The sequence below is a fragment of the Spermophilus citellus genome (assembly GCF_964194105.1).
Source record: "Spermophilus citellus genome assembly, chromosome: 8".
Taxonomy (NCBI): Eukaryota; Metazoa; Chordata; class Mammalia; order Rodentia; family Sciuridae; genus Spermophilus; species Spermophilus citellus.
In genome coordinates this window covers 58,118,698-58,262,876 of record NC_138189.1, presented here as the reverse complement: position 1 = coordinate 58,262,876, position 144,179 = coordinate 58,118,698, and the positions used below count along the sequence as shown (strand labels likewise).

Below are 144,179 nucleotides of genomic sequence, written 5' to 3'. Positions count from 1 at the left end.
GGAGTGATTTAGTGGTTTGTAGAAATGACCCAACCTGATGATAACTCAAATCTCTTTCTTTTCTGATCCATTTGTGTGTGTGGTATGGAGACATTATGATCCAAACATTTCTCTTATTTTCCAAGTAGTAATATATTGGTGTGGCTGTATGTTTCTGTGTATATGAATATATGTGTATGTGAAAAACACACCAGATGTATCAGCTAGTTTCTGCTGAATAACACTACCCCAAAACTTAGTAGCGTAAAATAAAAACCACTAATGTGGTTCAAATTTCTGTTGGGTTGGCGATGTGAACTTAAGCTGAGCTGGGCAGTTTTTCTGCTGTTCTTAGCTGGATTCATTTATGAATCTTTAATCAGCTGTCAGTTAGCTTAAGGGCTCTACTTTTAGGCTATTAGTTGGAGTAATGGGGCACCTGGGTCAAGAGTCTTTATCATTCCATAGATTAGCCTAGGTTCATATGGTGTTTGGAAACTTTAAGAGCAACAAAAGAAAAAGTCCAGTGCATAAATGGTTTTAAACTCCTTGCTTTGTACTGGCCCATTGGATAAAGTAAGTCACATGGCCACGCCTAGAATCAATGTAAGAAAGTCCTTCAAAGGAAACAGACATGAACAAAATGAGAGTGGTAAATCCAACACTCATTTCAGTACGCTTAAAGAAGGTTACAACCAAGAAAAACCTCTACTTTAGAAGCCTTTCCCTCCTGAACCTGAAGGTATCAATTGGTAATATAGATTAGAAAATTGACCTAAGAAAATCTGCCAGTGACAATGTTTTATGGCAAAGTCACTAAATGTAAGCATAAATATTATTAGTATCCTAGAGTGAATAGCTATTTATGGTGGCATATGACAAGATTAATCCAGAACATTTCAGAGGAAAAATAATGATCAGATTAATCTGCCAGATATTAAATTATAAAACTGGCAATATGAAATTGATGACAATGTAGGTATGTAGGTCAGTTGGATACAAGTACTAGAAACATGTTAAAAATATATGCCTTTATTATTTGATTGAAATGTCATTTTAAAATAAGGAAAAACTATAATGTATATTTATTGACACAACACATATTTGTTAAGTCATCATTATTTATTTATGAGCCAGTGCAGTGCTCCCTGGGCCTCTGACAGGGGGATAGAATAGTTCTAGACACTGGGATAGAGCAGTAAACCTAGAGGTCAAAGTCCTTAATCTCTTAGAACTGATGTTTCAGTGAGAGGGGAGGTAAAATAAAGAACTAGCCTCAAACAAAAAAATTACATTCAGCTGGTGATAACCACCGTAAGTACTGGAAAAATGGTAATGGAAGTCTCTCTGAGGATTTAATATTTGAGAGAAAAAAAAAAAGAAAAAGAAAAAGAAACCAGCTCTGACCAGAGCAGAGCTTTCTGGGGTGGAGGTGGGGGCAAGATGGTGAGCCAGAAACATGTGTCGTTCTATTCTAGGAAAAAAAAAAGACAAATAGGACAAATAGGTAAGTGTAAAGTGAGTATCAGGGAGGCAGAGAATCAGAGAATCCATATAGTCAAATAAATTGTAGACCACAGGAAGGAATTCTTCAAGTTACATGGGAAAACCACTAAAGAGGTTCTCAGAAAAGAAAATCAGAGTGATGTTATGGTCCAAATATTGTTTACAAAAGATTATGCTGTCTGGATGAAGAATTGCCTCTCATAGGACAGAGTTGGGGAAGAGAGATCAATTAGGAGGCCATTCGTAGGCCAGATGTCGGGTGGCACCAGTGGAGGTACAACAGCAAGACTGGCTCATTTACTGGGCATGGAAAGAAAGAAAGGAAGGGATCAAGAGTTCTGGCTAAACATTTGGCCTGAGCAACCATGGGTCTTCCAATGACTGTGCTAAACTCAGGAGATAAAATAGAGAATAAGGTAGACAGAGTCCTTAACTTCATGGAGTTTATAATTTATAGTTATTTAATAAATGTAACTTCCCTAATAGACCAGTGAAAACTTCAATTTCATGGCTTTTAACATATAAAGTCCAGATGGGTTGAAAGGTTCAATTTAACGAATAATCTCTCAAAACATTAGAAGGGAAATATGTATATATGTATATACACACACACAAATACGTAAATATTTATATACATATTTATCTAGAGATGGAAAGGCTTTTTATAAAACTAAGGTACCACTGATAAAGAAAAATAATATATTTGACTTTAAATTTTGAAATTTTCTATGTCCAAAATACCATAATCAATCCCAGCAGCTCCAGAGACTGAGTTGGGAGGATCACGAGTTCAAAGCCAGCCTCAGCAAAAATGAGGTGCTAAGTAACTCAGTGAGATGCTGTCTCTAAATAAAAATACAAAAAAATATGTCTAGGATGTGGCTCAGTGGTCCAGTGCCCCTGAGTTCAATCCCCAGTACCCTCCACTCACCACCCCTCCCCCAGAAAAAAAACACAATTAAGACTAAGGTAATCAACATGGGAAATAAAGTCATAGCAAATACAATGAAGAGTTGATATACTTAATATATAAACACATCTTACAAATCAATATAAAAAAATGAGCAAAGAATACAATAAATAAAAAAGCAAAAATGCAAGGTGTATCTAAATAAAGAGTTCAACCTTACAGATAATCAATAAGTTACATATTAAAATATAATATATATTTTTAACCTTTCAAATCAGTAACTGTTAAAAAAAGTATTACAATTCATGTTAGTTGCCTTAGAAGTATAAAATTGAAAAGGTTTTTTGAGGAGAGAAAATTTTTTAAAATGTGCATTCTCTTTCATCTGGCAAGTTTTAAAATACATGTAAAAGTCATAATCATGGTTGTATGTAGTTATATATAAACATTTGCTGGAATGTTGTTTAGAAGTATAACTTTTTCACAAAAAGGAACTGATTAAATACTGGTATATGCATATGGTATAATACAGTGCAGCTAGTTAAAATCATATTGCAGGAAAAAACTGCCTTGACATATGGTAAATTGCTCAGAATATCTTTTATGAGATAAAAGCAGGTTATAAAACAATGAACTGAATGTAGCAGTATTTTGGTAAATATCCACAGAGGAAATATGTCAAAATAAGAACATTCACCAAATTGCTTATATTACTTATATTTGAGAGGGAAATTGTAGGTGTTTTTTTTTACATTTCTATTTTACAAATTTTCTACATTGCACATGTGTAACTACATACTCTTCATATTCTAAGATAAAAATTGGCCTATTTACTATAGCATTCAAAAACAAGACGAGTCACTGAGCCTCTAACTAAAGGAAACCAGTTGGCAGACAATAATCAAAATAAAACCTTCAAAGATGCTTGTACATAAAAAGCAAAAAACAATGTCCCAGTTGCTGATAATAAACAAATGATCCCCTCTGAGTATAGACAATACTGACAGAGCATGCATTTGAACATGCATTCCGGAACCTGGGAGCTGTAAACACTGCAGGTCCTGTTAGTCATCATCCAAAGGTCAGTCTATACCACCAATCACACACCAGGGAACGTGGGGCCAATGCGATGATCAAACTAATACAAGTTATAGCTGGTCACACCTGTCCTTATGTAAGATTGCAAAAGCTTTCATTATGATCCAGTAAACCTATTTGCCCAAAGAATGATAAATCGCACAGTTCCTGGTCTTTGCACACCGCTAGCTAAACAGATAACTATCCGACCTTTTGAACATATCCACTTAGTTGTTATTATTTATCTCCTCGGTTGTACTTTATTACAATCGTTTTCAAACTTTGATGTCGTCCAGATTCTTTGGTGGCGATATTTAATGTATGGATGAGCGCACAACATACCCAAGACCTACTAAATCAGAGCCTCAGGAGTGGAAGACCTGCAGGTATGTGGGTTGGGAAAGCTGCAGAGGTGTGGCAAGCTGCTTGTGGGTGCAAAGGTGCTGGCTGGGAAACTGGGTGGCAAAAGACCAAGAGGAAGAAAAAATAAGAATTTCAAATTCAAAGAGAAAATTTTAAAAGGAAAGATGTGAATAATGGTGTTCAGTCCAGGTCAGCGTCATTTCTCACAAGCCATTCAACTAGAGTCCAGCTGGACTATAGAATGGAGATTAAAATCCGTCCAGCTCCGTGGTTCAAGCGTCACCCAGAATATCAGCTCACTTAAGAAGTGTGTTGGGGAGCGAAGGAGTGTACCTATCAGCTGTTTCTAAGAAAGTAAACACTCCCAACATGCACCGAGGCGCTGGGAGTGGCTCAGGTTTCTCACACTTGCCTGCAGTGATAGAAAAGAGCAATAATTAATAGCTTCTCCGGGTTGCTAATTGCGTGGGGGCCACTGCAAGCGCGGAGCCCCGAGCCGTGCTCAGGGAGCACGCGCGACGCCCACGCTGGTCTCAGACCTCCCCTGCAGGTGAGTGACTGGAGGAGCCCCAGGACAGACAGGCAGAGACCGGAGAGCACTGTCTCCCGCAGCCAGCCTCCGACACAGTCCAGGAACAAACTCTCCCCTGCAAGTTCAGCCCAAGGACTGCGGTGAAAAGGCTCCTCCCGCTCAGAGTGTGAACAACAGGTGAAAATGGGGGTCGGGCAAAGAACCCCTCTAGTCCACTTTCTGGGGTGAGGTTGAGGGCCAATTATTAGAAAGCAGAATCCCATTGGCAGCAAAGGTGAATGGGTGCATCGGAGCAGCCTGAACCCGGACATGGCTTTTCCTTTTGATTTTTCTCAGAATACCCTTTCCTGACCAAGGTAAGCTTGTGGGAGGGTGGGGAAGTAGAGAGAGTGGGGGAGAAGGGCTTGGAGGAAACCTTGCCATTTCCTCCTCCCTTCCTGGAGGGAGTAGTTCTATAAACCCTTTACCTGGAGCATACCCTTGCAAAGACACTAGGCTCCTGGAGGGCATCCCGCTTTCTCTGAGGACTTTAAGAACATGTGTTGAATCATACGATCCAAAGGATCTTTTTAATTGAGGATGCAGTTGAACCTTTGTTTCCACAAAGCAACAGAGAAATGACCCCCAAATAACTGAAAAGGATTTGGGATATAATTTAATACCTCACCAAACAATGAAAGAACGATTGTAATTAAATACAGGTCCATGAGTTAGGAATACAAATTCTGAAGTAGGTGCCACTTATTAGTTTGCCCCTTTGCAAGTTACTTAACCTGTCTAAGCCACCAAAGTCTGTCCTTATAAAACAATCATCATAATAGGATCTTCCACATAGGGCTTTGGTGGAAATTAAACACTTAGCAGGTGTTCCAGAAATGACACCTTCTAATAGAATTAAGAAATAAGGTAGGGGAGGGGTATTGGAAGTAGGAAGGATGGTAGAATGAATCAGACATTATTACCCTGTGTACATATATAAATATACAACTGGTAGGATTCTACATCATGCATAACCAGAAGAATGATAAATTATACTCTATTATATATGATGCATCAAAGTGCATTCTACTGTCATGTATAGCTAATTCAAATGAATAAAAAATAAATTTAAAAAATAGCTCAGCCAAAAAGGCACATCAGGGAAGGTGAGCTGAGCTGAGCTGGCAGACCAGGCAGTGTGGTGACACTGGAACTGAACTGGTTTCCAGACAGTGGGTCCAAGACACTGAGCACATCGCAAGTGGGCAAGTATCATCTCTCTGAGTAGAAATGAAATTACCAGCTTTCTTGTCACTTTTCAAAAAAATAGATTATGTAGAGGCAAATTTAAGCTTACCTGCCACTGACTTTGATCTTAGAAAATTCATATTTATGTAAATCTATTATTTTAAAATAGAAAACAAGCTTTTATAGTGAATAGTTACTATCTCATGTTGTGGAGCCCATGGCATTTCAAGTTTCACAAGATAGTCTGTGTTTGAATAACATTGATCAAAATAGACAATATGGTCCAAGTCCTAATATTATAGCACAGATTGATTTTTTTTGCATTGAAATGATATAGACTTTCATATGTGAAAGCTTGAAATAAGGGTACTTGTGTTTTGTCAGTCCTTACCTCTTAAGCTTAAATTACACAGAAGTGGCTTTATTTGATGAAGTTTTAGTTAAAGGGAAATTTTGTGGATGATGTTGTTAGTTTTATTAGTATTTATAACTTTGAGGGGGACAAATTTAGTAGCTATGACTAGTAGTCTCCATTGATGTCATTTTATCTTTTTATTTTATTAACATAAAATATTTAAGTGGTTTGCAGTTGATCCTAACTTAATACCATCATTGTTTTAATGGATTCTTTTTTTCAAATTGTAGAGTTGAGGTACTCCAATGTACTTATAATTAGGTATTGACTGAAGAATTCTAGGTAGAATTCTAAAGCCAAACCACATGAACTTTATTATGTTATTATTCTCCAGGCTTAACTAGTAGTTATTGCAGTTTATCTAAACACTTATAAAATAATCAAATCAGCATAGAATGAATTAGAATATGAATATTTATTAAATACTTTTCAAAGAGAAAATATGCTTTTATGTTGAATATATATTGTTAAATTCCTTAAATTAAATTATTTGATTATAAATAATTATATATGTGTGTATATAGAAAGAGTTTTTCTACTATTTCTAATGTATATAACACTCTATGGTAAACCATTATTTATTTACTTATTTTTGGTACTGAAGATTGAATTCAGAGGCACATTAACACTGAGCTATATCTCCTGTCCTTTTTATTTATTTTTTTGACAGAGTCTCACTAAGTTGTTGAGAGTCTCACTAAGTTGCTGAGACTGGCCTTGAACTTGCAATTCTTTGCTTCAGCCTCCTGAGTCTCTGGGATTCAGGTGTACACCACCACACCTGGCATTATAAAATATTTTGATCAATCCAAGAGAGAGGGAAAGAGCTCAACATAGTGTAACATACATGTAATGTCTTAGGGGCTAGGGTTGTAGCTCAGTGGTAAAGAGCTTGCCTAGCATCTATGAGACACTGGGCTCAATTCTCAGCACTACATTTAAATAAATAAATAAAATAAAGGTACAACAACCAAATAACTAACTATATATATAATAAAGGTCCATAAACAACCATATATATATATATATATATACACACACACACACACACACACATACATATATATAATTATAATTTAAAATGTTATACCTTATGTACATTTTAATTTCCGAAATAAGAAGCATCCTATTCTTTTAATTGAAATAGAAACCTAATGCTGACAGTCCATTTACTTGTACAGATTTGCTGATTACAATGTAAATAGGGAATTCAGGGTTGCTAGAGACACATGGACTTTCTGTAAGTTTGGATTTAAAAAAAAAATTTCAAATAAAGGCAAATTGAAAACACAGTCTCTGAGAAAGAGCTTCTCAATATTCTCTTTGCTCTGAAGTTTAGAGTTAAAGAACTAACTATTCTGTTGCAAAAATTTATCTCAATGTTTCAAAACTATCACTGATTGTAATCTCTTCACTTTCATAATACAGTCTTAAGTATCAAACCAACTGCTATCACTGCTTTCAGTCCCTGAACATGGAGCTGTCTCCTCTTTATGCAAGAGGATGTAATCTTAGTAGTTTAAATGGTTGTAGGAAAATTTCTGCATCATCACCCAGAGCCTAGTAAGTGGAGCTCAAAAAGCAAGAGTGCTGATTCTTTTGTAGCCAATACTGACCAAGAAAAATGAGTCAGGATCTTTGTGAAATCAACTTTTAAAATTTCTTCTTGAAAATTCAGATGAAGCAGAGGATCCTTGAGTTCCATCACAGTCACAATTTCAGAAGATACCCTTGGCAAGTGGAGTGGTGGCAAGTTCCTAAGTGGCTTCATGCTAGTTCACTTCATCCTCCACTCCAGCTTTCCTCACCTCCCTGAGGAAACTTCGGGCAGAATAAAGTGCACTACATTACACCATGTAAATATGCAATGGAATATTAGTGCTTTGACACTTCGAATGAGATTCCACTTGAACTGACAGCCGTGGCATGGTCACCTAGAAGTCTGGTTGCTTGACCCCATATACTGTTTAATCCTGTCTTCAATTTAAGAATTGAAATCAATTTTTATTTGTATCTCAAGACAATTTCTAACTGCAAACAATATCACTTAATAAAGTGATAGTTTTTATATTTCTCCCCCCAACCTTTACCATCTCTGCAAATGAGGCACATTCTTCAGGGGGGAAAAATGGAGCCAAATGTTTTCCAGAAACCATACTTCTTTGAACTCTTTTCCTTTCTTTTCAAACTGGATAATGGATGGAATTATAGGAAGCTGATAGCTTTGTCTCATTTTCCCTGAGTGATGTATCTGTGCATGGCTCTGTTCTTCCCTACTCCCAGGTTCCAGATCATAGCCTTAAGAAAACAGTTTTATTTTAGGGCTAAAAACATCCTTGTAACTTTCCATTGCCTCTTCAGGATGGAACATTTTTTTAAAACTCCATGTTTACAACCATTGATATAATCTTAACTCCTAATTAAAATACACACTTGCTATTCCAATGGGATACTTTTTGGTATTTTGTCTTTTTAGTTACTTTTATTGGGGGCATATATGTGATATAATCTATGTTCCTTGTGTAGAATTTGGAAAGTACATATGAATTCAAAATGAAAATAAATTTTCATATTTTTATAACTCTTAATATCATTGTTAATATTTAAATGTTTCCCTGAATATTGAATGTATTCAATACTGTATAAATGTTATATATATATATATATATATATATATATATATATATATATATATATATATATATCTGTATATTCACTCACTCTTGAAGAAACATAAATAATAATGATCCTTTCTTAAAGGATCTAGTCAACAAATTAAGTAAAATAATACATGGTTAGAGGAAGAAAGCAATAAGCAATTAGAAAACTGCAGCTAGTTTGCTGTGGAAGTTCAAATGCAAGAGAAATTAGCAACTGTTTTGTTTTGGGGTTTGGGGAGGTTGTTTTTGGTTTTCACTTGGTTGGTTTGTTTTTGGGGGAGGTTGTTTTTGGTTTTCACTTGGTTGGTTTGTTTTGTTTTGTAATTCTTTGTAAAATCCTGACCACTGTGACACTTCACATATTCAAGTGATCTGAGGAACAAGGGGCTGTCGATACAGATACAGACACAGGCTTCACTTCCTGTGTCTAGTAGCAGGTACAGAGAAGGAACTCAAGAAATATTTGTTGAATATACAAACAAGCAAATCAAATTTTCCACTTTTAAATAAGTAACCATTTAGTTAACCCATGGTTGGGCATAGGAAGGTATTTTAAGTGACTGGCCCATTTGTGTTCACTGGGGCCTTCTTCCCCCATCCTCTGGCTGCATTCTGATCGCAAGAAAACTGAATCCAGGTAAGCCCACATCTAGGCAGGAGTGTAGAGCAGGGCAAGGTGAGCAGCAAATGCTACATTTTTTTTTCTGTAGGTCTCAGCATTGCCCCTTGCTGAGGGCTGTCTGTTGTGGGCTTCTGTTTCTACAGATCCCATCTGCCTGCTCAGAACAATCGAACCTCCCTGGGCCTCTCCCATTCACGCTCAGCTTAGACCTGCCTGGTTCTTCCAGTGCTGTTTATTTCTCCAGGACTTAATTCCTGGCATGTCAAATTCCCTGTCTCTTGAGTCTGTGTGGACAAAACAGAAAAGCAAATTAACAAACTTATTAATTAATAATCTTATTTTATATATAATCTAAGTCAATAAACTCTGGCCCCAGGGCCTGATAGTAACTATATGATTCACCCTCCAAGCAAACCTCATAGCAATTACTTTCCTCTTCAAGTCAAAGAACTGAACATCCAAAGACAGACTTCAAAACTTGTAGACCTCCAACTTTTCCTTTCTTCATAAGTCATTTTTGTCTTTGCTATTCATAACCTCTTTGTTATCTTTTAAGCCTTTAAGAAAGCTAAATTAGACCCTAAGACTACTAAGTCTTCACAATTTAGATTTCATTAGGAACTCTACCAGGTTTCAATTTTCTGTGAATTTTCTGGAATGGGGAAATACAGAGGGAAAACTATTTGAATCCATAGATCTATGCTTCACTTTAGCAAATAATAATATCAATGATACTTTTACCAAATCACTTTCTTGCCTTTTAGGTATTTGAATTGTTTGAATATTTTAAGCCATTTTTTAAATCAGACATGATAAATATTATTTCCTATCCAATTGTCATAGGCTATCTATGAAAAAAATTAAGTTGTTTTCCTTTTCTATTAAATTCCATTCAACTGTCTTCCTTCCTAAGGTCAGAGAATAATGTAAAGACCTTTGAAATTTTTTTGTCAAGGCTTCTGTAATTTTTCTGAAGCTGGCCATGATTTACTTTAGCATAGATCACAAGTCTGACAATATAATTACATAGCAACTGTTTGCTCTCTTTAACGATTCTTTGATTTTTATGAATACAAGGAGAGGGAACTGATTGGGAAATTACTATAATGATTCTTTAGTCCATCGCTGCCAATCTTCACTTTGTGATGATAAGAAACTTCCATTGATGGTTCTTCAATTCAAAATATCCCCAGTGTTAGATGAGGGCTTTCTCTCTGGTTCTGAAGTAGTTTCTTCTAACTGTGTCCTCACATGGTGGAAGGGCAAGCCAGCTTCCCAAGTTCTGTTTTCTAAAAGGACACTAATCCTACTCATCATGGCTTGGTCCTCGTGACCTAGTCACCTCCTAAGTTTTCCACCTCTCAATGCTATTGCATGAGGGATAAGATCTCAACATATGACTTTTGGGAGACACAGACATTGAGACCATGACACAGAGCAGTCAGTTAGGAGGAGGCTGGTACAGTAATCCAGGAGAGAGAGGATGGTGGCTTGGTTTAGTGTGATGGCAGAAGAAATTAAAGCTTTTTAATTCAGGTTATATATTGAAAGTATAATTAATAGGACTTACATTTAGATTAGATTCTTCTTTTGGCAAAGAAAGGGGAAAAATATCAAGACTGAATCTTAGTTTTGGTGCCCAATTGGGTAGATGAAAAGAATTGTGGAGGAGGGAATTCTGGAGCATGGGAGAAAGTTAGTGGTTCTGTTTCGTCCATGCTGCTCTTGAGATGCCCATTAGACATCTAAATAGAGATTAAGAGGATGATGAGTGAGTCTGGAACTCAGTAAAGAGGCTGGGCTGCAGATGGATTCGCTTCCCTGGAAGAAAGTGTAGAAGAGAGGACAGAATGTATCTGAAACCAGGCAGCATGTAGCGACTGTATAGAGAAGTGAGCAGAGGAGTCTAACATGTTGAGCCCTGTGAGAAATCAGAAAATAGAGCAGCAGGGTCATTATTGCCATTTTGTCTCAAAAGCCTCTAGAGGAAAGTGTTTCAAAGGGAGAGAAAAAATCAATCTCATCAAGTGCTTTGGTGAGTCAAAGAAAATGAACAATTTGGCAAAGCCTAGGCCATTGAAATGTGGGAGGAGAAATGCAGGGAAGATAAAGGAATAGATGGTAAATAACCTAGATTGAGGAGGGAAAAGGTAGTGTTTGGGATTTGGGATCATTACTGTGGGGAATCTAGCTATGGGGCATCTATAACCCTTTTTGTGGGTTATTATAATGACAAATTCTAGGAACAAGGTTAGAGAAGGACTGCATAACTAGACATCCCAGACCAAATCCTGTCAATGAATGAGATTTGTTGGGCTCATGGACTCTGCTGTCCCAGGGCAGTCTAACCTGCCCTTATGGCTTCCAAACTGCAGAGTTGCTTTGGCTAAACTTGTGACCAAGTCCTTAGTGAGACAGACCCCTGGCAGTGATGTGCTGCCAAAGAGGATGGCATTCCCAAACAGGGGAGCACCACTCTTTGAGCAACAGGACAGCAATAAAGAATGAAGTTAAGCACAAATCAGTAATGACGATAATGGAAAGCCAAAAGTAGAAACAACAATGCAGATAAAAAGGCTCTGGGGAGACTTACAGAGGTTCCACCTGAGTGAGGACCAAAAGGAAGCAGAGGCTGGGTTTTCAGGGATTAGGACCTTCCAGTGCAAGAGGAATCCATGAGAGGAGACTCAGTGGTGTGAAATCTCATTTGAATATGAGGCCTGGCATTGAAGGATGCTTCAATTTTGAGTGTAGAAAGGAGGGTTTGGGTAGAATAACAGAAAGTTCAAATGGCAGATTGAATGAATTAGGCTGAATTTACTAAGAATGAGATGCCAGGGAGGTTTGGGCCCAAAAAGGTGATATGAAGAGCAGAATGGTAAATGCATAAAAGGGGACTCCAGTCAAGCATTCAGCTCAGAGGCCTGGGGAGAGGAACAAAATGTTATAAGGAAAAAGAGACCTCAGGGGTTAAATGAGAATAGCAGAATTGCTGCTCTTTTCTCTTCCTTCCTGGTATCCACTCATCTTACCAAACCAAAATAACCTGATTTGAAAGTAAAAGAAGGATATTCTGTACACGCACCTTCTTTTTCTGGACTTTCCTCTCCATCGCACCTTTTTATTCTAGCTATGTTTCCTATGATTCTGTAAGCTTGGAGCAAGGATAATTCAAAGTTAAATTTCTGCAAAAACTAGAACTAGAAAATATTTTGCTTAAAATTTCTGACCACACCCTAATGCCATTTACATGAACTCATAAAGAAGGAGATTATTCACATCTGACCACAGTTTCCAGAGCCTGAAGGAGACATGAGGATATTATATCATCTTTAATCAACCCTTCGAGTCAGAACTTGATTTTAGTTGCCTGGAAACTTGAAATTGTGTTGGGCTGACTAGGGCAGGGTCCAGCTAGTTTGGGCTAAGTTGCTGTAATTGAAGGAAAATGCTCCTAGAGATTCATACCCAAGAGGACTCTTTCGAAAAATACATCAAAAACCAAATTGCCCAGTCCTTCCCTTCCTTGAGCAACTGCATCTGTAGTTTTTCAATTTACACAACACGTTTTTCTCCTTTTTGCTCATGCATGAAATATCACCTGAAAGCTCCCCTAAATAGTCATATAAGCTAGAGACACAATCAAACATTCAATTTAAGTAAGAAACTAATTTATGAATGCATCACAAGAACAAATCATTAACATTATTCTTATGGTTAGGGTATCCTCATACCATCTCAAAAGGGGGTGAAGATGACTATGATGGCCCACCAGTACCCTTCCTGGATCTTCATCAATGAGAGGACGTTCATAACCAGGTAACTATATACCTATATTATATGTCATCCTGCTCGACACTTACCTGCTCAGTGAATGGGGTTAACATTTTTTGTTATTATGAAGACTACAAGGGGAAAAGTTTTGGGATAGAAGTAATATGGAATATACCATTCAGAGTTGTATAAGCTTGATAAATGATTAACAAGATCAACAGAGTCATCACTTGAGATTCTGGATAAGAAGTTGAAAAAGTATATTCCTACGACCACTAAACCATACTCTCTTGTGGAACAATCCTTCATAGTACATTAATGGTGGTTTTGGTTCCATAAAAGTTACATTTCTGCTTTAATAGTTGCAACGATCTTGAGAGCAGGATTAAGTGAAGGCTCCAAGGCTCCTCATAAAAGATACATCCAAAGAATTGGCTCTGTGGCCAATAACATTGTGTTCTCTCCTGGCCTCTCCCTTCCTTGCTCCTCAGGACACACTTCTTTTTTCCTGGTTCCTACTGGTGTGCTGGTTATTTAATATACAGGTAACATGCACAACTGTTTTCTTATGCATGGTTATAGCATCTTATGTTGCTCTGGAAATAATAGAGGAAGGGTTTTAAAACTTTAAGAGCAAAGATGAGTACTAAACCTGGCCAAGCACAGGTAAATACTTAGAAAAGAAAAAAACAGTCAAAAAAAGAAAAAGAAAAGAAATAAAGAAACAACCATGACCAAGTCAAACAAGGGATGGGAAAGGAAATAAGGCCAGTGGAACAGGGAAGTGGGTGCTATTGACGCAGGATTGGGTGCTAGGAAAGCAGAGGGAACAAGGAACTAATATGGTCAAAGATTTAAAGAGCTAGAGGACAAGGGTGAAATGTGAGGGTAGGAAGAAGACACAAAGTGAAAGAGAGGATCCCTTTATTCATTCCTCAAATACTTACCGACTGCTCACTGCAGAGAGATACTTTTCTGAATCTGAATATTCAGCAACGAACCCAACAAAACCCTACTTTTAGGGAGTTATATTTTGTGCCCAGGAACAGGGGGATATAGTCCATATGAAGGATAAATGCCGAAAGTTGTGAGAAATAAAAATGAAATAGTAAAGGGAGTAAAGAATATTGGATTTAGCCCATGGGAAAGGCTCTGTGCTCAGGCCTGAGGGAGGAGAGAGCATTGGAACAAAAACTGCAGGTATGTGGCTGGAAGAATTCCAGGCAGAGGGGAGAGCAAGTCCATAGCCCAGAGGCAGGTGCATATCAGTGAGTGTTGAGGAGGCCAATACAGGGAAACTGAAAGAGAAAGACCTTAAGGGAAAGTGAAGAAGGTTTGGGATAGAAGTAGACAGAGACAAAATGGGGCCGGAACATTGGAGTTTCATAGACCATTATTTCATAGGCTATTGACCTTTCTTACAAAATAAGATAAGAAGCTGAGGAAGAATATGAACACATGAGCGACAATACCAGTGTGGCTGCTGTGTTAGGAACACATTGGAGAAGGAGCAAAGGTGGAAGCAGAGAATTACCATGGAGCTGATAGTCCAGCATAGAGATGATGGTAGCTTGGACCAAGGTGGCAGCAGTGGAAATTGAAAAATTATATATATGGTCAGATTTTAGTCAGCCCTTAATAACCATGAGTTCCACATCTGGGAATTCTACTAACCTCAACTTAGAAATATTAGGGAAAAAATGTGTCTGTATTGACGATGTGCAGAGATTTTTCTTGTCATTATTTCCTAAGTAATATAACATACCAGCTATTTATATAGCACATTTATACTGTATTGGGTATTCTAAATAATTTAGAGATGATCTCAAGTCTACAGAGGTTGGTGGAGGTGATGCAAATTCTACATCAGTTTATGTCAGAGTCTTGGGCATCTGAATATTTTGTTATCTGCTGGGGGTCCTAGAACCAGTGCCCTGCTCAGACAGAGGGACAGACTATATTTTAAAGGAAAGAACAATAGGATTTCCTGAAAGACTAGATGTGAGATATGAGAGAAAAAGAATAGTCAAGTATGATTGTAATGATTTTGGTATAAATGAATGGGGTAACACTTTCTGATATTATGAAGACACAAGAAAGAGCAATTCTGGGGTAAAAGACCAAGAATTCCTGGACATGCTACATTTGAGATTGAGTACAATCACCAAGGGGATGAGTGTGAATATGAAGATTCAAGGCCCAATGTTAGAAAAAGCTGAAATGAAATTGGAAAAGAAAAAACAGAAGGTGAGGCAGAAGAGCCTCCAGTGAAAAGTGGACAGAATGAATGTGGAGACTGGACAGAGAGGAAGAGCAAGTGTAGAAGGTAAAATAGAGAAGACACCACTTTGAGTCATCAAGGAAACCCAAGTATTGATGGAGATTCGCAAAAAGGGAAGTTGAGGAGATGGGCAGTTGAAAGGCAGAAGGTCAGTGAAGGTCACAGTTGCATAAAACAAAAGAAGGGGGACAGAAAGGTGCTGGAAAAGACTGATGGTCCCCTTCCCTCATTGCCTCCTCCCAAAGAGAATTACAGAAGGAAGAGAAGTGCCTCTAAAGATACCGTCTGCACCTGTGTTCCTTGTTGCCTACAGGTTTTCTGTGAAATTAAAACAAATTTACTCCACTGACGGAGAGGGAAGTTTGGAGAAGAGACAGTATGTAGCCTTAGAGGCAAATGAACAACCTGTGTAGTTATTTTCCTATTACGCAGCTCTGCTTGACTCAATTCAGCTCACAAAAGTATGATCCCCACCCCTGCCAGGACACTGCTACACCAAGGCCATCCCTCTTGGTCTGAAGTTATCATCTTTTTCCCTCAGTCTACCTCAGCTGTGATATAGTAGCTCTCTACCTTCTATCCCAAGGAAGCAAAGACTTCTCTCAGTTCCATAGACCTTTCTTATTGAAATTGGAACCTACTCTAAACTGGCACTAGGCAGCCCCAATAGCAGTCCTGTTCCCTGGCTGCGCTCATTGGCATTTCCATGAGCAAAGACCTCTCTTCCCTGACAAAATTCCAAAGCAAATGTGGCAGAGAAGCCCCTATGCCCTTCCTGACTCTTGTCTGCACCTGGGGGGTCCTGATTCTCTTAATCCTGGCCATTTTTATGTGTATGTTTATCTTTATTCTCTAGATCCCTGGAGTTCCTTCATCTTCAGTTTCTCTAGACCAACTTCATCTTTCATTTGTATTGAGCTACTGGTTCTATTCTCAATGGATTTATAAAAAATTTCATTTGTAGCCATGACAAGCCAATGGTAACTTGTCATTCCCGAACACCACATTTCCTCCTTTTGTTTACCTGTGTAATATAGTGCGAACTTATCTCTTGCTTCCACTGGAGTAGACACATATCCATATATTGGTAGTCACCATGTCATGCAAAGCATAACATCTTTCTTACAAATTAGCCTTAAAACCTTATATAAAAGTCTAATTTTTAATCTCGAGAAACAATTTTATAAGTATTTTCTGATAATTAGCAATATAAGAGAAAGAAGACTTAACACATTTTGAGAACCTATGTGCATTCCCATTTTATTCCTGCAGTAAAATATGTCCCAGTGGACATTATTTGGAGGCTATTTCCAAAGAACAATCTGAGATCAGTGACCTTTATTTAGTGTCATATTCTAAATTGGCATAATGAAGGACTTTTAGTTTGTCTTCTGTAATCCAGAGCCTCTTTCAGGCTCTCAGATCCATGTGTCAATTAGAGCTCCAAAGTGAAGTAAAAACATCGTAGCATAATTCCCCAAACACCAGACTTGAGGACAGTGTTTCTGCAGTGTGGTCCATGGCACCACTTCCACATCAGATGCTTGCTAATGATACAGATCCTGGGCTCCATTCCCAAATCAATCAGGTGATGTTGATACATTCTGAAGTCTGAGAACTTCTCAGAGGAAAAAAGGATTAAAGTTCTCAGAACTTCTGACCTCTTGACATCAACAACATTCCTGGAACCAGAAGAAATCTCTGCAAAACTTTAACCAGAAATTATAACAATGCCACTAGCCAATTCTCATACCCAAACTACCACAAATCTTGCAAACATCACCCCGCTCCAACACACACACACACTCATTTACTTTTAAGTAGTTTTGCAACTCTCTATGTGTACTGTTTTGTAGTAAACAAGGTAGAAATGACCAATTTATTAAGGTATTTTCATTTTTCTGCACAAAAATACAGGAAAACAACAGAAATTAATAGTATAATCAAATCTATGTAATTGAAAATTTCTTTCAGCAAGTTTCATGAGCATTATATATTATCATTAAGTTAAGAGGTCCTGATATTAATGGCATTGTAGGAAGCATAATATTTGTGTCTTACTCCTGGATGGGCATTCTCTGAGGGTAGAAAGTTCCTGGCTGAAGGGTGTTGGCATTGGTTAGCTTCATGCTTAAGTGACGAAGATTCCACTTGCTGTTTCATTGCCTGGAGTCATCACTGCTCTGCTGCTTCAAATGGCAAGTACTCTAACCTAAAAAAAAAAAAAAAATTGGTTCTGTGTATCTGCTTTCATAGCATTTAATTTCAGGTAGTAAGCTGAAATCAGGGCACAGGTGCATGAATGCTAGCTCTGTGTTTAAAAAACAAACACAAAAACAAAACAAAACAAAACCCAGAAGTTCCAATCCAGTTTCAAATGCACAGATCTGATTTCACTCTCAGAACTTGACTTTTTCTGCTGCTTAGGAACATGATATAAACCCTTGGAGGTTTGACTCTTCTGTCAGCAGCTTGAAAGTCACACATGCATTCCTGTCTTTAGTGAATACATTTAATTAGCATGATGTAATAAATTTTAGCAGAAAGTGCTTTATTCCAAACAGTTTATTTTCCCAAGCACGTTGGCCAGAACTCTTTGCTGAAACAAAAGAACCAGCCACCTGTACCTCAAAGTACAAATTAAACACAAAGAGCCAGTGTTCAGGAGGCCACCTCCTACCTTGCCCTTAGAGCCAGAGGGCAGCATTTGGCAGGTTCCATCTCCAGGGTCTTCTCCTGATCAAAAGAATAAAAGCAAACTGTTCTGGAGTCAGTGTCAGCCAGTTCTGAAGGTAGGGTTATGAAGAGGGCATCACTGTCCTGCAAAACCTTGGATCTCTGTCTTTAACGAAGCTAGTGGAGACCTCTCTGACATACTTTTATAAGGAGTCAAGATTCAAAATAAGCCAGAGATAAAGGGTCTGAAACATGTGCTTGGAACTGTTTCCTTTTAAATTTAGGTCTTTTTTCTACATGAGGAACTGCTTTTTTAAAAATTTATATTACTCATATCTGGTTATCCAGTGAAAATAAATTATAAAAAGCTGGCTAGCACATGTTACTATGTCATAGAAAGTCAATAATATCACCCACAGATATGTGGGAAAAAGATATTATTAAGCTTTCTTTATGTCCAATATTTTCCAATAAACATATTGTCAATAATCATTAAAGATAGCAATATGACAAAAAACTATTGTATAATCTATTATTCCCAGTAAAATTTACCTACTACACATTGCCTATGTTATCACTTTAGTCAATGGAAAAACAATAGCTCTTTGCAAGATGGATGAAATGTTTCCATAGAAAGTCTGATGAAGTTAAAATTCAAAGACTTCAGAGTATATTACATGTATGGAATTCAACTGAATTTCTGGATGTGTCTCTACACTGATTAATTATTTTTGACCCTATTAGTAGGTCAGGATTCGTTTTTCTATACTTTATTCCCTAATCAAATGATTTTTGAGAGCATATCATAAGCCAGAAACTGGACCAGAATTCAGTTTTGAGAAAAACAGACAAGGAGCCAACTCTTACAGAGTTTACAGTCTGAAGTTGCAGATTTCAGTTTTGAGCTTCTAGCAGAATCATCTGGAGAACTTGTTAAAATAAGGAGTGCTGGGCCCCATCCGCAGAGTGTCTAAGTTTGAAGGCCCAAGACAAACTGAGATACATATTCTGAAGGACCCTGCCTAAACAGAGGGGTCTAGAAATTTTGTTTCTACTGAGATCTGAATAGGGAGGGAGCTAACAAGGTTCAAGGGAGCTGGTGGGAGTGCATTCCTGACACCGGGAAGTCTCCCTCTATTCCTTATGATCCCAGACCACAGAGTTTCAATGAGTAAAATGTGCCCAGGCTGGCCGTGGTGCAGGACACAAGGGAATAGCTCTTAAAAGATGGCTAAATAGGAAGGCAGGAGAGGGACCACTCAGGGCTTTATGTGCTGTGAAAGAATTTAGGGGGTTTGTCCCAAGAGCAGCAGAAAGACTTATGTTTAAGGATGCTAAGCAAAGCAGATGGTGTGATTAGACGTGTTGTGTATTCTCTAGATATAACATAGGCAATAGATGGAGGACACAGAATAGAAACAATGGGTTGATTAATATATTTTTTTTGTCAGAAATAGGAAGAATCAGGGGCCAGAGTCATGGACAGCAAGGCAAGAGCCAGTGGATGGAAGAGGCATGTGACAGTAAAGCTCCTGTCTCCAGCTCGTGCTCACACTGATGACCTTGAGAATCACTGGCCACTGTTGTGTTAAGTAACAGTCCCAGAGGTCCATGAGGCTGGAAGGCATATCAGTAGAATAAGTGAAAGACTTCATTAAACAAAAGAGGCAGATCGTTTCCCCTCCCAAGGGAACAAGGGGCATCAGACTGTGAAGCCAGACAGTCATCTTCTGCCTGCACAATAGCCCTAGCTCTCCATATGCAAAGGGTGTTGTCTTACAGCATGCTGGCCTCTGCTTCAGCAATAACTAGCTCTGTGTGGGGCATTTCTGTTTACTTTTCTACTGGCTTTAAAAAAGATCTAAAAGGCTCACATTGGAAAAACTTAAAATGTAAGAGTAAACCATGGAGGAAAGAGAAGCAAGACCTAAGTACCAGTTAGGTAGCAGTCTACTTGCTCCATTCTCCCACTTCTATCCTCTACACAGCCAGTCCAATCAACTCCACTTCCAAAATCCAACTACCTTTCACCGTCCATTCCAAGTTGCTGTTATCTCTACCATTCCCTGCCCCTGCAGACCATTCTCCCCCATAGTTCAGAATCTCTCTCTGGGATGTAAATCACATCTACCTTCTTAAACTTCAGAGGTTTTCTGCTGCACTTGGAGTAAGATGCAAACTCCTTGTGTAGGCTCTAAGGCCCAGAGGGCCTTTATAACTTCATCTGAACCACTTTTTACTTCTTTCTTTCCTTCAAACATGCCAAGCTTAGTCCTGCATATAAGACACGACAGTTCCATCATCGCCTGCCTGGAAACTCTCTCTCTGACTCTTTGTGGCTGGCTCCTTTCCATTATTGACATTCCAGTTTAATATTTCAGACTTCCTCTAAAATGTCACCTTCCTTAGTGCTATATCACATAAGCCTGTTTTATTATTCTCATCAAATTTATTCCTCTATAAAATTGTTTATTCTTTTGTTTTCTTTTCTCATCCTCTTTTAGAAAGTGAATCTTATCACTGAAGGAGCCTAGATTTTTTTTTTAAACATTGCTGTTCCCTAGCATCTATTATATTGTCCGTTATATAGTAATTCCTTAGTAAAATGCAGTTGAATACAGATGAGTATGGAAATGACTAGCCTCAAAGAACTAAGCATTGGTATGACTTCACATGTGTCTCCATGAATGAAATACTGTTACAACATAAAGGGTGATTACCTACATAGTGCTGCTATTCTAATGTAAGAACAAGTTTCTACATTAATTACTAGTGTTCATTTTAGTTCTATTTAGAATGACCACGTATCTAAAACTGCAGTCTGTCAGTAGAAAGCTTCCTGTCTCTTAAAAAAAAAAATATATATATATATATTATATATAATATATAAATAAATATATATATAAATAAATATATATATAAATAAATATATAAATATATAAAAATACATTATATATATATATATATCTATATATATCTATATATATCTATATATATATATATATATATATATATATATACACACACACACACATATCACCTAGTTTCTCAGTGACCTGAGATAGAAAAGAGTAGAATACAAGTGTGGCTCCTGAACTAGTAGCACCAGAACCCAGCAGACCTGTTAGAGATGCATATTGTCAGTACCTGCCTCAGACCTACTGAAACTAAGGATGCAGCTCAGCAATCTGAGTTTCAATAGCCTGATGCTAGTTCAAGTTTGAGAACCATGTATCTAACTTGAGTAGATGTACACCTAGAATTCATGTTGTCTATACATTCAGGGGCACATTATGCTCCTGTAGTTTTCAAATAGGACTTTCTTACCCTCTGAATGTTTCTCAATCAGTTCCCTCCAAAACAATCACCTACAACAAGAAACAAATTTGCATTTATCCAAAGTTCAAGTTTCTACTTTGGATTACTATCAAAATATAAAAATTGGTACTGATTCATGAATGTATCAGGGCCATGAATCAGAGCTTGCTTCTGCCTGTCTGGGGCCAGGAGAGAAGAGGATAGGGCAGAGCCTTTCCTCACCCTCTTTCCTGTCCACTAGCTTTATAACCTGCTCTGAGGACAAGGATGTCAGCTGCTTATGGTAACAGAAAAATGAGGTCTGATGTGGCAGCATCTCATTGCATGTGCCAACTAGAACAACAGGTTGTGCATTTAAAATATTTTCCCTTAAACTTTAGGAGACAAATATTAAGGGAAAGGGAGGAGATAAGTACATCCTCTCATTTAAGGTTGACAAGCATGTTAGGTGCTAAAATATCAAATTCTGATATTTACCTTTATGAAAGGGTCCTCTGAAAAATGACCAGATATCAGATCTGGAGTACATTTCTGCTTTCTTCAGAAGCACTAGCATTAAAGAAAAAAGTCATGCTATCTTTGTCTCTTCATTTTTACTCCCCTGTCCATGCCTTACTAACAACTAGTTACACTGTTTCAATTTGCTATAACTCCTGTCCAAGTAGGAGTTTACATAAAAAACCATTTTGGGTATTTGTTTGTCTGCTCACTAGAGGCTAGGGCAGATCACTTCAAGTTTCTTTTAATACTGGGGCCTTCTTCCTTAATCTTTAATCCTTTTGCTCTTTCTGAGTCCTAGGAGTTGAGTACCTGAGTGAAGAGGAGACTCTGTCCATCAGTTGGCCCAAACGCCATTTTCTACAGGGGCAATCTTGAAAAAATGAATGTCCTAGAAAATACAAAAGTTTTAAAATGACCCTAAGCAGCCAGAGAATGTTTATGTGTTGGGAATGAGACAAGTATGGTTTAATTACCTTGTTGATTAGATCACAAATAGACTGCAGGAAATCCCCAGGTTCTTTTTCTTGACAGTCATCAGCACTGAAGGAGTTAAAGTCTAAGGCTAGAAATGCGCAGAAGGGCAGAGTAAACAAATCAAAGGTTTTGCCATCCCAACCACCATCATAATTAATGATACTCCAGCAGAGTTGCTAGGAAACTTCCTTTTTCAAAGAGGCAGCCCCTTTGACACAGATGCCCCTCTCCTGGGCTTTGAAGTCAGGAAAGTTCAACAAAATGTGTAGCTCCCTGATAATTTAGGATTTGCATTTTTACTTTGGTCAAGATAGCCCTCCCCACTCTAACTTCTCAGTTTTCAGCCTTTGGAATCCAATCCCTTCATTTGCAATGGAAATGTGAATAACCCACTTGGCTGGCTGAGGAAGGTCTCTGCCCAGATGGAAAACATTCTTCCTGATCAGTGGAGCCTGGATGAAGCCAAGGGCAAGAAGATCCGTGCCACAGCCGCTTATAGAAGAGAGGCTGCCAACATTTGCAATTTCATTTCCAAGATTTGAGGGGACAGTAATGAAGGATAAAGAGGGAATGCTGCCTCTGCTTGCAGACATCTGTAATGTGGAATGAGGGCTTGTCTTGGCAAATGGCTTAATGACAAGGCTTTATTTATTCTTTTCTGTTGTCCTGATTCCACCTTAAAAACATTTAAAAAGGCAAAAGTTTGTACTGGTTTTTTTGGTTGTTAAATTATGAAAAAAATACAAAGAAAGTGTGACATACTTACTACATAGTTTGGAAAGTATACAGAATTACAACACACAAAAATCAAAAACCTTGTTAACTTTACTTGTATAGTTCATAGTTATTTATAAAAACAGAAAATTTTAAACTCAGCTTTTGGTAGCTAACATGAAATTGTTGAATCATCTCATTGCTAAAAATTTAACATCATGAACAAAATCCAGGGCTGGGGGGAGAAAATCTAAATGTGCAAAAGAATAAGTAAATGTTTTATTTTGCCTTAGTTCTTTTTTTTTTTTTTAATTTGTTGATACTCTAGGAGAAAGTTTTGGGTTTCTGCTCTAAACATGGCAACACACACAGCAGAATGCTGTTCCTATTGCTGCTGTCACTATGTAGCTCATCTTGAACCATGAACATTTTTTAGCAAGTCTCCAAGAAGCAGAAGTAACAAACTCAGGAAGGACAGCCGAGTGTAGCAAAGGCGAAATATGCCTTTGGTGGCCCTGGGTAGTCATATTTTCTCCTGAAGATTATTTGCATCATTCAGCAGCCTTTGAAATTTGTGTTGAGTTACCTACCACATGTGATATTTGTGTTTTGCCCATAGTAGGTCTAAATTCTTAAGAATCAAGAGTGGAACAGTGGTTTTTAATTTCAAGGGAAGAAATAGAATTGTCATTTAATTATGTTGCTAATCATAAAAATAAGAGGAAAAACTCTTACTACAACTGATATTTGACATCTGTCTATCTGTAGATGTGAGGCATAATTCACTTCCATTTATCATCATGTCCCATGCTCATGTTTTTTTAACAGGTTTATAAAATCAAATAAAAATTGTTTCTTCTAGACAGCTAAATAGCCTGAAAGAGATTGGGGAACTCATTTCTCACTAAATGTATTATTCATGGCAAACATCAGAATGTGGTGGTTCCCATCTGTTGAGCAGCTGCATTTCAAGCCACAGTACAAAGTACACCTGAGCATTTTATGGTTTGTTCTGGGTCCACTATTACTCATTAAAACCAAACAGGAGCTTAAAAGAACAGAGGCTCTGGGATTTCCTCCATCCCTCCCTATACCTGCCACCCAGTGGCAAGTCTCTCCTAGACTAGCTCTCTGCAAGAGGCTCTGATGAAGAATTCTGAACATCCATCAGAATCCTCTCCTGTACAGCCAGTGTCAGAGTGCCAACTTCTATCCTAAGAGAAGCTTATGAGTCTGTGCATCATTTAGAAATTCAGTATATATGGAAGTTTGGCATTCCTCAGGTAAAAACACCATGTCCATGATAGAATGGGTGATGATTTTTTAAAAATCCTTATATGTTGTGATAGGATATTTTGTGTTTCAGAGAAAATGGATCTTTTCTTAGGAAATCAGTTTTTTATGTGTCACATGTAAAGTACGTTTGAACCTCATGTCCATTTCCTCATGTCTAATTCTATTACTTCTAGAAATCTCAAGTTTATAAACTGAGAATACCAGAAACCATTTTAAACCTTTGTTAGAGCAACTGAGCAGCCTGTACTAAGCAGCTGGTCTATGCTGGGTGAGGAACTTTTTAGGGGCTGAGGGAGAAAGATGCACAGATTTTTTTTTCTTTTATGGGAGGGGGTCCATTTAAGTGGCTCTGAAATTTCTGTTGAAATTAATACTGACATACCCTACTAGCATATATTAGATCAATGTCCCCTTTTTATGACAAGAAACTGCCTTGATGATACTTTAAATCTCCTAACTATAAATTCTTATGCTATACTTACTTTAGGTTTCTTCCAGACTTTAGATCCTTCCATATATGTGGGACATCCCATTGTCTTTCCATGGAACATCAGCCTTACTCCTACACCTCTGTCCAAATGTTGAAATATTCTCACTCACTCTACTGCCACCATCTTGTTTTATGTTGAAATCCAGCTTCCACACACTACCAAATGGATTTACTATCATCCTATTTTTATATTGCCTAAAACCTTCCCTAGCTGCCCATGTCCTATAGAATGAAGTTTAAGTTTCTGAAGATGCTTCTTTGTGCTCATTGCTCACTATTCCCCACTTCACATGTCATACTCTTAGATTCTCAACTCTCTGAGTTTTCTTCACAAACTATAGAAATAATGATATGTTGTGCATGTTCTTTCCCTTGCCTAATGAACTCTTGACACTCTTCTTGTTATTACCCATCAAGGTTCATAGTAGGTAGTATCAACTCTTACCCTCTTTCTACGTATGAATGAGGCTCCTCAAGTGTGCTTACACAGTGACCCCATGTGAATGAATGACCATTAGTGTGGGCCTTCTGTTATCAGGCATAATTAAAATTAGTCAGCAGACACAGGTGATCAATTTGACAGTAACTCTTCAGTTCCTCATACCTCCAGTTGCCAGCAAGTCAAATTAGAAAGTTATGGGCACATTTGATTCCCAGTGTTATATTCGACCTGCTATTCCATCAGGTATATAAAACAATCATCTTCAAGTCTGATAACACACATACAATTACAAGACATTTTTGGAATGTATCTACCATTGCTATTGATGTTTACATGACTTCTGAATTTTCTAATCCCTCACTCTTACACCATTAATGTACCTAATTTTATTTTAATACTTGAGTTTACTGAATTCTAATCATCTCTTATACTCCAAAATCTTTCCAAGTGCTATGTATACTCAATAAAAAAAAATCCTACTTGTGGTAGGAAAATATGGAAGACTTCTGTGGTGTCCAGTTACCCTGTGTTATACAGTAGAACATTGATTGGCAGGCTTTTCCTGCAATGGGCAAGATTATAAATATTTTAGGTTTTGTGGACCACACAGTAGTTATCTCAACCACTCAACTCTGCAATTATAGCAGGAAAGCAGCCATATAGACAATAAGCAAACAAATTAGTGTGGCTAGCTTCCAATAAAACTTTATTTACAAAACCAGGCAGCCCAAGACCACAGTTTGCTAACTCTCTGGGTAATTTGGAGACTCATTTCAGTGGAAAAACTTTTAGTCAGATTCTGTTTAGGAATAGAAACATTTTCCAACTGTACAAAGTCCTGGGGAAAATACTTTGAAGGAGACTTGTGCTATACCGTGTTATGAAATTTTTTCAGAAGCAGAAGCTGAGGGAATAAGATTATGTAAAAGTTCATTTGCTTTCATAACAACCCTCACAGCTCAGCATATCAGGAGTTACATCCCAAGTGAAACTGAAGTTTCTGTGTGATGCTCTAGCACTAAATAATGAGAGCCATAAAAGTGCTCAGAGGCTCTTTAGAAGTAGTGCATTTTTTTTTTAGCAAATATCCCACAGTAATGACCCTGAGGGAAGAAAAATCAGTGCACCCAATGATATTTAGAATAGACATATTCATTAACATTAAAAATTTAGAGTAACCCTTTTGGGAAATGAAACAGCAGCATGGAGGACTTCTGGAGAATCTTTTCATGTGGTAATTGTATGGAGGGTATCGATCCTTGGAAATGTGAACACTGAAAATTCCAAGAAGGAAAAATCCAGTACAGAATGTATGCTCATATGATTTCTAACATGAAAAATCAATGTATATGAATTTTGTCATTTAATATTCAGTTACTATTGATTGCATAAGAGCACACTATGATCAAGCTTCTGTTCAAAGCATGGAGAACATAGCTGTGAACAAAAGAGACCAAACTGCTTGCCCTCATGGAGCCAATGGGCTTAGGAGAAGGAGACAGATATTTGGGGATAAAAGGGATTTTTGACAGTTGAAGTACTTGGAATTTTAATGTCATGAGATTTTTTCCTATAAAAGATGCTTCTATAACAAAAGCTTTTTCTCCCTTTGTCACTGTCTTTTAGGAAGAGAATATATTGATAATTTTATTTAATCAGAATTTGTTGAGTTCCTACTATGTGCCAAGTGAAAAAAATAAAGCAGACAAACCCTCTACCCTCATAGAGCTATGCTCTAGTGGAGAAGGCAGAGCATAAGATAACTAAGTAAAATTTATAGAAGGTTAGATGATGACTCAGGGCAGAGGCAAAGGAGGTAAAGGAAGCAAACAGGATCTGAAATGATGGGAGAAGGCAAACTTTTCAGATTCGGTAGTCAAGAAAAACTCTTGAGAAGGATACTTTTGATTAAATAGTTAACTAATGAATGAGTGATGTGATAGTGGGGAAGGGCATCATTCTGGGCAAAGGGATCTGCAAGTTCAAAACCTGAGATGGGAGTGTGCCTAAGACTGCATATAGTAAGTGAAGGAAAGAGCAGTAGGAAGTGAGAGGGAAGAGGTAACAGAGAGCAGATGCCATCCAGCCTTTTAATGCAATTTAAGTATGTTAGATTTTATTATGAGTAATGGGAAGCCACTGGAAAATTGTGAGCAAAGGAGAAAGATGGTCAAGTTTGCATTAAAATAATTTAAGCTGTTAAGAATACAAAACAGATAGGCTTAGGAGGCCATTGCAGTAACCCAGGCGAGAGACAATAAACCTTTAAAATGTGAGGACACAGAAGGACACAGGAGGATAGGAGTGTGGCTGGAACCTGCCACAGCCCACTTGACACTAAGGGTAAGACAACTCAGCAGCAGTGACAATTCCTTAACCCTTTCGGTAGCACCAGTGGGAAGGACAATGTGTTAGGAATATAGGTGCTAAGTTTAGCTTTGTTAAATGTCCCAAACAAAACAAAAATGTGAAACCAAATTTGTTTCATGGGCACCTCCTTCTATAGCATGCTCTCCTTACCTCACCTGCCTCAGTCATTTCTCTTGTCTAGTTTTATTTATGCATTAGCATCTTCAATGTCTGCTAATGTTTTAACAGTGCTTTGGCTTTCCAAGACTTACATTAAGTTAAAGTGACAGAAAAATGAAAGATTCCATTGAACCATTTTTTTTTCTAGAAACCTAGAGATAATAAATACTATTATTGCCTTTTTGCTGTTACAAAGCCTAACACCAATAGCAACAGAATGTAATATTTATTTATTTTTATTTTTTTAGGGAACAGCTTCATTCTTTATTGAAGACCTATAACATTTTTTATGGGAACCAGGAAAATTTGCATATTTTATATGGACAGGTAAGTCCATCAAAGAAATGCATCCCAGTTTGATTAACAGAAAGAAAAATACTCTGTAAATGTTCAGAGGAGTAAGGATGGATTAGAGTCTATAACCTAGCAGCACAAGTGGTCTGGGAGAAACAAGTGAATCTTTAACCTGATTTTAATTTCTATTTTTAGACTATATCACAGAATACCAGGCCTGGATATGTGTGATTTTCCAAACATTTTGGGAATAGGAAAGCATTTAAAAGTAATTTTTTTTCTTATATATTTATTTTGGTTCTGGGTATTGAACCAAGGGGCTTTCTACTACTTAGCTACATATGTCTCAATCCCATTTATTTATATGTTCTTTTCCTTTTTTTTTTTTTTTTGTGGTGCTGATGATTGAACCCAGGGCCTCATGCATATGAGTTAAGCACCTACCAACTTAGTTATATCCCCAGCCCTACCCCTTTGTATTTTGAGGCAGGGTATTGAGGCTGGCCTTGAACTTGTGATCCTCCTGCTTCTGCCTCCTGAGTTGCTGGGGTCATAAATGTGCACTGTCATACCCGGCTAAAAATAATTCTAATGATATATTTTATTTATGTTTAAAAACTGGAGTGTGAATATGTTTTGAGCAGCAATTTCATTAGAAATTTATCATAATACTTTCTTACAAATGTACCAGGATATATATAAAAGGATGTTTGTTGTGACATCATTTTTAATGGAGAAAATTTGAAGATATCTGAAGTCTACCACTGGGGAGTATTCAAATAAATCACCTATAACCTCAAACTTGATTTGGTTGTTCAAATGGATAGTTAGATTCTGATCAATATACACCGTATCATAACAACAAATTTAAAAATTTTGAACAGTGTGGGAAAGTCATGAAACTAGAATGCATTTTTAGGGGTGCAACTGGCATGCTACTATACAAAGTAATCTTAATTTTTCTTTTTTTTTTAATCTTTTTTAAAAATCCGAATGCTGTCTGCACTCAGTCTCATTCTAATTTGACTCTCGTCACTTCTTTACAGTTCTGGCTTCAGGGAACATTAGAATTTTCTATGCCTGATTTAAACCTCCAGATTTGAGGGTGCAGCATGGAATTTCAACCACTATGATGTGACTTAAATTTATAAGTTGTAAAGAAGGAAATTTAAAAAACACTTGTTTTAGTCAACTTTTTCATTACTGTGATTAAGGACCCGATACTACAATTGTAGAGGAGAAAAGGTTTATTTGAGGGCTCATGGTTTTAGAGGTCTTAGTCCATAAAAGGCTGGCTCCATTCATTCAGGCTCAAGGTAAGGCAGGACATCATGGCAGAAAAGTGTGGCAGAGGGAAGCAGCTCACGTGGTGATCAGGAAGCAGAGAGAGAGACTCTACTCACCAGATACAAAATATATGCCCCAAAGCCACGCCCCTAGTGCCTCAACTTCTCCAACCATTCCTACCAACCTTCAGTTACCACTCAGTTAATCCCAACCAGGGGATGAAATCACTGATTCAGTTAAGGCTCTCACAACCCAATCATCTCTTCTCTGAACCTTCTTGCATTCTCTTACACACGAGCTTTTGAGGGATACCACATCTAAACTATAACAACACTCTAGCTTTTACTACTGAACTTAAATGATTTAGTACAATTAGATATTTCAATTACCTTCCCCAAATTAATACCATACTAAAAAAATAACTAAACTCTTTATAAAGAAATGTACCTAATTTTAAGTCATTTCAGCCTTATCAGCCAATGAAATAATAAGCAGTACTATTTATTGAGTACCTACCAAATGCCTGGCCCTATGAAATAGGGATTATTATAATGTCCATTTTTCAGAAGAGGAAACCCAGGCTTAAAGGTGGTCAGCAACTTGTCCAAGGCCACACAGCTAGGAAATAGTAGAGCCAGGATCTGATTCCAGAGTCCAGAGTTGATATTGTGCTCTCAGATAAGAACTGAGTCATCTATATTTGACTAACTATTGACTTTTATAATAACAGTAGTTAATGGATGTTATAATACTTATCAGATGATCAGTATATCACTTTCCTTAGCTTTCATATTTCCCAAAGTGTTTATAACAATAATACATTAATAACAGAAAAGATATTCACATATGAAGGAGAAAAAATAGACTAGAAAGTAAGTTTTATAGGAATATTCTTTGTTCTTAATATATGCTAATTTGTTTGCATGATGTTTTCTACTTTTGTTGTACTATTTCTAATTCAAAATAAATTTTCAAATCATATTTATTTTTTTACAAATATTTCTATGTTCTGCATCTTATGGTGTATTTCACAAGTATTATTTCACATGTTCTGCATCATTTTGTGAGTTAAATTCAGCCTCATTTAGAAATGAATAAACAGTTGCTGAGTCCCTCAATGACTTTATTCTAGGTTCTAGTTCAATACAGTTTTTAAAAGGCTTCAATTTTTTTTTATTGTTGGTTGTTCAAAACATTACATAGTTCTTGACATATCATATTTCACATTTTGATTCAAGTGGGTTTATGAACTCCCATTTTTACCCCGTATACAGATTGCAGAATCACATCAGTTACACTTCCATTGATTTACATATTGCCATACTAGTGTCTGTTGTATTCTGCAGCCTTTCCTATCCTCTACTATCCCCCCTGCCCTCCCCTCCCCTCCCCTCTTCTCTCTCTACCCCCTCTACTGTAATTCATTTCTCCCCCTTGTATTATTTTTCCCTTTCCCCTCACTTCCTCTTGTATGTAATTTTGTATAACCATGAGGGTCTCCTTCCATTTCCATGCAATTTCCCTTCCCTCTCGCTTTCCCTCCCACCTCTCATCCCTGTTTAATGTTAATCTTCTTCTCATGCTCTTCGTCCCTACTCTGTTCTTAGTTACTCTCCTTACATCAAAGAAGACATTTGGCATTTGTTTTTTAGGGATTGGCTGGCTTCACTTAGCATAATCTGCTCTAATGCCATCCATTTCCCTCCAAATTCTATGATTTTGTCATTTTTTAATGCAGAGTAATACTCCATTGTGTATAGATGCCACATTTTTTTTTATCCATTCATCTATTGAAAGGCATCTAGGTTGGTTCCACAGTCTTGCTATTGTGAATTGTGCTGCTATGAACATCCATGTAGATAGTGTCCCTGTAGCATGCTCTTTTTAGGTCTTTAGGGAATAAACCGAGAAGGGGAATAAATGGTGGTTCCATTCCCAGCTTTCCAAGAAATCTCCATACTGCTTTCCAAATTGGCTGCACCAATTTGCAGTCCCACCAACAATGTACAAGTGTACCCTTTTCCCCACATCCTCGCCAGCACTTGTTGTTGTTTGACTTCATAATGGCTGCCAATCTTACTGGAGTGAGATGGTATCTTAGGGTGTTTTGAGTTGCATTTCTCTGACTGCTAGTGATGCTGAGCATTTTTTCATGTGCTTGTTGATTGATAGTATGTCCTCCTCTGAGAAGTGTCTGTTCAGGTCCTTGGCCCATCTGTTGATTGGGTTATTTGTTATCTTATTGTCTAATTTTTTGAGTTCTTTGTATACTCTGGATATTAGGGCTCTATCTGAAGTGTGAGGAGTAAAGATTTGTTCCCAGGATGTAGGCTCCCTATTTACCTCTCTTATTGTTTCTTTTGCTGAGAAAAAACTTTTTAGTTTGAGTAAGTCCCATTTGTTCATTCTAGTTATTAACTCTTGTGCTATGGGTGTCCTATTGAGGAATTTGGGGCCCGACCCCACAGTATGTAGATCGTAGCCAACTTTTTCTTCTATCAGATGCTGTGTCTCTGATTTGATATCAAGCTCCTTGATCCATTTTGAGTTAACTTTTGTGCATGGTGAGAGAAAGGGATTCAGTTTCATTTTGATGCATATGGATTTCCAGTTTTCCCAGCACCATTTGTTGAAGATGCTATCCTTCCTCCATTGCATGCTTTTAGCCCCTTTATCAAATATAAGATAGTTGTAGTTTTGTGGATTGGTTTCTGTGTCCTCTATTCTGTACCATTGGTCCACCCGCCTGTTTTGGTACCAGTACCATGCTGTTTTTGTTACTATTGCTCTGTAGTATAGTTTGAAGTCTGGTATTGCTATACCGCCTGATTCACACTTCCTGCTTAGCATTGTTTTTGCTATTCTGGGTCTTTTTTTTTTCCATATGAATTTCATGATTGCTTTCTGTATTTCTACAAGAAATGCCATTGGGATTTTGATTGGCATTGCATTAAACCTATAGAGAACTTTTGGTAATATCGCCATTTTGATGATGTTAGTTCTGCCTATCCATGAACAGCGTATATTTTTCGATCTTCTAAGATCTTCTTCTATTTCTCTCTTTAGGGTTCTGTAGTTTTCATTGTATAAATCTTTCACCTCTTTTGTTAGGTTGATTCCCAAGTATTTTATTTTTTTTGAGGATATTGTGAATGGAGTGTTTTTCCTCATTTCCATTTCAGAGGATTTGTCGCTGATATACAGGAATGCCTTTGATTTATGCGTGTTGATTTTATATCCTGCCACTTTGCTGAATTCATTTATTAGCTCTAATAGTTTCTTTGTAGACCCTTTTGGGTCTTCTAGGTATAGAATTATGTCATCTGCAAATAGTGATAATTTAAGTTCTACTTTTCCTATTTTTATGCCTTTAATTTCTTTCGTCTGTCTAATTGCTCTGGCCAGTGTTTCGATGACTATGTTGAACAGAAGTGGTGAGAGAGGGCATCCCTGTCTTGTTCCAGATTTTAGAGGGAATGCCTTCAATTTTTCTCCATTCAGAATGATGATAGCCTGAGGCTTAGAATAGATTGCTTTTACAATGTAAAGGTAAGTTCCTGTTATCCCTAGTTTTTCTAATATTTTGAACATAAAGGGATGCTGTACTTTGTCGAATGCTTTTTCTGTATCTATCAAGATGATCATATGGTTCTTAATTTTAAGTCTATTGATGTGGTGAATAACATTTACTGATTTCCGTATATTGAACCAGCCTTGCATCCCAGGGATGAATCCTACTTGATCATGATGCACAATTTTTTTGATATGTTTTTGAATCCAATTCGCCAGAATTTTATTGAGGATTTTTGCATCTAGGTTCATTAGAGATATCGGTCTGTAGTTTTCTTTCTTTGAAGTGTCTTTGTCTGGTTTAGGAATCAGGGTGATGTTGGCCTCGTAGAATGAATTTGGAAGTTCTCCCTCTTTTTCTATTTCCTGAAATAGCTTGAAAAGTATTGGTATTAGTTCCTCTTTAAAGGTTTTGTAAAACTCTGCTGTATACCCATCCGGTCCTGGGCTTTTCTTAGTTGGTAGTCTTTTGATGGTTTCTTCTATTTCTTCAATTGATATTGGTCTGTTTAGGTTATCTATATCCTCCTGACTCAATCTGGGCAGATCATATGACTTAAGAAATTTATCGATGCCTTCACTATCTTCTATTTTATTGGAGTATAAGGATTCAAAATAATTTCTGATTATCTTCTGTATTTCTGAAGTGTCTGTTGTGATGTTGCCTTTTTCATCCCGTATGCTAGTAATTTTAGTTCTCTCTCTTCTTCTCTTTGTTAGCATGGCTAAGGGCCTGTTGATTTTATTTATTTTTTCAAAGAACCAACTTTTAGTTTTGTCAATTTTTTCAATTGTTTCTTTTGTTTCGATTTCATTAATTTCAGCTCTTATTTTAATTATTTCTTGCCTTCTACTTCTTTTGCTGTTGTTTTGCTCTTCTTTTTCTAGGATTTTGAGATGAAGTATGAGATCATTTATTTGTTGGTTTTGTCTTTTTTTAAGGAATGAACTCCAAGAAATGAATTTTCCTCTTAGAACTGCTTTCAATGTGTCCCATAGATTCCGATATGTTTTGTCTGCGTTTTCATTTATCTCTAAGAATTTTTTAATTTCCTCCTTGATGTCTTCTATAACCCATTGATCATTCAGTAACCTAATGTTCATTCTCCAAGTGATGCATGATTTTTCCTTCCTTCTTTTATCGTTCATTTTCAGTTTCATTCCATTATGATCAGATAAGATGCATGGTATTATCTCTACTCCTTTATATTGTCTAAGAGTTGCCCTGTGACATAATATATGATCTATTTTTGAGAAGGATCCATATGCTGCTGAGAAAAAAGTGTAACTGCTTGATGTTGGGTGGTATATTCTATATATGTCAATTAAGTCTAGCTTATTAATTGTGTTATTGAGTTCTATAGTTTCCTTATTCAACTTTTGTTCGGAAAATCTGTCCAGTGGTGAGAGAGGTATGTTGAAGTCTCCCATGATTATTGTATGGTGGTCTATTAGACTCTTGAACTTGAGAAGAGTTTGCTTGATGAACATAGCTGCACCGTTGTTTGGGGCATATATATTTATGATTGTTATGTCTTGTTGGTGTATGGTTCCCTTGAGCAGTATGTAGTGTCCCTCTTTATCCCTTTTGATTAACTTTGGCTTGAAATCTATTTTATTTGATATGAGTATGGACACTCCTGCTTGTTTCCGAAGTCCATATGAGTGATATGATTTTTCCCAACCTTTCACCTTCAGTCTATGTATATCTTTTCCTATCAAATGCGTCTCCTGTAGGCAGCATAATGTTGGGTCTTGTTTTGTGATCCATTCTACTAGCCTGTGTCTCTTAATTGGTGAGTTTAAGCAATTAACATTTAGGGTTATTATTGAGATATGGGTTGTTCTTCCAGCCATATTCGTTTATTTATGTTACTAAACATGGTTTGTTTTCCTCTTTGATTATTTTTACCCCCTTTACTGTCCTACCTCCCATTGTTGGTTTTCATTGTTGTTTTCCATTTCCTCTTCCTGAAATGTTTTGCCAAGGATGTTTTGAAGAGATGGTTTTCTAGCTGCAAATTCTTTTAACTTTTGTTTATCGTGGAAGGTTTTAATTTCATCTTCCATCCTGAAGCTTAATTTTGCTGGATACACGATTCTTAGTTGGAACCCATTTTCTTTCAGTGTTTGAAATATGTTATTCCAGGATCTTCTAGCTTTCAGAGTCTGTGTTGAAAGATCAGCTGTTATCCTGATTGGTTTACCCCTAAATGTAATCTGCTTCCTTTCTCTTGTAGCTTTTAAAATTCTCTCCTTATTCTGTATGTTGGGCATCTTCATTATAATGTGTCTAGGTGTGGATCTCTTATGATTTTGCACATTCGGCGTCCTGTAGGCTTCTAGGATTTGGGATTCTGTCTCATTCTTCAAGTCTGGGAAGTTTTCTCATATTATTTCATTGAATAGATTGCTCATTCCTTTGGTTTGGACCTCTATACCTTCCTGTATCCCAATGACTCTTAGTTTGATCTCTTTGTGTTGTCCCATATTTCTTGAATGTTCTCCTCATGGTTCCTTATCAGTCTTGCTGAGCTATCTATGTTCTTTTCAAGTTGAAATACTTTGTCTTCATTGTCTGATGTTCTATCTTCTAAGTGTTCTACTCTGCTGGTAGTATTCTCAATTGAGTTTTTAAGTTGGTTTATTGCTTCCTGCATTTCTAGGATTTCTGTTTGTTTTTTATTACCTCTATCTCCCTGTATAGTTGATCTTTTGCTTCTTGGATTTGTTTATGTAATTCATTGTCAAAGTGATCTTTCATTGACTGATTTTGCTGTCTAATGTCTTCCTTGAGACTCCAGATCATCTGAAGCGTGTATATCCTGAATTCTTTATCTTACATTCCATCTGCTGCAGCTATTACCTCTTCTAAAGTTGAGTTGATCTGCATTGCTTGTGGTCCTTTCTTTCCTTGTCGTTTCATACTGCTCGCGTTTCTTTCTGCTTGGTGAAACTGTTGTGTTTTTGAAATTTTCCCCCTATATATTTATATTGCTCTTGTATAGTTGAAAAATCTCCCTTGCAGGGGCGGGCAGCGGCTGTGCTCCTCCTCCAATTGGGGTGATCTGTCTACCATGCCAGCAGGCCGCTGGGTCTGTTCAGCCGGTTGGTCGCAGGTCTGCCTACCTTGCAGGTGCGGGCGGCGGCCCTGCTCTGCCCTTACACCAATTGGGGTGACGTGTCTACCACGCCAGGGGGTCGCTGGGCCTGTTCCGGGCGCGGGAGGCGGCTCTGCTCTGCCCCTACTCCAATTGGTGTGACGTGTCTACCACGCTGGCGGGCCTCTGGGCTTGTCCCGGGCGCGGGCGGTGGCTCTGCTCTGTCCCTACTCCAATTGGGGTGATGTGACTACCACGCTGGCGGGCCTCTGGGCTTGTCCCGGGCGCGGGCGGCGGCTCTCCTCTGCCCCTCCTCCAATTGGTGTGACGTGTTTACCACACCTGCGGACCGCTGGGCCTGTTGTGCCGGTCGGTCGCAGGTCTGCCTACCTTGCAGGCGCGGGTGGCGGCTCTGCTCTGCCCCTTCTCCAATTGGGGTGACATGACTACCACGCCCGCGGGTCGTTGGGTCTGTTCCGGATGCGGGCGGCGGCTCTGCTCTGCCCCTACTCCAATTGGTGTGACGTGTCTACCACGCCGGCAGGCTGCTGGGCCTGTCCCACCGGTCGGTCGCAGGTCTGCCTACCTTGCGGGCTCGGGTGGCGGCTCTGCTCGGCCCCTACTGCAGTTGGGGTGAAGTGATACCACGCTGGCGGGTCTCTAGGCCTGTTCCAGGCGCAGGTGGTGGCTCTGCTCTGCCCCTACTCCAATTGGTGGGATGTGTCTACCACGCCGGCGGGTCGCTAGGCCTGTTCCGGGCGCAGGCGGCAGCTCTGCTCTGCCCCTTCTCCAATTGGTGTGACGTGTCTACCACGCCGGCAGGCTGCTGGGCCTGTCCCGCTGGTTGGTCGCAGGTCTGCCTACCTTGCGGGCTCAGGCGGCGGCTCTGCTCGGCCCCTACTGCAGTTGGGGTGAAGTGATACCACGCCGGCGGGTCACTAGGCCTGTTCCGGGCGCGGGCAGCGGCTCTGCTCTGCCCCTACTCCAATTGGCGTGACGTGTCTACCACGCCGGCGGGTCGCTAGGCCTGTTCCAGGCGCAGGCGGCAGCTCTGCTCTGCCCCTACTCCAATTGGCGTGACGTGTCTACCACGCCGGCGGGTCGCTGGGGCTGTTCCAGACGCGGGCTGCAGCTCTGCTCTGCCCCTCTGGCCCCCACAGCACTCAGCAGGATCCGAACCGAGAAGCAGTCTCCGCGGGTTCCTCAGCCCTGGGTCAGAGCAGCTCCGGGAGCCAGAACTCGGCTGCTCTGGGCTCCGTGCATGCTCTGATAGGAGCAGGCTCCAAGAAGCAGCCTCCGCGGGCTCCTTAGCCCTGGGCCAGAGCAGTTCCGGGAGCCAGAATTCGGCCGCCCCGGGCTCCATGTATGTTTTGATAGGAGCAGACCCCAAGAAGCAGTTTCTGCGGGTTCTTTAGCACTGCGCCTGAGTAATTTGTCTGCGAGACGCAGGCCAATGGCAGCCTGAAATTACCTGTTCTATGGTTGAATGAGCTGCGATCAATCGAAAACAGGGATGATGACGTCAACTCTCCAAATAGTGGCCGCTGGCTTCCTCTGTGGTCTGACCGGTGGAGAACTGAACTGGACCACTTCCTTCCCCCGTCTCAAACCCAGAATTCAGCACTGTGTACAGTGATTGCACAGCTGGCAGGAGCCCACAGAATCCGCAGCGCTGTATCTTTGCGTTGCTATCTCTTGCTTCCCAGCACGTGCCGCAGATTCTAGCCACGGGGCGATTTGCTGAATAAGCGGCGTGATCCTCCGTGCAGACAAATCGCTCGCGTTTGAGCCCCTGTAGCTGATCTTCGTGCGATGAAAATCCTTCCACTAGGTTTTGGAGCACCCCAGTTTTGCTAGAAATTCCTAACAAGATAGTTTTTAGCTGTTCTAACTCATCATTCTTCCGAACAGTGACGCAGTACACGGGAGTGATGCACTCCCTTTGCCGCCATCTTCCCCCTCCCCCCAAAAGGCTTCAATTTTAAACAGTATTAGAGCATTAGATTTCCACTTAATTGAAGAAGTATAGAGTTCAGATAGCATTCTCACATGTTCTACCCTCTGGTGGACATGCTGTTAGCATTATAACTTGCTCACTTTGCTGGGTACAGCTGTTTTCAAAAATTGAAAAAATGTGTCAAAGATAGAATTATTTTGTAGATAAACTGAGAAGTCAAATAATTCCTTTGAGGATTTTTTTAACCTATTAACATTTCTTATGAACTTAATTTCTATAACTTTGGTGAAAAGATTTACCTTCTATAAAGTAATACAGAAACAACTATAGAGACTATTGGTTTCTTTCTTAGACTGAAGATGGGAAACTAATTGTTGAAGGAATGCTGGACATTTTCTGGGGAGTGAAACGACCTATACAGCTGAAAATACAAGATGACAAGCCAATCTCTTCTTTCACTATGTCAAAGTCACCAGATGTCTTTTCTAACAAAGGGTGAGGAATCTTTCATGCTTTTAATTCCTTAGATGATCTTCATAACAATTTTATTGCATGTGCTTTTACACAGCCTCATATAATACCCCAGTAACTCCATGAATTAAGTGTTCAGGGCTCTTTGGAATTTGGGAATTTGTACAAGATTTCCCAATGACTATGCCACAAAACCAGACTTTATTTTACTTCCATGGATTCCAGACTTTTTCTCCCACCTGGAAGACCACAGGCTTCATTGCAAGAGACAAAGAAGAAAGGCAGAATCCAGTTATTCATGGCCTGGTCTCTAAAAAAAGGGGGAAGAGGCATAAAATTTAAATATATCCTCTCCTTGGAACAAGTCTTTTCTTGCTTTCCAGAAGGATGACTTAATTATGCTCCACCTAATTATCCTGATCCTGTTTAACAGAGCACAACAAAGTGCATTTGAAGTTAAATAAGTACACAAAACACAGTTTTGTATGGATTTATGTAACTGTACCTTGAATATCAAAGTTGGGCTGATTTTTTTTATTACCCCTTACAAATTTTAGGAAATTTTATAAATATTCCCAGCAAGAATCAAACTTACAAAAGTTCCTCTCTTTTCTTCTTTTCCTTCCTTCCTTCCTTCCTTCCTTCCTTCCTTCCTTCCTTCCTTCCCTTCTCTTCTTTTGATCCTTAGCCTCATCACCCTTTTGCATATGCCATGAGATCCTAAGCCATTTCTTCTCATCTTTCACCCTCCCATCCACTAATGGATGAGTTGGAGTTCTATCAGAGGAGAGGGTACAGAAAGAGCTGCCAAGACAATTTGCCCCATCTGATCTTTGGCCACAACTAAGGAAAACCAGGTATTATCTTGAAGGGAGTGTGGTTTTCCTTTGGAGAAAATATTTAAGCCTCACCATGATTTTTACCTTTTTTCAAATATGATGCTCCAGCAATGCTGAATGTTTTGTAATTCCCTAAACATATATTGAAGTTCCTTCCTTGCCTATCTTACTCTGCCTGGAAGTCTACCTGCTTCTCAACACCCATTTGCCTGACTTTCTTCTATCTAATCCTTTAATTCTCAGGTCACGTAAAAAAAAGCCTTCTTGATCTTTCAGTCTATGCTCAGTATAGCTGGCCACTTCTCTATATCACCTCTAGAGCATGCATTCCATTGTATTTGTACACATCTATCTCCCTCTCTGCAGTGTGAGCTGCTAAATGGTACCCAACAGACCTGGAATCATCTTTGTGTTCCAGTCCCCCAGTGAGGTACCCAGAAACTGATTAAATTACTTCTTTATATGACAGCACTGTCTCTCTGTCTGCCACTTCTTACTAGTCTTCCATCTAAGCTAAGGACTGTGGGTGGGCATAGGGTCTACTACTTATAAAAAAGCAAAAGACAAGCCAAAGTCAGGCAGCCTCACGAAGCCCTACATTCATCTCCTTCAGGTACTAGATGACTGATAGTGTAACAGAGCCCCTTTGAAATTAAAAGTTTCAAATCACTTTTTGCTCTTGAACTTCTTCATGCTAAAAATGGAAACTGAGAAGGTACCCCTGGCCCTGGCAGGCACCAAAGAAACTGAAACTGTGACATATATCTGACTAGCACAGACTAGCTAGATCTATATATGTACATTTCCTGAGTTTTGTTTCTAAAATCGTAACTACTTCTGTAGGACTGACGGAGCAATAAACTAGCTGCTTCTCTCCATGTTTGGTCAAACTGGGTCTCATTCATTTTTACTTTTTTTATCGTTTGATTATTTTTTATGCAGGCAGGGGACCAAATCCAGCCAGCTGGGATCCAGGCAGGTTCCCTGGCTTGGCTGTTGTTAACAATAGTACTGATGATTTAAATGTCTAGGAGCATCAAATTACTCAACTTTATAAGATACAAATTCACAAAATTATCCATTGCATTTCATATTATCTAAAAACTCATGGCAAATTTCTCTGAGCAGCTAGCTCCTTTTGATGCATTTTCATTTTTTGACTCATGAAAACTTAGTAAGTGTGGTGCATTAAATTAAAGGAAGATGTCAAGGAGATGGAAGGAAAGTACTTGCAATATCACAGTAAACCATCATTATTTTGAGTGGCTATCCCAAGATATTTTTTAATTTCTGAAATTCAAAATACTTGTTCCTAATACTCTAAATTTTTGGATAACTTTCAAGATCCCAGGTAGGCAAGGTAATATTAATGTTATTCTATATACTGAGGCAGATTATAAGATGATACCCTTATGCTATACCTTCTATGGAACCTATTTGAATTTTTCATTGTTTACCAGAACATTGATCTCCTATTGTTTAAAGTTGAAAAGGAATTACTTAGAAAACTACATTAGATTGCCTTTACCATAGTAACAAGACTTACTAGAATATCTGAAGTATGCTTTTGCAGAATATCAGATATTTGGGGTGGACAAGAACTAGCAGGAAACAGTGGCACTCCTTCCACAAACACTTAGATTCTCACACACATAAGAGCAAAATTAGATTTGATTGTGATTAATAAGTCAAGAATACTTGGTGAAAATTAGCTGAACATTCACACTGGAAGACAAAGCATAACTTGGAATGGCTTTTCAGTGGTCTCTGGTTCTCTCATGGGGTGCATAGCCAAACTTAGGTATCATTCTTTGTTTTAATCCAATCTTAAATGTCCTAATTCTGGTTACCACTCTGGTTGACTCATTTAAATTCTAAGCCTCTATTTGATTGTGTAAAGAAATTGACTAGCCCCTCACCCAAGGTTTTTCCAAAGGGCCTTTTTCCATTCAGGGCACCTGCAGGCAGAACTTAACACCTCTGCTCTTGCAAGAATATGGACTTGGTATCTCCAGTGGGTGAATGAGCAGGAAAGGTCATAGCTGTTGTGTATCCAGCTGCAGGAAAGGCTGCAATTGCATGTCTTTCAATTCACTGTTTGAGAGAATCGTCAGTCCTGTCATGCTAGTTTGTTTTAATTACATTAAAAATGAGTCACACTGAGGAAGTAGCAGTTACATAGGAGTTGTAGCAACAAAAAATAAATTTGTTTGAGTTCTGACCACTTGTGATCCATTATAGACATGAATCTATGAGCAGCACTTTGATCTCTCATATCTGGGCCAAGTGTTCTCTTTGAAAATTTTCCATTCAAAAAGTAAAAATAAAGAAAGAAGAAGAGGAAAAGAAAAGGAAAGGAAAGAACAGCTTCATTGAGGTTATTTTTGATTGCACTACTTTTCATTGCTATTTTTAATATTTTTTTCAAAATCAGTATTGTCATGTTTTGAACAAGTCATGGCAGAATGAGGTAAAAAGTAGAAACAGGACAGGTGCATATTTGAATAGCACCAGTACTGTTTTTATTTTATTTTTTTTTACCATATGGTTAGGGAAGTGCTTCTATTTGTCTATCAAATTTCTACTTCCATTTTATTTTGCAACTCATTAGGAAACCTCCTTAGAGTTTAAATTTGCAAATGGTACACATCCTGAAGTTTGGTTAGAGCAATTCAAACAATCCTGTGTTTGGGCAAGTTAAACTATTTGATATTAAACTTCCAACCAGTTCTCTCTTGAAAACACTGGGTAACTGCCCTCAAGCTTAGTCATGTGTACAGTTGTACAGAATGGCACTCAAATTACACAATACACAGCTTAAAAGTCTTTTTTTTTCAGCTGTAGATGGTAAGGAGGAAAATAAACCAAACACTAAATATACTAAGCCATGTTTGAACTCCTGTGTCTGTGTGGCACCTTTAAATTGAAGAAGAGGACAGCTGACAAGTTTTCCAGAGTCACCAATAATTTGTATTGCACATCACTGGTTTGGCATCCTGGGAATTCTTACATCCCCCATATGAAATAGCATCAGGTTGCTTGCCCATTTAGTTTCTGCTTTTCCGTGGAATTCCATCTTTTCTACTGATTACCCTCTTTCTCTGATAACTAAACCTGCCCTTTTTTGATTATTAATCTGCTATAGATTAGATTGGAAGTGGATAATTTTTATATAATGTGAGAATAATTAGATTCCACATTAGGACCTGAGTAGTTCTCCTTTGAGTTAAGTTATTACATGTAGTATTTGGCCTTTATATCATTTATTTTAACCAACTAACTATATTCTGGACAAAATTCATTAACAAATATATCAGGATTGTGTTATCTATTTCTTATGCCTATTGTGAGATGAATTGATAAAATAGCTGTAAAAGAGTTCTGAATAATTCAGAAGTCAAGGAAAAACAAGAATGATTTTTTTCACATTCTCTACCATTAGTATTAATAGGTTTCCCTCCACATACTCTATCAATGACATTTTGGTAGTGTTAATGTCACGTACTCCCTAGGGTGAATATGTTTTTGTTCACAATACACAGATATTATGGAAGATGTCCTTATTGGGACTAAGACTGTTTCCATAAATAATAGTGCTCATTTCCCCAAGAGATCCAGGAATATGTGGATCCCAGTTGTACTTAACCCATGGAAATGGATTCAGATGATGGTGATGAAGATGAAGACAATTCTGATAAGTTTTAGATATGTATCATACTCACATTAAATATTATTCAGGGCACCATTTCAAGAACTTTATATGAATTAATTAATTTAATCAGTACAGGCACCCCATCCTATCTCATACCATCTCCATCTCCATTTTACAGATAACACTAAGGCCAAGAAATGATAAGTAACTTGTTTAAGATCAGATAAATAAAATAAGTGTTAGCCTGCTGCAAAAATAAGCAGGTTTCATTTACTCAGGGCACCAGAATACATAGAAAATTTCTATATTCCAAAATAAATCATAATTTTCTATAGACAGAGGTTCTCATACATTTTCCTCCTTTGTGTTTTTCATGTGGTCAGGGTACTATACCTTATTATTAGGCACTATATCTTATTATTTTAGAGTTACTTTACATAATAATCATTTTAATACAATGGGTATACTCAATACATATTGGTGGAATGAACGCTTTTGTATCTAAACTCCCCTAAGAATATAGTGAGGTATGCTTGTAAAAATGAATCATATTGGTTTTGGTCAATTACATTTGCATATATGCTTCATAGATTCTATATAACCTTGTGTTTTAGTGTATAACTGAATTATTACATTAAAGATATCAAGATGTGGCTCCAAAAAAAGTTCAGGAAGTATTTAAAACACATACCACTTTGATATGAATATAATGTTAATAGCATCAAAAATTTTTATAATTTTAAATAATATGTCTGCCTACAAAAGCCTACAAGTATTATATTCATATTATAAATCTGAAAAGGATCTTGGGTTTCAATACAAATGAAATTGATGACATTTACAAGATTTATTACTTTTTAGGAGAATGACACGCTGGGGGGAATTTGATGATCTTTATCATATCAGTGAGTTGGAGAGGACCCAGATTCCATTGTCTGAAGCAAGCAATTCCCAGGAAGGTCAGTATCAAAACTTGTTAATGGGGAGACTTTATTTTTAATCAGTGTAAAACCTGACTCCTAAATGTTTCTTTCTACAGACCACTACTCAGTAAACTCTTGCCATACACACACACACACACACACATATACACACACACATACGTATACACACACATATATATGAAATAATATGAATTATAAGAAATATATACAGATAAGTATTTCTTTAAAATATCCTAGAAGCATAGTAATTTAAGTTTCTACAATATGATGTTCAAGAACCTTATTTTGCTATATAAAAATATGTTGACCTTTTAAAAAATTACATCAAGTCCCTTAGCTTTATTAGATTACCTAGAGTTAATGGTTTGAACAAAGTTTGTATTGTTAAGTGTTCACTATTTTCCCTGAGGAATAGAGCCATTTATTATTCTCATTAGCTTCATGTTAGACCAAGTCCCTCAGAGCTAATATCACATTGTTTTTAGACGTTGAACATTTTAGTTAATAGATATTTAAGTAGTATTACTGCTTAGAAAGAGGCAAATATGCTATAATCACTTTTATATTTGATAGTTATTTTAATTTTTAAAAGATAAATCTACTTAAATATCAAATGGTCTTCTATCAAACTTGAGGATCCAATGGAAAATGCCAATTCCTATGACATGTGATGTTAGTAATTGCAATAATAATGATTATTATGTGACAGTGGTAGTAATAATAATGATTATTATAGCTGTAATTTAGTGAGACTCTGCTAAGTGTCAGGCATGATATTTTATATTTTACATGGATGTTTTTTATGTACTTCTCATATATAGAGATCCAAAAAGTATTTGATAACTGAAGCTGGGGACCAGGGTAGCAGGGTTCACACACCTAAACTGGGGATTTGATATTTCTAGCCTAGGTTCAGGCTGATCAAGGGGCATGCATCTGGTGTTGAATTCATAAGCTTACCAACAACTTCCAATGTTTGTTTTTTAGTTTTGTTTTTAAACCCTTCTTAATTCTGTTTCCTCCACTCTCTCCATAAGTTCTCAGATACTGTAACAAAACTGATATTTTTTCCAAGTTTCCCTTATCTTTGTCTTATAGGATCTATAGGCCCATCCAATTATCTCTTTGAAAATCATCATTAAATCCAAAGGAATCTTAATATCAGGCTACCACAAAAATACCAAAGCTACCACAAAAATCTATTTGTATTTATACACTAGTTCCAGAGCAAGATTAAATAACTCATACCTATTTGATGGTACTCTAGTCACAATAGAAAATTATTTAAGATTCCAAAGTAAAATAGAACACAGATGGTACCAGATGGCCCAGTTCTTACAGAAGAACCAGTTGAGAAAATTGGAAAAAGTACTGAAGGCAGTTTTGAATCTTTTTTTTTTTTTTTTTTTTTTTAGTTTTGAATCTTTAGACTAGGAATACATTGCTGCTCAGTCCAATTTCATTTAACGGTTACAACACACCCAATAGTAACTAGGTCAGTCTGAAGCTTTACCATAATTTTATATTCTAAAATCTGGTATATGAATTGGAATGACAGAATAACCAAATTTTGACTAGAGTGTGGGTCATTGTTGAATTTACATGGCCCAATGACAAGAAACAATAGGATAGTGGTCAATTAAGGGGAAAACCCAAATTGTATTCCTAGAATGTCTAGAAAGATTTTATGAATTATCTGATATATTACTAGCAGACATCTGTCCAAAGCATATTGCTACTTTTGCTTTTATAAAAGATGGGAACAAAATCTTTCAAGATTCCTACATATGTTAAAAATGGCTTCTCAAGCATCTATAGAATTTTTAGGGCCAATGTCCAGCTTCTCAGGAGTAAATGTAAAACCAAGAACCAGACTTGACTCCATAACTTGAAGGTTGGTACTGTGTTCACAGAAAAGTCACTTCAACTCATTGTGCTTTATCTTACCAAAATGAGATCAGATTAATAGAATATTAAGTTTTTCCATCTCTAATATTCTGAAATTCTATAAAATTTACTATTCACACTAAATTAACATTGAAAGAATGCTCCACCCCCAAACATGTGATTGTTGTGATCATTTCATGTGAGACACAATTCACTGAGAGAATTTGCTATTTGATCAATCCCCAACAATATTTAGAAAGTAAATATGTAGACAAGCAGTGGATTGTGATGCTTTTCAACAGCTAGGAAATAGCAATATTCTCAAAATTAAAGAAAACATATCTCAATCTACCTAGGATACAAGGAGATGGGCAGCTAAATGATATGGGCTTATGATCTTTATTCTTCCCAGACTATTTATCTTATCACAGCAGTACTCTGAAGCCATATGCATATGAAGAACCAGAGTCCCCATTGCTCTATAGAACCATGAGTGAAGCAGCCCTGGTAAGAAAAAGAATGAAGCCTCCAATGATGGACCGAAAAGACAGACAGAGCCATCGGGCCTCTATTAATGGACACTTCTATAACCATGAAGTGAGTGAGTCACAGTTCCATTAATGTGATTTAAAACAATGTTGTCTATTGCTCTAACAAAAGTTGAATGCCACTCAATTCAATTTAAAATTTAGTATACTAATAATAACAATGGCAGTAGTCTATCTAACTTTTACTGGGCATTCCCTATGTGCTAGCTCTAAACTAAGTACTTCAAATAGATTTTTGATGAATTATCTCATTAACCTCTAGAGCTATCCTATGAAGTAGGTACAACTATTTTCTCTTCTTTACGTATGAGTTCATTGAGGTTCACAGAGGTTAAGTCATTTGTCTTAGATCACACAGCTTTTAAGTATTAGCTCTAAATTTGAATCCAGATTTGTCTGATTCCAGAACCCAAGTTATTAATCAGTGTGGTGGTTGAACTCCACCTAAGTGTCAGGAATTGAGCCTGGTATTGGAAATATACCAAGGGGTCAATGGATGCCTCTGCCAGCATGAAGCCACAGAGCTTGCACAGGGAAATAAAAATACCAAGAGATAATGTCAGAATAATGCAAAGAATACCATGGAAGTTGGCTCAAAGGACACTTGAATATTAACATTTAAATAAAAGGGAAAAGTCAGCCAAAACATATTTATTCTAATAAGTCAAACTTCTTATTTTACTTATTCTCTTTTTTAAATTAATCAATCAATTTTACAATAGAATGAATTTTGACATATAGTACACAAATGGAGCACAACTTCTTCTCTGTCTCTTTCAAGTTTTGTACCTGCACACATATTTTTGTAATGAATACGTGGTTATGGTTTGGAAAAAAATTGTGTTCTTACCAGCAACTAATGTATGCTATATTTATGTATGTCTTTCCATTAGTACTTATAAGACATTTATTTTTGCTGAAAGTAGGAAATATATCATTCTTTTCTAATACTCAAATATTTTTATGTCATATTCTTTAGTAATCATTTATGCATTTTTTAAACACATACTTTAAAAGCACTTAACTATATCAAGCACCTTCTGGACCTTCAATCAGAAATATCAACTGATTTCTCTGTAGGGTTTTTACTATAGGATTTTCTACATTATTGCTTATTTTCTGCAGCTGGGAGGCTATCAGTATTGTGTTTGGAACCCAGTGGGGAGAAACCTCTCTTCTCAATCCTTTGTTCAAATTAAACATTTTTTTTTTTCTGGTTTCAATTACTATCCTCCTACCTATAAAGTAGCGTTAAGCGTTCTCCACAGATATTTACATACCAATTGTCCTGGTTTCTTTCTCTCCTCAGGAATTATGCTATATGTCATCATCTTGTGGGCTGATCTGTGTTGAAGAAATGTTGCTACAAATGAGTGGCTTCCAAATAGATCACTTGTGCTGGGAATGAAAATAGCACTAAACTGTCATCTTAACATAGTGGTTAAGTGCTTGAGCTCTGGAGCTTGATAACATGATTTCAAATTTTTGTCAAGCAAAGTTAATAGGTTGCCCAGTCTCTTGGTCTTAGTTTCTTCCATAGTTTCCTGATTTACAGGGTTGTTGGTGGGATTAAATAAAATGAAGCAAACTAAGCATTTCCCTATTTATTGCTCTGGCACACAGAGTTATATTTCCTCCAAGATGAGTGTAATAAAGTGTGCACACACCGTTCATTACCTACTTCTGAGTCTCCACTTACGTATTACTTTTTCTCCTTAACTTAAGCATTTATCACTTGTATCATAAAATTTAAAATTAGTTTTATTTTATTATTGTGTTAAAAATTAATTTAGTAAGTATTTATAAAGGGTCTAGAAGAGTTTGATACATTTTCAAGACTATGTTAAATAATTAGTTATTTGAGAATTCTAGAATATCCTGTGAAATAATGTCATCACTTTCAGGAATTATATATTCTGTCCACTTCAGATTCACAGTATGATTTTTGTTAGCTTTATATAATTTAAAGAACTTATATGACATTTTTTTCCCAGACATCAATTTTCACCCCAGCCTTTGGATCAGAAACTAAGGTCAGAATAAACAGTACCATGACAACTGAAGAAGTAATAAAGCAACTTCTCCAAAAATTTAAGGTACTCTTTATACTAAGCAGAGCTATACATATCTTGAATATAATTTAACTGTGGACAAATAAATGCACTCTTCTGAAAAGACCCGTGAACATGTAAATCTAAATTGTATGTTCAGTTCTGAAGGAGTCTTTCCTTTGTATTACACCATTTAGTAATGATGCCCTAAGAAATCACATTATTTCCAAGAGGGCAGAGGTTTTATGTTTGAGAGTAGAAAAGGGAAGTGAGGATATAAATGCATAATTTGGGGTTGGTTGGCTTAGAAAATATCATGAAAACAAAGAATCATGCCTGTTAATTTTTTTCCATTGACAGATTGAGAATAGTCCTCAGGATTTTGCTCTTTACATTATTTTTTCAACAGGAGGTAAGGAAGCTTGATCATTCTTTGCACCTGACTCCAGTGTATTATAATAACCTCATTCTGTGGGGGAAAAAAAGAGAGGAAAGGTAGGAGAAAGAGAAGAGGGTTTTAGAACATTACTTATGTCCTTCAATTTCAGAGAAAGATAATATAAAGTTGAAGTATCCTCAAAGAATTTATAATACTTAAGAGTTTTCTTAGTGGCCATTCGATTATCTGAATGGGGATCAGAACCCCTGGGGGTCCACTGAGGGTTCTCCAGGAAGTGTTAGGCAATTATATCTCTGTCCACCTCTGCACATCTATCTTTTTCATTTTCTCTTCTTGCTGTGTCTATTAGGGTAGTGATCATTGCCTCCCATTTCTCTCTGACCTGATTATCTCTTTCTTACTCATCAACTGCTGAGGTACCACAGGTACCACAGGGCTTGTGTTCAAATAACCCTTATTTACTTAATAATGGCCTCAGAGTAGTGATGCAGACGATATTATTAGAATATATTATGTTACAGTTTTAGACTTTATTATTAGTGTCAATCTCTTATTGTGCCTAATTTATAAATTAAACTTCATCACAGGTATGTGTGTATAAGAAAAAGACATGCCATGTGTAAGATTTGGTACTATCTGCAGTTTCACCCACTGGAGTCTTGGAACACCTGCTCCAAACCAGGGGAGCAGAGTGGGGGGATACTGTACCACTTCAAGTGAGAGTTTCCTGTTGTATGTTCTCTTTAGGTCTATTTTTTCCGAAATGAGACAAAGAAAGTGAATGGGAAAATCATCTTTCTTCTTTTTCTCTAGTTATGTCCCTGACTGTGGTTGATTCTTGTTTTCATTTACAGAGCAGAGACGGCTAAAAAAGACAGATATCCCACTACTGCAGAGGCTTCTACAAGGACCTTCCAAAAACAATGCTCGAATTTTTCTCATGGATAAAGATGCAGAAGAAATTAGCAGTGATGTATGGATATGACCACCCTGAACCTGCCTCTGCATCTTCTCTCCTGACTCAGCACTTCTCACATAAATGTTCTGCTTTCTTTTTTTGTATCTTTTTTCTTTCTCAGGTGGCGCAATACATTAACTTTCATTTTTCCCTCTTGGAGTCCATTCTTCAAAGATTAAATGAAGAAGAGAAGAGAGAGATTCAAAAAACGATAGCAAAGTAAGTCAAGTGTGTGCACCTGGGCACTTGGTCCTTTTAAAAGACTGAATGCACAGTATGCGTCCGGTTTTTAATACTCTCTCCTACTTCTCATTTCCAGATTCCACACAGAAAAGGCCATTATACTGAAATGTCTTCAAAGTAAACAGAAAGTAAAAACAGAGACGACAGTTTAGTAATACAGGCCTCTATTACTAAAACATGTCAACAGAATTACAGAGAGATTGCTATTTGACAAATGCATAAAGTCTGCACTAGCGTTCAAACCATTACCTGTGACTTTGAACTGGTAGAAAACCAAATGTTGAAACAGCTTGTTTTTCTTTGAAGTGATGAGGTTAACCAGGGTTCATGTTTAGACTAAAATGAGTTCAAATCTAGTTTCAGTAACTGAAATAAGTTTGGATACTGTGTATTCCAAAAATATCTATTATCGTAAAATGTGTAATGAACATAAGTTTAAGTGGCATTTTTAGATATTATGCAGGTCAAACTTCTTTTAGCTTGAATTCTCAAGAGAACTGAAATATCAGCAACTGACACAGAAATGACTGGAAGTAAAAACAGCTAGTTCTTGAAATGAACAAGAATCACATTCTTACACCATCAAGGATCTGACAGTCACGGTGTTCCACATCTCCTTGAACAAGCTGACATTTTCATTAAAGCCAGGATTGTGTCTCTTTGAGATGATGACTGTAATATTACAGCTATCTATCTTTTGGGAAGGAAAAGATTATGGAGTCTGTTAAGAGATCCAAATTATCATTTTCTCAGTCTTGGCCCTTTTTTCTTTCTCTGCTCTACTAAGCACTTTCAAAACTATTCTTAAAATTGAACTCCCTTACTTTATTTTTCCAAGCAAATATACCACAAAGACTTAATATATTGCATTAGATAAAACCAGACTTGGCCACAAATATCTACTTTTGGCTGAATGAGTACACTGGATAAAGCAAGCTCTGGTGGCTGTGCCAGGCAGAGGTCTGGAGCTGTGCTGTCGAAGCACCCTGTTCTACAAGACACACTCAAGGTACTTATAATCTGCTAAGATCATCTTGAAAAAACACGCTCAGAAGAAAGAAATGCTACAAGTTCCAGCTATGATTTTATTTATGAATCTGTATTAAAATGAAGAATGGTGCAATATTCTTCCACTCCCCAAACTACTTCCACTTGCATTTTTCATAAGCATTGTGTTATATTGTTGGTCATTGCATATTCTAAGGAATAAGGTTGTATGTAATAAACCCAGGTGAAAGATTAATTATTAACATTAAAATGTGAAACATTTTTAAGACAGAGGTATTACTTACCATTACCACAAAAATCTGAACTGGTTGAAAGTGAAAGTGTACTATGACTTTTTCTGTTACTCTTTTACTGAGTAAAAAAGAGGCTTCTACTTTTATCATCAATGAGTTAATAGGAAAATAGTTTTGTCTCACTAAAATAAGATAAATGTGATGTTAAAATTCAGTCTACTTTAAAAAATTAAGGCAATATCAAGTGCCTTCTATAAATGATAAAAATTAACATATTGAAAATCTACAAAATGCATAAGTACCAAGCCTTGCATAGAAAATAAAAAGATATATGTTATGAAATGATATGAAAAGAAAAATCCCAGATGAGGAAGTACAAATGGCAACTAAGTATAGGAAAAAAGTTGTATCTTTAACAGTGATCACCTCTTTGTGTATGTGCTCAATCAGCAGACAGAAACATGCAGTAACTTAAACAAAGAATTATGAAGTCATGATCGGAGAGTATGTGTAAAGATGGTAAGAGAACGTGAAAGGGTACCTAAGGCTGAGGGAGACAACCCTAAAAAGGAAGAAATTGGAATGAGGATTTCAGAATTTACTGGGAAAGGTGTGGTTGCAGCCCCCTGGATAGAAGTTAGGGAGGCTGCCCAGGCCAGAACAGCAGCACACTTGCTGGGCAAGCAGGAACTAACCTTTGGAGTGTGACTAGATGAGGGAGATACACAGAAGGACTAGGAGCTTTGTTGAAGGTGGGCACGAAGACTGGGAGCTGAAGGGGCTGTTTTGCAGGAATCTAGAATAATACTGTATAAGATTTAGGCTGGGGCATCTTCGAAGCTGCATGGAACAAATGCCAGGAAAGAAGCACGCTAGATCGCTGACCCCTTGAGTCTGCAAGCAGACACTGTGCTCAGATGTGACAGCAGCAATTTGAGCCAAGGAAGAGGCCTGTACCTGGGCTTCAGGGTAGACCACCATTGCCCAGATCAAAAGCTGGAGAAGCAGATGGAGAAACAAATGCTGAAGAAAGCTGCACCCTACAGGCAACTTGGGCTGGAGAAACCACTCTGAGCAGAGTGGTGGAGAAGCAAAGTCCTATATCCCGGAATCTGGACTGCCAGCTCCTAGGAATTAAGAAAGCCTCCTTTCACCTGCATCGCCCTCTGCTGGCAAAGCATGACATCATGTAAACTGCAAAGGAAACATTTAAAGGGCTGATGCTCATTTTCATAACAGCAGGCAACGAACTGAACTTGGAGTTGAAAAACAATAACATAGTAACTAGCATGTCAACATAAGACAAATTCTATTAGCAAAGATAAAGAAATGTTAGCTACTCAATAAATCACAATGAGATGGGCACTCCGACAAATGATAGAAATACAAATAGGTGTGATTTTTTTTGAAGACAAGAGTTAGTGGTAAGCTTATTCTATAATTCTACATGAAAGATCTTATAGAGATGCAAAGACATTCTTCAAATATAATATTGTCATTTATTGTGACAAAAGGAAGTGAAAAACATAAATGTCCAAAAAATAGGAAAAAGATTTAAGAAGAAACAACACATTTACTCAGAAAATGTTATGCGGTCATTAATTTTTTTTTCCAAATTTGAATTATAGAGCCAAATTTTCTTTATATAGTTAAGTAAGAATATATACATATTGCAAAATATTTATTATCAACCAGATACATATGTGTTTATATGTGTACATGCACACACTAATATTTGTATGTGTACACACACAAAAAAGAATGTTAAATGTAATTTTGTCTGTACTACAGAATTATGAGTGATTATGTATTTCTAGTTTTGCTATACTTATTAAGCGTTCTATAATAAATGTGTTAAATTTTTTTTTCTCTGTGTGTGTGTGTATGTTTATGGTACTAAGGATTGAACCCATGGGCACTCTGCCACTGAGATACATCCCTAGCCCTTTTTTATTTTTTAATATTCATTTTGTTTCATTTTTATTTGGGGGTAGGGTCTCACTTAGTTGCCCAGACTGGTCTTGAACTTGTGATACATCCATAAAATCTTCGGTACTTTTCCTCTCAAAAGATGCAGCCTAATCCTCCTCACCTGTGATTGAGTTGGACTTACTGATTTCTTTTTACTTTTAATTGAAAAATAGCTATTCTATATTTATAGGGTTCAATGTGATGTCATGTGTATACATTGTGGGATGATTAAATCAAGTTAATTAATATATCCAACACTTCACATACTTATCATTTCTTTATGATTAGTATATTTAAAATCTACTCTTTTTAAATAATTAGTGACTGGCTTCTAATAAGGGAAAGCAAAAGGAAGCATGTGAGACTTTGAAGATTAGATCATAAAAAGTCACTGTGGCTTCCTCATTGCGCTCTCACGCGTGCGCGTGCGCGCGCGCTCTCTCTCTCTCTCTCTCTCTCTCTCTCTCTCTCTCTCTAGGGGAACAACTCTCATGGCCTAAGTAGTCTTAGGAAAAGACTTACCTGATGAGGCATTACACGAGGCCTTACACCTCTGTCAAAAGCTAGCAAGGAATCCAGGCCTCGCTACATAAATGGACCAGTTTGAAAGGGATCTTCCACCCTCTGTCAAGTCTTGAGATAACTTTACCCCATCTAATAGTTTGACTGCAACTCATGCAAGACCCAGAACCAGAAAACTCAGTGCAATCACTGCTGGATTTCTGATCCTTGGAAACAGAGAATAAAGGCTTGCTGTGATATGCTGCTAAATTTTAGGATAGCTCATTATATGGAAATAAACAACTAACACAATTTCTGAGGCAAAAATCTGTCTATTTAAGAGTTATTTTGCATAATACTATAAAGTTTTGTCACAAACACATTTTTCTTGTTTTATGTAGTTCAAATACTTCACCATTTATATATTGATCAAATTAAACTCTAGATAATTTATTATTCTTACTAACAGTAGAGAACCTGTCACATTCATCTTTATATACTTTGTTGTACTTCATATGGTGCCTTGTATATAGGATGTGCTCGATAAAAATAAGTTGAATAAAGTAATTAGTGAATTAGTGAATGAATGAGTAAATTATTAAATATTTATTATTAAATATTTTTATAAAATGTCCTTTATAAGTATGCTTTTTTCACAGTCTGATCCAATAGCTAAAGAAATATAGAAACTCTGGTAAGTGATTTTCCTAACATGGGAGTATATTTTATTATCTCATGGCTCTGTGAAAGACAGTTAAGCAGTGTTCTTATGGATTTGGGGGCTATTCAGATTGCTTTCAGGAACTGAAGTAGAAAGAACTCCATTTGCAAGGCAATTGATAAGAGAAAAAGCTAGCAGTTGTAACTATTAGGCTGAGGTAAGTACATAGGAAAGGAAAGGAGAATAGGATGCAACCAGGGAGGGCAAAACCCTTCAATGGCATCTATTTGCCTTCTTAATAATATATTAACACTTATTGGATTGAGCCACCTAAAATTATAAATATTTGACTTAGAAAAGAGCAATTTCATATAGTTCTGCCTAATACATTTACCACTCACTAGGCACTATTTTAAGTGCTTTACATATATTGACTCATTTAATGCAAATGAAGACATTTAATCCCAATGAAGACATTATTCTTTCAAGTCCATGTTATAGATGAGAAAAGTAATCCATGAAGAGGTAAGAAGATTGCTAAGATCTTTAGTAGAAGAAATAGGTAGGATTTGTACCTCTGACTCTAGAATCCATACTCTTAGCACCCATAATCTAGGTCCTCACTTTCAACTAGGCTCTTTCAGTCTGGAATTCTTTTATGTGTCCTCACTTATATAATGGGAACCATAGTACAGTCATCCCTCAGTATCTGTGGGGGATTGGTGTCAAGACTTTCCTCAGATTCCAAAATCTGAGGATGCTCAAGTCTCTTATATAAAATGACATAGTGTTTGCACATAACCTACCCACATCCTCCCACATCCTGTAAATTATCTATTGACTACTTATGCTACCTAAGAGAATGTAAATATTATGTAAATAGTAGTTATATTGTTTAGGGAATAATGAGAAGGAAAAAAGTCTGTGCATGTCCAGTACAGACACCATTGTTTTTCAAATATTTTCCATCTGCAGTTCATTGAACCCACGGGTGAGGAACCCAGAAATAAGGAGAGCCTACTGTACCTACTCTATTGGACGGTTGTGGGAGTTATGTGAATAATACACAGAAAAGCTGGCACTTTGCACTTGAGAAGTATGTGATAAATAGTACAGTTAAACTAGCAGAAATCCTTACCCACCCTTGCAGCTTTCTATTCTACTAAGCCTTACTGTCCACCATTACTTAGTTCCTGTCTTAAAAACAGCCAGATGGATCACTCACCCTCCCTGAAGACCTTCCTCACATCTCTGTTGAAACTAACTGTTCCCACTTTCTAGAGCTGGGCTAGGGCCACTTCTTTCAATGACAATATATGATCTCAAATCCCTGTACACCACAATGACAGTTCACTACTGTTGTAAAAACAGAAATGTGAAATTTGCCTTTTATTATAATTCCTTGTGTGCTTATATCTAATATTAATTCGTTCGAAATTTGTTCTTACTATATTCATATTTATATTATTTCCTATAGTATCTAGCATAGTGAACTGAACACATTATAAAGCCCACAACTGTTTATTGGATTTAATTTGCTAATGTGTATTACCATACTGAAATCACAGTGGTGAAGAAAAACAATATTTAAAATCAAATAAAGAGCACCATAATGACAATGAAATTTTTCTTCTGTATTTCTCCAATCAAAAGTACGCATCTATTTAGAAAGTAAATATTACTGATTATTTCATTATACAAAAGAATCTGGCAAAAGTAAAAATCAGTTCAAATTATAAATTCTTTAGGTTACTTATAGCAAGATTTCCAGGGTAAAGACTAATCATCACATAAAGATCAAATTAATATCAATATATTAGAAGCCCATGGTACCAATATCAGTGTCATATGTGGGAAAAGGTAATTTTATGATAAAGCATGCTTAATTAAGTCCACTGACTTTCAGTAGTGATATAGACAGAATTCCAAATCACCCTTGAGGTCTTTTTCATGGTGGAAGCCCAGCAGCCAGTTCCCAGCTAGATATGGCAGCCTTTACCTCTACCTGCTGCTCTCCAGAGGCAAAAACTTAAAAGGAAAAGGGAAAGGAGAGTGGATCATCTGAGGGTTTCGGTAAGTAGCTTTCTGCTCGGTAGAAAGGAGATATTTAGTATACACTCGGCCAGTGTTCTTGGATAACACTGTGAGGTGCTAAAGATTTATTTGTTAATTGTTATTTTCAATAATCAACATGAGTTTCATTATTCGTGAAAAACAAAACGGTCTTCTTAGCCAAGATCCTACGTTGACAATTTCTGGCATTATTTAGTCTTCCAGGAAAGATTGGCACTTTTCAATCAGTTTTGACCCCTAGAGAAAAAAAGAAAATAAGCACAAATGTGAGGGGGGTGGATGGGAAAGAAAAAATGAGAAATCTAAACAACTATGGTCCCCAAGTAGAAAAACCTTCAGGAATTACTATGCCCAAGATAGGCTCTACTATACCCTTTCTTCAAGGTACTTTCCCACAGACTTAGTCCCTTAGCATAAAGAGTCAATTCATTTTAAGCCCTGTCCTACTTTGGGGACAAATATATATATATAATTTTTTTTTCTCCTCACAAAAATGTACTCTTTTGCTACAGGTTATATATACAGATCATTAGCATCAACCTCTTACTGAATTGTAAAACTAGTCTAGTCTGGCCCCCTTCACCACTCAGTGAGGTATAGAGACACCAGCACCAGATCTGAATCACATGTTTCCACCCCTGTATGTGGACGTGAATAGACCTCTATATTCAGTCCAGCAGTTCTCCTCAGTTTTTACTTGTACAGTTTTTATTCAAATAAAAATCATTTGTAGCAGCCTAGACAGATGAAGTGAGATCTTTAGCTACAGTGAAAATGGAGCCCCAGAACCCCACTGTTAAGGTACACACACACACACACACACACACACACACACACACACACACACAGGCACAGCTGACTAGCAATCCTATGAGCCCCAGGGACTCTGTGGAAAATCTTTAGAAGACTGTTAATTTAGTCCTTCCTCCTACTCTCTTTAAAATGTACCACACTAAATCATTCAGACACTTTAGAATCTATTTAGGATTGTTTTTATAAATGCTTCTGGAGGTCAAGATGCTTCTTTGGTAATCCATGACTTTTTAAATCAATTTTCATGGGAAAGTTCTTTATAAGTGTAACCCAAGACCTTCAATATTTAATCTTGTCCATTTCTCTGAACAATCTTTTCCTACATCAGTCCTTCCTGACCACACTTATTCCATGGTTCCCTGATAAATTTCTGTTATGATAAAAAAATTCTGTAAAAAGAAAAGTTTCTGACTAAAGATGAGGTAAAAGAAAGGCCTCTAAGAAAAATATTTTTAATAATGAGAATGGCCCAGAATGAAATAAAACCAGTGATGATAACGCCACAGCTAGAGACGAGGCCCATCCAAGACTTAGTTACAGGTCATGTAAAACATGGACTCATGTGAGGGAATGTGGAGGATAGAAAAGAAAAATCTTCTTTACACTGAGTTCAAATTTCCCACTGTTTGATTTCCTATGATACTGGGCCTGTTGGGGGACTGCTATCATGTCACCCACCCTCAGATTTAGGATAAGTATTACCAGTGTATTCCTCCATATCCCCATGACACGGCTTTTAATCCATTTTCTACTCTGTATACTCTGGACTTAACAATTTCCCATATCGTTTTAAAATGTGTTACTCATCTTTTCTGCAATCACAATGCAATAACAGTAAAAATATACAAAAAGAGAAGAAACCCCTGTCAATGTTTTAAAAACTATATAAAAGCACTATCAGTGTAAGAGATGTTGATGAATTTCTAGTGAGAAAAAAAGAAAGCAGTTGGGAATAATATTGACCAATATATCAAAGTGGATAAATAGGATCTCAGAATAGCAACCATAAAAAGATGTATCAGCAGCAAAAGACCAGAGAGTCATTGATTTCTGCGCTGCTTTTGTTCCTGTCTAGTGCCAAGTCCATTTTTTCAAACTTCCCACAGATTCTTAAAGCCACCATTGTGCTTTAAATAAATTCATTTTTTACCTAGGTTAGATTAGCCAGAATTTAATTTAATTAACAATTAAAGAATTCCCACTGGCATACCAGCAAAAGTGCTATGCAAATATGTGGACAAAATAATCTTTAAAAATGCAAAAAAAAAAAAACCAAAAAACAAAAAGTTTTTCTCCAAGGTATTCATTCTGAAAAAAAAAAATTAACAAAAGACAGACATAACTTGAAAATGCAGCCCAACAAAACTTAAAAGACTTCAAGAAAGAACACAACATGGGATAATAGAAATAGTCCAATTTACCCAGGATTGCAGTGAAAAGAAAATTCATGTGGATAGATACTACTTGTATCTAAAAGTAACTTAATTCAAACTGAAACATTAACCCAGAGGAGTTTTCAAAATACAGCTCTAAGCTGATGGAATATTCTGTCATAGAAACTATGTAAGAACCTGAAATATTTTAGTGGTGTGATGAAGGTAGGGACTTTGTTGTTTTGTCAACATAGAACATGGTACTGTTATAAATAATATTTCAAGTAAACATGCCATTGAATAGGAAAGGTGGGCTGAGGTTGTGGCTCAGTGGTAGAGGGCTCGCTTAGCACACATGAGGCACTAGGTTTAAACCACAGCACCACATAAAAATGAAATAAAGATATTGTGTCCACCTACAACTAAAAAATAAATATTTAAAATATAAAAATAAAAGATAGGAAAGGTTGCACAGAAATTAAAGGAAGTTTAGACATGTCAATCAAGTTCTCAGAGGATTATTAGACGCTGAGTAAAGTTGAAGGATCAAGAAATAGAATATAACCAATTAAATCTAACAATAAACACACACACACACACATATACACACACATACACATACACACAGAGAGTCTTTGGATACAGACAGGATGACTGAAGTGAGTGTAAGTGCACTGTATTTTTAAGTGATGGTAACATTTTAAAACACTATTAAAAGGATGATAAAAATCACAGGTTACTAGTAGTGAAAATTTAAGATTGGTTGCCTCTTGGAAGTGAGGAAGCTACTCTGCTCCTCTACTTGAACTTTTGCTAAATTTATGTATTACTTCTATCATTTTCAAGATGATGTAGAATATCAAGAGACAATGAATTATAGCAACCTCAAATGATAAGATCAATATAAATTGAGGTTATCAATGTGTGTAATCCAATCATAGTTTTCCTTCAGGAATGCATGCCAATATTTCAGTACCTTTGACAGTAGAGCAATCAAACTGTAAGTCTCATGGTTACATATAGACTATTAAAGCCAACAAGTCTCTTCACGTGAATTTCTGCTAAGTAAGCCTCATCCAACAGCAAAACTTTACCTTTTCTTCTTTGTTAAATTTCATATGTTATTTTCAAACCATCATTTCAACCTGTCCAAACTTCTGCTAATTCATATTAACTTGGTTATTTTCATAGCAGAATTCTCATAACAGAATATGGGATCATAATAGAATATCCTCATAGTTTATTGGTTTGTAGATTAATGTCTCAGGCTTTAATTATCATTCCTCACAGGGAGGATTTTCTGTGAGTTGCCTAAAGAATTTCTGTCAATACAATTTTCTCTTTGAGCCTTCAAATGACTACAATTCACATTACTTCACGAAATGTATAATGCCTCTTCTCTGGACAGCCCAAATTCACACTGGTAAATTGGTGAATGGGTTGAACAGGTTATATCCGCCCTAAACTATTTCACTCTGTGTAGATAAAATAATCCGAATCTCCTGATTTTTCCCCTCTTTTATGTTTCCTTCTTACTTTTGCCAACAATGTAATATTGACTTTGTCTCTCCTTTTTCTCCTTAGAAGTATCCTTTATTGTGGGCTTACTTCTTAAAATATGGCTTCCATCTTATCTATAAATTGCTTCTCCTCCCAACAGATATAGCTGGACAGGCAGGTTTTAAGCTTGCCCACTTTTCTTTCAACAGGCAGAACAGGCTCACATAATTGACTGCTATTATCTCAGAAAAGAAAACAAAGTATATGCCTTGTAGGTCCTTGGAGCAGTTAGTCTTTTACAGCCCTAGGAGCACCTATGCCTCCTCACTCCGGGGATTGGGTTTTGTAGAGACTCCTGGGAAGTTCCTGGGTATTATTACTTTGCACTACAGTCAATCCCAGACTCCTTCCACAAATGTAGAAGCCAGAGGCAAAACATTTAATGAAAAGATTCCAAAATATTTTCATATTCTATTCCTACCTTGTATACTAGGCATTTTTATATTCAGTTATTTTGAATATATTGTCTTCTTATCCTCATATTTTATGTCCCCCAATTCTTTCACAATTATGTTATTTTTGAATTGTTTATTTCTGTTACCGTCCTTGTTCCAACTTCTCACCAAGAGTTAGTCATAAGGAAATACTGAAGAGGAGGAGAAGCAGGTTATGATTATTTAGGAGCACCTTAGAAAAATGCTTCCTAAAATGTGCTGCCCAAATCAGCAGCAGCAGCAGCACCAGGAGCTTATCAGAAATGCAAATGATCAGTCCCCACCCAAGGCCTACTGAATCAAAAACTCCAAGTGCAACACATTTATTTCATTTTAACAAGCTTTCACAGGTGATTCTGTTATACACTAAAATTTGAGAATGTTGCCTTTGAATAATTGCACAAAGGTAAACCTGACTAAACTTCAGAGATTGGCATAATTATGTAAAATAAGCATTTTTGTCTGGATTTTTAATTTTAATTAGTATGACATACTCTTCCTATAACTTCTGGTTTTCCCCTGGATTTTGGGAGAGATCCTAAAGTAATGAAGGAAGGGAAAGAAAATGAACAATATTTGTCCTTTTTCATCATTCAATTGAAATTTTCTTTTAGGAAAACAATTTTAAGTAAAAGGAAACAGGAATCTTCCTGTAACACTATTGATGAAATAATTTGAACAAGTAGAATTCAACCTCAAAAGCAAGATCACTTCAAAAACACTCTCTTGGGAATCTACAGACACAGCCCCTTCAGTGGAAGTATTTTTATGTGTGGGATATGAGGTTGTTACTCAGGTGAGAACATGTTTTCTGAAAATAAACATTTTGTACTATTCCAGAGGTCAGCAAACATTTTCTGTGCAGAGCTAGATAGTAAATATTTTAGGTTTTGTAGTTCATATATTCTCTATCCTTTCTGCCACTATAACAAGAAAGTAGCTATAGACACGTGATAAATTAATGGGTGGATCTGTCCTTCGTCTGCATTCTCTTGTTATAACAAAACCATTGGGGATGGGTAATGTAGAAAGAGAAGTTTATTTGGCTCACAGTTTTGAAGGCTGAAGGATTAAGATCATATAGCACTATCTGGCCTTTGGTGGGAGCATCCTGACAGATAACATAATGGTGGGAGTATATATGGAGAGACCACATGGCAAGACAGGAAGCCAGAGAGATTCAAGGGCCAGGCTTATTCTTCTATGACTACCTGCTGTTGTGGGGAATAACTACGGTCCCATGAGAACTACATTAATCCCTTCTGAGGGCCGTACCCTCAATGACCAAGCCCTGACAGTAGGTCCACCACTTCAACATGACCACACTAGGAGCTCAGCTTCCAGCACATGAACCTTTTATCCAAACCACAGCAGTCTATCTGCCAATAAACTCTTACTGATACATAAACAGGAAGCAGGAGTGATTTATCCTGAGGACTGTCATTTGCCTGCCCTTGACTAGTCTATATATGTGGTCCCTTACTTATGATGGTTTAGGAAATTTTGACTTTATGATGGTATGAAAGCCATACAATTTCAGTAGAAAGCACTTTGAACTTTAATTCTGATCTTTGCCCAGGCTGGTGATATGCTATACTATATAGAGACATGCTGAGTATCGTCAGTCCCACAATCACAAGGGTAAACAACCAAACTCTACAGTGTACTGGGTTGCTGCAATATGATGTTTGAAGTAGAGCCCTAATATCCAGAGTATACAAAGAACTCAAAAAATTAAACAATAAGATAACAAATAACCCAATCAACAAATGGGCCAAGGACCTGAACAGACACTTCTCAGAGGAGGACATACAATCAATCAACAAGTACATGAAAAAATGCTCACCATCTCTAGCAGTCAGAGAAATGCAAATCAAAACCACCCTAAGATACCATCTCACTCCAGTAAGATTGGCAGCCATTATGAAGTCAAGTAACAATAAGTGCTGGCGAGGATGTGGAGAAAAGGGTACACTTGTACATTGCTGGTGGGACTGCAAATTGGTGTGGCCAATTTGGAAAGCAGTTTGGAGATTCCTGGGAAAGCTGGGAATGGAACCACCATTTGACCCTGCTATTGCCCTTCTTGGACTATTCCCTGAAGACCTTAAAAGAGCATGCTACAGGGATACTGCCACATCGATGTTCATAGCAGCACAATTCACAATAGCTAGACTGTGGAACCAACCCAGATGCCCTTCAATAGATGAATGGATAAAAAAAATGTGGCATCTATACACAATGGAGTACTATGCAGCAATAAAAAATGACAAAATCATAGAATTTGCAGAGAAATGGATGGCACTAGAGCAGATTATGCTTAGTGAAGCTAGCCAATCCCTAAAAAACAAATACCAAATGTCTTCTTTGATATACTGAGAGCAACTATGAACAGAGCAGGGAGGAAGAGCAGGAAGAAAAGATTAACTTTTAACAGAGACATGAGATGGGAGGGAAAGGGAGAGAAAAGGAATATTGCATGGCAATGAAGGGAGACCCTCATTGCTATACAAAATTACATATAAGAGGTTGTGAGGGGAATGGGAAAATAAACAAGGAGAGAAATGAATTACAGTAGATGGGGTAGAGAGAGAAGATGGGAGGGGAGGGGAGGGAGGATAGTAGGGGATAGGAAAGGTAGCAGAATACAACAATTACGAATAGGGCATTATGTAAAATTGTGGATGTGTAACCGACGTGATTCTGCAATCTGCATTTGGGGTAAAATTGGGGGTTCATTACCCACTTCAATCTAATGTATGAAATATGATATGTCAAGAGCTTTGTAATGTTGTGAACAACCAATAAAAAAAAAAGAAAAAAAAGATGAGTGTATTAAACACATTTTCAACTTGTGAAATTTTCAACTTGGGGTCTTGTAAGGATGTAGCCCCATCATAAGTTGAGGAGCATCTGTAGCTACGTGAATATCAATATAAACACATGCAAAGTTTAGCTGAATAGTGGAAAGAAGCCACTGCAGGTAATTAAGGCAGTAGTGAAAATTATTACTTTTGAAAGTGGTATCCAGGGCCATTGCTGAACTTACCCTTACTCCTAACAGCCCCAGCCTGGCTTGCCAAAGCATCAAGATACTTCCTCTCTTTTTGTTAACTACATACTCACCTTCCTGTACTCAGATTCTATCACCTGCTGTACTTTAATTTCTGCTCCTGAGTTCATGTCTCTGCCGGTCCAACCCAGGTACTCCTGCATTAATTCCCCTTTGGTGAGTTTACATGAATTTGCTGTGGCACATCCTACCAAGATTTTCTTTGCAATGTAAGTTGCATAATTCACCAACTTGTGAAAAATAATTTACTTGTTAATTACATGCAATTAGATAAATTACAGAAAATATTGTCCTGGTAGTTAGCTTGGGGTGTGTGTTCACACAGGTCTCTTGATCCTCTCAGTGCTCTGTTTGTTCTTTAACTCCTGCTCTCATGAACTTCTGACCACTGAGAAAATAAAATCTGTTTACCTGGTTCCCTAGTTTCTCTCCCAAACATAGTTAGTGACCTGATTGTGCCCCTACGTTTCTAAAACAAATCTCCAGATTTCCCAGACAGGTTTTTAAACTGTTAATTTTGTGCAAAAAAAAATTAATTCTTCTGTATTTTCCAAGGACATAATTTCTCTATAGTTACACGGATTCCTCCTTCTTGTCATACCCAATGCTAAACATTCCCAGTCTATCTGGTGTCATGACTGCTGTATGCATCTCTATTTGTGCCAAATTTCTTCAAATACACATAAATATCCAACTATTCCAAGATGAAATAAAGTTAATTACTCAAATCCACCTGGCCTGATGTTCTAACCTTTTCATGATTGCAGTGAGGAAAGGTTTTTTCCTCGCAGTAACATTCCTGTTTAAGGATAAACAAGGAAACACAGTTACCTCTTTCTGAAAACACATGTCATTTTCTTCTGCATGGCAGCACATCTCCACCAGGTGCGTGAAGTCCACAAGTACCCACTGGAACTGCGCCTCTGTTGCAGATGGTTTCTGCCACACGAGGCTGCTGAGGAGCCTAATCAGAAAGGAGATGCAAAAATACAAGCTAAAATCAACAAATAGGACTTACTCAAACTAAAAAGTTTTTTCTCAGCAAGAGAAACAATAAGAGAGGTAAATAGGGAGCCTATATCCTGGGAACAAATCTTTACTCCTCACATTCAGATAAAGCCCTAATATCCAGATTATACAAAGAACTCAAAAAATTAAACAATCAGATAACAAATAATCCAATCAACAAATGGGCCAAGGACCTGAACAGACACTTCTCAGAGGAGGACATACAATCAATCAACAAGTACATGAAAAAATGCTCACCATCTCTAGCAGTCAGAGAAATGCAAATCAAAACCACCCTAAGATACCATCTCACTCCAGTAAGATTGGCAGCCATTATGAAGTCAAGTAACAACAAGTGCTGGCGAGGATGTGGGGAAAAGGGTACACTTGTACATTGCTGGTGGGACTGCAAATTGGTGCAGCCAATTTGGAAAGCAGTATGGAGATTTCTTGGAAAGCTGGGAATGGAACCACCATTTGACCCAGCTATTCCCCTTCTCGGTCTATTCCCTAAAGACCTAAAAAGAGCATACTACATCGATGTTCATAGCAGCAAAATTCACAATAGCAAGACTGTGGAACCAACCTAGATGCCCTTCAATAGACGAATGGATAAAAAAAATGTGGCATTTATACACAATGGAGTATTACTCTGCATTAAAAAATGACAAAATCATAGAATTTGCAGGGAAATGGATGGCATTAGAGCAGATTATGCTAAGTGAAGCTAGCCAATCCCTAAAAAACAAATGCCAAATGTCTTCTTTGATATAAGGAGAGTAACTAAGAACTGAGTAGGGAGGAAGAGCATGAGAAGAAGATTAACATTAAACAGGGATGAGAGGTGGGAGGAAAAGGGAGAGAGATGGGAAATTGCATGGAAATGGAAGGAGACCCTCAGGATTATACAAAATTACATACAAAAGGAAGTGAGGGGTAAGGGAAAAAAAACAAGGGGGAGAAATGAATTACAGTAGAGGGGGTAGAGAGAGAAGAGAGGAGGGGAGGGGAGGGGAGGGGAGGAGGGAAAGCAGAGGATAGGAAAGGCAGCAGAATACTACAGACACTAGTATGGCAATATGTAAATCAGTGGATGTGTAACCGATGTGACTCTGCAATCTGTATACGGGGTAAAAATGGGAGTTCATAACCCACTTGAATCAAAGTGTGAAATATGATATATCAAGAACTATGTAATGTTTTGAACAACCAACAATAAAAATTTAAAAAAAAAAAATACAAGCACTCCCTGAGTTCCACAGGCCAGATCACAACCTACTTACTCAGAGCTATACACCACCCAGGCCTTATCCTTGCTCCCACTCTCCAGGCTGAAGACTCCCAAAATGGCCCTGCAAGCCTCACTGCCTTCACAATGGCCATTGCTATCTTTATGTTTACAGAGCAAACTTTCTACAAGCATGCCTCCTCAGTACAACCATGATGTTAAATTTAATTCTTTATTATAATTATTATTAGGTAAACACCTTTGTTTTCTGCTGTTTGATTGCATATGGATAGTACATAGTGAATTGAAGTTTTTCCTATACTTTTTGTGCATTCCAAACAATTAAATTCCAAGAGCTGGGGATGCAACTCAGTAGTAGGACATTTGCCTAGCACATGTGAGGCCCTGGACTCAATCTCCAGTTCCGCAAAAATAAACAAACAAACAAATAAATAAATTTTCAAGCAAATTACAAGTACAATACACATAGAAATTGAGGATGCCTTATATGTTATTAATGATAAGACCAACAAGTTAATTTCAAACTTCAATGATTCATCATCTCAGATTTTCCCCACAGAATTCCCCCCCACAACTATAAACAACGGTGTTTTAATATCTTGAACATTCAACATTGTAATCTCGTTTCTGTCTCCCTATTTAATAGGCATTCAAATCTTCTGCTACTAGTGTTGCTTATGCTTACAGAAAACCTCTTTCCCTCCCTCCCCCCTCCCCTCCTCCCCCCTCCCCCCTCCCCTACCCCGTCTTTCACTGTTTCAGAGCAAGAAAACATTAAAAAAAGGAAAATGAGGCACGAACAATAGGAAGAATGTACATTGATCGATATTATACAGCTAACTCAACACATTTACTTAAGTCTTCATTTTCAAATTCACATTGACAATACTAAGTGGCTTTATCTGTGCTATAAATGAAAGAAAAATATCTCAAAGTTCTCAGTATACTATTTCTTTTTTTTTATTGGTTGCTCAAAACATTACAATGATCTTGACATATCATATATCATACATTTGATTCAAATAGGGTATGAATTTTCTATTTCAGTCTAAATCAGAGATCACCAAACTCTTTCAGGTAGTAAATATTTTAGGCTTTAGGATATTACATGGGTACTTCCATTACAAGGCAGAAAACTTTGGTTTGCCTGGAATGGCAGATACAGGTGACAAATATAGTTTGTGACAGTTGTCATTGACTGGAGATGATGGGGAAGAGTGACTAGCAGCAGGGGAAGGGGTGGTCAGTTTCACTCCACCCCAGTGACAAGGGTCCCAGCACACCCTTTTCTTCTCTCAGCTGTCTCCCCTTAGGCAGCAAGGCCAGTCACTGAGGCACTTAACTCCAGGAGGGAGACACCACCCACCCGTGGCTGACCTCGTAGCCATCAACAACAAAGTATATGTGGTACCAGAGCAGGCCCTGGGCAGCAGAAAGCAGGGTCACCACAGGACAAACAGGCACTGGAAGCAAAGTGGAAACAGATGAAGCCAACCAGCCACTTCAGTTCAGGATTTAGTCTACAGAAGCAGTGCCCACAGCTCCCACAAACACAGCTCGCAGACCTCCATGGAAACGATAAAAGCAGACTTCCAGCTTAATGTGGCAGCCCAGGGACAGGCCACTTTGATATTCTTATTGCAGCGTCACCCTCTCCCATTCCCACCACCCCCACACCCTACCCACACCTGAGTATAAACAGAACTAAACAGCAGCATAATAGGAAGCACAGCCCCTGATTCTTCCAGAAGTTACCACAAGGTGAGGCCGGTCTGAGAAGCACATAAGTGGTGCACTCAGCAAAACAGTGCAAAAAGAAGTGAGGCCATTAACTAAGTCCAGGTTTGCCTCTAATTCCAAGTCCTAGAAATCTAGAGAAATCAGATATGGGAACAGATTTATGCCCAAGTTTTTCTTTGTAACAATTCAATATAGAAGGTGAAGACAATCTTCATATTCAACAATAGGAAATGGTTAAATTCATACTGTGGAATATTATAGATTTATTAAAATGCTATTTTAAAGAATAGTGACAAAATGCATACATGATAACATTTTGACAAGCTATATTTAAAATAGTGGCTATAGCCAACATCTCTTGGTATATTAGTATGTACTACATTTACTGTGCTTCAGGCAATGTGCTAATCACTTTATATATGTTAGTTCATGTTGTACTTTCAGTTGTCTCCTAAAAAAAAAAAAGGTCCTATGTCATCTCCACTTTGCTTTTGTAGCAGTGGTTTCAGACTCCATAACAGACTGGTGGGGTGAGCCTCACCCAGAAGCCACCAGCATGGGGGAACGACCAATGCTCATTGGAGAACTCTTCCTGAGATAAGAAACCAGGCTCAGACTTCCACCCAGTAAGACAGCCTTGGTGAGTGAAGTCTGTAAAGTTGTGGTTCCTCAGCCAGGTCTGCAGACACTCATTTCTGAGTCAGACTTCAAAAAAATACCAAGAAAGCACTTTCATTCAAGTCCTGCAAACCATTAACACACAAGCAGCACTGGCAAGCTTCCTCTGAAAGGGAAAGTGGTCAGGGAGAGGTCGACTCTTCCCCTTACAACAAAACATATGCCTCTTTGCTAGTCCAGGGATCCAGACTGCAACTGAACAGGAGTCAGCAGTGCTGGAGAGGATGTCTTTCCCCATGGTATCACGGTAGACAGCATGCCTGGAGAATTCTTCCTCCCAAGATTCTGAGGATAATTTCTGTCACTGAAATTCAGCATAAACAGATACTAGCAGGAGCCTGCAAACCTGCATTATTAATCATCTAGAATGAAAGATGGATAGAAAGCAAGTTTGGGAGTGTGTGCTTGTACATATGATATTGTTTGTTCCCATGCTATACATATATTTATAATATGTATCTGCTATATTGGAATTAAATTATTATTATTTTCTTCTCTCTATTTTTTCTGAGTTTTCTAAGTGATTGTATATTACTTTAATGATAAAAGAAATCAAAAGTTTTTAAAGAACTAGGAGAATATTTTTCTATCCAACTGTTCTATACATAGTCAATTTTTGTTCTAAAGCAGAACTAAATTTGACCCCCTTCCCTTGAAAAAACCCACAGTGCTTGTTTGTGTCTCTATAAAATTCAAGTCTGTATAGTTAGGATATATAGTCAAGTGAGTTATTCTATCCTTGAATGACAATTACCAGTGTTTATTTGATTATTTAACATGACAATACAAACTACTTTCCACTGGAATTTGGTGGATTTTTTTGTGGAATATGTTTTCTTAGAGAAATAGTAATGCTTGAGGTATTAAAGTGCACTGTCCAACCCATTAAAAAAAATAGTGTAGCTTAAGTCCCAGATTACAGAAACCAAGGATCCTGGGTACCTAAAATCAAATTGTAGACCTTGCTGGCTTACACAGTGGGATGATCGTATTTCTAAACACCTGATTTAGATTTCTGTGGTCTGGTAAAGGGGATTGAGTACTGTAAGGACCCAAAGTTGATATAAGATGGGGACAGCATTTTCTGCTCGTTCCTGTAAAACCTGGATTTCTCTTTTCTTCTAAGATCATGAAAGGTCACAAGTTCTGGTTTGGTCTTCCACTTATTGTTTGGTGAGATGGTGGATAAGACACTTAACCTTTCTGACCCTATTCTATAAAAAGAAAATCTGAGCATGGATACTGCAAGGGTTTTGTGAGAACCAAAAATAATATATTAAAGGTTTGAGCATGGTACCTGGCACACTGAGTGTATTCAATAAATAGTGCAAAGAAAATAATAGCAATGAATAAAAATAACAATAAATAACATAACACAACTTGCATAATGTTAAATTATCACTTGTTCCAACCATGGTCTCCTTCCTCCCTTATCCTCACAGTAAGTTGGTACATTGTCACAGTTTCTCTCCTATGTATTCATTTATTTTTTCAGCAAGTTCCGGGTGAGTTTCTTTACAGTGCCCTCAGGAATTGAGTTGTTGATTCATTGAGAACAGGGAACCCTAACAGGAGAGGTACCAAGTATCCGTGTCATACAGTCGCCTTCTCTTTTCTCACAGTCTGAAGGATCCCAAATGCCCTCGTGATTTGCCCCCCACCCTGGACCCCTCCACTCTTGTCTCTCAGCCTGCCCCCGAGTCACACCTAGCTAGCTGCTCTGCTTGCTTTCCCTGCAGGTCAGCTAGTTTCTGGATGCACTTCCACAGAGCGACCAGCAGAGGGACGACGAGCACAGCGGCTGAGTTCCTCCTTGGCCCGCCACCGCTTGAGAATAGTCAAGAAAAATGTGGTCCAGGCAGTGGGTCTGGGAATGGGATTCAGGACCCGGCAACTCTGTGCTTCTCAGGAGCTGGACCCTCACCCCAACAACTGTGTTGCACACGGTGTGACTCACGTGCAGTTGTTTTACCTCTCCTATGCCCTCCCCGCCCTGTCTCTTTACATACCACCTGAATGCCTTTATGTAAAATTATTTGCCCTAATCTTTCCAACACTTTAGCTCTTTATTATTTACTTTTTAAAATCTTGACATATATTCTTGACCCATAATATTAGCAACTTGTTTTCAGCTTTTCATTTCTATGGTATTTAATTTTCATTAAACTATCCATCATTTCATTTAAACCTTATTCTACTTTTAGTTACCATCTACACTCAACATTTCGGCTCAATATTTTTTCTTAATTGCATTTTAAATTATTTTACTTTGAATTTATACTTCCTTTTTTGTTTTCTCTATCATACTCTTCAAACTTTTCCATGATCTCAACTTCTGCTTTCTCTTTACCATCTTGCTGATTTTTTTCTTTCTACTCTAGGAGTCCCTTCACTTGTTTTTACTATTCTGTGGATCTGTGCTGTGATGGTAAGCCAGAGTTATACAGGCTGAGAGCAGTGAGAAAGCCCTTGCCACTATCAGGGAAACTTAGACAATTTTTTTTCAGGCTGACATTTGACTCCCAGAATGAATCTTCCCAGAAAATTCCATAAACCCCTTCATTAACTGTCTCTATGCTCCCGTTTTCTCCATAAAGAGAACTCAGTGCATTTACTGGAACAAAAATGCTTCCTAGTATTTTGCGCTATTGTCTAGCCTTTATGTGAATAACTTCAGGTTTTTAAAATTCTAGTGCTCGGTATTATAAGCCCTGGATTTGGGGCACACTAACAGCTTGATGCTGGGAGTTAGGCTTAAATGTTTTGAGCTAGATAGCTTGAGTTCCCACCCCAGCTCAATTACCTGTGGATCTCCTGCATAATGTCATAGCAGGAATTTTTGCCTTCTCAGTCCCAGTTTCTTTATAATTAAAACAAATAAAATATTATCTACGTCATAAATTTATGGTAAGGATTTAATGAGATGACATCATGACATGTGCCTATTTGTGTTCAAGGAATGGTCACAAGAGGAAGCAAACAAAACCTCCTCTCTGGAAATGAAATGGATTCTCACCTCAATCCTGGGATAAAGAATGATGAACTACATTTTACAAAGGTCTTTGGGTACTTAGTGAAAAGCTCTAAGATTTAGTTTGTGACCAGTTCACCTTGGGAAATGAAAGGACTTCAGGGTCAGCTGGTCTATGAATAGCAAGTACTGCAAAAAGACAGAAAAAGTAACAACCTTGTACTTGCTGACCAGGAGAATGTGTTCACTCCCAAGGTAATGAACACCTGTCTCACTCAGCAAGGTGATATTTTTGGACTAATAATATTTAGACTGCTTTGACAGAATGAGTCTTAAAGTAAATAAATCAGAAATAAGCTGCTACTTCTGATGATCTTGGGAGAAACAGAGCAATGAGGACCAGAGCCTGCTTTCTCCTGAAGGAGGGCAGAAAGGGTGGGTGGCACTGTAACAGAACTACCCCACATTGGAGGGGGTGCTTTGGGTGCATCCTACTGGTTTAGGGAAATGGGAATCTTTGGTGTTTCCTCTAACAGTCACTTCTGGTAGATCCCAACAGGGGCCTCTAACCTGGGCTCCATCACCTATAGAGTCACTCCAAGGAGAATATATGGCCCATGGAAATTTCTTGACTCTGGGCTCAGAATGAGGTGGGGTTAGAGACATGCATAACTAAGAAAGATGCTTCTATGTCAGCAGCAGCAAAATAAATAAATAAATAAATAAAATGTCTCTAGGAACTGATAGTCAGTGTTCCATTCCATCTATCTATGTGAGATGGAAACAGGGGAAGTGCCTGCAGGCTGCCTGTGAGATCTTAATCATCTCTACTCTCAGTAGCAAGAGTAACATGCACGCCATGAGGTTGAATGAATTGCAGGGATGACTGGCAAGGCTATACCCATCATGGCATACCCTAGTAATGCTCAGAAATCTCATCTTCCAGATGTTCCACCTTCACACTGATGCTTTCCACATCCCTAATCTGACCCATCTCCTGCCTCCCGGCTCTCCCTAAGTCTCCCTCTGTCTTCTCAGGACTTGGGCTTTCTCTTAGAAAACTCCCCCATATCCACCTTTTCTCTGAACTTCTCTTTCTCCCTCTATACAAGACATTGGCTCCCTGATGATAGAGCTTACTCCAAATTTTCTTAAGAGGAGAATATTTTTCAGGGTGGAGCCTTGAATCATGGACACAACTTATTCTTTCTCTCCATGTAGTGACTTTGCCCCATGGTTATGTAAGCACTTCTAGATGGAGAAAGTGGCTACAGTCAAACCTGCTCTGATTCCCTCACTTGGTGATTAATCTGCATAAACTCCTTATATTCTAAACCTCATGCATCTCTCCCAGATGCCATAGGGTTTCTCTCATTGTTGCCACTGGATGTCAGGCAGATGGTGGGCTCATACCTTAGAGTTTTGAGCAATCATTATCATACTATAGTTCTAAGACTCATTATGATGTATTTTTGATATTTTTGAAATGCATTAATTCTTTAAATTCAATAAAATGAGCCAGAGCATGTTGCAGCAAATCTATTGTTTATAAAAATAACAATAGCAATAATAAATAAAATAGGAGGCTATTTTTCTATGAGTACTACTGACTTTAGCACTTGAATCCCTTTTATCGCTTCCAACAGATCTCTCCTTTATCCTCTTTTGAAAGCCACAGCTACTAGGAAGTATATGTCATTGAACTTTTCATTCATCCCCTATCCCTATTTCTTTCACATAGAGAAAGCCTGGTCATGCCCCCTCATTTTCAATGACTTCAGACCCAGTTAATTGTCATGTTTTCTACTATTATCTTGCCATTTATTATTTTTTGTAATCTTAACAACTACATCAATGATGCACATGTGACAGGTTGATTGCAAAACGGTACCCAATTGTCTAGCTTTGCCTGTGTCCATATCCTTTACAATGTGACTTTTTAATTCGTCTTATCAAGAAAAAAAAATCTATTTCCACACTCCCTCAGCTGGGCTGGCCTTGTGACCAACCTTCCAGCAGAACTGACATTGCTCAATTCCAAATCTGGGCCTCATGGGGTCTCTACACTTGCCATTTCTCCCATCTACCTTATAAAGAAGCTGCATTGGCCTGTCAAATGGCAGGGGTCCCCATGCAGCAGAGACAACCAACCATCTTAGCTGAGGCCATACAGAGCCAGCCAGCCCCCGGCTAACTGCAAACACAGGAGCAAACCTTGACGAAAATGGCCCAGGCTAGCCCAGATCAGTAGACTCTTCCAATCAACCTATAGATTTGTGAGCATTTTTAAGTCATTACATTTTCATTTGTTATGCTGCAAAACTAAATGATACATCTGTGAGTAAGGGATGAGGGGCAAACTTGATAATGGAGTGTAGTAGTGGAGGGGAAATAAGAACAGCACAGTGAAATAACTATTTTAATAGATGCTATAAAAGAGGGAGTAGGTAAGAGTTTTGGATTCAGTTCTTTTGCTGACTTAATCCAGAAGCCTTCTTAAATATAGAGCACCCACTGGGAAATCCTGCTCAAATGTTGACAGAGTGCATTCTGCTGGCAGCATTTCCAATCAGTAGGCTTTTTAATATTGGTAACAGCAATAGCACTTTGCAAAATCACTTATTCGTAAACTTTTCTAATGTGTAAATGTTTTCACATAATACTTACACCTACACATGCATATGTATTTCCCATAGTATATCATTCCTCTCAGGTTCCCCTTAGAAATCCACCTAAGTATAAATCCTGCCTCATCCCTAGTTGATTGTCAAACAATAAAGATCTGTCCTTACAATACTGCATGGGGGTATAGTGTCTTTACACTGGCTATATGTAGTGTAGCTTCAAAGGCACAAATTTTGTAGGAAGTGACAAGGAAACATTTCTATTTAACAATAGCAACAAAAAAAGATGAAGTTTCCAGTAACTTAACATATCTAAAGATAAAATAGGCTGTTTTCCCATCACTGAATATATTTATAGATGAACTAAACAGTGTTTTAGAAGGATTTCCTAAACTTGGGGTTGGGAAACTAATATCTAAAATTCCTCCCATTTTCATAATAATTTAACTGACTTTATATCTTTATAGAAAAGATTTTTGGCATTTAAATGTTTATTTCCTGTACTGAGAATGCCTAGTGATATTTTGTATTCTTATAATAAGTCACTACAGAGCATTATCTGATACAAGGCACTCCATTAAACAAGGAAAAAGAGGGAAACCAAGGATTCAGGGAGTTGTATTCATAGGCGTTACATTGTCTCCCAGCTGGCAACTTCAACAAATTGCCCCAAAACTGTTCTTCAAAACAGACTCAGGCAATCCTAATAATAGCATTGAAAGTGGTAGTAAATAAAGACATACTGTTGAGGTAATATCCATCATTCCAATGGAACAGTTCAAGTACTTTCCCATAATATAGGTCCTCAAAATTGAAGGTCCTATGGCCCAAATGATTCTTTTTCTTTTTCTTTTCTTTTCTTTCTTTTTTTTTTCTTTTTTCTTTTTGGCAGGAGGCAGTGCAAGGAATTGAATCCAGAGTCTCACATGTGCTAGGCAAGTGTTCTACCACTGAGTCACATCCCCAACCCAAAAGATTCTTAATAAGAACAAGCCAAGCAGTTTACTTTATTACAGGACTTCTCTGGCTTCCATTTTTGATAGAGAAGATTACTTTCCAAAAGGAGAAAGGAAATAATTATTTCCAAACTTACCTGAACCTGACAACAGAAACCTCTTTGCATGCAACACCTTATAAGACGAATGTTCCAAAGTTCACATTTTAGGAAAAACACATTAATGTACGTCTCTGTTGATATTTCTGATCAGTTTGCTTCCATCTCATTAACTAATCAAGTAAGGGTAACAGGCATGGTAGTCATAATTGTTAAATTGCTGAATATTCTTAATTTCACTTGACTTCTAATACAACATTTTGCTGCTCTGTTCATTATGCAATAGTTAGATCTGTACTCAGTTTAAATTTCTTTGTATCAGCTCTCTTGTTGCTAGCAAAAAAAAAAAAAAAAAAAAAAAAAAAAAAAAAAAAAAAGTAAGCAAGCATCCTTACTTTTGCTTTTCAATTTGGAGTTCCTTCTCCTGAGCTTTGCACAAGTCCCCTTTAAGGATGATGACTTGGTCACAAGGTAAAGATGGAGAAACATAAGTTCCGTCTACTGGCAGATCATCAAAACATGGCTTCCTGAAGGCATATGAGTTGTCACAGCAGTGACCCACACCAGCATTGATAGGCTCAACCTCATGTCTTCTGCACAGAGCTCCAAGAATTAGCTTTGCCTTTCCCAGAGGAAATTAAATTAAGAGTGATAAAGTTTATGGTTATTGCTTTTTTTTTTTGCCCATAGAACATAAGATTACATTTAAGTATTTTCAAATTCTAGTTTCTGCTAATTCCACCTGGATTTCACTGTGTGGGAAAACAGAAGATTGCCAGGTGCAGCCTTATTCCTAGCCTTATTCTTCCTCCTCCTGTCATCTTCAAATTGAGTTCCGCTGGACCCCATTTTCAGGTTCCTTCCCAATCGAGTGGACAGACCAGTTTTAATTAGAGCAGGAATTTCTTATGCTCCACCAAATTAGAATCAAGCCTCAAGTCAACACTATTGCTAACTTGACTTAGATGCAAGATTGGTAACTGCAGTTAAAGCTCAAATCCAATTTCTTCCTTTTTTAAATAATTGGACATATGTAACCAACCACAGAACTTGGCACACAGTAGATGCTCTATGAATATTTGCTGACTGAATAATGAAAGAACTTCTGGAATCCTATGTTGATTGTCGACATTTTCTTGACAGTTTTAGACCTGTCACCTTGCCTTACTCCCCATGTGGTTCTCAGACACCCATACTTACCCGAATGCCTATAGGCCCCACAGAGTATGCTGACTACCCAAATTCTCTGTCCTGTACATATGTGAGGATGAAATAATTAAAATCAATAAATTTAATGTATGAGTTTACCCATTTTAGAAGTAAACAAAGATATTGCCCCAAAACTAGATTTTAGGAATAAACAAGTCTAATCAGAAGAGTTCCCCAAGGTAGGCATGACTCAATTTAAAAAAAAAAAAAGTTTTTTATAAAGGAAGGCAGGGCTAAGTAATAATTTTTCAATCTACAATTGTGGCAAGTATGCTTCATCAAAATAAAGACCACTTGTAGAGAATGTGATCCACCATGGACACAGAGCAGAGAAAGTTATTACCAAACAAGAATTCAGGACTGTTAAGAAAATACTGCTAGAGACCCAGATGCTAAATCTCAGAGACTTGAGTATCTGCTCCCTGGAGGAATTGTATCCATTGTGAGGAAGAAATAATTTGTCATGATTCCTATAGCCTGAAGGAAATATCTCTCAAGACCATCTATTTTCCCTCTGATTCTAGGATATGATTACTCATATCATAATTCAGCCTTTTCACATAGGAAAAAGGGTAGCCTAGTTATACCAATTATTTCTACTGTTAAAAAGACACTGTTCATTGTAATTGAATACATATGGATTCCCATAAATTTAATACTTGTATGATTAGAATGAGTTAGTCTAAGAAACTATTTTTGAAATTTCTGACAAAATCACTTTAGTGCTTAAATATCCGAGCAATAGACCTTGAGATATGATCCAGGGAAAAACTTTGTGAATCTAACATGCCCAGAAGTTAGGGAGGTTATCCTATTGATAGCTGAAGACAATTAGCATTAGCTTACCTTCAAGAATGTCCCCTGAGAACAAAATTATGAGGCTCCATTGACAGTTTGTGGATGTCCACAAAAGTGAGATGGATTGGTGGGGATTACAAATTAGAACTCTCAAGAACTTACTGAGTCCTCAATACAGACAAACTGTTGCCCATCACTTTGTGGGCAGCATCTGGAGGCTGCAGCTGCCATCTTCTTTGTGAACATAACCAATTCTTGAGCAGATAGTTGTGGAGCTTTCTTGGTGTAAAGGACCATGAGCCTAAAAGAATCAATTTGCTCTTACTAGCAATGGTTACACACCCAAACATCAATTCTACAGAGTTTTCCCAAATAGCTGACATGATCTCTGATTGAGAAGGAACAAGATATTAAATTGAGTTTAATTGTATCCCTTTTGTCCTTCCATTGGACCAGCGCCATATTGAATATACCTGGAGGTCTGTTCCTGCCTCATGCACTGCTCCACTCAAAAACCACCTTTTTTTTTTCTCCTTATCAGGGACACTGTGACAGCTAACTTAGATGGCTGTGAAATCAGACCTAGAGTAAACAGCTTCTGAAACAAATATATGCAGAAACTATAAAGCCTTTAGTGATCCTCTGCCATGTGTAGGAATAGAGGGTACAGTAACCATAGGAAGCAGCCCCTGTGGTCCAGGGACTCACACCCTAGTGAGGGAGACGGGACAAGTATATTCAATCTGTGGAAAGTACATAGTACTGTAGGTTCTGTCAAGATGAACAAGAAATTAAAAATAAGAGGATCAAATCCTATTGAAAACACAGGAAGAATTATCCTCCTTCCTTTTTCTTAGTGTCTTTATTTTAGAACACTTTATTTTGTATTTTCACCTCTCTTTGAAACTCATGCAATTTTTTTTTCAAACTAGAAACAGCTTTTTCCAGCTTTATGACCCAGAAACATCTTTCTCAAGGACCCAGGAACCATCCTTTTGAAATGCAAACATGAGAGATAGCACCCCCATCTCCCAGTTTTTGTGAGAAGGTAGGAGCTTTACTCTAAGTTGCAAAAGTACTCCCTCTTTTTAAGATATAAGAAGTTAAAAAGTTTATTTTTGTTGCTGTTGTTTTGTTGTCATTTTTGGTTTTGTTTTATCTCTGGATGAAGTCACATAGTTAACACAAATGGTCATCCCAATTAGCAGATAAAGTTAGGATGAACTATGTGTGACAAATGGTACTGTAAAATCCTCTCACTTGAAGACTAGTTATTGTTTTTATGAAAACATGTATGCAATGGGTTGTGTCTGCCTGGCTGTATTCGTGGAGTGAGATTTCCTTCTGTCTTTACAATCTCTCCATTGGATGGCCTGTGATGCACATCACATTTTGATTTTATATTTATTCAATTTTAAAAACCCACTAGTTCATTTTTCCACTACCATTGAAGAGAGGTTTTCTGGGTTGGGAGATTTTGTTTTTAATTATATTTCCCAACAGTGCACAAAAGATGGCATCTAATCTCATCTCAGGGAACTCAGACAGGTGGCCCTAAGGAAATGACTTCTGAACTGAGATCTGACGAGGACTCTGAGGGAGTCGGGTGAAGAGGAATGGCAGTCATGAAGTCACTGACTATGGTTTGGTTTGGTTTTATTTGATTGGGGGTTTGGGGACAAAGTGCAAGACAGAGAGATGTGGGAGAGAAAAAAAAATTTGGTTATAAAATCAGATTTACATTGGTTTTAAGACATAAAGAATGGATTGGGGATGGGCAAGAGGTAAAGTGAGGGAATAAAGAATTCCAAATTCTGACATTCCAGGTGAAAGAAAACCAGGCCTGAATTAAGAGAGTGTTGGATGGAATCAAAAGAGATGGAGAGAGATTTTAAAGAGACTCTAAAGAACTAGGTGCTGAAGACAACAAAGAATTAGAATCAGTTACTGCATTTGTAATGAATGGAGTTGGAGAAGAGTGTGGTTTATATAACATCCAAGGAAACCAACAATCTAATCATGTGGTGATCAGAGGGGAGCCCTAGACCACCAGTATCAGCATCCCTAAGCATCTGATAGCAATGCAAATACTCAGGCCCACTCCAGACTTACAGAATCAGAAACTCTGGATGTGGGGTCTATATTTTAACACATTTCTCTGCATTTTGATTTATTCCAAAACTTGAAAATCACAATCTAATCCTTCATTAGCAACTGAACACAATGTAAAAAGAAAAGTAATAAGCCAAGAAATTCTTTCTAGATGAATCAGAAAACTATTTTTTGTGATCCATTATTCTGGACATTTAATTTAAGCTCAGTATTATGAGACACTATATCAAACTGAAGTTTTCTTCAATACTCTACTTCTTAATAGACTATTACAGTAAGGTCTCAAAGATTCCTAAAAATTGGCTTTTGTTTTGTGACAACTTAATCTTTGAGATACAGTGAGATTTCCCAGGCTTTCTGTACACATATTATCTTTGGCAAATAACTGATAATGTTTATCTCTTGGTAGTGATGAAAATACTAAATTTGCTTGATGAACCTGACTTAAAACTGTTACAAAGGGACCCTGGATTAGATTTCTGTTGCAGCCTTGACTCAAAAATCACTTGACTCAAACTAAACATTCAAATGTAAGGAAGAGACCTCTGTGAGATTTCAAGGGGACAGTAGGGCCTCCTTTGTTCCCTAACCTATGGACATTGACTGGCATCTGAGGAGCTGGCCTGGAAAGCCAACGTGGAAATACCCAAAGTTCCATAGACATCTATCTTAACAAAGCAACGGGCAAGTTAATTCTGAAGGGTTTTTTTCCTATGTAATTTTTATTCATGCAAATTAATCATATATAATTGTGGGTTTCATTGTAGGACATTTAAACATGCATATAACATACTTTGATCAATTTCATTCTTCAGTACATGCCCTTGCCTTCCCCTTCTTCCTCCCCATAACCCCCTTCTTCTCTCCTAATGCATTTCCTTCTATTTTTCTTCAACCTGGGAGATTGAAGCAATTCTCAGTGTCAAGAATGAACAGAGGAGAGCCCTAGACCACCAGTCACTAACAAACACAAATCTGAATATCTTAGAGGCATACCTGTCATGGAAGTTACTATCTCCCAATTTTTCATGTAAATCACAGTAATTTTTCACATGATCATGGCTTTCTCGTATCACTCTTTGGAACAGCACTTCCTGAAAAACAGAAATAAGTAGTGTTTACATATGGTTGCAAACATTTATCTGCAGCTGAGATTGCAAACACATTTCTAATAGTATAATATAAATGTTTCCCTAAACCCAGATCTTCATTAGTGAGTTCACAAATCTTAAAGCTCACATTTTACTGAAAGAAAAATCACCATATATTTTGTGGCAAAAAAGTGGGACAGCAAGATTGATATCTGGATTCCCATGATATAAACTCATTTGTGGGCTTAACTGCTGTGTTCTACAAACACAAGGCAAATCATTCATCAAGCCAAAGAGAGGAATGCAGAGAAGTTGATAGATTTATGTTTGGTCTGTGCATGTGTGTCTACTGGTTATTTTAATAATATAGCCTTTTTATATAAGCAGCACAGATATGGATATATACGTACAGAAATATACATATGTGTTAAGAAGTCATGGTTTAATAAAAAAGTCATGTTCAGGCTGTGAACATTACATAAATACACATCAAATTGAACTAGATGTAATTTTCAGAGGTAATGGCAAATTCAAAGAATTCTTGAACCATGAAAATAATATTCTAATGAGAAGATACTAATGATCCTGCAGGCTGAACTCTTTGGTAGAAAAAATGATCACCTTACTAGTCAGATCTAATCCACCTTATCCTAAAAAGCAGTCCTTGTTCAGTAAAATTTCCACCCAATTTTGCAAGGAGTTGACCTAGATTTTATTCTTAGCACTGTCTCTACTACCTGTGTGATACCAAGCAAATCATTTGAATCTTCTGAAATCAGTACTCTTGTTATGGTTTAGGTATTAATTGTCCCCCCCCAAAGCTCATGTGTGGGACAATGCAAGAAAGTTTAGAGGTGAAACAATTGGATTATGAGAGCTTTAACCTAATCAATACATTAATCCCCTAATAGATATTAACTGAGTGGTAACTGTAGGCAGGTAGGGAGTGATTAGAGGAGGGGGTTCACTGGGGGTTGTGCCCTTGAAGTTTACATTTTGTCCATGGTGAGGGAAGCTCTCTTTCTCTGCTTTCTTGTGGAACCATGTCCTGAACAGTTTTATTCCACCACATCCTTCTGATATGATGTTCTGCCTCACCTCGGGTCCAGAGCAACCATGTCAACCATCTATGGGTTTAGATCTTTGAAGCCATGGACCCCCCAATAAACTTTTCCTCTCCTAATTGTTTTTGTCAGGTCTTTTAGTTACACACACACACACACAGACACACACACACACACACACACACACAAAGACTAAAACAACTCTTCTACTCTTCTCTATAAAGTGTGCTTGGTAATTCAGGCATTACTTATCATGCCAGGCTATAGTGAAGATCAAATAGGACACTCGTTGTAAAGCTGTTTGTAAATTCTAAACATCCATGCTCCTTCAAGTTGCTATAGTCATAGTAATCATTGTGAAAAACTAACAGTGATGCAATGAGATGGGTGTTTCCATACAGGAGACTAAATCATCTTCCCTATCCTTCTGAGAACAGTGAAGTCTCAGGTGTGATTGCTTGAGGCCAGGCAGGACAAGATGGCCCTTTTTACACACAACCCTAGACCTCTATTAATGTGTAAGGCATTGAGCAAAATAAAAAAAAATCCATAACTACCCTATCTTAACTCAAAGATAACTGATAGGCTGATGAGAAGATTTTTAGGCCGCCAGCTTTTCCATATCAAATGCACAAGAGCTTCTACCTGTGAACAGTAAGGTTTCTGGCTTGGAAAGGGAATATCTTCTAGGGCTCCGTAAGAGGTAAACTACTCATACTCAAATGGGATGCACTCTCAAGCTACCTGCTACTGTGCTGAGCATACATCTATAGACACTTAAGATTGCTGAGGTTTCTGGAAACACAGTCTGTAAGGCAATGACTCACCCAGAGTTACTAAGGTAAGATGTTAGTGCTTGCAATTAGCTAGAACATTTATAATCATCTTACAAAAATATGGCACTATTAACAGCACTGGAATTTTTCCTGTTTGTAATCACTGATGAGAAACACATTTAAAAAAAAAAAAGAAAAGGAAAAGAAAAAATTTACCGCATGACTATAGCATTCCAAAGGTTTTTCTAATTTACAACATTTTTCCAATAAATTTTTATATTTTGCTTCTACTCTTAAAATCACTGGAACTGCCAACTCTGGATGTCTTCTTGAAAATTCATAGAGAAACCTGTATCATGTAAAATATATTGGAAGTTTTAATTTTTTAATGGGTACATTCAGATAGTGGCATCTAATTTTATTAGCCAGTATAAAATACAATTTTGGACATTCAGTTAAGGTCATTTTACAATGGACTTTGAGGAAAACTCCAATTTTCCATTGCTTCCCAAAGTGACTTTGAAAATATTTCAACTACATAGCAATATCATCTTGATACTATGTATTGAAATCAGTTTGCCTTTTGCACAAAATAACATGTACTTCTGAATGGACACCGAAAATGTTAATAACCCTATTCTCTAATCTTTAAATACTACACCATGGATTTGATAGTGGATATTAACTGGAAGAGTTGGCCATGTACATAAAATAATCCGAAGCTTTTTCTCATCTCTAGTCCCTAAGAGTAAAGCTTGCAAACACTGGGTGTTTTTGTTTTTGAAATTCCTATATTAGTAGTCGATCTTCAAAAAATCAAAAGATTTTTAGCTTCTTCCAATGCAGTAGACTCAACATCCCAAACCCACATTCCCACATAACTGTCTGACTGGACCTGAATAGCCGCTGCCAACTTTGGAATCCACAAAGCATTTCCTTTTTGCCCAAAGCTCTCACTTGGCTACTCAGTTCCATCACCAACTGGGCCCCATCATGATTCAAATTTGCAACCTCGTCTACAGAATCCATATATATATATATATATATATATATATATATATATATATATATATATTCCATCCTTTAGATTTTACAAAAAGCTATATTACTGGGCTGGGGATGTGGCTCAAGCAGTAGTGCGCTCGCCTGGCATGCATGCGGCCCAGGTTCTATCCTCAGCACTACATACAAAGATGTTGTGTCCGCCGAAAAACTAAAAAATAAATATTAAAAAAAATTCTCTCTCTCTCTCTCTCTCTCTCTCTCTCTCTCTCTCTCTCTCTCTCTCTTTCTTTAAAAAAAAAAGATTCAGTTTTTTTTTTTTTTTAAAAAAAAAGCTATATTACTCTTGTAGAAAGTCATCTTGGTTGTCAGTGAATCGTTCGCATACAAATCGGTGTTCTGTAAACCTGCTGAGTGGCAGGGATGAAAGGTCAGGTTTGTCCTCATTTCCTGCGTTGATAATGCATTCCCCTCGGAATGGCGCTGGAAGTTCACAGCACTGAGTGATCTTGCTGGATAGGGCAGCCTGTGTAGAGCAGGTGTAGTTCATAAGATAGCTCTATAAAACAGAGACAGGAGGGGGACTTTTTTGATGGCTTCATTCCGAACTTATTTTTTATTGTTATTAGTAGAAAACCAGGGGGAAAATTGGTACCTTAGAGGGCTTTATCTGTAGGCCAAAAAGGTCATTTATAGTTACTCATTTTAGAAAGACATACCCACCTACTTGAACTTACTCAATTGTCACAGCTCTTTTTAACATCTAGCAAAGAACATATGAGACAGACTTTATTATTGTTTCTATGTTTAGCCCCAGAAAAACACAAATGAAAAATTTGACTGTCTTTCTATTGTGATTCTTTTTGAGAGATTCCAATTTAGGGAGCATTTTGTCCCTGAGTCACATCACAATTTTTCCTTTATTGTATACATTCTATATTACTATCACACTTACATGTTTACTTATATATGCATCCAAATAATTGGGTGTGTATATAAATAAACTAGTCTCTGCATCTAAGGAATTTGCAATCTGGCTGGAGAGTCAAATAATTAAATAACAATCCTAATACATTATAATGTTAGATGTTGTAAGAGAAGTACACACATGCTTCTTTGGAAGCAAAAAGAGAGATTGGGAGTTCAGACTGGAGGGATGTCACAATGAAGATCTTCAATGATTTGAGGATTGAAAGACAAATAGAAATTAATTTGAAGCAAGTGAACAGGAAAAGAATTCTGGAATTATTTATCTTTATATATAAAGAATCTTAAAAGTATAAAAGCATGACATATTTGGGAAATGGAATAAATGGAGGGTGTTTGGAAGTTATTGAGAAAATTTTGTCAAGGAATGATGATGGGTGAATCAAATCAGTGATCGGACAGTAGAATGTGAAATATTTTAATAAACAATAAATAAGAATTAAAGGGGAGTGAGGAAAAATAACCTAGGATATAATATGGGATAAGGTTGATGATAGTATAATTTACTGAAACTGATATTCAGGGGAACTATCAGGTTTGAGGAGTGTGATTACAAAAGGGAAGCCAAGGGTTGAGTAATGAGAGCATCTGTTCAGGGAGCCCAAGCTGCCTATTAAGCTCCATCAAGATGACAACCTCTGGGCTGGGGATGTGGCTCAAGCGGTAGCGCGCTCGCCTGGCATGCATGCGGCCCGGGTTCGATCCTCAGCACCACATACCAACAAAGATGTTGTGTCCGCCGAGAACTAAAAAATAAATATTAAAAATTCTCTCTCTCTCTCTCTCTCTCTCTCTCTCTCTCTCTCTCTCTCTCTCTCTCCCCCCCTCTCTCACTCTCTCTTTAAAAAAAAAAAAAAAAAAGATGACAACCTCCCAAAAGCATGGACACCTTGTGGCAGAGCCTATGGGGGAAAGCCAGTGAGGAGCCTGACTTGGATTGGCGAAGACCTGGGCAAGAAGCTGGAAGAATATGTCATCCTTGGTCAATTTCTGGTGATAAAGAAAGATGAAGATCTCTTCCAGGAATGGCTGAAGGACACATGGAGCGCCAATGTAAGCAGTCCCAGGACTGCTTTGGGTGCCGTCTTGTTATGTTCTCTGGGGGGCCCTCCATCCCCAGCCCCATTATCAAGTCTCCAGAGTTTGCAGCTGAGTGGGGGCTCCTTGTCCTCCACAAAAGAAAAGATTGCTGTTGTCTTTGGGAGTTCTCTCCCCTCACCATTTCAATCTTTTTGGAATTTTTGCTCTGGTATGCAACTCCCTTTCTTTCCCTGCCAGTTCCATGGAAACCATTAACCAGCCTTTCTGATTAGATTCCTGGCCTCTTCCCTCATCCCCACCTTCACCTCTGGTTGGTTTGATGCCCTTTGTCACCTTTTTGACATAGCAGTCACTGTCCTTGTCAAGTTTTTTAGATCAATAAAGTCGATGGACTTCAAAAAAAAGGTGGGGGGGGAGCCAAAGAGGGCCAGGGTTACATGTGAGGCACTGGGTTTGATCCTCAGGACCACACTAAAAAATACAAATAAATTTTAAAAAGGTAGTGTATCTATCTACAACTAAAAAAAAATGTTTTAAAAAAGGAAGCCAAAGAATTTGCTATGGATATATAGAGTTTAAGATGATGTAAGGCATCTATGAGGCATCTAGGAGGAGATTTCCTCTAACAAGTTGGGGGTATAAACTAATGACTCAGGAAAAAAGAATAGAATGAAGGTACAAATCTGAGAGTAGTAACTTTAGTTGAAACTAAATTACAAGTCAAGTGTGCTTCAGAGAAAGTGTGCCTCAATCAAGCAAGCACCATGCTCTCAGTGGCTCAACAAACACAAGGTCATCTCTCTCCAAAAGTCCCAGCAGGGAGGAAAGGTATATGTCCTCTAGCAGTAGTTCTGGGAAGTTGGCTGACAGAGGCTTTGCCATAACCAACCTGTGCCTTCCAATGTAGCCTTCAGCATTAAAATCTACCAGGTATTGGGGGGATTGTAGAATATAGCCAGGAGGTTTCTATGGGTCAGACCTAGAAAAGGCATAGACCACCTCTGAAGAAAACTAGTTTTGAGACAGGCAGGAAATACAGTTCATGGCCCAGCAACCACCCTGGACTGTGGAAAAGGAGACTGAATCATTTACTGGACAACAATATCTGTAGCAGAACTTATAGGGTAAGAAAAAGAAAGGTCAGCTGATATTGTGGCACATGCCTGTGATCCCAGTGATCCAGGAGGGTGAGATAGAAGTATCACAAGTTCAAGACTAGTCTCAGCAACTTAGCAAGACCCTGTCACAAAATAAAAAATAAAAGGGCTAGAAATGTGACTCAGTGGTTAAGCACCCTGTGGGTTCAATCCCCAGTACACAAAAAATTAAATAACATAAAGCCACTAACACATCTGTCTAGAATATCAATTTTTAAAGGGTAGTAAAAAAAGAGAAAAATTTTGATGAATGCAACTGTAAGAATATAGACATTCTAAGATGAAAAACTTTTCCCACCATCTTTTGTGGAAGAATAAATTGTTGCATTGAATGACAGATAAAATCTTAAAGACAGAGCTATCTTGACTTTGCTACTTCCTGGCTCTGCAACTTTATCAAGTTGCTTCATCTCTTTGTATCTCAATTTTCTAATCTATAAAATGGGTATAAAAATAATACTTGATATGGCTATGGGAATTAAATGAATTGATATTTCTTAAGATCAAGGAACAAAGCCTAGTACAAACTAAATGCTATAAAATGGTTTATCAAATTTAAAAAAAAGTGATTACTATATAATCTTAGAAAGTTGTTCCTATAGTGCTATGAAGTCAGGGAATGAGAGAACCTAACTGAATTGTGTTGACTGGCTGATATAAAAAATATTAAACTATATTAATTTATGTCACTTAATATTAATGTTCATTATAGACATACTGCTTTGTAACATAATGCTGTGAAATAACATGGTAGGATGCAATGATTTCTACAAGAAAATAGTGAAAACCTTCTTATACAATATTTATAGTAGCACAATTTTCAAGAGCAAAGCTACCGAACCAACTCAGGTGCCCTTCAATAAGTGAATGAATAAATCAAATGGAGTATTACACAATAGAGTATTAATCAGTCATAAAACATTTGCCAATAAATGGATGGATCTGGAGACTGTCAAGCCAAGTCAGTCTCCAAAGACCAAAGATCAAATGTTTTCATTGATATGTGGAAGCTAACCCACGCTAGGTGGAGGGGGTGTTGGAGAATCGAAGGTCAGTGTGTAGACAAAGGGGATTGAAGAAAAGTGGGGGGAGGATGGGAATAGGAAAGACAGTGGAATGAATCTGACATGACTTTCCTATGTACATACATGAATACACCACAGTGAATCCCACCATCAAGTGCATCCACAAGAAATTAATTTTAAAAAAAAACTGTAGGCAAATGGCATAAAGATCAATATAGAGAAGGGATGAGGGTGTAGGGAAAGGAAGGGGAAGGAGAGGTAATGGGGTTTGAACTAGAACATGACATATTCCATGCTTTTATTATTAAAATGGATTCTATTATCATGTATAACTAAAAAGAACCTAATAATAATAATAAAGAAATGGGGCTGAGGGTGTACTTCAGTGGTAGAGCCCTTGACTAGCATGTGTGAGGGGCCCTGGATTTCAACCCCAGCAGCAGCACAGAAATAAACAAACAAGCATATAAGTAAATTAAAATAAAAGAAGTAAGAAAGTAAAGAAAGGAGAGAAGAAAAATTACTACATGAGCTGGGAACAGAGAGGAGGAAGACAGCATTCTACTGATAATATTGAGAAATCATCCTTATTTTTCTAGATCAATTATTATTACTGTATTACTGTATCATTATTTTAAGAATTCTAAGCTGTTTAAAGAATAAAGTGAGTTTCAGGAAAAAGATTCTTACCCTACCAAGAGCACACGCAACTGTGTTTCCTTCACAGCAGGTCTCATGCAGATTTTTAACATCAGTGGTCAGTTTGGCAATTTCAGAAAAATTAGATTTAGGTTGTTTTTTAGTGAGCAGAACCAATTCCCTGAAAAGAAAAATAACACATTTTAAACAGTATTTTGAACTTTATCATTTCTAAAATTAGTTCTAGTTCATCAAGTAACCAAAAGAAGAGAAATGTATTTGCAAATGTGAAGAGAGAACATTACAAATGCATTCTACTCCTTCAGTGATAGCAGCCAGAGATCAAGTCACAGAAACAAGCAATTAAACATCATGTAAAATATGGCAATTTTCATCATTTTAGTGATCTCTTAAAGAACTTGAGTTGCTTAGCGAGGCAATGAAATGCAAGGCTAGCTAGGCTTGGAAATGTCTGACTTCCCACTTAAACCTTGTCAACATCAAAGCAGAGATTATGAGGCTGGGCCCTTACTTCAGTGGACAAGGGAATAACTTCCCTGAAATCTCTCTGGTCTTTCCGTGGAAGGATAACTGAGCTCCCAGGAAGTTCACTGTTGTCCTAAATTAAGGAAGAAGGCAATGTAAGAAAGATGCCTGTCTTCATGGGTTAACTTGGACAGAAAAGCCATCTGGACCAGAAAGGAGGCAGTTGAGCAGCATCAAATTCTCTATCTCCACCCTCAAAAGCACTCCTCGATTTTTCTATTTTACATGGTGTTGGAGCCAAAATCTTTCCTATCTTCCAAAAGAAAAGAATACCTTTTGTCCTCTAACCTTTAGCAGGCTGAAATTTTTAGTAAATGCCTGTATCTGAATGTTAAAATCTTTGGTTCACTGAAGAAGAAATGAAGGGATTGAAGCAAATGGGAAAACTTGAAGCAGGAGACGGTGGGGGCAGTTGGGTATTATGCAATTTCATCCACAGCCTTGTGTGCTCTATTTGAACAGGCAAGTAACACGTTTAGAGAAAGATGCCAGGTTTCTATTGACAGACACTGCTAAGTGAGAGGGTAAATGATTTTTCAAGTTTAGTCAAAAGAGCAACAAAGTCCACAAATCCACACAGATAACTTACACAGCTTTTGCTACTTTGTGGTTGAATTTAACCCCAATTTCACATAAATGATGATGTCTCAAAGATATTTCTCTAATGTATTTTCTGATGGGTTCTAGCTGTAAATAGAGAAACAGTATATCAAAGAAATATGATAGTAACAGAAAACATTAATCTCAGCATTAGTAAAAAACCAAGGAAAGAAAAATAAATATTATATATCTTCTCGAAATTAGAAAGTCTTCCACTGAATACTTAAGAGAGGCCAAAATGTAAAAGCATTAACATGGATTTTCTTGTGAAATAGAATCTTGCTTCCCTAGAGATCACTTGTCCCAGAACCTCAAACATTTGGAATATAAATGAAAACAAGAAAGTGAACAAATAAAAACTTGGAGAGTCACCAGAATAAATTTCAATAATGTCTTACAGTTGTATTTTGCTTTTATCAAAGTTATTAACCTTGCTATCCTGGACAAGTCTCATGCTGCTTAACTAAAATGTGCCTTGTTTGCAATATCTATTAATTAACTTCTCCTCCACATGTTCTTCTTTTGTTTTGATTTGTTTTTGCAGTACTGGAGATTGAACGCAGAGGCTTTTATTCCTACTCAGCTACATCCCAGCCCCTTTTTAAAATTTTGAGACAGGGTTTTTAGTTGCCCAGACTGGCCTTGAACTTGCAATCCTCTTGCCTGAACCTCCCATGAAGCTTGGATTATAGCCGTTGCCACTATGCCCAGCCAAATGTTGATATTCTTTTACTCAGATTTCTACTTTTGAAGCTATCACAAATTTCCATGAATAAATAAAAACATAATTATGCAAAAATAAATGCATGCATGCTTTGTTATGATAGCAAAATTTTGAGACAATAAAATAACACAACTTCAGAGTGACAGTTAAATAAGGCACATTATTTTTGAGAAATTTATATTTCTAATAAAAACAGGCATGTTTAAGCTCTGATAAAAATTGTATGTTCAGTGTGATTGCAACCACGTTTAAAATAAAATCTGTGAGGAAATCGGTGAACAGAAGACATTATTATTATTAAAAGAAAATATACCCCAATTGTCATCTCTATGTGGTAGAAATAGAATATTTAAAATTTTCCAAAAAGTTTTGTTTTCATTTAAAACATTATATTGACCATATATTATTTTTTCCTATGAGTAACTGTGCCTTACAGTGATATTTTCAAAAACAAGACAAATAATGTATTTAAAGGCAATATTCAAACCACAAAACTATCATGATAATAATAGCTTGACTTGAATATTATCAAATACAAGTTAATTTTATTTTATAGCCAATTATGGATTGTTATTATTTATTATAATTTATTATTTATTATTATTTATTATATACACTCATTCAAAATCAAGTATAAGTAAGATCATCCACTTTTACATAACAGAGTTTTAACTCATAGATCCCATTCTCCGATCATAGACATAAGTTTTACACAATTGATTGTGTAACTTTCCCTAAGGAAGCAACAAGAGTTACTAGGAACAGAAGTCCTAGCAGTTGCCACACTATAAATATCACCAAGTGAGGAAGAGGGGGAAAGATTTCTTAGCTAACTTACAGCACCTGCTTGTGTTTAACAACACGGGGAAATTTAGGACAAATCTCCCCTGGAAAAAATCTAATTATAAAAGACTTTATAATTAAAACGTAAATACATGCAAGTTATTTACAAAATTCACCTCCATGGGGGGAGGGGGGGACATCCTTCAGAAATGCTGGGTATTGAGATATGTCTCTGCATGATAACTGGCTTTGGGTTTTTAATTAATATGAAACCAAAAGAAGTAAAAATGGCTATCTTGCTTAGGAATTTGGAATAGACTTCTGACCTAACTGGAGTTTACCAAGAGAAGAATGAGGAGGGAAATAGGAAATATATATATATAAATAGATTTAAGGAAAACAGCTACAATCATTGAGTACTTAGCCTATGCAAGAAACATCATTTAATTTAGTTTCTGATAGACAAGGAAAAAGCTGAGTAAGAGAAATAAAATTGTCCTATTCTAAAATATGAGGTTTAGAGGAAGTTAGGTAATTTCTCAATGAGAAGTTCAAAGAAGACAGTAAGGAAAACGTGGCACTGCATTTAATCTTGAGGAATTCATCAAAATAATTGCTAAACTAATATTCATTTTTAGCATGACTTTTGGAAAATTGACCTAGTATCCCTTCAGTAAAATAAAGATGATCACTTTATGTTAATATTTAGAACCTTTAGTGAAAATGCAAAAAAAAAAATACCTTTACAATGGAACTACTTACTGATTCACATCTATACAATGAAGGAGGAAAGGCCACATAACAAAGTTGCTTGTCAGATGTATTTTCCAAAGGTGGCTAAAACAACATCTCATACCCCATGTTCTTACATAGAGATCTCAACAATCCTCCCATCAAGAGGTAAGGTAGGTATATGTTCCCCTCCAAATGGGTGAGGTTTCATAGTGTTTCAACCAGTAGAGCATGGCAAAAATGACTTCTGACACTAGATACAAAGGACCAAGCAACTTGGTCTTTATCCATTATGCAATGCCTTGAAGCCTTAAGCTACAAGTCAGCATCCAACTGCCCTGAGGCTGTTATGCTATGAGGAAGCCCAAACTTACCCAGGGCAGAGATACTGCATGGAGATACATTTGATATTTTATAAGGAAAAAAAAAAGATGGCAAACCAATGCCCAGTGCTTCAGCTTGCAGAGTCCCAGATGTCATGTAAATGAAGCCACATGAATTATCATGAGCCAAAAACCTCCAGATGAGCTATTTCCTGAATTCCTTATTCCCCAAAATTATAAGAGATAATTAACTGATAGTTATTGAGTTATTAAGTTTGGAGGTGTTTTATTATGCAGGAATAGTGGCTGGAATATTAAATATTTATTATTTATTAGGAAGTAACATCTATGTTATAGTATGCTTCCCAAATCTTAATGATTGGATGAATTACCTGTGTATCTTGTTAAAATGAAATCGGTTTAGTAGGTCTAGAGAACAGCTTCCAATTTTGCATTTCTAGCAAGCTGCCAGGGGATGAGTATGCTGCTCATCCAGAGTCACACTTGCCATAGCAAGGCCCTAAACAGCAGTTGGCCCGTGTCTATTATACCTTTATCTGCAGGCATTCGGTCTTATTTTCCTCTTGACAACATGACTGAATAGCTGTTTTGTAGCAAGCAGACATGGTCAGGATAGTGGGTCCATATAAGTATGGATGCCTTCTAGAAATTTCATAACTGTACCTGTAATTTGACAAACACAAAATTGTATAATTTGGAATTCAAGAATTAATGGTGACACTATTTCTTAAAAACAGAATTCATTTCGTTTTATTGACCTGAAACTTCTAGAAATGCATAGTGATTCAGATGAAATAGCACACTTTGCTTAACTGCTTCACATCTTCACTACGGACAGATCACTGTGAGGTTGGTCAGACATTCCTTGAATGCCCATGAAGTGACCAAGGCCTGTGGGAAAAGAAAACTCAGTAATATAACTTCCCACTTTTTTATAGAGTGGAATGTAGAAAGTTCAAGAGTCTAAACTGAATTGTAAACAGTGCTGCATAAGAATTAAATTTAGAAGAATTGACAGGTACACAGAAGTCTCTTACGATCTTTCAGAAGTCCTTTCTAGACTATGAGAGTAACACCATTGCCCTTCAAGGTGTGTTGTTCAATGCATTCATTTGTTTCTAAATTCCCAATAATCATTTCCTCTTACTAGTCTTCAAGGCTTATTCAAGACCTACCTGGACACACATGCAAATATACTCAACAAAAGGCAAATTACAGATAGAAAGTGGTGTGATGCTCACACAAATATATTTTCTCTTCCTGTGTGCACAGGAAGACTACCTTTCCAGTCTCTCTCTTCCACTTAAATTGAGAACATGAAACTGAGTTCTGGCTGATAAAATATGAATAGGTATTCTATCTACCCCTTCTCAGCTTGACCATTCATTTCTTTGTGAAATTCCTAACTATCTTTCTGTTGGAAAGATAGTTACTGTGGAGGAGAATGGTCAGGATTTGAGGTGAGCTGAAATGAGCTGAGCTATCAGGTGTCAAAGTAGCCAAGTATGACTAGAAGCCAAAATTGAAGTAACAGTTACACCTTTAATCATTTACCAGCATCATAAAAAACAAGGGCTAAATTGAAGAAAGTACCAATTTCCCTCTGTCCCATTTTTTCCCATGTCCCAGGGAAAAGGAGGATCAGCATAGATCAGCATAGATGTGGGGTCTGCTCATCCCTGAGGGAGTCCCCAAAAAAAGGCATCCTGGAACAAGAGAAAAAGGAAGAGGGAAAAGGCTAGAATGGAGAAGTCAGAGTAAAGAAATGTCTTCAATTTTCTCCTTTCATTCCTTAGTAACAGGATTTTAGCAGAGGTACACTGGCAATGCCTCTGCAGAAGGTCCTCTAGAAAGAGGTCTTGAAACAGGCAGCTGAACTAGGGATGCAGCTGTGGGTGTGAGCATAGCAGCCACATGGCAGTAGAGGCCTGCGTCCTTGACTGCAACACCCTTTAGGCTCTGCCGTGCACTGGCTGTGTACCCAGTCCGGTGCCAGGAGGGACTCTTTGAGATGGCCAGTTGTTGGGCATGAAACTGTGGTCAATGATAGCCTATGTTAACACTTTAATAAATGAGTAGTTAAGCTCATGTTTGGATTCCCAGCTGGTCTCCCCTAACATGAGGCATGCTGGAACTTGCCTGACTCCTTTATCCCTGAGTCCTTCCTCCCTAATGTCTGGTGCAATTTAATTCTTTCTTGAAGTTTCAGAAAGATCCGGAAGCATTTCTACCTCATATGGGTGAAGTAAAGGAGTTTAAGCCACTCAGCATCCAGTTTCCCTGTCTCCTATTCATGCCTGGTCTGGATTGCATGTCTAAAACCTAAAATCAAATCACTGCTTTGTTTCCACAGTCTATCATCTGCCTTATTCTTCATGTCTGAGCCTGTCTTGACTAATATAGCCAGAACTGCATTCTTTGAGAGTCAAAGTCTCATATTTCCCAGTCCTTTTCTGACTGTAAACCCCAATTGCTTGCTAGTACCCTCTTCAGACTCATCATATGAATGCTGTGCCAAGTAGGACTCCAAATTATGAGCTCAGCAACACATTTGCTGGAGTGCTATCCACTCCACATGGAAATTACAGAGCCAGGATTTTTAAGTTGAAAACTCATTTCTATCTAACCTATAACTTGCTGCTTATTTCTAGGCTCTCAATGACAGACTTTTTCTTCATGCTTGTCAGATAACCTCTCTGCTCCTTATCATTGACCCTCCCTAATGCTGGTCCCTATTACCTGGTCTCTGTCTCTACCTGTTTATTATGTTTTGCCTACTTGGCTGCCTCTTTGACTGTACCTTCCAATATCATTTGCTGTTGATCTGCCTAATCTAGCTCTCAAGAAGACTAGTCTTATAGGTCCTATTCATTTTTCGTTTATTTCACACAAGAGATTTTTTTGTCCTGTTGTTCAATAGAATAGTAATTGTCATTATGAGGGAGAAAAAAAAAATATATATATATATAGTGTCTCAAATTTTTAATTTAATTCCATGTAATAAAACATTGTATCCTCAGAGGAACTTAAATTTAAAAAATAATCTGTCTTCAATGTTGGAAAATACTCTCCTTCAAAGACAATGTCAAATAAAGATGGCTTACCTCTCCTTCATGGTCACTTGATTTTCTTTGTCCATTTCACAGATCATCTCAGGCTTTAGACTTTGGAATCCATCTTTGTGATCTCCATAATCTTTTTTATAGAATAAGAAGCACTTAAGCCTTGCTGTGCTATTTGTATTACAACAGTTAGTAAACAGGTGTTTGGCAAGCATTCCTTGGTTGTCACAAATATGCTCTAGGAAGCTGGTCATCTATAGGAAGAATGATGACTTATAGGGGAGAGTCTATGTAATTGACACTCCTAACTGCAGGAAAGTTAAGAAATTATTATAAAGAAGAAGAAACTAAGTACATAACATTAAACTAGTCCCTAGGTGCAGCTCTTTTGAGCAGAAGCCTTTTAGGTTAGAGGACTTTAACCTAAATTTAAGTCTAAATTCCCAAATTTGGACTTTAACCAAGTAGAATTTTTCATTCTCCCTTTTCCAAAGCAATTGTTTCATTTTCAAACAGTTGAGTTACTAAAATAAATAAACGTAAGCCAGAATGTTTAGGCAAGTTATATATATTTTTTAAAACCCATCTATATTTATCATCCTTTAAAGTAGAATGTGACTTTGGTACTACATTTCCATTCATAAGCCTTACTCTTGAGTTTTTCAAATGGCTTTATAACAGCCTTAGGAAGGTCTATAGTTTTGTTTCTCTGAGTACTTTGGAAGACAAGCCCTGTGGAGAGGTCCTCCCATCCAATTACTTCAGTTTCACATATGTCTAAGGCACTGGTACATGCAGAATTTGTAACTCTAGGGGAAGGGAAGTTTAAAAAGTGGATCCTAACAAAATGAAATTCAAAGGGCAAGATATACGTAAAGAGAAGGATTTGCCAAGAAATAGCTTTCATTACTTCCAAATAGCTTTCATTACTTCTTTAGTTTTGTTTCCATGAGAACTTATTTTGGGAAATGAACTTTGAAGCAATGTGTATTTGTTTTCAAATATCCACATGGAAATACAATAATTTTGGTTAGCTTTCAAATACTTTTAAGTGGCAATAAATGTGTGGGATTCAGTAAACCTTAAGTGACATTTGTTTTCAGATGTGAGGGATAAAAGCAGAAACATGTCATCTTTTAAAATGGAAATAAGTAGGAATCACAATAAAACAGTGACACTATAAAATGAGACATTGATAGAAGAACCTCATTTCAAATGTGTTTCAAATGAGACTGATGACTTTTCTGTCTATTCAGAATCCAATAAAAAGATATAGGTAGGTTTTAGCCTTAAGAAGATGAAGTTTAAAAAAATGTAGATAAAGAAGAAAAATGGTTTACATTTTAAATTATTTAGCATGAGAATAATGGATCAAAATGTGTGTTGTAAAAAGAAAAAAAATGTGTGTTGTAAGACCATGTTGGTGTTTATCAAGAATCTCTTGAGGGAATCCTGATTTTGAGGGAATTTGCTATCACAAGAGAGACATAGTTTATAAAGAAACAATAATAATTCCCACAATTCTTTACTAACTGGGAAAGCAGTCTGTAATATTATTCACTTCTTTCTTCTTTTTTATGTTCTCTCAGAGACTTTTTATAATTAATACTCCAATTTCCCAGAATTCTTTAAATGAGGATGTCAAATAATAGTGCTTAGAGACTCAGTCAGAGCAACCAACAAATTAGCACATTGTGCTCAAGGTATAAATCCTTCTCTTGAGGGTTTGGTTCTCAGAATCTGATGTCCCAGGATGAACTGATAAAATGTAGGTTTATAAACCTACAGAGATTATGTCTGAGCTGTGACTCTACATATTCTTGCTTTACAATCCCCTACCTAATTATAGCAGCCCTCTCTTCATAGCAACACCTCTTGTTTACAATATAGTTTTAAAAAGAGAAAAAAAGAAGCAGTCTATGATTCACCTACCAACTGATGAGCACATTCTGCGGCTGACACGTGTGATTTAAAATTCTTGCACTTTTCCACAAGATCTAGTAACTGTTGAGCCACAGTTTGTATTTCTTCATAAGTTGCTTTCTGAAGAAACTGAGCAATCATGATGCTGGTACTGAAACATATTGGTGATTGTTAAAGATAGAATCAAACCCTTTTTCTCTATTGTTTTTTATTATATCACTGTTGCTTCACCCCCGCCCCAAAACTGTATTTTTAAATTTCAAACAAAAGAATATTAATGATAAAACTCACAGGTCTTTTAAATGCTCTTCCACATAATTTTGGGTACTAAGATGCTGCATGGCTGAAAAATAAAATTTTATTTGCTGATGAGCTGGGTGCTTGCAACTCCCACATTCATTTATTGAATCCTAACCTTCAGAGAGATGGTATTGAAGGTGGGGACTTCTAATAGGTCATGAAGGGGAATGGGGAATGTCTTTTAAGCAAGGCCCAAAGGAGCTCATTCTTTCTTCCTACCATGTGAGAACATAGCAAGAAGGCATTATTTATGAACCATACAGTGAATTTACACAAGATACAAATATAAGAGTACTTACCAGATCCAGAATCTGCCAACATCTTGATATTGGACTTCCCAGACTCCAGTACTGTAAAAAATAAATTTCTGATGTTTATAATCCTCTCAATTCATGGTATTTTATTATAGCATCCCAGATGGACTAAGGCATTTAGAAAAGAGGAAAATTTCCAGATTTAAATCTCCCTTTAAATTCTTCAATCTGTATTTACATAATAATAAATTTTTGGATCTATTCTTAATTGCCATAATGAATAAGATGAATGACCAGAATATGTTTTCACTTGTCTTCAAACTGTTTTCTATGAATGATTTATTTATATTCAAACATATTGTATAGCTGAACTCTATCATTGGTCTACAAATAAGCTGCATATGGTTGTGTTGACACTTCTGAGTTAATTAAGTTTGATGATTTGGTTATTAAACTCTTTAATTAGATGTTATTAACACACCCACAGTTAAATATTAGCATGGGAAACAAAATTGTAAACATTAACACCTTGCCAGGCTTAATTTGATAGAAGATGTCTTACACCTCGGATTTGCCCACCACTCTAACATAAACAGTGTCTTCCTTCTTATACTAAGAGCTTCTAAAGGACTTGGCAGCTATTTACTAAATAAACATACCATTATTACTTGCTATATTAAGATGAGAAAAGCTTTGGAGAGAGCTATCCTGAGTTCAACTTCTATTTGTAGAAAATATCTTAAGCTCTGTGAGTTTATTTCTCTAGCTGTAAATGTACATATCATATCGGGTGGTCAAGATTAAATAAAAGTGTGAAGTACCAAACATTGGGTTGGCACATAACAGATACTGAATAATGAAGCTTATAATGTTATTGCTGTTACCATTCATATTATTTCTCTGCCTAAACTCCTTTATCCAATTTCCAATATTGGTTTGCTTCTCTGACCTAAAGTGAAAGTAAGGCTAAAGTGAGATGTTCCTGTATGTTTTGCCTTGGTGCATTTCCTTTTTCTGACTTCATCCTACATGCTAATGTTCAGCAATTTTCAGTAATTCCACTGACAGCATGACTGCTGAGACAGTAAGTCTTTCCATGTGTATTTTCATAGTCATTATGTCTACTTGCCTTAGCCTTACACATGTGATGTGTAGGTTATCAGTAGGATTTCCTACCTGCATGTAGTAAACTTGTCTGAAGAATTTGACATTTAATGTAGCTGAAGAAAACAAGAAAACATATGGGTTTAAGAGTCTTCATTATTTCAGATGAATCTTTATGGAAGATGTTCTGTCATTTGAAAGAAATGAAGAATTTATTTATATTCTTTTTGAGGATTGACTGTTAACAATTAACTTTTCTGGCTAATATTTTTTCTAAGTCCACTTTGACCCTAAAGAGAATTGAGGAAATCCATGACAATGAAGAAATATTATTGATGGATAACATTCTTTAGTGACTACTGGATATTAAAACAAGTCATGTCTATCTTGTTTGTTCCAAGATTACAAAATGCAGGCCTTGTAATAAAATAATAAACACCTTTGGTAAATACTAGTCTGCAATATCTTTTTTCCTAGAAATTCTTATTGACACGTACAAAGTTCTGAAGTGTCAAGGGAGACAGTAAACATGTGCTACCCTAGCTTAAGTAAATGGTCAGGACCCAGGTGTCAATGCTGGGCATATTTACAAGACCCTGGAAAAAGAGGAGTTTCAAGTCCCACATGCATTGGGAGCAAATCCAAGGAATTGGGACCTAATTTATTAAATGCTTACTATGGATGGGAGAGAGAGATTTTCCTGAAAACAACCCCCAAATCTGTTATTTAGATTTGGAACATATTAACTTTTGGTTGAGGATACAGGTGGCCCTATGTGGTAGAAAGCCAAGGTTGGCAAGGAAAGAACTATGTTTGACCAGTTTCCACCATCCTTTCTGGGATCTTCTAAATAGTCCTAATGCTCAGTGTCTCTTCTGTCACTCATCCTTAGAGCTGTTCCCTTGACTTCTTACTATAAGCCTCCAGGAACTATCAGATGGAGCTTTTAAACTTAGTTCCATCCTTTGGGTGAATACTGTCAGACTGATACCTACCGAGGTCGTGACTGACCAGTAAACTCTTCTCCTCCAAGCCAAGCTCAACCTTAGAATTATAAGAGCACAGTGCTATGGGCAGCCACTATTGATGGACTGGAGTTGACACTGAAGGGACAAAAAGCATCATAAACTAATTTTTCCTTGAAAAAAATAATGAGTGACCCAAATTCTCCATGGTGATCCTCATTTCAGAAACATTTGCAATCACTAGAATGAGATTTTTGATCCAAAAATGTGTTAAGCCCTAATGATAGTGATTTATCGTGGAATTTCAGACCTTAGGAAAATGAATTCATGGGGATTATTTAAGTGAATAAGCTGGTTTGTGTGACATCACTCAACAGATTCCACAGAATTAACAAAGGAAGCTCTCCAGGCTGGCCTTTAAGATAAAAAATGGAAGGTAAGCAAATGCAAGACTTAGTGATGATTTGTAACAAATACTATTTGCAAATCAAATATAATTCTTACTCAAGTCATAGAAGCAGATTCAACAGGATCTTAGAACGACTAGGACAGGATCCCTGCATCTCACCAGAACCTTAAGGGGTAACAGCTCAGGTGAAGGTAGTTTTGACTTTCACTATTGTGCCATTTGGCTCATCACATATACAAGCTTCTCTGGAGTTATAGAACACTTCCTGTGTCCAGGTATGTTCTAGTCATTGGTATGGATTCTGGGCAAGCAATACAGAACGACTTTGACTTGCCCTCACTCCAAATCTGCTCTTCTCCAGGCAAAATGTGTCTTTTGAATAAGCTGTTTCTTTCCCTCCTTTCCTCATATCACACTGATTACCTGAATTTATTAGTGAGTTTCTTGATATGGAAGTAGAGATAGAAGTGTATGGTAGGTTCCTCTATGATAATACAGTTAGGTGGCAGAAGTTTCTTGGATCTAAGATTTTATATCTGCTTCTCTTATTAGAATCCAATAAAGCAGAATCCAACATTAAGTATTAAATTGAATCATCTAACTGTACTCTGCTGTTTCATTTCTGTTTATTAAACCTATCATCTATTGTTTCTACTTTCTTCCTTATTCTCCCCAGTTAATGAGTGTTTAGAGAAAAGATCAAAGAACAAAATAGCTTCATGAGTTTTTCACCAATCACCCGCTGACCAATGTAACAAGTTAAATAGGAATTTAATTACTTTATCCAAAGCCTTTGCAATGTGGTGGTTATTATCCCACTCTGCACAAGGAAATGGAGGTCAGAGAGTGTAAGGAACTTCTCTGGGCCCTGCAACAAGTCTGCAGCACTAGGAACTTGAAGATTCTATCCTGCATCCTCATCTCAATTCCTATGCAGTGTGTCCCACAGCAGAGTCCTTTCTCATTTCTCTGACATCATAGGTGACCACCTTCTCCTCCACTCAGCAAAACAAAGGGACTATGTCCATCTGATTCACGTTTGTATCCACAGTGTCTGCCATACAATGAGATTCCAATAAATATTAGTTGAAATGGATAAGAATATGTCCTAAATACTATACCAAAAGAAATTTTTGAATGTCCTCATGTGATCTATTAAATGGTCATGTTCTTTAATTTTAGACTCTGAACCACTAGAAGCCGTAAGTTCAGAGAACAGTCAGGAAAACAGGCCATGAACTCCTAATCATCCTTCATTTCTTGAGTTCCCCTCTCCACTGACAGTACTGTCAAGCACTTATAGCTCCAACCCATAATGATTTCAATGTTGAATAGATGAACAAAGCACTACAATTGTTGGTGATTTGAATGCCCCTGCCCCTCTCTAAATAACACATTTTTAAGGCATGCCACATGGCATACTGAGGAGGTGTGGACAGCAGTTACCAATATTAGAGGAAACAGACCCAAATCTTGGTTCTGCCAATTACTAGTCATATCACATTGAGCAGATTATTTTATCTTCCCAAATCTCAGGTTTCCTGTGTGTAAAATAAAACCTACTAATACAGTGGTTGTGACCAATGACATCATCATGTGAAGTACCTATAACAATGTTTAATAATTGAAAAGATTGAATAAATGCTGGCTGTGAGTAGAAGCAGCAGCTGCAGCAGTAAAGGTGCAAGCCCTCGAGGGCCATTTCCTTCCAGCCCTGGCAAGGAGGAAGCTGTGAGCACTCTGCCCACCCAGAGCCTCTAGAGAGTTCTGACTTCCAGGGAATAGGGCAGGTGAGGCCAGTGTGCAAACAGTGTTGATAGAATAAATGAATCATGATTGCTTGATTTGGGTCACATTGATAGACGACATCAGTCTGAGAAACAACTTCACAATTTTGTTTTATTGCTTGCCACAATAACATGATTTCAAGTAAAGGTTACAGAAGAATCCTTTTACTTCATTCTTCTCAGAAAAGGGAATTTACCACAGGACAGATAGGAAGCCCATAAGTTGATCTTTGCTGAAAAGAAAACACAGTGTTTTAAACATCAAAAGAATATAAAATGTTATAAACTTGGGTGATGGAAAGTCATGTATTCAATAAAACAGTTAGTGGTAGTCATGTGTTGCCTCTAGTGGTTGCAAACCCACCTTCATTGGGATTCAGGTCTCTCTTTCTTGAGATTTTTATAATATTGCTGTATCTATGCAACATTTTATTCCAAAAGTTTGTATAATGAGTCTTAAATAAACTGCATAAGAAAAGCATCATTGGTTTGCATGTCAATTATATCTCAATTCAACATATCTTATTGAGACTCTCAAAAAGGATTCTTGGAAGAGGGTTTACCAAGGCTTGTGTGTCCAGGCCAACCCTCAAGGATTTGTCTCCCCCTTATATCAACATTCAAAAATTCAATCATCCAGACAACTGAATGCATTAGCAGAAAGGCAGAGGAGTGGTTGCTGTTCAGCTGTTGTGAAAAGTGCTGGCACAGATGTAGCATTACTACCCGCAAAAGAGTGAGTGACGGGGCTGGGGATGTGGCTTAAGCGGTAGCACGCTTGCCTGGCATGCGTGCGGCCCGGGTTCGATCCTCAGCACCACATACAAAACAAAGATGTTGTGTCCGCCGATAACTAAAGAATAAATATTAAAATTCTCTGTCTCTCTCTCTCTCTCTCTCTCTCTCTCTCTCTCTCTCTCTCTCTCCCTCTCTCTTAAAAAAAAAAAAAGAGTGAGTGACACCGGAGAAATATTGCAAGATCCATCTTGGGATTATGAGCTCCAGGCCATGTAGAATGAACCCCAAGTAGACACTGAAGCATGAGGGGGTAAAGCCAGGGAGAATGAATTAGCTACAAGTACTTCTGACCTTTGATTGAGACAGAAGGGATTACCTCTGGTGCTTTTAACTTCATGTTTCTCAGGCAGCCTGACTTCAGTTGCCAATTTTGAGACCCTGCAATGGAAAACAGAAATAAAAACATATAGGAAGAAAAGGTTAAGATACTAATATCTAAATTTAGAAAAGTATGTTATCTTAAATTTTAAAATAGAAATTTAAATCACTTCTACATTATATAGGAAGATAGAGGACAACTTGAGGACAGACACTCAAGGTCTTTCATGAACTGCTAATACATTCATTATTTTCTTTACTTGGACCTAATATACACATTCAGGGAAATGCTAGATCCAATCAATATCCTCTTAGTTAAATTAAGCATATTTTTTTAAATCTGATAATTTATACCAAAAATGTACTCAGTAGATGGATCTCAACCAGAATGAAAGATGTATGTGGTGTGTTCCTGTATATGAACTGTGAGTTTTGAAGTGGAATGGGTGTTACAGGAGCAGAGATAAGAAGAAAGGAGATTTTGAGTACAAGGAACAGGCCCTTCCAGGGTGCCATCCACTGCAGCTCACATTCATGGGTAACCAAGGTTCATACCACAGTAGTTGCTGAGACACCACAGTCACTAAAGTGAGAGGAAGCAGGGGACACCCCCACCCGCACTCGCTCCCCTTCCTCTCCCTTATGTGCTCTAAACTGAGGGATGTCGGAAGACCCACGAAGGTGAGCCAGTCACCTCTGCAAGGCTTTGCTTTCTCATACCCTTCCTGCTCTCCTCCCTTTGAAGTGGATAAGGATTTCCTTTGTAGGTCACCTTGACTCTGTTTTATTAAGATGGTGAGTGATTTCAAACAGGAGGGCAAGGACCAATGGTATAACTCAAGGACAGTTATCACCCATCCATTTACATATGGTGACCTGAAATTCAGTTTGAATGATATGACCAAAGCTGCAGGGATTAGAACCCTGGTTTTCCTGACAGCTATTCTTCCACCATGTGCTCATGGAGGAGACAGTACCCAACACCTGAACCAGAGAGGTGTCTGCAGGTGAGCTAGACAGCACCTGTGCTGTCAAACACAGGACTCAGAGACATTGCATAGTGGACACAGAGTCATACTTTTTAAATTTTATTTGACCAGAGACACCAGTTGCATCTCAGTGGGAAAGAAATATACTACCTCTTCAAGAAAACAGGCTTCTGGCTCCTGCATTTTGCAGCATTTCTCTGCCATATTAGTGAAACTCGTAAACAAAGACTGCAGCTCCTCATAGGTGAGTCCAGGCTTGAGCTTCACCAAATTGACAAGAAATCTATGGCCCAAAGAAATCAAACAGAATTAATTCACAATTTTTTCTTGACACTCTTCCAAAATGTTTGTTAGAGAATTGCAGACCTTGGGCATCTCAACTTGAATAAATATAAAGAGCTAAAATATCCCATTTTTGAAAAGGGCTTTTAAACTTTCCCATTAAAAGTACAATATGGATTCTTTGGAGGGTTATGGAGCTACAAGCAAAATAGTATAAAATATGAACAGAACTAAAAAATAAATTACTATACGTGATTTTTCTAGAAAAATCTATCTCCAAAATAACTCTAATCTCCCTTCCCCAGCAGCAAAGTCATTTCCACTATGTTTTATACAGATATTGTGTAAATAAATTTAAAAACGGGTCTTATTTATTGGCATTTAAAGTGTCACCTTGAAGAATGAAAATAAAATTCCTTTAGGGCCCCTCCTTTTTTCAATCATTAAGTAAAATACTCAAGACAAATATTCATGCCATTCTCTTAAGAAAACACAATTAGTTGTGAACCTGTCCATGGGCGTTTTGCTAATTGCCCCAGCCCACATTGCCAAACAGTCTGCTAAGCACTCCAAGTGTCTAGCAGAGGAAAGACAAAACCAGATTATAAACAATGACAGTAAATATGCACTGGTGTTTTTCTGAATAGGAGAGAGTAGACGGTTTAGTGGAAGGCATACCAAAAGCACATAATCCATTACAATAAACCTTCTCCAAGATGCATGGTGTATCCCCAGGCTGAAAAAAAAAAAAAAAGATGCATAGAAGAGCATGTTCATACCTGTCTTTCTTTCTTTGAAGCTTCTCATTCTGAGCCTGACACCAGTCCACACAAGAGGTAAAGAAACCTTGAGAGCTGGGTGGCTCATACATTTCATCACCTTTCAATTCTTTGAAGCAGAGCCTTCTGAAGGCAAAGTTTGCTTTACAACAGTGGTCCACAGCAGGGTTGATGGTTCGATTTTTATTTATTCCACATAATTCTCCAAGAACTAAATCTGCCTGCACCAATGAGAATTGAAACTCAGATATGACTTCAAATACTGATGGAGTTTTGAAAAATATGATTAGATGAGGAGTTATAAGCTCCATGATCACTGTGAACTTCACTCAGAAGACACAGGATCTCAAAACACTATCTTATATCCAAACAAAAGTGAAGCCTGGGGTCCTAAGTGACATTATAACAAGAATTCAAAGGACATCAGTTAGGATGCATACAGATTAATTTCTTGGTAACAAACTTTTAATTGTAAGCTGAGAACTTCAGTCAGCCAGCAGAAAGTGGTTAGCAAACATTGTGTTCCTTGTTTATGTTCCCTTGCTGGGTACATTCCTTCCCAGGCCTAAAAGGGTTGGGCTGGAAGTAGCAGATCTCTTTCAGAACTCTTCCTCTTAGAGCAAAAACGAGAATTTATATCAGTACTTAAAATTATAATGTTCCCTGCATCATTTTGAAATAATATTGTGATTCCTAGAACATTTACTGTAACAAATCACTTCTCAGATAAATAAGAAATAGCAAAATAATTTAGAGAATCCTTGAAAAATATTTAAGACATTCTCTTTTGCTTCTTAGGGTCTTCACACGATAAGCCAAAAGGAGGACTTGACATTACTTGCTCAACAATGTTGAAAACAAGGAAGAGAAGAAAGTAGACAAACCACTACCAATTGGTAAGTAGAAATATTTTTTCTTACTTTAAAAAATTTTTTGTTTTATTTATTTATTTTTTATTGGAGCTTTATGATTGTACTTGGTAGTTGGGTTCATCCCAATAAACTCATACATGCACGAGAATCAATTTCAGATGTATGGGCCATGCTCACCAAATTATCAACACAGGCAAACTCCTCACTTAATGTACAGCAGGTGGTCAAAGCTGTCACCATTTCCTTGCCAAGAGAGATCAGTTCTTCAGTGGAGAGCTGGGGGGCTATCTTTGTGAGCTCGATAAGGGAGCTGAAAAAACATACATTGAGCAAAAGCAGGTTCCCATTGTCCCTGGAAGAGCCACTGAGACCCAGACCCTTCAAGGTAATTGAAATTAAGTACAATGTGCTCCCTGCTCTCAGAAAATGGTAGAGAAATGTCTCCTCACTCTCCATCTTCCTCAACCTTGCCTCCTATATCTCTGCATTTTTTCTCCCTTTCTTATTTCATGGTCATCTCAGAAGCTCTTAGATCTGCCTGTCTTGTCTCCCCTGTAGAGCTCCATGGCAGCAAATACCTTGGCTTGTAAGTGAAAATCCTGCTTGAAATCTTTTGTGTAGTCAGTAAGTATTAACGGGAGAAACTGATAGACACGTGTTGGCAATGAGATGAAGGAAAATAAGATCTTTAATCCACTGGGTTTGAATTCTCAGCTAACAGCAAGATGGCAGAAATAGGGAAGTCATATTTTTTAAAAATGTTTTGTTTTGAAGATGTTCGCTATCAACAAAAACTGCACTCCATGATAACTAAGAAAATCAGAATTAATTGCATATTACTCATGAATGCACTGAAAGAATAAATATTGCAGTGTTAAGCAAATCCAGAGTTATTTCTATAAGCTCAGTTAAGATAAGCTTAAATCCTAGGCAAAGCATCTCTTTCTCAGGACATGGTAATGACCTTTAGTGTGCTCCATCCTACTCCCAAACAAGGCAAAATCCAGAGACCCTGTTTGGGGAGTGGGAAAGCCAACTTCAAACATAAAATAAAATATCAGAGAATCAATTGTCCAGAATCTTGTATCTTTTTCCATTTCTAACCTCATTTCTGATAGAGGCTTTAATGTGACAATTGACTTTTATGTTTTTATTCTTTCTCAGAGTTTGTAAATTGCCATAACTAAGACTGACTAAGCAACCTACTGGTATTTCAAGCCATCCTTCCCCAAATTCTTCAACTGTTCACATTCTTTTTGTACCATCCTGAGGCTCCTCTCAGTTGTCTCATTGAATTTGTCTTCCTGGAAATTAAGAACAGTCACAGTTACAAACATTTTATCTAAGATTTAAACACAAGCTCTATGTCAACTTGTCCAATAGCTTCCCTATTTACAGAACATTTTGAGATTCTCCTTATTATATGTTACTCACTAAATTAAGAGCACTTTTTACACATGTGTGTAAGAATTTGAATTTTTGAATTATAGATTTTTTGCTAAATTTTGAAAGTCCAAAATTTTCATCATGTTGTACGCTTTTTGGATCTTCAAGAGTTTCAAAGTACAATTCAGATTTTATGTTGACAATGACTATATTACATTATCAATTCAAATGGCCAGAGTAATTGTTATCTGCATTTTTAAGTAAATGAAACTGGTCTTGTAAAATTAATTTGACTTTCTTGGAATGAACCAACAAATAAGCATTACTGCAGAACATTTTAAATGATGTTTATCTTTATCTTTTTTTCATTATTTGGATTTGGAGCTTAGGGGCCTCCAACAGTCTTCTTCAAATATTTTATGGACTCTCTTGCATGGCATAAAATTAGACATCTTTCAAGTGACTACCAGAAAGAACTACATATCAGCATATGAATGCCATGGGACAAATATTTTACCCTTTAAAAAGAGGCTTTTCTAGCACCATGATTGGTTAAGAATCAGGAGCAGACTACCTTGTTAGGAATAAGTGACAGGGCAGGAATTTAAAAACTCAGTCTTCTTACTTCATTGTCAAATTTGAACCAGTAAACTAACATTTATTGCATGTAAAAGAAAAAAGTTTTAAAAACCAAAAGTAGCACATATCAAAGGAATGAGAAATTTTAGAATGTGAGATACTTACATTTCTGTAATATATAAGGATTCTATTAGTTAATATGAAAAACAATCTAATTTCAGTAGGGGTAACAAACATGAACAAATTATTCACAGGAAATTTATAAATGTAGTAGCTAAAATCATATGGGAAATATCTAATGAAATTTTAAAAATCAAGTAAATGTTTGCTTAAAATACAACTATTATTTTTTACATATAAATCTCTCTCAATTTTTTTTATTTTTTGATGGGGATCAAACTTACAACCTAGCACATTTTAGGCAGGCGCTCTACCACTGAGCTACATACCCAGCCCTATTTTTTATGCATAAGACTAAGAAGCTAATTTCCATGTGTAATGTTGGTAAATATGAAATTGAAATGAGCATACTCAAGCATTGCTTTGGGACTATAAGCTGGCAAAGCATTTCTAGACAGTAACTTGGCATTTTGTATTCAATTTTTTTTGATAGTCCATATATTTAGACCCAATAATTTCCCCTCTGACAATCTATCCTAACAAAACTCATAAAAATTAATAAAAATGAATAAAATGAGATACTTATGTCACTTACAAAATGAAAAAAAAAACACCTAACTAAACATTTACAATGCCTACACCAAATAGGAAAGCAGTTAAATTAGTTAAATCACTATGATATGAAACCATTATTTAAAATGATATATATTTTGAAGTTCGTTTAATGACCCATAAGGTTCAAATTGGGACAGTCAAGGATCAGATTCTCCGTAGAGCCTCAGAGGGAACATGGTCCTTTCAACTGCTTTATTTTAGCCCTGTAAGATTCATTTCAGACTCCTGGCCTCCTGAAACAGAGATTTCTGTCATTTTAAGTCACTGACTTTGTGACCTAATAGGAAAATAATATAGCACTATCTATAGCAAACATTTCTATGACGCCAAATAAATTGCATGTCCAAATGTTTCCTATAAAGGAATTATTCCAATCTTGTTTTTATACAGGCACATACATGCATGCATGTGCACACACACACACACACACACACACACACACACCTATATGTACAGAAAAGATTAAAGTAAATGTTAATTATAGGTATTTCTTGGTGAAAGAATCAGAAAGTCTCTTTTTTTTTACTTTTTCTTTGTAATCTTTACTACTTTTCTAGTCATCTATAACAATCTATTACTTTTAAACTCATACCAAAATCCAATAGGAATCCATAAAGTAGAGCACAGAAATAAAAGTGGAAATAGAAAATGATAAAATAGAGTTTTTTGGATTACGACTGAACTAGTACTCTAAAACATATTAACCAAATTGATGATGTAGTTTTGGCCAATGATTATCCACATTGAATCTAAAATAGACTCAGGTCAGTCAATCACATTTTACAGTCCTAAACTGAAGTAAAACTTCAATGTGGATTTTTAAGCATTTTATTTATTTATTTATTTATTTATTTTAGATTTTTCTGAACCTGTGACAATGGAACCCACCGCCTGACGGTAACAGTCTGGAGGGTTTTCTTTGTTGCAGCAATCTGCCAGGAGATCCTCATATACTCTTTCAATTCTTAGAAGCTCTGGTGTAGACAGCTCTGGGTGTCTCCTTGAATATTCATAAAGAAATCTGAGATATGTAAAATATTTTATATATTAGAACTTAGAGAAAAACATCCAGCCCCACTTTCTTTTAGGCTACTCACATCTAATACTGAATCTGCTTTCAAATGCTAAGCTCCTCCTCTGGTTTGGTTAATTCTCTTCCATGTTATGTTTTAGACATTTTTTTTAACTCGAGTGGATAGGATTATTAGTTTCTTAGAGTTAATTATTACATAATGCAGCTCATAAAGTATCAGAAATTTGCATGGTGCAACCAGTACGTTTGCAAGTACACACTGAGAGGAATTCTGTTGGAAAATACATTCAGCCTTCCAAACTTGGGATGGGGGCAGGGTGGCTTTCTTTTCAGGAAGGGCAGCCTTCCTGAGAGATGAGGAGCAGCTTCTCCTGTTACTCCCACCTGTTACTTGACAAATGACAGGATAAATCACCCGTTTGGCTCTAAATCACTAGCAGTGGTTTTCATGGTCTATGAGGAGGATCCCAGAATACCAGTGGGTGTGACCTGGGGAGAAGGTGGGAAGGGAGAGGAATGAGGCTAACACTGAGTCTTGGTAGGTACTATGCCCTGGATCAAGTTTTGGACATAGGAGATAAAGATACACTTTCGGGAGTTTGTATTCTTACTTTATTTCACTTAGTTCTCAAGGCAGACACTATTTTATAGCTGAAGAACTAAGTCCCAGACTGGTTTGCTACAGGTTGAGCATCCTTAATCTGAAAATCTGAAATCCAAAATGCTCCAAAACTTTTTGAGCTCCAACATGAAGCCACCAGTGGAAAATTCCACACCTGACCTATCTGATAGGTCGCAGTCAAAATGCGTCTGCACCAAAAACCTTGTGTAAAATTTCTTCAGGTTATATGTATAAGACGTATATGAATCTTAAGACTTAATGTTTATCCTTGGGTCTCACCCCAAGATACCTCAATAAGTATATAAAGTATTCCAAAATTTAAAAAAAAAAGAAAGAAATCACAATTTAAAACACCTCTGGTCCCAAGCATTTCACTTAAGGGATTCTTAACCTGTATTAATGGAAGCTTCAAAATTTGACCCACAGATCCCATAAGATGCCTACTCCATTTTTTTTTTATAAAAAGTCAACTCTTCCTCAATAGAGCTATCTTCTCAGCTATGCTATTCACAATATTCTTCTTAAAAGAATCTCACCTATTCATGAAAATAAGTTTGAAATCTTCCATGCTTTGTGAGAACAATATCTCAAAAAAGTTTTTCATGACCAAGTGATTCTTTCCAGATTCCCATCTGTCCTCTTGGTCCCATGTGTGGAATACATTCCCACCCCTACTGGACTGGTGCTTAACCTTCAGAGAATTGGGCCCTTAAGACCTGACATAAGCCATGAACTAAGTGTGACAAGAATGCCAACAATGATGCCAATGATTAGGATAATTGTTCCCATTTATTGAGCACCCGTCAGGTATAACTTATCGCTCTGTTCTTTTTATTTTGATTAACTTCCCATAAGTCATGAGAAGCAAAACAACACCATGATAATAAGAGCAAGAGTTTGTAGCCAAACTTTTTGCATTGAAATTCTGGCTCTGTCACATATAAGCTGTATGACAAGTTATCTAACCTGTCTGTGCCTGTTTCATCACTTGTAAAATGGTGGTAACAAAAGAGCACTAAACTCAGAGAGTTGTTTGGAAAATCCAGTTGGTTAATAGATGATCAGCCCTTAAAATTTAGTAAGCGTTCAATAAACATTAGCCATTATTACATTCTGTAACTTCAATTGGAGACTTCATTCCAGAGCTCCAGGTTCACAGGTAAGGTCATCTCTGGACAGTCTCAATTACTCCACAGACACCTACAGTCAATCTGCTCAGATCTCAAGTGTGTTTTCTTTCCAACAAAACCTATTTCTTCACTCACACCTCCCTTCCCATTGAATGGGGAAACCACCTATCCCAGTCACGTTAACCTCAAACTGGGATATATTCCAGGTACAGTTTCTAAAAAATAAAAGTGATTTTTGCCTTTTCTGATTCTTCATTAAAAGCCCTCTGGGGCTTCCTGTTACTTAGCATGCCTTCATGATCTGATCCGTCTACACCTCACTACCCTGATTTCTCATTGTAGATTCCCTACAGAGTCGTGTATACACCAAGCAGGTTTTATTTCAACCCATGCTCTACCCTCTCTGTCTAGATTGCCAAAATTTCTTCAAGTACCATTTCCCTACTGAGCCTCTCCAGAGTCCCTAGATACAATTGGTACTTCTTCCTCTATCCCCACATTACCTAGCATATAGTGCTATCAGAACAAAAAGGACATTTTTTGCACTTATTCAGTTGTATGATTTTCTCTTCCCATTTCACACTCCCTGGAGATGAAGCCATCTTGGAGGCAGAGACCCAGTAAAGTCTGTGGGTGATATTTCATTACCAATAGCTTTAAATGAATATACTTACGTGAACTTTCTATATGATGAAAATTAAAGCATGGAACATTTAATCTGTCCTAGTGACTCAACCAGAACTCAGATTTAGTCCACGCTAAACTTCCCCTTAACAGCTGTGGGGTGTCAGGACATGGCAGTTAACTTCTTAGGCCAGACTTCTTGGGGTCAAATCCTCACTCTGCCATTTATGGCTGTGAATCTTAAGTCCCTTAACTTCTTTCTTAAGCTCATCTGAAAAATTGGGAGAAACTACTTATTTTATATCATTGTGGTGAGAATTAAAATGGCACTCTGTATAAATATTTAGTGTATTGCCTGGCACATATCAAGTACTCCATATATGTTAGCCACCGTTACAATAATACAACTAACTATGTGAAAACGCTATAGTTATAACTGTGACTTTAAAAAAAATTGCATGATATCCAGTGAATTATAAATTTTCTTGTCCTTTCACACAGATTAGCCTACATAGAACAAATCTTATAGTGTTTTCTTCTTTTTGCCTTATGAATTTTAGTAGATAGTTATATTACTCAGCAAAAAAGTTGCCTGGGTCAGTGTCTCTTTCTTGACACACATTTTCATTGTCAGTAAATTTTGCTTCTCTTAGAGATAAATCCTGTGGTCTACCATCTTTACTTGAGTTAATTATGCATGCTTCACGCTCTGGCATTTTCTCTTCACAGCACTCTTTGATTTTGCTGGAGATGGATTCTTGTTTTGAACAAATATGGCTCATAACCTGGCTCTGTAACAAATAAGAATGAGAAATGACTTTATTTACAAAGCTTCTTCAGGGCTGGGTTTTGCTTCATAAAGGAATGGCTGCATAGAAAATCAATCATGAACATAATATCTAGTATTGCTTCATAAGCTAATTTTATAGCTGGAGTTCATTTAATTTTCTATTCACTTAATACATGGGAAGTTTCACATTAACACAAATTTTATTCTCCTCAGGATTTAAAGTAATATAATTATGAAAAGTGCCTCTGTGTGTGTGTTAACATTTATTGTTAAGTACTTACCTTTTAATACTTTACCCCTACTCCTGTGATATGTTAGCATTTTATATTCTAAGTATTGACACTTTTCCATGAAAGTTTCATGTGCTTTTAATGGTGGCCATCAAAGACATGTCAATGTAATGACTATTGTCTTGGTCTTCTCTTGTGGCTTAAGACTCTTTGGCAAAGCACATAACAAAATTCAATAAATATTTGATTAAATGGATGAAAGAATAGTAAGCAAATAAACAACTACAGCAATTATCAGAATTAAAACTTCTCAAATATGAAAAGCTATCCTACTCATAGTATCACTTTCTATGGATACTATAAATTTGAAATAATCAATCATTCAAATTATCAAATAATGTACAAAATAGTAAACCTTACTCTTGTCTTTTATCCATATTCTTCATCCCAATTCTGACCTCTACATAAAGTTTGGAAGTTAGGGAAAGGGTGAGGTTATTTTATTTGCACATTAGTTGGATAATCTCTGGTGAACTCAAATATAAAAATCCTCAATAAATATTTGCAGACTGAATTCAGAAACACATTAAAACATTGACACATGATCAGTTTGATTTCATTCCATGGATGCAATGATGATTTGACATTTGCAAGTTAACAAATGTAATAAAACACATAAATAGAATGGAGGACAAAATTCAAATGATTCTCTCTGTAGATGCAGAAAAAAACTTCGATAAAATTCAACACACTTTCATGATAAAAGCCCTGAAGAAACTAGGGACAGGAGCATCTCACCTCAACTATATATGACAAACTCAAAGCCAGCATCATACTGAATGAGGGAACACTGAAAGTGTTTCTTCTGCAATCACTTCCTACTCCTCACCAATACCAAACTTGAAATTTTAGCTGGAGCAATTAGGTAAGAGAAAGAAATTAAAGGGGTAGAAAAAGGAAGAAATAAAGTATCCCTATTTGCTGCTGACATGATCCTACACTTAGAAGATCCTAAAGACCCTACTAGAAGACTTTTAGATCTGATAAACAAATTCAGCAAAGTAGCAGGATACAAAATTATTGTACAAGTGAAAATGTGTACAATATAATGCTTTTCTATATATCAGTAATGAATCTACTGAGAAAGAAATCAGGAAAACAATTCACAGTAACTAAAATACATGTGTATATACATACATACCTAGGAGTAAACCTAACCAAGGAAGTGAAAGACCGCTATAATAACAATTGCAGAACACCAGAAAAAAAATTAAAGAAGAGGCTAGAAAATGGAAAGACCTCCTATATTCATAGATACACAAAATTAACATTGTTAAAGTGGACTAAAGGCAATCTTCAGATTCAATGCAATCTGCCTCAAAATACAAATAACCTTCCACACAGAACTAAAGACCCAGAATATCCAAAGAACTCATGAGCAAAAAGAGCAATACCCAAGACATCACAACGCCCAATTTCAAAATATACTACAGAGCTATAGTGACAAAAGCAGCATGATATTGCCATAAAAACAAACATCTAGAGCAATAGGGTAGAATAAAGTTGCAATTAAACCCATGCAGCTATAGTCATTTGATTCTGGAAAAAAATACCAAAACATAAAATTGGAGAAGCCCCTTTAACAAATGGTGCTGGGAAAACTGAATATCCATATGTAGATCTCATCCTGTACTAATGTCTATTCAAAATGGATCTAAGACCTAAGTATAAGACCTGAAACTTTGAAAACCACTAGAACAAAACACGGAAACACTTCAAGATATAAGAACAGGCAATAATTTCATAAACAGGGGTCCTATAACTCAGGAAATATCAGCAAGAATTGATAAATGGGATGTCATCAAATTACAAACTTCTCCACCGCAAAGGAAACAATTGACAGAGTGAAGAGAGAGCCTATAGAATGGGAAAAAACCTTTGCCTGCTACTGTTCTGACAGGATTCATATTCAGAATACATAAAGAAGTCCAAAAACCTTAACACTAAAAGCAAAATAAAACCCACTCAATAAACGGACAAATGAACTGAACAAATTTCTCCAAAATGTATGAATGGCCAATACTTTTAAATGCAAATCACAGTTACATTGAGATTCCAAATCATCCCAATCAGATTGGCTATCATCAAGAGTATAAAAAGGAATAAATTCTGTCAATGATGTGTAGGAAATACTTACATACTAATGTAAATTAGGACAGCCACCATGAAAATCAGTACAAGGTTCCTCAAAAAACTAAAAATAGAACTATCATATGATGGAGCTTTCCCACTCCTTTAATTCATCTGAAAGAATTAAAGTCAGCATGTTTTACAAATGCCTTCATACTCATGTTTACTGTGACACAGTTCACAATAGCCAATTTGTAGAATTAGCCCAGATACCCATCAACAGATGACTGGAATAAAAAAAAATGTGGTATATATACACAATGAAGCATTTTTCAGCCACAAAGAGGACACAAATAAGTTTATGTCATTTGCAGGACAGCGACTGGAACTAATGATCATTATGTTAGGTGAAATAAATAGGATTTAGAAAGACAAGTAATACATGATTTCTCTCATATGTGGAAGTTAAGGAAGGAAAAAAACCAAGAAAGTCATCATGAATATAGAAAAGACACTACTGGTGTAGAGGAAAGGGATAGGGGAGGCTAAGAGAAGGCAATGGGGAAATGAAATTGATCAAATCAGACTCATGTTTGAATATACAACAATGAAACCCACTGTGCTGTGTAGTTAATATTCACCACAAAAGAAAGAAAAAAAAATCTAATCTGGCCCCTGATCCTCTCCAGATTCTCCAGAATAATGCTGTACATTCTTCTTACTCTGATCCAGGCTCACAGGCTGTTTCAGGTCTCCCTGCCTCTACTCAAATTATTCTCATTGCCTGGAATCTTTTGGTGAACATTGAGGGTAAGGAATGGATGAAATTGGGGGTTGAGGCAAAAAGTGGAATGGGGTCTGGCACCATATTCCTAATAAACCACACAGAACTAGGGCACCACTCCCCACATTCAGATCTCAGCTGAGGCCATCAGCATCCCGGGAGCAGCATCATTATTCTCTGAGAATCTACTTCTATTTTCAATTAACAATAATTGAATTCCTTTTATTTCTCTATAAAGACATTAAAGAGAGGCTCATTTGAAACCCAATACAATATCTTAGTTTTAGTTCTAAGCTTCACAGAAATTTTTAATTATGTCCTAATTTAGTACTTGAAACTTAACTTTATAAATCCCACATTTCCATAAGCAACAAAACACCACAAAAAATAAACACTAGTGAGATTCCTTTAACTGCAATACTGTTGGGAATAAAATAATTCTTGGGAAAGTCTGCTCTCCATTGCTTAAAACAAAAGGGATATTTCTCAATATCCTGAAATTCATGTTATTTAATTAAAATACTATCTTCACTAGAGTCTAAAACAATTAAACTAAATTCACTATGACAAAGCCTAATTTCCCTGAAGCAGAAATCAGTATATTTTTTCATGAAATTGTGTTACCTTTGATTTCATAGACAATTTAAAACATGCCAACAAGATGTTTGCCAATACATTCTCTTATAAAACCACTTTAATGGTTACCAGATGGTGAGAGGCAGATGTTGGAGAGATGTTGCTCAAAGGACACAAAATTTCAGTTCAACAGGAAGAGTAAGTTCAAGAGATCTATTATATATCATGGTGACTATTGTTAATAAAGTATATTAAACATTTGAAATTTGCTAAGAAAGTAGATTTAAAGTGTTTTTACCTCAGAAAAGATAAGTGTATAAAAAGATGCATATGCTAATAGTTTTATTTACATTACACAATGTATACATATATCAAAATATATTCTATACCATAAATGCACACATTTTTACTTGTCAATTAGAAGGAAGGAAGAAAGAAATGAACATGAACAAGGAAAAAAGAAGGAAGGAAGGCATGTAGAGACAGACAGATAGAATTATTACAATTCCTAACTTCAAAATGTACTACATAGCTATAGTAACCAAATCAATATTGTACTGGAATAAAAACCGAGATACCAACATATAGAATAGACTAGAAGAGAAAGCCCAGAAATAAATCCACACATCTACAGCCAATTGAGTCTCTGCAAAGGTACCAAAAACATATTTTAAAAAAAGCATCCTCTTTAATAAATGTTGCTGGGGAAACTAAATATCCATATCAAAAAAAAATAAACTTGACTCCTACCTTTAACCATATAAAAATCAACTAAAAAATATATCAAAGACCTAAATCTAAGACCTGAAACTATGAAATTCCTGGAGGAAAACAATTCAAAACATCTGTATAGACAGTCATTTTTTTAATAAGGACCCAAAAACACAGACAACAACAACAACAAAATTAGAGAAATGGAATTTCATCAAACTAAGAAGCTTCTGCATGGCAAAGGAGACAACCTGAGGATGTAAGAAGATATTTACAGACTATTCATCTGAGAAAGGGTTGGCATTCTGAATAGAGAATGAACTAAAAAATTAAATAATAGGAAAAAAGATAACCCAGTTTAAAAAGAGGCAGATGATCTGAATAGACATGCCTCAACAGAAGAAATACAAATGACCAGAATATAAGAAAAAGGGCTTAACATCACTAACTGTCAGGGGAATTTAGATCAAAACCACAATGAGATGTCACCTTACTGCAGTCAAAATGGATATGATCAGAAAAAAAGCCAAAAATAACAAATGCTGGTGAAAATGTAGGGAGAAGGGAACTCATACACTTCTGATGAAAACATAAATTAGTAGTTATTATAGAGAACCCTTTGGTGATTCCTCAAAAACTACCAATAGATATATGATCCACCTATTGCTCTTCTGGGTCTGTATTCAAAAGAAATGAAATCGGCTTATCAAAGAGATACCTGCACACCTGCATTTACCGTAACACTTTTAACAAAAGCCAGGGTGTAGAACCAACCGAAGTATCTATTGACAGTTGAATAGATTAAAAAAAAAAGTGGTCTGTATACCCAATGGCATATTATTCAGCCATAAAATATTGATGGCAAAATGGGTGAAACGGGAGAATATTATGTTAACTAAAAGAAATAATCCAGGTACAAAAAAAAATTATCACGTGCTTTCTTTCAAGTGTGGTAGCTTAAAAATTTTATTTCAAAGTAGATGGGGGTAGAATAGCAATTACTAGAGACTGGAGCAGCACAAGGAAGAGGAGGTTAGAGAACAGCTACCAAAATATAGTTAGGCAAGAAGAACAAGTTCTGGTATTCTACAGTTCATTAGGGTAACTATGGTTCATAATAATTTATATATATTTTATGAAAATCTAGAAGAGCTTAAAGACATCTATACATAAAGAAATGATAAGGAGATGAAAATGCTACATTCAAATTTAATCAGTATGCATTTATATGTCTATTGAAATATCACACTCTATCTAAGAAATATGTACAATTTCACGAGTGTCACAAATCACATTTTTACTTACTTTTGGAGAATACTTACCTGGTAACGAATACACTGCAAAACATCCCCTTCACAACATCTGTCATACATGGAAGAAACATCTTCTAGGAGGGAAGTAAGCTCCTTAAATTCAATCTTGGGGAATTTTTGACTGAATACAGCAATATTTCTGGAAAGAGAATTGATAAACCACTGAAATAATTTGAACAACCATAAAACAATAGCGAGTTCTTTGTTAATACAACATAAACAACACCAAAGCCATTGGTACCACTGTTTGCCCAAGCATCCTTATCTACCAGCTGATGGTATTTTGCACGATTGGTAGGATCACTATAAAAAAAATCCTAGGCTAATATTTTCTGCCCTGCACACTGCTTGATCCAAGCAAACAAAAGACCAGAGAGAGATATTTCCTTTCATAATCACAGTAGGACACACTGTGTAAGGGCGCCTCTTTAGCATCTCCCTTCCTCCCAAGTTTTATCTCATCTTGTTTTAATGACCTGGTTCTGAGCCATCCGTGCTCACCTACCTCTGTGGAACTAGGAGGAATACAAGTGAAAAGGATCAATTATTTAACCAAAATGGGATACAGGCAAGAAAACGCAAGTAAGACAAGTGGTATGGAACTTACATAGAGTTTAAGACTTTGGGTCCAAATTTCAAAAAGGCCCCACAGACAGTTTTTTGATAGGAAGACATTGCTTTTAAATATTGTGTGATGGGTGTTGCCTGAAGGAAAAGAGGAAATTCTGTTGAAAACAAAATCAAAATATACCTATTCTCTTATTTTTAAACTACATCTCCATCATTAGAGAGTTTGTTCAGAGAAGAAAATCTAACGAATTTTTGTTTTGGCAAATTTGCATAGGGAAAGAAATATGCATTTATGGTACACTCTGAAGGTTAGGCTGGTGTCTCTGATAGCTGAACTCACTAGGATGTGTGGTGCTCACCTGGTTGGGCAGTATGCTGTGAACTTGGCCATCTCTACTATGTGATGGCTCCAATGCCAAAGAGGAAGTGTCAAAGAGAGTTTGTCCAGGATAGAAGATAAACAGTTCCCTTCATCCTGATATTCACTCACTAGTATTTTCCTTCAACTTGAAAAGAAAATAAAGCCAGCACACAGAACCTGGAAATTTGTGGCTGTCTGACAAGGGTCTTGGGTAAAGAGAATGGGTTTAAATCAGTGAGTGTACCATGATACTATCTTGGTATATGGGAATATGGTAAATAACTCTTTTTCTAAAAAACAATTATAATTTTAAGTGTCCAGAGCCTTGGAGTGGGACTATTCCTTATCCTTTAATGAAAAAATGCAATACCCACCTTTGCTTGAAAGCAGTTGGCTTTCTGTTGTTCTTCACAGCATGTTTTTGCCACTTCCTCAAAGCGAGCAGCAACAGTTAAAAGTGTAGGGCCAAAGGCAAAGGGGTTCCTTCTGGCAACTTCATGCATGTAGCTATGAAAAAGTTCAAAATATTTCTTAAGGCAGAGAAGAAGGGGTGGGGGTATAGCTCAGTAGTAGAGCACTTGCCTCACATGGGCAAGGCCCTGAGTTGCATCCCCAGCACTAAGGAAGGAAAGGAGGGAGGGTGGAAGGAAAAAAAGAAGGAAGGAAGAAGTCAGTGGAAGAAAGAAAAGAGAGGCAAGGGGAAGGAAAGAAGGGGAGAAGGAAAAGGAATGGTAGATCACAGAAGGGAAGGGAGAGAAGATGAAAGGGAAAGAAGAGGACAAGAAAAGCAAGTTCTAAAAAAATGAACTTAAAAGAAAGATTTCCATTTTAGCAAAATTTTATCCCAGGTATCATTATCCAGTCCCCAGTAAGAGTCCAACATTATCCAGTCCTTATCCCTGATATACCTAACACCAAATCAAGGTTGATAATTGCAGTTCAAATCCTACACACTCATCTATGAATAATCGCCTTCCCTCCCCTTGATGCCTGGCAGGTAACAGATTTCCCTTACTTATCAAAGAACAGCTACTTACACTCACCTCATCTGAGATTCAAGGATAATTTTTGCTTATGTTCAAATAAACTTATGACAGGTTTCAAAGCACACTAGCTTTCCAGAAAAACCTGTGCCTCTGCAATTACTGAACTATTAAAACAGGTTTTAGCTAAACATCCAATAATTTAATGTCTTCCCAAGGTAAAAGCTGAAACTTCACCTTGGGGAAAATATTTCATTTCCTCACTGGTTTCCTAGCAGTTTGATAGCACATACCTCTGTTCTAGGGTTTTTCTCATCAGAAGATACACAGTACTAATGTAAAGGACTTAAAGGTAGGCTCACATTTTTATATTGATAGATAGAGAACCTGCCACACAGTACACATTGGTAGAATCAATCAATCAATCAACAAACCCAGTCATGTTATTTTGAGTGAATATTGGATATAGCCTAAGAATAATGCTTTGATTAAAACATTTATCTACCAAAATTAAACTTACCGATTTAGAAAAGATTCTCTGTTATTTTTATAAGCCTGGCATTTCTCTTCAGGATCCAGAGTAGGGAAAGGAGGGAGAAATCCTACATCAGCTTTCTTGTTATACAAGAAACAGAGTCTTCTTTCAAAGCCCATTTTACTGCAGCAGTGTGAAAAATTATACTTCTGAGGCAATCCCTCTATAACACATATCTTTCCCTGTAACACATTAATCTGGACAACAGAGAACAAGAGGACAATTTTTAGTCATGGTAAAGCTGTTCTATCTTCTGAAAAGAAACAATGGACAGAACAAATGATCGGTGCTATCTTATGGGGAAAGGATTGCAATTTCCCCACTATTTCCAGCAGAGCATCTTTACCCACACCCTTGACAACCATCCCGTGAGTTGGGAAGCTGTCTTTATCCCACCACAAGCCCCCTTAACTGTTACTCTTTCTTTGCTACCTATGTTTCCCTGGTATCATGGCCTTTCTCCTGGTCTCCAAAGGTAACAAAGTCAGTGTATCAGCAAAGGACTTGGAAATGGTGTTCAGTAGTTTCTAGAGATGCAGATGGTAACTCTGGAGGAGGCCCCAAATGGGGGTGAGGCTGCAAGTTTATATTGAGAGAAGCAGTTAAGAATACCTCTGCACTTCCACATGCATGTTCATGCTCCTCTGCTGCCTGTATACATGTGGCACACTGCATATATAAGCCATGTGCCTACATACTGCAAGTGCATAACCAAGTTCTCCTTTATATAGCAAAACGAAGTGCATCTCATCCGATGAACATTACTTTTCCTAAATACTGAAACTAGGTGAAATAAAAATTATGCACACAGGGCATGTTTCTTCTCATGTTTCAATCCAGATACTTTCTCAGTGTTGGCAAATAATCTTATGTATATAAGAATTGCAAGGGATTGACTTACAGCTATTTCTGCACACTCTGGAAGTGTCTTGTGAGCCAAACATTTATCCCTGTATTCTGTGATGTCTTTCACCAGAATTTCCATTTCATCAAAGGTTGCTTCTTGAACATACTGAGCGAAGGCAATGATGGTGCTGCAACAGTCCACGTGGAGAATCAATGATCATCTGCAGAATTCCCACTAACAAAAACTCAGAGAAATGTTCACTTCTTCAGTAGCTTCATGAGATTAAGTACTGCTAGGAGCCACAACCAAATAATATGATGCATGGCACTTTTTGGTTGTAAGGTGACGCCAGCTAGCCATTGAGATGATATGATTATGTTAAGATTTACATTCATATGGAAATTGAACTCCTGCTGTTCACCTTGGCCTGCTATGGGACTCATGTTACGGGACTCCTGGAGAGTTCCCATTGGTTGGGGAAGGATAGTAGGAGGGAATTCCGGGGGAGGTCCAGGGCCCCGGTTCTGGTAGACGCGGCGCGTGGGTGGAGCGGTTTTGCTTGCCAGGTGCGTACGGAGTATTGGCGGCTTTTTCAAAAATAAAGTTTTGTTCCTGCTTGAGTGGCTCATGATTCTGTGCCCAGCTACACTGCGGCAATTGGTGGCCCGGACGGGGAACGCCTGAAGCTTAGAGGTGAGTAAAATTGCTCGCCCCAGAGGGAAGGCGACAGAATGGGTGACCATTTCAAAAAACAATGTGTTCTTATTTTGATTTATTTTGTTTTTATTTCAAGCTCCCTAGCCCTAGAATTTTCTCAGGCGAACTGGGAAAAATGGTTGGCTCAAGGTTTGAAGTTATTCGGCCCTGAGAAAGAGAAAATTGATACAACCATTCTCTGCTCCATTTTTGTTTCATTCTGCTTCGGCTTTGTTTTATCCTATCTTATTGGGTTGCGTTACCTTTATACTAGATTAGAATCTAGTAAAAAACAAACCGAAAAACTGTTAAGTAAATTGTTAGAGGTCCAAACTATGGTAGAAAAAACGCTAGGTCAAGCAAAAGAGAAGGTCTCTCAAGCTAGTCAAACAGAGGAAAATTTAAAGAAAGAAAGCTTAGAGGAAAAACAGCCATCAGGTGGAGAATTACAACAGGAGGCTGCTACTAACTCCGTTCTATCACCAGAGGGCGTAATTCAACCAACAGCTCCATCTACAGCTGAGCGGCCCGCAACTCCCATAGTTGATGGACGGAATTCTGAGGCAGGACCCCAAAGATTAGCATGCCCTGTACTTGAGCAGGCAGGAGGGCAACAAATTCACCGTGCTTTAGATTTCAAAACAGTAAAGCAATTAAAGGAGGCTGTAACAACCTACGGTCCTCAAGCACCCTTTACCATAAGTATGGTCAAATCTGTTACCAACTTGGACATGACACCAGCAGATTGGGCTAACATGTGTCAATCTGTGCTAAATGGAGGACACTATTTGTTATGGAAGGTTGCCAATGAGGAATTTTGCATGGAGACAGCTAGGCGAAATGCAGAAGCTGGTTACCCTAAAAGAAATCTAGATATGTTATTAGGAAAGGGACCTTATGAGGGTCAAAGACAACAAATTGAATATGATCCTGGCGTATACGCACAAATTGCTGTAGATGCAGTTAGGGCATGGAAAACTTTACAGGGGCATGGAGATTTACAAGGTCAATTATCTAAGGTAATACAAGGAACTAATGAACCTTACGCTGAATTTGTAGATAGGCTATTCAGACAGCCTCTAGAATATTTGGAAATACAGAACAGGCAATGCCATTTATAAAACAACTGGCTTATGACCAAGCAAATTGTTGCTGCAGAGAGGTCATTAGACCATGGAGACATGAAGATTTAAACACATATATTAAATTATGTAGAGACATTAATGAACAAGGGCAAGTCTTAGCAGCAGTACAACAGGCTTTAGATGCCAGGCTAAAAACATGCTATAATTGTAATCAAACAGGACATTTTAAAAGGAGTTGCCCCATAAGAGGAGGGTTTAACAAAACTAGGTATCAAAGGAATAGAATACCAGATATTTGCCCACGATGCCATAGAGGGAAACATTGGGCTAATGAATGCCGTTCTCAAACCACCATAGAGGGTATTCCGTTATCAAAAAACGGACAAGGACCAAGTGTTTACCCATGATATCGTGGAGAAAGGTATCAGGCTCCATTGCCAAAAAACGGACTAGAGGGCCCAATGCCCCGGGGCCCAAAACCACAAATATACGGGGCAATGGAGGAACCCAGCAGCACCATCAAGGTAGTGCCCAGGACGCATTATCCATTAAATCCCTCATCAGACAAACTAGAGGGAGCGCAGGGTTGGACATCTGCGCCTCTGCCAGAGCAGTACTAACTCCAGAGATGGGAGTTCAAATCATTCTCACAGGAGTAAAAGGACCTCTTCCCCAGGGAACAGTAGGCTTATTATTGGGACGCAGTTCTTCTACACTAAATGGACTTATGATAAGTCCTGGGGTAATTGATCCTGATTATGAGGGTGAAATAAAAATTATAGCTAGTTCTCCAAGAGGTATATCAGTAATTTCACCAGGAGATAGAATAGCACAGTTATTAATAATACCCAGCCTGCATGATAAATTTTCCAGTTGTAATGTAGAAAGAGGTTCCAAAGGATTAGGCTCCACAGGTGTAGATTGGGCTATGCTGTCTTTAAATTTAGATTCTCGCCCAATGCTAAAATTAAATATTCAAGGACATGACTTTAATGGGCTGCTGGACACAGGTGCTGACCTCAGCATCATATCTCATCAAGAATGGCCAAAACATTGGCCATTACAACAAGCCACTCAAACGCTTCGAGGCCTAGGAGTGGTAACAAATCCCCATAGAAGTGCTATGGTATTAGATTGGAGGGATCCTGAAGGATGTGAAGGAACTATACAGCCCTATGTATTGGATCATCTTCCTGTAAATTTATGGGGACGAGATGTCCTAGATCAATTAGGATTGATATTAACAAATAACATCAATCCTAACGCGCCCACTACTAGGGCTAGACAAGGCTTTAGGAAAGAAAAAAGATTAAGAGAACAAGAACAAGGTATGACAGCACCAATTCAAATAGATCAAGAAATAAGTAGACATGGTTTGGGTTTTCAGAAAGGGCCACTGAGACAATCAAAATTACTTGGAAATCAGAAAGACCAGTGTGGGTTCCTCAGTGGCCCCTGACTAAAGAAAAGATACAAGTAGCCCATGACTTGGTCAGACAACAATTAGCGGAAGGACATATACAACCTTCCGTATCCACCCATAATACTCCCATTTTTGTCATTAAAAAGAAATCTGGTAAATGGAGATTATTACAAGATTTAAGAGCCATTAATAATGAGATGGTTATTATGGGACCTGCTCAATCAGGGATTCCCCAATTGTCTGCTTTACCAAAAACCTGGCATGTTTTAGCTATAGATATTAAAAGATTGTTTCTTTTCAATTCCAATTCATCCCGAGGATAGTCCACATTTTGCATTTACTATCCGTGCACTAAATCATGAAGGTCCTGATCAGAGATATGAATGGAAAGTACTCCCTCAAGGGATGGCTAACAGCCCAACTATGTGTCAAATTTATGTTAATAAAGCAATCCAGCCACTTAGAAATCAAAATCCTGAACTACAAATATTTCACTATATGGATGATGTGTTATTGGCACATAAAGATAAAAACACATTGCTAGAATGTTATGCCACACTTACAAACTTATTGAAAAATTATAATCTAGAGATAGCAATAGATAAAGTACAATTAAATCTTCCAATTAATTATTTAGGAGTTCTATTATCCTCAACCATGGTCTGTCCACCAAAAATTCAAATACGAGTAGATCAACTCAAATCACTTAATGACTTTCAAAAGTTATTGGGAGACATAAATTGGATAAGGCCTTATCTAGGCATACCAACAGGAGAGTTGGGACTTTTATTTGATATTCTAAAAGGTCCATCAGATCCAAATTCACCCCGCAGGTTAACGCCTGAAGCAAGAAAAGCATTAAAAATCATTGAGACATATATGGAAAATATGCATTTGGATAGAATTGATATAAGTTTGCCTTTATTATTTATTTACTACCAACAAAAAATATTCCTACAGGAGTATTTTGGCAAGAAGGTCCATTATTGTGGATACATTTATCTAATTCTCCTAACACTATTCTTACTAGATATCCTGAGGCTGTAGGACAATTAATACTCAAAGGAATAAAAGCAGCAAAGGGAGTGTTTGGGATTTCTCCCAATAAAATTATTACTCCATATACTATGGATCAAATTGATGAGTTAGCTAATGAGTTAAATACTTGGGCAATAATCATGTGTAAAACTAGTGTTTCATTTGATAATCACTTACCATCTAATCCTTTGTTGTCTTTTTGGTCTAAGCATCCTGTAGTTTTTCCAAAAATGACAAGAAAAACCCCTATCATAAATGCTCCAAATATATTCACTGATGGGTCAAACAATGGTACAGCAGCAGTATTTACTCCTGATCAAACTTTTACATTTTTAGTACCCAAACAATCAGCTCAAAAGGTAGAGCTTAATGCAGTATTACAAGCTTTTATGATGTTTAAAGATTCTGTATTTAATTTATTTTCTGATAGTCAGTATGTAGTTAATGCTATAGTATCCCTTGAAGATGCTGGTAGGATTTCACCTTCTTCTACTGTTTTCTCTTTGTTTTCTGCTATACAAAGTCTAATCTGGGACCAAAAAGATCCATTCTTTATAGGTCATATCAGGGCACATACAGGATTACCTGGAGCCCTTAGTATGGGCAATGAACTAGCAGATAAATCTACACATGACATACATATTTTCTCCACAATAAAAAAAGCTATAAATTTTCATAAAAGGTTCCATGTCAATGCTAATACTTTAGAAAAGCATTTTAAAATAACTAAAGAACAAGCCAGACATATAATAAAACAATGTCAAAATTGTGTGACATTTTTACCACAAGTTAATCCTGGAGTCAATCCTAGAGGACTGATACCTAACCATATTTGGCAGATGGACGTCACACACTTGCCAGAATTTGGAAAATTAAAGTATTTACATGTTACAGTTGATACTTCTTCCGGATTTTTGATGGGCTCCCTTCATGCCAGAGAAAAAACTAAAGATGTTATAGCTCATTGCTTACAAAATTTTGCCACTGTGGGCATTCTAAAACAGTTAAAAACGGACAATGGTCCTGGTTATACTTCTACCTCTTTTAAACAATTTTGCTCATCATTTGGCATTACTCACATAACAGGAATTCCATACAATCCATAAGGTCAAGGCATAGTTGAAAGAGCTCATCAAACTATTAAAATGTACTTATTAAAACAAAAGGAGGGAATTGGAAAGGGGTATATATCCCCCAAAGATAAACTTAAAATAACCCTTTTTACTCTAAACTTTTTAAATTTGGATTCATTGGGACTTAGTGCTGTGGAAAGACATTTGTATCCAAAAAATGTACATAAGCCTAAGGTACTTTGGAAAGATATTCTAACAGGACAATGGAAAGGTCCGGACCCAGTGATAGTCTGGAGTCGGGGCTCTGTCTGTGTTTTTCCACAGGAGGAACAGCAGCCGATTTGGATTCCAGAGAGATTAACCAAAACAATTTCTACAGAAAAAGAAGATGATTTGACTCAAATCCATAACAGCTGATATCCAGAGCTCCAGCTTGGCTATTCTTACATCTGCGACAGTGATCAACCAGGTTGCTTTTTTCAATATCTATTTTATTATTGCTTTTTCCCACATCATAAAGTTCCATTTTATTTTTGAACTCATACAGACATAAATTAATGTTTTTCTGATCAGTTTTAATTTTTGACTATGGAGTTTTTAAACATTGCAATGGAGATTTCACCTAGGTAATTCTACAAGGCCTTTACTATTGTCTTATATGTTGTATGTTACGTGTGCACATTTCTGTTTTATGTTGTATGTCTGTATGTGCGTATGTCCATATATCATATATGAGGAGCGCTCATAAAAATATGGATCCCAAATTTTTTTTTTTTTATTATTCACGTGATTTTAATGGTTTAATTTAATTTGGGTAAACAGCTGTTGAAGACTGTTTTAATATGTGTACAAATAAGCAGGTTAACAGATCTGTTTGTTTACTTTCACCTTTCCTTTTCATTATATTTAATATTTCTGTTCAGGATAATGTAAATTGTTCTAAAGATTGTTTTCTTAATACCTGTTGAAATGTTACATTTTTTTCTTTTCTTAACATCATTGTCAATCCCTATTTTCATCCCAGTGCCAGTGAAGACAAAGATGAAACCAAACTACAACTTCTTCAATAATTATCACAACAAACTGTATAAACTGATGCATCAATGAATAATAACTCAACAAGTAATGCTCAATCACTGAGTCGATTTATTTTGGGAGGAAATGGACATATTGATAGATTCCTCCACTTTGAACTGCTTACAAAACTTGCCTGGACTATGTATCACTTGTATGCATTGTGCTCTATTTGTTGATACAGCGAACTATGGCAGTGCTGGAGTATCTTTGCTGATGTGTCACCAGTGATGCAATTTTTCCTAAAGTGCCGTCTATTGACTTGATGTCGTGGCATTTCTGTATCCTCCTCCCTTCTACTAGTGATGGTCTAATTTGGGGGGCCAACTGAGGTGAGGCAAAGAACCTCACCCCCCCCCCACTGGTGCATAGGCCTATCCACAGGTATGGCTATATACTGGACCGGTAGTCAGTGACGGGTATGATTCAGTTGCGGTGGTATCAACCTAAGACAGGAGGCTGACGCCTAGAGGTCAGTTTTCCGATGACGGGTAAGAACCATATGTTGAATTGGACATACCTAACAGGCACGGTCCCTAGCCACATTGCCTGTTGCTTAATTAAACAGAAGGGGGCAGATGCTAGGAGCCACAACCAAATAATATGATGCATGGCACTTTTTGGTTGTAAGGTGATGCCAGCTAGCCATTGAGATTATATGATTATGTTAAGATTTACATTCATATGGAAATTGGACTCCTGCTGTTCACCTTGGCCTGCTACAGGACTCATGTTACGGGACTCCTGGAGAGTTCCCATTGGTTGGGGAAGGATAGTAGGAGGGAATTCTGGGGGAGGTCCGGGGCCCCGGTTCCGGTAGACACGGCGCGTGGGTGGAGCGGTTTTGCTTGCCAGGCGCATACGGAGTATTGGCAGCTTTTTCAAAAATAAAGTTTTGTTCCTGCTTGAGTGGCTCATGATTCTGTGCCCAGCTAGACTGCGGCAAAGTACATAGGCTATAAATTTTAATTTCCCTAATAATTTAATTGCCTGGCCTGAATTTTATAATTATTCTTGTATTTACTTTTTTATATGGTTTCAGCTTGAATATATTATCTTTGAGAAGCATTAACTTTTCTGGAATGAATCAGATAAGATTATAAAACTATAATCATCAGGAAGAATCTAGCACAACTCACACAGATCCAGTGTTCTCTTCTATAAACTTCTGGGTAATACCAAAGCTGTCTGAAAAGTAAAGATATTTAGGTTATTAAATATTCTGGTATTTTAATATTTTCCTAGTCAATACCTATTATATGACACTTCAGCATACAAAGTACAAAACATTATGATAGAAATTTCCTTGACATTTAAAGAAAAAGATAAGAGTCGAATGAGCCAAATAGGAGATCTTAATCCCAGCTGATTATGTGCTCAGGAAACATTTACTAAATTGAACTGATTGAATTAATCTCAAACTGATAGGAATTCAGATTTTCCATTGATGGCGCTCCCAAAACAAATGTTAAATACTAACACCATATCCATGCCAAATGTCTGTCATTTATGACTAGAGAAGTGATGTGAAGATTAACTATTAAGTGATATAATTCCAGAAAAGGAGTTCATAAGAGAGGCCTCAACATGTTGATGGTCAGCATAGTTTATAGTACTAGTCAGACATAGATATTTAAGTGATCTCCAGACTCACCTAAAATCACAGATTCTCTCCCATTGGTAATACGTGTACCAGAAGACATTTATTTTTTACACATAAACTATGTTTATGGAGTCCTTATGTTTTATCAAGCTGGACACTATGAAGCCATCAACAATGACCAAGAAGGATAAGTCCCCTGGATGTGGGGTTCTTAAGTCCCCTCATAGTGGAATAAGCATGTGCCTATGACCATTATCCTATTTACAATCTGGTTATATATTTCACAGGATGCTTTGTGATCCCTGGGTGAGGAACCAGAAAAGGATTTATAGGAGTGGCATATGGGTTGAGAATGAAAAAATGCAAAAGAATCAACTAACATGAAAATAAGGAACCCTGTCTTTCAATATGGAGAAAGTGATGTGATTAAAACACAAAGATGTTGAATCTTAAGATATATTTGAGGAAAACCAAATCATTTTGATTTGGTAATAGGACCTCTATAAGATGGAAAGGGCCTGGATTCAGATTATGGGATTTTTGCATGTAAAATTGAGTAGTTGGGCCCTCAATTGGAAGCCATTAAATATGTTTACACAAGATAGTAATATGATCATTGGTATCCACTAAGAAATACCAATCAGGTAATGATAAATCTTATGTACAGGGACTTCCACAGTGCCTAGCAAAAAGAAACGGATAAGAACCACTGGTCACATGTATGGACAGAAGAAGAAGGCCATTAGGAGATTTTTGCAATTGTCCTAGTGAGAAATCAGCAGGACCTTTATTTGGGTAGGAGAAATGGAAATGGAATGGAAAACAGAGACAGGAAAGATATTACACAAAAATCCACAAGATTTTGAAACAGGTTCTTACAAGGCGAAAGGAGAGAGAGAACTGAAAAATGATCATTTTCATCAAGCCCTGTGACTAGTCTCACTAGCAGGCTCTTTAGAAGTTGTCAATTTGGATAAAACATAATTCACAATTTGAAGACCACTGGGACACTTAGGTAATGTTAGGGCAAGTTACAAAAAGATGCAACCTCCAGGACAGATGGTTTACAAGACCCTCCTCAAATGAAGTTTTCCCTCTTTGGCCATAAGAAATAGAACAGTTGCCCTTTCCTCCAGGTTGCACTTCCTAGAGCAGGTTAGGGGCAAAAGTACAAAATGTAGAGTTGAAGAGGGAGCAAGGTCTTACATTCTCTAAAGTTGTTCACCATCTCTTAGGAGATGTGTTAGGTGACACAAAACTTTCCCCCAAAATCTTAACTCATATCTGTTCTTCTAATTTTACCATTAACTCTATACATTTGCAAGAAATATTAATATTTTGAAATTCAAATTGTATCTATAAGCAACATCATCAATCTTGCCATAGGTTGCCAGAGTGTGAAAACTGTCTATGCCTATAGATTGTGTCATATAGTCAACAAAATACAAATTTTGAAGAAGGTAGCTTTGAGATAACTGATTCATAAATATAAACTAGGGAGAGGGAAGAACAAAACAAGTAAAGAAATTTTTTTTAAATGTTACATAGGAGTAACTACCCTAATTTTGTCATTCCTTACTGATATTTAGTACATTTCTTACCTACATCCTGAGTCTCTGTAAGCAGGCTTAGGGATTCAGTCAAGAACAATAAGAAAAAAATAAAACCTGAAAATTTTAATTGCTTCATTTTACTAAAGAAATCACCTTCACAAAAGAAAGTCTTGTGGCTGAGAAAGCCATTTTATATTATTCTTTCACACAATTAGTTAAAAAGTAACCTATCTAATCTATTTATGAAATACTGAATATTTGATTTTTAGTCACACAGCAGAATTTCTTGCTAACTATTAACTAGGGAAAAATGCCTCTGTATTTTCCTGGAAAAATCCATCATGTTAGAAAAAGGGTCCACAAGCTAAGTATGCACATACTTAATCAATTAGACAATTAAAGGGAAAAAAAAAACTTGAAATACTGAAAATATTAAAGGAGAAAGAACTAGAATAGAAAATTCACCAAAATAAAAACGACTGTAACATTAAGTTCCACTGTTAATCAAAGAAAGTTAAACTTTAAAATATTAAATTTTGTATATCTCATAGAATTAGAACAAAGAAAACTATGAAAATATCTAATTCTGGAAATATATAGCAAAATAAGTACTCATATATTCAAAGCTTTTGGAAAATAAGCTTATAATGAGACGTGATAGTCTTAAAAATACCCATGTCATTTGTACCAATCACCCAGATTCCAGAAATCTATTCCAAAGACATGATTCTATATATGGAAATACTTTTTAATATGGGCTCTTAGCTCTGGCTTTTGATACATAGCCTTTATTATGTTGAGGGACATTCCTTTCTGTACCTAATTTACTGAAAGTTTTCATCATGAATGAAGGTTGAATTTTGTCATTTTTTTTTCATTGAGATGACCATATAGGTTTTGTCCATTATTCCATATGTGGTATATCATAGTTATTGATTTGCTTATGTTTGATCATTTTTTCACCCCAAGGATAAACCCATTTGATTGTAGTGAATTATTCTATTAATGTGCTGTTCAATTGAATTTGCTCGGGCTGGGGATGTGGCTCAAGCGGTAGCGCGCTCGCCTGGCATGCGTGCGGCCCGGGTTCGATCCTCAGCACCACATACCAACAAAGATGTTGTGTCCGCCGAGAACTAAAAAATAAATATTAAAAATTCTCTCTCTCTCTCTCACTCTCTCTCCTCTCTCACTCTCTCTTAAAAAAAAATTTTGCTGAGGATTTTTTAAAGAATTTTTTGCACTGTTGGTCATCAGAACTATTGGACTACAATTTTCTTTTCTTGTAATGTCCTTGTCAGGCTTTGGTGTCAGGGTAATAGAAGTTTCATAAAATAACTTTGGAAGTGTTCCCTCTTCTTTGAGTTTTTGTGAAGAGTTTGAGAATGATTGACATTAGTTCTTTAAATGTTTGGTAGATTTCAGCTATGAAGACTTTTGATAAAAATTTTCATTATGTTGCTCTTGAATGGAATGTTGTGTATATGTCTATTAGATCTAAAGTGTAATTTTGCTGAACGTGGAAAATTGAAGTCCCTATTATTAAACATTGAAATTTATCTCTCACTTTATATCTATTAATGTTTTCTATATCGTTAGGTGTTACAATTGGGGATGCATATACATTTATAAATAGTATGTCTTCTTGATGAATTTCCCCATTATCATTAATAATTGCATTATTTGTTTACTTTTCAGGTTTTGACTTAAACTCTCATTTGCCTGATATAAGTATAGCTACCTCTGCTATGTTTTGGTTTCCACTTGCACAGAATATCTCTTTTTCATCCCTTCACTTTCAGACTATGTGTGTTCTTAGAAGTGAGGTGAATCTCATGTAGACAGCATAGAGTTGAGTCTTTTTTAAAAGTCCATTCAGTCAGTCTATATTTTTAGATGAAAGAATTTAATCTACTTACATCCAAGATAATTATTGAAAGATAAGGATTTACTATTACAATTTTGTTAGATTTTTTTCTAGTATTTTACACATACTTTCTTTCTTTCTTCCCCTCTTGCTATCTTCTTCTGTGGTTTGGTGGTTTTCTGTAATAATGGGCTTTTAATTCTTTTTTTTTTTTTGTCTTTTGTGTACCTACTGAAAGTTTCTGCTTTGTGATTATCATGAGGATTACTTAAAATATGACCATGCATTCATTTTACCAGGAATTTATGTATTTTTTGTATGTTTTCTTGATACAAATTAGCATTTTTTTTTCTTTCAGCTTGAAGAATTTTAACATTTTCTGTAAGGCTGGTCTAATGCTGAACAACTTCCTCAATTTTTGTTTGCTGGATTAGTTTTTATTTCTACCTCATGTCTGAAGAACAGCTTTTCTAAATGATTTTGATTGGTAGTTTTTTCTGTCAGCACTTTGTATTATCCCCTTATCTCACAGTCTATAAAATTTTTGCTGTATTGAGGCTCTTTTTTATGTAATATGCTTTATTTCTCTTAATACTACCACAATATTTTTTCTTTGATCTACCACAGTTTGATTATAATGTGAACTCCTCAATTTGTTGAATTTGACTGGAGACCTCTGAGCATCCTGTTCCTGAAGGTTGTCCATATTTCCCCAGATTTAGAAAGTTTTCAGCCATTACTTCTTTAAATATACTTCGTGGCCCATTTTATCTCTCATACTTCTTAAAATTATGCAAATGTAGTTCTTCTGATGGTGTCCAATAATTTTTACAGACTTTTAAAATTCCTCTTCTTTTTTCTCTAGCTGATAATTTCAAATGTCCTGGACATGAGCTTGCTGATTCTTTTTCTGCTTGATCAAGTCTGCTAATAACAATTTCTATTGAATTTTTCAATTCTGTTGTACTCTTCACCTAAGATATCTTTTTTATTGTTTATGCTTCTATGTCAAACTTCTTGACTTATTACCTTATTGTTTCCCAAACTTTAATTTTCTGTACACATTTTATTGTAGCTCACTGAACTTTTAAAAGATGTTAATTCTGAATTCCTTGTCAATAATTTCATGAATTGCCATATATTCTGGTACTCTTTACTAGAGCCTTATTAATTTCTTTTGGTGATGTCATAATTCCCTGATTTTTAAAATTCTTTTTGGTGCATGGGAGGGATACTCGGGATTGAATTCAAGGGCACTCAACCACTGAGCCACATCCCCAGCCCTATTTTTTATTTAATATTTATAGACCTATTCTCACTGTTGCTGAAGCTGGCTTTGAACTTGCCATTCTCCTGCCTCAGCCTCCTGAGCTGCTGGAATTATAGGCATGTGCTACTGCAGCCAACCTTCCCTGATTCTTCATAATCCTTGTGTCCATTGATTTTTGTCTGTGTATTTGAAAAAGCAACCACCTCCTCCCAACTTTCTACGTGTTCTTAATAGCCTCTCATCAGGCAGGGATGCAAGATGTATTTATTAGTCAGGTGGTATTGCTGTTTGTATTCCGCATTTGGGCAGGGTCGCAGTCTGGGCTCCAATTTACAGCTGTTGCTTGGGACAAACAGGAACAGAAATTATGCTCAATGGGGATGTATGGTTGAGGCTTGTCTCTGTGCCTAGGAATAGCTTTGGGGTGAGTGGGTTTGGGTGAGGCTGGAATGAATATATGTTTGGACTCCCAGACTGAGTGTGGACAGCCACTGTGGTCTGCAGAAATGCATATAGCCTTCAGAACTCAGCCTGGTTCTGAGTCTGGGAGGGATGGCTGTCTAAAGACTCAAGCCAGGTTGAACTCCTCAGTGTTTTTCTATGAGCAATCAGCACAGATCACCCTGGTGGAAGAAATATTGCCAAAAGCTAGATCCTTGTCCCCGTTGCCAATCCAACAACGAGAACACAGTTTTGATTAAAAAAAAGAAAAAGAAGATTTATTGCTTTGCTAGCAAAGGAGAAACACAAGGGATTCCTGTCCCAAAGCCTGTGATTCTGCCCATCAGGAGGAACAGGGGGCTTTTAAAGAGGTAAAGGCTACATTCCCTGTGTTCTGTGTCTGGAGTTATAGTTCACTTGTTAATTTAGGAGATACTCATTTCTGACATCTTCAGGTACTATCCACAAAGTCTGGACTTCTTCGTTCCTGTGGTGGGCATGTACTCAAGGACAGACTATGCCTAGGATGGGGAAGAAAAGTAACCCTGTTTCCCTGAGATTAGGGAGGGGGAGAGATTAGGGAGAAGCAGGGAGACAGGAAAAGAAAGAAACATGTCTATTTTTAAACATAAGTAGCAGCGGCAGAGCTGCAATTATTATATTCAGAGCATAAAGTGGACCACTGTCTCAGAAACAGAGAACTACTACCAATGTCTGCATGCTGCACACTGTGAACCTTGCCCACTTTCTTTGTTTCTACCTGACTCCAAACAATCTAGCCATGTTTGATCCTTATTGTGCCCCATGAATCAAGATAGTACTGGCTCCTGAGAAAAATCCCACAGTGCTGGGTAATCTAGATGTACACTTCCATTTATCTTTTCCCACTCTTGTATCCATGGACCTAGGAGAATCCTCTCTGTGTGGCACCATGACAACTTTGGAAGGGCAATGTGGTCAATGAGAGACCTTCTTCTTACCTTTCTAATGTGTTTCTGGCACTTCCAATTCTACTATCTTGCTGAAGTCACTCCTGTAAGGTCAGGCACCGGGTGACCAAGGAGACAGATTAAAAAGCTGATGAAGGAGGCTGTACTGAGATTCGCTCCTGGGCGAGACCCTCCAGTCCAACAGAGCAAGTCTGGGAAACCTTGTATTGGCCCAGCCAGACTGGAATTTTTATTGGGCTTGGGGTAGGAAAAGGAGGGCTTGGGACAGGAAAGGGAGGTTTTTAGAGTCCCTTGTCCTACTAGGGTTGGTTGGGGGAGCTAGCTGAGATCCAGGATTGGTCAGGAGACACCGCTGATTGACAGGTGGTTCTGTTGAGGCCTGATTGGTGGGTTGCCTGGTGCCTTATTCTTTAGCCACCTCAAACCGACCTATACAACTCCTTTTCCTATTTTTTTCTTTCATTGTATTATTGTGGCTCCTCATGTGGATCCTAGATTATCCAGAGTTAATTTGTTCATGATAGATGACAAATTACTGGTCTTTGTGGAGAAGAAGGCTAAATATGTTACTCTGCCATCACACTGACATCAGTCCTCTGAAAATTAATCTCAAACTTCAAATAATATTATATTAAGTATATTACTTATATTATTACTTTCAAACTATTTTATATATCATGCAGAATAATTAAAATAAGGAATTAGGTTATTGTTTTATGAATCAGAATGTTCAGTGCGTAAGAAAAGAAGCAACAAATATTCAGTCAAAACTATGCAACATAATTTTTTAATGAACCTTATAAAGTATTTTTATTGAAGTACCATTGATGTGGAATAAAATGCACACGTTTAAAGTGCATATTGTAATACATTTTGACAAATTTTGACATATTGCAGCACCCATGAAATAATCAACATGGCAAGCATATCCTTCACCTCCAAATGTTTCCCTAGGACCCGTTGTAAAATCCCTCCCTCCAAACTCTTCCCACCCTTCTTTCCCTTCTCAAGCAACTGCTGAGATCTGACATCATAAAGAGTTTACATTCTCAAATTTTTTTATGTAAATGGAATCAGAACATGTACTTTTTTCTGGCTTTTTTTGGTGTATTGTAATTATATGTACTTGTGGGATTTATTATGCCATATTTTATACATGAACATGACATAAATTGATCTGTCTCATTCCCCAGTACCTTCTTTTTCTCTGACTCCCTTGCTCTATTCTACTAATCTCCTTTATATTGTCATATTACCTAGCAAATATATATTCACTAATACAGTGAACATATATCACTAATATATGTATGGAGTATTCATACATGAGCATTGCATAATTGGGTAAATTTTCACCCCATTACTTTCATATGTCCTTCCTTTTCCGGGCCATCTGTCCCTTTCTTCTACTCTATTGGTTTCCCTTCTTTTCTGTGAGATCCTCTTATCTATTCCTTTACTTTTTTCCCTCTGGATTCCATCTATGAGAGAATACTTTTGACTGTCTTGGTCTGGTTTATTTCACTTAGCATGATGTTCACCAGTTTGATTTCATTCTTATTTATGGTTGAGTAAAACTGCATTGTGTACATATACTATGGTTTTTTTTAATACCTTTTTTTTTTTTGATGGGCACCTAGGATGCTTCCATACTTTGGCTATTTTGAATTGTACTTTTATAAACATTGGTATGCTTGTGCCACTATAGTATGCTGATTTTAGTTCTTTGGGATAAATACCAAGGAGTGGAATTGCTTTTGTCTCACTCAAGTTACAATGGTAGTAATCAAGAATACAAATAAAAATAATTTCTTGTGAGGATGTGAAGGAGAATGTCATCTTAATTATTGTTGTTATTACTTCAAATTTGTACAACCACTTTGGATTGCAATATGGAGAGTCCTCAAAAGACTGGGATTTGAACCAGCCACTCTTTCTTTAAATAAATTTCTACTATTTTGTTTCTTCTTTGAAATTCCCATAATTTAGAAATTATTTCTCATGATGGTGTCCCATAAATTGTATAGAGTTTATTTATTCCTTTTCATTATTAAGATAAGAATAGTGCAAACTGAGCTGTCTCCTATCTATCAATCAATAAGTACAGCTAACACAAAAGAAATAGGGCCAAATCCATGTGCCATGAAGGCTTTCCTAATGTGGAACCTGCTTTTCCATTCACAGACGTTTCTTAAATACCTAGGAATAGCATACAATAAGTGTTAACATGCTTCATGTGAATACTGTGCATCAGGTTAATGCTGTGTGAGTTACTCAGATGACCTAGTTTCAGAGAGCTGTCCTATGAAGATGGTACAATTTTTATTCTCAAATATCAGCTGAAAAAGCTGAAGCTTATGACATACATATCTTTTCCAGTGTGACATAAATACTAAGTGATGAAATGGGCTGGGCTTGTAGGAAAGCAGCCCCAGAACCTCCACTCCTGAATCATTACACCACCTGACATCCCTGCAGCTTCTCAGTGAAGAAATTAATCATTGATTAAGGTAACATTCACAGGAAACTCTCCCTTTGCTCCTAACTTTAATTAACAAATAATTCCCCATGGTCAAAAAGAAGAAGAAGGAAAAACTGATATGTAACTTTGTTCACAACTGTGACATTAATGGAAAAAATATTTTTTTTTTATATTTAACAAATGTAAATTTAATATTTAAAAAACAATGCCAATTACAACAATGGAAAAGTACTTTAGTGTGAAAACATTTTCTTTGATTGTTTTTATATTCCAGTTGTTAACTTATTGATATATGTGGAATGCATTTTTATTGATCAGAATTTCTCTATATGACTTAGCTATGTTTTCTGAAGTATCAGGCAAATCTACTCAAACAATATTTGCCTTTAGTAGGTAAAATCTTTTTATATATTTCACATAATATTGAACATAATAGGAAACCATTGTCAAGTTAGGAAACCAGTAGTATTTAATTTTCTTGTTTGATTTCTGCTGTCTTTAAAAAAAAAAAAAACTCAGTCTGTGGGGCTGGAGTTGTGGCACAGTGGTCGAACACTTGCCTGACATGTGTGAGGCCCTGGGTTCGATCCTCAGCAAATATAAATAAAACAAAAAAAGATCCATTTACAACTAAAAAATTTCTTTTAAAAAATTCAGTCTGCAATTGTAATGCAAAAATAAATATTTTTTTTAAAAAAAGAGATGTAGATATTGAAAAAAAATTCAGTCTGTAATCATGTATGACATGAGTGACTAGAAAGTAAAGATTATTGCTGTTAGAAACTGGAAAGTCATTTTACTTTTCAAACATGGGACTTACTTACACGGTTCTATACCTTATATCTTGTCAAAAGGAACAAATTGTCCCTGGGATCATTATAATGATAAGATTATTCTACAAAAAGCAAAAAACTAAGAATGGCTCAAGTCACATGACAAATTTTAGTCTATTGAGGGTACAGCTTTTTCTTTCTTTTGTAACATTAAAGTAAGCATTTGATGAGCAAAAGGAGGAAATATGAGGTTAGTATTCCATCTTTCCTGTACAGAAAGCTTGCCCAGACACTGTGCTGTAGCCTGGCTGCATTTCCACCAGCCCTTCTAGAAGGACTGGAGTCCTAGCCACAGGCCAACCATTTGGAGCTGGGTTCTCACACTGCCTCCAACTGCACCTCACTGAAGGAGCTTGCTAAAGCTGTCTCCACGCTGGTTTCTCCCATTTCCCCTACATGGGAATTAGAAGGCCACTTCAAGTCAAGCAGCAGAAACCAGATAAAAACTAAAGAAAACACTCACTGCTCCCTCACCACAAGCCAGTTGCTTGTCCTGGCTGAGTTGGCAACACGTGGCTGTCATGGTGGCCATTTTTCTGGTGAGGGCCATCAACTCAGCTGAGGTCAACTGAGGCACTTTCTTCACATAAGCAATGAGAAAACTGAAAGAAGCATTTTTCACCAAGTCCTGCTGAGTCCCTCATGAGTTTCTGGATTCTTCAGTCCTCTCAAAGACCCTCTTCTGGCATCAGAAGACTCCATATTTGGACTGACTTTGAGGATGTGTCAACTCTCAAGATCACTCTATACTATCATTGTCCCAACATGTCATCATGGAAAGGCAAATTCTGGGCAGAAAGTTGACTTCTATTCCCAACCTCAGTGCCCCACTGATTTTAATTGTGATTTTTTTTCTTTCTTTCTTCTTATTTTATTTTAATTTTTTTTTGGTGTTCTTAACGGTGAGAAATTATGGAAGAATGGATATCTTTATTGCAAACATTTGTAAAGTTTGGGGAACTTTGGAGTTCCACAGGCCATTCCTCCCCTAAATGGAAAAATAGGGAAGGCTAACCTCTTTCAAGGGAAATGTGTTAATCAAATTACACTGACTTCCATCCAAAATAGCAATTGAAATTAAAGTAGCCTTGGTTCAGTAATTTAGATTTATATTTCCCTCACTTGTTAGTAATTTTAAATTACTGAAAATATTATTTACAAAAACATATCCACTTCGTAAGTAATGTTGTTCCAATTTCTGGAAAAGGCTACAGCTTTGCTTTGCCAATGCTTAGCTCTCCTGCATGTATTTCTGTAATTCTTCTTCCTGGAAATGTGAACACAAATGACAAAGACGGGATCAAACCTCATGGAACAGCACTTTCACTCAACAGCAGAGTTAGGCACTGGATGGGCTCACTTTCTGGGTAGAAAATGGCCCCCAGTTACAGGAAGCGTATGAGTTTATATAGGTTACATTGGGAGGTGACTTAGCCCTTGAAGACTTCAACAGGATGTGGACAAATGTTGCAAACATTTGGAATTCGTTTTTACTGGGTACTGTTTTTACAGGGCAATGGAGGGTTCAGAGCTCAGCTCAGCGTTCAGTGCTTAGCTTTGTCCTCCAGGGATCACTGTGTTATCACAGGGACAGGATTAATGTTTAGTTTCACTATCATTGGGAGAGAATTTACTTTGGAAAGGATCAATACTTGTCCTCTTCCCAGGGACTGCCATTTTAGGATTGATATGAACTCCTTCCTGTGGAGGAATTCCCAGGAAAAGGATTGTCCTATCACTGGGAAAGGATTTACTGGAGAAGGATCAATGTTTTGCCTTCTCCCTCCCCCTCTCCTCCCAGGTCACAGACTCTCCTGGGGGTTATCATGTTGGGCTGTCAATTCCATATCCCTCAGGAGATACAAACATTATTGCATACATTTTTCTCTCTTCCTGGACACATAAGTAGAGAGGACACATAACTTTATATAAAATTGACCAATATTTTATGCTATTGTGAAACCAATCTTAGAAGTTTTTTTAAACATGGTAAAGTATAAAATTTAAGAATGAAAGGAAATGGACTTGGAGAGATTTAGTTTAAAACTTTATGAATCACAAAATTGTTTGATAGCAGAACTACATCTTTGGACAAATATTTATACTTCTTTCTGTATAAAACTCTTGCCTTTCTGGATCTGTCCAGAAATGAATATTATCATTATTCTTGTATCAAAGAATGTTTGGTTAACATTTTTATTCTTAAGTAAGGCACTATTTGCTGACTATTAGTTAATAACTACTTAATGTCTATATTACTAGTTCATTGATATAACTATCTAACTACTAGTCAATAACTAGAATATTTCAAAGAGTATTTTCAGTGCTGGGATTTGAACTCAGGGCCTGACTCATGTAACTCTACCACTAAACTGCATCCACAGCCTTTTATAAATTTTATTTTCAGACATGGTCTTACTCAGTTGCCCCACCTAGCCTCTAACTTTCAATCCTCCTGCCTTAACCTCCCCAGTAGCTGGGATTACAGGTATATACCACCACATCAGCAATTCTTAATGGATGCTGTCAATTCATTTATTTCAGGTTCTCCCTGAAATTCTCAATCTACTTACCCCTTTATCCAGGCATTCATGAGGGATTTCAGACTGGATACACTTCTCAAATAGCTCCTGGTATCCTTTAGCAACTCTTAGAGTTATTGGAACAGCAAGCTCAGGATGTCTTCTTGAATAATCATGAACAAAACTAAAATCTGTGGGGAAAAATATCATAAATTCTGGAACTAAGACAAAATGAAGCCATTGCTTCCCTAATCACTTCTGTGTAATAGTGTCCATGGAAGTTTAAAACCAGATAAATAAATAAAGCTGAGTATCAAATATGATCTGAACACTTGAATGACAATACTATGAATATAAACCATGTCCCTCAAGTTGTCCTATAAGGTAGTATTTCATTTTCTTTCTTAGCTCACTTTGTATTTTCAATTGTGGAGTTTTATGTTCATTAGTTGTGTCTACATTAACATTGCTTTAGACAGTAAAGAGACAACCCTTTTAAGATAAAATGCCTGCCCTCTCCACTATTAGACAGAGGCAGAAAAAAGTAAACAAAAAATAGATCATCTATCTCAGGTAGTGATACATTGATAAAGGGAAAGAGAGGAAATGAGGTGACTCCTACAAGTTGAGAGGACACTAATTTAGCAAGGGGTCAAGAACAGCTCCTCTGGGCAGCTGATATCAGAACAGAAACCTGGGTTAAGGAAGCCAAGCAAGTGCCTGAGGGAGAACCATTTATGCTGCTAAAATCCCTTTCAACTGAAGAACTGCTTCCATTAAGCAAACAATTAGCTTTAGAGATGTGTAGATAGATGTGTAAACTTAAAGATAACTCTTGAATTTACTAACTGTACTCCCAGATTATGGAAATTGGTCGCATTAAGCTCTTCCACCAATAAAATGTCAAAATGTGTCTCCTAATTCTGGTCTTGGTTCTAATTTGCATAACTTTATTAGCAGTTCAAACAATGTATGATTGTCTAATTTTAATGTAACAAAATGCAATATCTTCAGGGAATATTAAAAAGAAAATTGGGCCATTATTTTCATTACAGCATCAGAATCAGACTCTTAAATTTGGAAGAACCTTGAAGATAATTACGTATAATGTCCTAAGAGTTGCACATATGCCCCCTTTAATAGTGTCTATGGACATATACAAAAAGGGAGAATGTATTAACCTGAATGCCTACTTCCCTAAAGGCAAATGGAATGAGAACTAGGTCTGTGAATTCTATTACAACAAATTACTCTACTGCAGATGTCTCTAAATATGTCTTGATTTTCTTAAAATATATAACATGTATTCAACAAATAGCAAATAAACCTTCTATCTAGCATTATATATTGAGTTATATTTTGGGGAAAATTTGTTTAAATGTGCATAACCAAAAAGGCACATTCTTAATCATAAAACAAAACTAACAGTATCTTATTTGTCCATTCAATGGTGGCCTTTAGATGAATAACATATTATGATGACAATAATTCTCACTCCAGAGAAATTGATATTAAATAAAATATACTTCATAAGCAAGCCAGTTAATAATAGATGGTGAAAACCTCATTCTTGTAAGACAGATGCCTTTCCCTTTTGTCTAATTATCTGCTTACATCTCTTGTGACTCAGAATATTCTAGCCAAACATCCTCACATATGAGTTTGAAAGCCATCACTCTCCACTTCAACCACACAAAGCTGTCAGCCACATAATGATCTCTTGTGTGAACACACATTTGCAGAATGTGTTACTTTGCTAAGAAGATGTTTCTTTCCCCTGAAGAAACTTGGTTGAAATCTGTATCTCCTAAAAAGCTGTTCAGGGTTGGAGACAGACCCTCAGGTTTGTCTTCATTTTCTGCATGGATTATGCAATGACCTAGTTCAAGTGTGGGCAATTTGCAGCATTCTGCTATTCTGCTTGACAGAGCATCTTGTGGAGAACAAATGTATGACATAATTTTTTCCTCGTAACGAGAAAAACCAAATATAAGTCTTAAAGTTTTATTCTGTAAATAGGACCTCAGAGCCAGTTCTAGGGTGGAAAGGAGGAAGGAAGGAAAGAAGGGAGGGAGGGAGAAAGGGAGAGAAGTCAGGAGGGAGGAAACTACAAAAGACAAATTTTCCACTCCATCTTTACCAAGAAGGAATAAGGGGAAAAAATTAAAAAGTCCTAGAGAGAATAAAGAGGAAAGATAAGAGCAGAAGAAGGAAGGGAAGGAGCAAGGAAGGGGGAAGAAAAAAGACACTTTTCTTGTCTCCCATCCTAAAAATACTTTCCTCACTCCTTTCCAGATACCCATTTGTTCAATTCTTTTTCCCATAGTTGTTAGCTAACCACTATTATCTTATTTCAAAACAAAAGGGAAATGTGCTACTAAAACCAATAGCACCTAATAGTATTCAGATTCACCTCTCACAACACTTGCAGCTGGTGTCATGGAAAGCAAACTTACCACTCTGTTATCAGAACAATCTGCAGTGACCCACTAAATCCGCCAGAGGGCAGTGCACTCCAGTGGCCAGAAAGGGGAAGCTCTCAGATACACCCCTGCCAGGGGACTGAAAATTCCAGGCATTCTCAGCAGGATCAACTAGAATCCATTCTTCAGCTTTTAAAATCTAACTTACATATCATATGGAAATTAATTTTGCCATTTTAAAGGAAAAGAGTCTTTATGAGTTCCAATTTTTAAAAAATGTTTCCTTTAAATAATCATAAAATCAACAAATTTTGGGCTGTGGATGTAGCTCAGTGGTAGAACATTTACCTAGTGTGTGTGAGGCCCTCTATTTGATTCCTAGCACAGGGAATCAGGGGGAAAAAGCTAGTTAAGAAAATCAACAAA

The 144,179-nt window shown here is 37.1% G+C and overlaps 3 protein-coding genes across 5 annotated transcripts; 1 reads left to right on the top strand and 2 right to left on the bottom strand.

Moving 5' to 3' along the window:
* Positions 1–13,022: 13,022 nt before the first annotated feature.
* On the top strand, positions 13,023–50,140 carry RASSF6 (Ras association domain family member 6; the record flags this gene model as incomplete). Of its 3 annotated transcripts, none has more annotated exons than XM_081304327.1 (10): positions 13,023–13,110; positions 28,035–28,113; positions 38,348–38,490; positions 43,822–43,916; positions 46,201–46,385; positions 48,331–48,432; positions 48,748–48,799; positions 49,642–49,760; positions 49,867–49,964; positions 50,065–50,140. In XM_081304327.1, the coding sequence occupies 10 exons, from the start codon at positions 13,046–13,048 to the stop codon at positions 50,138–50,140; spliced, it is 1,014 nt and encodes a 337-aa protein (XP_081160453.1). The 3 variants fall into 3 exon arrangements, with proteins under 3 accessions (XP_081160453.1, XP_081160451.1, XP_081160452.1); XM_081304325.1 differs by having other exon boundaries at positions 13,046–13,110; positions 43,819–43,916; XM_081304326.1 differs by lacking the exon at positions 48,331–48,432 and having other exon boundaries at positions 13,046–13,110.
* Positions 50,141–56,627: 6,487 nt separating this feature from the next.
* Positions 56,628–98,442, bottom strand: LOC308654419 (alpha-fetoprotein-like; the record flags this gene model as incomplete). The annotated part of the gene is made up of 15 exons (XM_081303798.1): positions 56,628–56,672; positions 64,520–64,652; positions 75,408–75,634; positions 77,182–77,320; positions 80,128–80,225; positions 82,279–82,411; positions 83,409–83,623; positions 87,965–88,094; positions 89,049–89,146; positions 92,173–92,305; positions 94,747–94,958; positions 96,637–96,778; positions 96,919–96,970; positions 97,227–97,277; positions 98,358–98,442. 15 exons carry the CDS (start codon positions 98,440–98,442, stop codon positions 56,628–56,630), a joined length of 1,893 nt encoding a protein of 630 aa, XP_081159924.1.
* Positions 98,443–102,601: 4,159 nt separating this feature from the next.
* Positions 102,602–131,104, bottom strand: LOC308654681 (afamin-like; the record flags this gene model as incomplete). Its single annotated transcript, XM_081304359.1, has 14 exons — positions 102,602–102,622; positions 103,702–103,834; positions 104,613–104,833; positions 105,662–105,794; positions 106,691–106,788; positions 109,073–109,205; positions 112,170–112,384; positions 118,137–118,266; positions 118,735–118,832; positions 119,433–119,565; positions 120,562–120,773; positions 121,478–121,610; positions 128,952–129,000; positions 131,017–131,104. 14 exons carry the CDS (start codon positions 131,102–131,104, stop codon positions 102,602–102,604), a joined length of 1,797 nt encoding a protein of 598 aa, XP_081160485.1.
* Positions 131,105–144,179: the final 13,075 nt, after the last annotated feature.